This window comes from Trachurus trachurus (assembly GCF_905171665.1).
Source record: "Trachurus trachurus genome assembly, chromosome: 15".
NCBI lineage: Eukaryota > Metazoa > Chordata > Actinopteri > Carangiformes > Carangidae > Trachurus > Trachurus trachurus.
In genome coordinates this window covers 1,088,055-1,232,233 of record NC_139906.1, presented here as the reverse complement: position 1 = coordinate 1,232,233, position 144,179 = coordinate 1,088,055, and the positions used below count along the sequence as shown (strand labels likewise).

The 144,179-nt window shown below is 41.3% G+C and overlaps 3 protein-coding genes across 3 annotated transcripts; 1 reads left to right on the top strand and 2 right to left on the bottom strand.

The window, feature by feature from the left end:
* Nucleotides 1–35,793: 35,793 nt before the first annotated feature.
* Nucleotides 35,794–90,372, bottom strand: LOC310998577 (uncharacterized protein; the record flags this gene model as incomplete). Its single annotated transcript, XM_083988690.1, has 7 exons — nt 35,794–35,829; nt 59,461–60,040; nt 60,139–60,268; nt 62,002–62,159; nt 62,312–62,349; nt 62,905–62,964; nt 90,099–90,372. 6 exons carry the CDS (start codon nt 90,370–90,372, stop codon nt 59,564–59,566), a joined length of 1,137 nt encoding a protein of 378 aa, XP_083844816.1. The 3' UTR covers nt 35,794–35,829; nt 59,461–59,563.
* LOC310998535 (uncharacterized protein) lies at nt 85,050–89,910 on the bottom strand (the record flags this gene model as incomplete). Its single annotated transcript, XM_083988643.1, has 6 exons — nt 85,050–85,526; nt 85,629–85,758; nt 86,133–86,290; nt 86,443–86,480; nt 86,651–86,713; nt 89,898–89,910. 6 exons carry the CDS (start codon nt 89,908–89,910, stop codon nt 85,050–85,052), a joined length of 879 nt encoding a protein of 292 aa, XP_083844769.1.
* Nucleotides 90,373–133,126: 42,754 nt separating the features above from the next.
* LOC310998576 (uncharacterized protein) lies at nt 133,127–136,005 on the top strand (the record flags this gene model as incomplete). The annotated part of the gene is made up of 2 exons (XM_083988689.1): nt 133,127–133,176; nt 135,656–136,005. The coding sequence occupies exons 1-2, from the start codon at nt 133,140–133,142 to the stop codon at nt 136,003–136,005; spliced, it is 387 nt and encodes a 128-aa protein (XP_083844815.1). The 5' UTR covers nt 133,127–133,139.
* Nucleotides 136,006–144,179: the final 8,174 nt, after the last annotated feature.

Below are 144,179 nucleotides of genomic sequence, written 5' to 3'. Positions count from 1 at the left end.
CAGCATCGACATCAAAATATACTACAACAGCCAACGTGTGAAGCTTTTCTTTTTAATTCTTCATTGAACCAAGAGAACTAATTTTTGCCACCACACTCGGACAGTGTTGTCGGAGCAGTGAAGCTCCACCTGTGGCAGCAGCGACCGTAGCGGGGCATCACAGAGGCAGCAGCCCGGTCTGCAGAGCCGGTCGGCCAGTTAAAGCAGAAGTGAGTGATCCGGTCGTTTTGGCTAATGCTGCGTTCCAGGCAGGCTTTTGAAATCGTAAATTACAGCTTCAAGTCACAACTTACGACTTTGTAGCGTTCCAGGCAACCCACTCGTGTTTCTCCGACCTGTTTTACCTGTGAAAGTCACTATAACGGCCACTCGTAACTTCTGACCCGTGAACTCCTACCAGATCGAACTGGTACCACTTCACGGTCGGAAAAATACGAGTTTCCATGAACGCACCATAACAGTCCTCGTCCCTACGTCACCACATTCACGGCGTTCCTTGGCTGCACACACAGCCCTGCATGCCGTTCTCTCTCCTCATTGGATAAAAACTGTAGGATACGATAAATGTTTTCTCTTCGGCTCAGAGCAGAGCAGAGTGACTGACAGACCCGTGTTTCAGTCCAAACACTCTATGTAAGTGATTGCTGTCGGAAGATACAACTATTTAAGACTTATATTAACACAAATATATCACTCACTTCTGCTTTAAACTGCCAGGGTAAATAAGACAGAGAGCTCATTAACTTACATGCAGGTCTTTAGAGGTTTACCGCCGGCTGGTTTAATTCTTTTTAGGAGATAAATGTTGGTCTCATTGATTAGTTGTTGAATGTTTATTTAGTTGTTGATTAGTTTGCTTGAATGAAAAGTGAAGCTTCATGTGTGAACTGGACAGAAGAGCAGCGCTGCCTCGGGGCTCTGTGTGTACAGGAACCACCACCTATAGATCAATAAATAAAAGTTTGTGAATGAACAATGAGCTGATTGATAGCTGTTCAATTTACTTTACAGAGGGAAATTCAGTGCAATGTGCTTGTTTTTTTGTGCACGTCCTCTGCGCACAGCTTGGTAGGAAAAAAGGAAAAACAATATATCTTGGCGCATGCGCATAAGTGGTCTGAATCTGAATCAGAATCAGCCTTTATTGTCACTGTACAGAAGTACAGCGAAATTACAGCAATCAACCCGTCAGTACATATACAGCATACAATAGGCTACATACAATAAGACAGACATAACAGGATGACTGGGTGGTAAGAGGGGGGAGGAAAAGGGGAGAAACAAGAGGAGAGGGGAGGAGAAAAAAAAAAGCTGCTCCCAGACTCTGCTCCTGTAGGGAAGTACAGTGTGGGACCGGGAAGAAAAACCTCAGCAACATAGGCACATATGAGCACAAGATGGAGCTGTCCTCACACAGCAACTAGAGAAGGATTAAAGGACAATTCCAGGCAAATTCAACTCAGGCTGTATGTTCCTAACATTTCAGGTCTAAAAGGACTCCGGATGGAAACTAGCACTAGCTGCTACAATCCGGCACATTTACATGTTTTTATATGTCCATTAACTCTTTCACTGCCAAAGATGAGATAACTCGTCTTAGCGTTTTTTTAATGGCAATGGATGTGTGTGTGAGACAGAGAGAGAGAGACCGCTGCCTGCTGACCAGAGGAAGCTGGATCTGATCTAAAGTGCCGTGTTTCGGCTACAAAAACCAGTCGAACTGATCCGCGCACGCGCACACACACACACACACACAGACACACGCACACGTCACGTACGCACACACACTAAAAAAAAGGAAAGAAAAAGTTGTAACTAAAAGAAAAGAAAGAAAAAAAGAGGCTGCAGTTGTGTGTGTCAGTAGCTAAATGTTTTGTCTTTTGTCATCAAAAGTCATTTGTACAGATGTTGAGGCATCACTAAAGCAAAATATAGAGGAGCCAATTGTACTGGTCCACCTGAAAATGACACCCGACACAAAAACCTCTTTTCCTCAAGATTTTGGTGCCAAAATGGCATTTTGGGCTACAGTAACCTGTATTCAACCGCCAATTTCACAAGACTGGAACAAGATAGAAACAAACAGTTTTTTTTGCTGGAAACTAGAGACCCTAATTTTTCCTTTGATGGGTTGAATGTGTATGTAGTAACAGTACATAATATATGGTGGGTCTACGGAAATCAGTCAAGAAGCTGGAAAATGCCTGGCAAGCTGGAGGAAGCTGCTGTGAGAATGGCTGGCAGTCAAAGAGTTAATGTGCATTGTCCCACCCAAATAAACCAATAAAAAAAAGAAGGAATCTGAAGATGTTCAGACTGTTTCCATCCCTCAAAGCCACAGACAGCGTCAGATGGAGACTCAAACATGCACCCAGAAGTTTATTTACTTCAACAAGCCGACATGTTTGTAAAACTAGATCTAATTCAAAGTCTGGCGGAGTCGAGACCCAAGTTGACGCTCGGTGTGTTCAGGTGCAGTGGGAAGCTCCCGTTTGTGTCATAAACACAGGGATATCAACTCTGGACTTGCTTGAAAACAAATATTAAGAAATCAAGGTTTAATATCATTTTACACTATGAATAAATTGTAAGAGTGAAGTGATTTACAGGTGAACAGATGAATGGAAGTTTTCAACACACACACAAACACACACACATCTTACTGCAGAATGTTTTTCTTTCATTTTTCGTTGAGTTTTAGAAAATATCTCACGTCTTAAACTCAAGTAGTCGACAATACAAAGACTCTGTACTGTATGTAATCTAAATGTGAATGAGGATGAACTTCACTCTGATAGCACAGGAAAGATGGCCGCGGTGGCAACGGGTGGTCTGGCTGGCTCCACTCGCATGCATAAATCCATCAACCGCACCATTTCTAATTGCATCTATTCAACTTCTATCTGGATTCTAAACAAACTATCAAACGGTGCTCTGAATCCGTGCGGTAAAAACAGGAAAAAATCCGATCATCACAACGCCAACTTGCACCTTCTCGTGTGTGGCGTCCTACTGCTGGTGCCTGTTCTGTCCACCTGTTACATACCTGGGACAGAAGCTGACAAAGCACAATACTGCGTTGATAACGCTGCAGACGACCCACTTGGCATCTTATCCGGGAAATCACAACTAAACTTCCTAGGATGTGGCTCAGTCGCAATTTTTGCACATGTCCTCAGGGATGGCCGAGCTCGGATCCCCAAGCCGACATGCAGGACCACGCTGAGAAGAATGAACGATGGCTGGCGTGCACGCCACACAGCCAAGGTGCTGCTGCTGCTACTGCTTCTATCAGGGGATGTTCACCTGAACCCTGGGCCTGTTTCCCAGCCGGCGGAGTGTTTCACCACAACGAGGGATGTCGCTCCGACGCAGATCTCATCCCCAGCTACTGAGCGCGTCCAGCCTGCGATGGCGTGTGCGGCGATTCTCCAACCCGCTCCTTGGACTCCGGTGCCGCCGGGAGGCGTCTGTGCTGACGGGGTCAGCGGGGGCGCTGCTTCTGGGGGTCGGGCGGTTGGGATGGCGTCCCGTCGGCAGGATGGTCTGGAGTCACGGACGGATGGGATGCACTCGGCTGCCGTGGCTGGAGTTGACCCACCTGACAGCCAGGAATCTACGTGTGCCATGGAAGCTGCGGGGCTAACGCGGCAGCTAGCGCCCAGAGGATCCGCGGCGGACTCAGCGCTCTGTCATCTAGCGCAACCTGAGCACTCCAAGGACGCTGTCATTGACACTGGGGTGAGTCCTGATGCCCACGGTTCTCCACACAAGCCGATAACAACAGACAGTAATCACGAGGACAAATGTGGGACCGTAGGCAAGTGTAAACAAACACGGAAACAAACGAGGGACAAAATAGCCTCACGTCTTTGTGCAAACTCAAAACAAAGAGAACTCAAACTTTTTCAAACAGTAAACCATGCACAAGTTATCTGGAATCCCGAATCGAAACCCAAAGGCCTGCTGGGTGGCCATATAAATATTAGAAGCTTATTACCAAAAATAGATCAGATTAGGAAACTGCTTATGGAATCTAACTTGGATTTTTTATGTATATCTGAGAGCTGGCTTAATTGTAACATCTCTAGTGATCTAATTAGTGTACTAGGATATTCATGCTATAGGAAAGATAGAACCACGAGCAAGGGAGGGGGTGTTGTAATTTACATAAAGGAGCATTTCAGATGTTTTAACCTTGATGTCAGCATGAACCTAGAGTGTTTGGGACTTAGTGTGACTCTCTCACCAAATATGAATTTTAATATTGTTGTTCTGTATAACCCTCCTTCTCATGGTGCAGATTTTTATAATGAATTAAATAGTCTTCTCTCTATTTGTGACAAATGTAATGAATGTATCTTACTTGGTGATTTTAATATAAACTGGATGGTGAAAAGTGAAAAATCTAAATTGAAACCACTCATGGAGAAATTTAAATACAAACAGCTGATTGACAAACCTACCCGCATTACAAGAAAGAGTGGGACACTCATTGATCTGATTTTCACAAACAGGCCAGAGAGAGCAGTAAAAACGTACAATCTAATCACTGGTCTTTCAGATCATAATATGGTACTAATTGTAAGAAAGTTAACAAAAAAACGCTTTGTTCACCATAGCAAAACTGTAAATCAAAAGACAACAGGAATTCCTAAGTCAAAAATGGCAGATTTTGAAAATGATTTATCACTAGTAAACTGGGAAACCATAACTAAAGAGTCAACCTTGAATCACAGTGTAAACAAGTTCACCTCAATTTTAGGTAATCTGATAAGTAAACATACAAAAACATGGAAAAGCAGGCCGAAGAAATTATCTCTTCCATGGTTTGATAATGGTATCCACCAACTCATGAAAAAGAGAGATCTTGCCCTTAAAAAGTCATTAGTGACGAAAAACAACACAGACCACCTTACCTTCACCAGTCTGAGGAACAAAGTGGTGTCTGAGCTACGGAAGGCCAAGAGTAACTACTTCCTCAAACTCATTGAAGAGGCTAATGGCAGCAGTTCTAAACTGTGGCAGCAGATCCATAGACTAACAGACTCAAGTAAACAAAAACACCCCAAAATAACCAGTCTTAAAGTAGACAATAACCGAATTGAAAGTAGTGAGTCAATGGCAAATGTTTTTAACCATTTTTTCATTGAGTCTGTGCATGAACTTGCTAGTCATTTTAATTCAGCTGACCCTGAGATATCCCCTGAAGAATGTGATAATGTCTCCTCAGATGGCTTTTGCATTAAAGAGGTATCCAGTGATACAGTTAAAAAGGTTATTGCAAATATGAACAACTCAATGTCAAAGGATATTAATGATTTAAATGCGGGTTTAATTAAGAAATATCAGAAAGACTTGTTGTTGCCTATTACTTATTTAGTGAACCTCTCAATAAGAACAAGCACATTTCCAGAAAGCTGGAAAACAGCAATAATTGCTCCTATTTACAAGTCGGGAGACAAAGACATGGCGAGTAACTATAGGCCTATTGCTATTCTCCCTGTAGTCTCAAAAGTCCTGGAGAAGATTGTTGCGATACAACTGACGGATTATTTGGAGACCAACCAACTGCTCCATCCACAACAATTTGGATTCAGGCCTAAATATTCCACAGAATTAGCCAACTGCTATCTTATTGAGAGGGTCAAGGGTCTAATGGTCAAGGGACATGTTGTGGGGACAGTGTTTTTGGACCTCAAAAAGGCTTTCGACACTGTCGACCACAGTGTCCTCTTGGCCAAGTTAAAACGTTTTAAAATGTCTACAGATACCACTCAGTGGTTTAAATCATATCTGGGGGAAAGACAACAATGTGTCAAGGTAAATGGGGAAAAATCCCAACTTCTCACCAACAACATGGGAGTACCACAGGGGTCCATACTTGGACCACTGTTGTTCACTATGTACATCAATGACCTGCCACTAAGTTGTCCAGGTGTCAGCTGCCAGATGTACGCTGACGATACAGTCATGTACGCATCTGCTAAAACAGCTAGCAAAGCAGCTGACCACCTCACGCAAGCACTTAAGAGAGTCACTCACTGGCTTGAAATGTCTCACTTAACCCTGAGGGCTCTACTTTGGTAGACTAGGTGCAGGCGAGGCGCATCTGCCCTGCGCCTCGCCTTCGCTTCGCCAACGGGGAGTGGCCAGGAGCAGATTGCGATTTTGCTTCGAGACGCAGCGGAGCGCATCCCGCCTACTTCCCTCCCACCGGCGCAAATGGCATAGAGGGAGGAGAGAAGGCGTGGAGTGGGTTTGACACAGCCGAGTCAGATCTTCACCAATCAAATGAGCTCCTCTCCTCGCCTTTAAATCCGCCGCGCGCGCAAGGCGGACGTTTGATTTCACCGTGGAAGAGAAGATTTGAATCAGCACCTACAGATTACAGCATAGACAGTACATCTATTATCGATTGTCCCGTCACACTTATGACACATCAAAGGCTGCACAGATGAAAGATGAGGATGGATTACTGCTGTGTTGACACTACACGATTATCTGCTATATTTATGTATTTACTTATTGATTTATTGAGCCGCATCGTCACGCGACCATAACAAATAAAACTGAAAACAAATAAACCACAAGCAGCCTGGCATCATAGTGAGCAGATATTCACAACTCCATCTCAGGTAAATTCTAAAGAAAAAAGAAAAAGAGAGACGCTCCGTGATCTCCGTTACGCACAGCTGTTTGTTATGTTGTGATCTGTGCACACGTGTTTAAATATAGGTTACTAAATATGAGTGTCTTTATTAATGGAAAAGGGGTGTGTGTGTGTTTTGTTTTTGTTTTTTTTACTGGGCAACAGCTCTCAATCTGTCAGAGCAAGTGAGACGGGAGGAAACTGATGTTCTGGTCCGGTCCAAGCTGGCAGTGTCCGGTCGCGCGAACAGACCTCACGGGCTGATGATGCAAAAGTAGTCTGGGAGGGAGGAGGGAGGAGGAGGGAGCAGGTCTATCTATCTATCTAACCTATATTTAAACACGTGTGCACAGATCACAGCATAAACAAACAGCGCTGTGCGTAACGGAGGCATTTCAGTTTTATTTGTTATGGTCGCGTGATGATGCGGCGCTGGCCCCTAATAAATCAATAAGTAAATAAATAAATAAATAGCTGATCATCTGCAACGGCACAGTGTGTAGTGTCAACACCTGCTCTTGGGACATCCACGGCTGTCTCAGTCCCTCCCTGGTTTCATCTGTGTTAATTCAGTCAGGCTGAGTTCCATTACGCATGCCTTTGATCTGCCATCAGTGTGACGGGACAATCTATATAGATATAGGTGTATGTGCTGATTCAGATACAATAAATAGGGGTTATTGTGATGATTATTATTATTATTATTATTGTTGTTAATTGCATTTAAATGTGCCTGGAAGTGTGGAAATCTGCCTGTGAGGTCTTGGTGACGTGTCTGCACTGCGCGCTGGGCAGTCAAAATACCAGTCCGCTGGCTGCGCTTCGCCTTGCGCTGAGACTAGACCAGGTTGGAGCTGGCGAGCTTTCGGCGCACTCTCCGCGCGGTCTATCTGTAACAAATTGTCACTGCGCCACGGCGAATCTGTCGACACCTCCCCCTGCTGCGCGACCACTCCCATCTCAGCGCACAGCAGTCTGCCAATTTACCGAATCCACTGCGCACCTTGTTGAACTGGAGGAAAATACCACTTCGCCAGCTGCGTCAGGGCTCGCTTCGCTGCGCCACCCTGAGTTGCGCCACTAAAATAGGGCCCCGAATGTCAAGAAAACTGTTTCTATGTGTATATCTATTCGCAATAGGCCTGTGAACGATCTGTTTGAGGTGAAGATCAAAAATGAAATAATTACTGTGGTGAATGAGGTTAAATACCTGGGGATTATACTAGACAAAAATTTAAAATTTGATAAACAAGTACATCACATCTGCAAGAAGGTTAAACCAAATCTCAATTGTTTTCGTTTTATTCGAAGAGACCTATCATGTAAAGCTGCACAACTCTACATGCATGCTATGATTCTTTCTCATTTGTCATATTGTATCACGTCATGGTCTCAAGCCTCTCAAGTTACTTTGAAACCCATAATAGCAATATATAAGCAAGCAATAAAAATTATGGATCAAAAACCAATGAGATGGCACCACTGCGGCGTCCTGAGAAAACACAACCTTCTTGCATTTGAAAACTTTATAATTTACTGTAATATCAGACTTGTTTTTAAATGTCTTCATAACTGTGTATCATCCTGTTTTCTGCACTGATAAAAAGACGCTGTAGCTCAAGCCGAGTAAACACACGAGCCTCCCACTATGGCGACTGCATTGTCCCCAAGTGTACAACATCTTTTGGACAGTCTGCCTTTTCAATAAAAGGGGTTAACCTATGGAACACTTTACCCACTCACCTGAAACTGGAGACTGACACAAACCCGTTTAATAGAGGACTAAAAGCAAAACAACAATGCTCACATGTATAAATATGGACTTTTTTACTGTTACTATTTTTACTGTTACGATCATGATTCTGTTTACTCAATCTCCTCTCGTTGATCTTGTGCTCTGTATTCTTTAGTATGTTACTATCATGATGTAGTGTCATGCACTTGGTTTTATCTCATACTGTTGATAATATGTTCTGTATTTTTAGATTAGCCGCCTATGGACTGGTGTTGAAAATTAGCACTTGTGCTAAACACACTCAAGCAAAGCATCTGGTCTGTCCACTGGAACAGTCTTAATGTATTTGTGATGTCCATATCAAATAAATAAACATAACATAACATTCAGTTCAGGTGAAGAAGCCTGAGTTGAACCTTGAGTTGTTTGGGCTGATGGTGAGGTTGGGTTGGAATGATTTCTCAGAGAAAAGGTTGTTTACTGCAGCTGCTTCCATCAGAATGTGACTCAGCCAGTTTAACAACATTCATGAAGTGGCTGGAAAGTGTGTGTGGTACATATACTCTGAATATATATCAGTGAACTCAGGAAGTTTATTGTGTTGCATCGTAGCGCAGGTAGCACGTGACAGCCATGATGCACACTTGTTTGCCTTGTTTGCAGCAAGTAGCTACCTATCACAGCCTTGAGACATTCAGCTGTTCATCAACACATCGTGTGAGTCCTCCCTCCATCACAATGTGAATAAACCAGTTGAATTAGACGCTGATGTTCAGGAAGTTAAACAAACAGATAAACAGGTGGATGAAGGCTTGTGTGTGTGTGTGTGTGTGTGTGAGTGTGTCTGAGGTTGTGATGTTTAGTTTAGTGTGTGTTTATTTCGGTCTGATCTTGTAAAAACAAGTACAATAGACAAATATAGAAGTATAGATACAAAACAAAACAAAAACACAACAAAGCAATACAATGCACTTTGACTGAAAAGGCTGAAGCATCAGTTTACTTTGTCTACCCTTCTTAAATTAACATTTTCCATTCACTCATTTAAAACATTTTGACAGAACATAAATCCTGCATATTCATCCAGCAGTTCATGATGTCACCTCACACAGCTGTGTTTGCAGGGCCGCCCCTGCCTACACACAGATCAGGCACAGTGCGTAGGGCCCCGTGATCCAATAGGGGCCCCGTTTTGCACAAAGGATGTGCGTATGCACAGCCGTGGTGCGCGCTACTAGATGATCAGCTGTCAGCGCGAGGCAGGAGAAGAAAGAGAAGAGACCTTTTTTTTTGTAATCTGACACCGCACGCGCCGTCACTGCAATGATGATGACAGCTATCGATCTGACCAATCACTGGTCAGATGCATGCGCTGCAGGCACATGTCAAGCAGCTGCAGGTGAAGACGTGATCATGGCTTCGAAAAGAACCTACGACTCAGGCGTGAGCAAGAGGGAAAAAAAAAAAAAAGCAAAACAAGAGTAAACTCGTGTTTCTCTCGAAGGTGGGTATTTGTTGAAGTTAGTGCTGGGCCGTATTAACGGCGCCGTTACCGCCGTTAATGTCCGTTAACGCTGTTAATGGTGTTAACGCCAGCACGAGTTAAAATGTAAAACTTTGTGGCATAAGCACTAAACCTCCATGCTCAGCACAGCTGCTGCTGCTGCTGCAGGTAGGAGGAGAGATGCTAGCCTCCAGACAGTACTGTAGATGTGGACTGTGGTCTGGAGATGAAAGTCATTTTCCAGTGGCCCTTACCATTTATTAAATGTCTTGTTAACACCTTTGTCTGCATATGCATTCACCTCTGTTGAAAGGCAGTGGTAAATTTATCAGTTGTTGGTCGTATTTTCGGCTAAAGTTTATAATCTATTTTATCACCACACAAATGTTATTTTAATGGATTTAAAATGTCGCCATCTGTTGGTGAATTTAGTCTATGACAGGCAGCTTTGGAGGAGATATTAGAGATAAATATTGATAGAAATTAGTGTATTTGATACTTCAGTTGACAGAAGGAACTACATTTGAATGTAGCTACATTTTGAAATATCAGTCTCTTTGGTACTGAATTAGTATGTTTTATTAGGATTGTAGTTGTAGCCTATAATAATAATAATGATGATAATAATGACAATAATAGTAATAATAGATAGCAATAGCAATAGTTTTTTTCATTAATATTAGTATAAGTATAAAAGTAGTAGTACTGCCAGTATAGTGGTTGTGGTTTGCATTATAATCGATTATAGTAGGGCCCGAAGAAATGTTTTCGCTTAGGGCCCCATTTTGGTCAGGGACAGCCCTGAGTGTTTGTGTTGATGAGAAGTGTTTTGTTGTCTGGACTGATTCCTCCTGTGACAACAACATGAAGTAAAGAAGCTGAGTTTGGTCCTCGACTTTAAACCAGAGGGAATGAGCTCTGGAAAACTCCAGAGTGTAGATTCTACCTGCTCACTGTGGTTTCACTTTCACCTTCTCTTAATGAATCAAGTCAGGTAAAGGGTGATGTGTTTGTTTAATCTCATGAACATCAATCATCTTTTGTTCAACTGTTTCATATGAAACCGGTTCAACTGACTGAGTTACATTCTGATCTCCAGGAGTAGAGATCATAGACATTTTGTTTCTTTTACTTTACCGGTAAAGGTCACATCAGGGCGAGCTGCTGGCATTTCCTCAACAGTAAACCTGCTGGGCCATCGCAGTTTGTTTGGAACGAGGAAAAGACTTTCCAGTTCCTCCTCAGACAGAGGAAAGCAGCAACAGACCAGACACAACACTGACACCGTGATTGTACAGAGCCCTCGTCCGTCACATGGTCCTGCAGCGCTACAGAGAGAGAATGTCATGCTGAGAGGAGAGGATGAGAAACTGAACAAACTAAATTATGAAACAGAAGCAACTTTCTTTCCTTTGGTCAAATTTCCTCCAGACCTGACAGAGTCCAGTATTCCACTGATCTGCTTTGGGAAGCACTTCTTTCTAAGTTTGAGTATCAATATCAATCTGACTGGACTGTCCTAATGATGCCCCTAGTTCCATTATGTCAAACTCAAGGCCCGCAGTTCTTCATATTGGTTAATGGTTAATCATGTACATCCCTAATTAGAAATGACTATGGAAAGATGCAGATAGAGCCATTAGAAATGAATGCAACTGATTTTTTTTTCAATCCGAATGTGGCGGGCCGATGCGGGGATTGAACCCACACCTCCCGGGTAAGAGTAATCCATGCTTGCCAGTCACCCAAAGGGACGTCCCTTTGGCCAAGTAGCCAGGGCACATGATCAATTGGAGGCATAGTGACAGGAACCTCAACTGTCACACAATGATTAATGTTGTTTCATGTGCAATAACTTACAGGTATGTCCATGAAGGTTCTCAGTCATCCAGGTCATCTTATTCTTGTGGAGTTGTAGTAAAAGGCAACTGGACTTCTACATCAACTTCATCTACATGGTCATTTGGACCAGACCCCACACCAGTTCAGGAAAAACATTAACAGAATTCCTACCTACAGTAGATGACTAACAAACCTACAAACACCCATTCTCCATGAAACTATATGACCTGATAATGTCATATACACGTATACATTTTCAGTGTTTTGACTTTTTTTCTAATCTTCTAATATTGGTGAGATATTAAATCATTTGAACATTTACTGAACTTAAATTATGTGAGGAGTTTATAATGGGTTGTAGTTTATAAGCCTGTTTGTGTTGAGTAACACAGTATGTATCGTCCAATCTGTATTCTTTAAATGATTTACTTTATACCTGTTGGTTTTGATTAAAATGTGTTATACCAGAGTGTGAGGGACTGAGCTGGCAGACAAGGAGGAAACACATGTGATTTCCCAAAAAATAGACTTTATTTACCCAAAAAATGATTTTTCAGAAAGAAAATATTTCAACAAAGATACAGTCGACTTAACAAAACTGTATTTAAGAATTCAGACTATACCAGAGGGGAACCTTCAGGGCCTTCTACGCCTTCAGAGAAGGCCTTAAAAATTCTAAACCAAAACATATTTTTTAAATATATTATATATATAATATTATTATTATTATTTTTTTTTTTTTACACTATCTCATTTAATTTAATACAAGACATTTTCTCTCATCTATGTTCTAAAGTTAAGTTTACTGTCAAGTTTACATCAGCAACGAAAGGGTTACTGTCCTGAAACATATTATCCAATCAGAATCGTCCGTCTCTATCGAAGCCCGGTTAGCTAGCTCATTCATTGGTTAGGACTTCACGAATCTCGGGGAAGGCCAAGCTATGTGTTTTGGTTTGGAGAGTGATGGGAAAATTGACCAATCAGGGTTTGATTTTAAGTGGGCGGGACAAAAACAAAAGATCGTAGGCCTTCGTGAAGTCCGAACAGGGGCAGAGTGGTGAGAGCGGTTGAGAGACAGTTAAATGGCGGAGGACGAGAGTGACGTTGTGGCTAGCTTGATAGCATCGCCTTTTTCAAGGCGGCCTTTCACAGTAAAACTTAAAATAATAAAAAAAAATGGAAGACCAACTCCAGAACTGGAATTAAAAGAAAAGTGGAAAGGCATTTCAAGACCGAAAATTATCAGCAATATCCATGGATGACGGGCTGTAGCTAAGGAAACAAACAGGCTGTACTGCTCGAGTTGTTTACTTTTCATCCACCTGGGTCAGCGGCGGATTTGTCAGCCTTACAAATCTGACCAAGCTGTCAATCTGCAGGGGACAGCGCTGGTCCCGACCAGGTTATGTTCAGAGTTTAATCATAAAACCGGCTATAAAAGCGCCGCTGTTTCACTATTTTAACTCATTTACATCTGGCGTGCCGCGTGACCTTTACTTTGAAAGTCCAGTGGAGCTGGATCATAACGGAGCGTTTGTACGGAGGGAGAGATCAGCTGATCCGCTGCTGATAATTATGGAGGACTGAAAGTGCCACAATGAAATATATAAATACACCATTAAATAATTACTTAAATGTGTAATTAATTAATTAAATGTAGAATTAATTAATTAAATGTAGAATTAAATACATTAATAATTTATTAAATGTGTCATTAATTCATTAAATACCAATTCATTTCATTTAAAACATATATTTAATTATTTCACTATTCAATTAATTATTTCATGGTACTGTGTTGCAGGAAAGTGCCACAATGAAATAAATAAATACACCATTAAATAATTATTTAAATGTGTCATTAATTAATTAAATGTAGAATTAAATACATAAATAATTTATTAAATGTGTCATTAATTCATTAAATACCAATTCATTTCATGTAAAACATATATTTAATTATTTCACTATTTAATTAATTATTTCATGGTCCTGTGGTGGTTGCAGTGCACCATGAAATGTCAATCTGTCAAACTCACCCATCAATCAGTGGGCGGGGCTAACGCTGATCTAGCCTAATCCATTGCTTTGGTCTGAAGTAGCCTGGAGTAACCTCGCATCACGCTTCTGCGCATGCGCCAGCGAGGAAAACAACAAGGCAACGGCCTCGGACATACATCCATAACCCGTTACGCAAATACCGCCATTTTTGACATCCCGCAATGCATTGTGGGTATGCACCGATGCACTCTGGGATTGAAACAACACCGCAGCACCGTGCTCCGCGGCTCTGACAGACGGGCCACGGCCGCAATGGACACAGAAGTTAACTTTAGTAATATGACGGTTAGTCATAAATGTAAACGGAATCAAAATAAAACTAGTGAAACTAGTAAATCAACTTGGAGCACGAGCGTTTATAAGAACCAGGCGCATATTTGCAACAGGCTACTTATTTTTGCCATGACCAGCACCAGACCATTATGCACAGAACAAGGAGGTCACTGCAGGAACACTGGAATAAAACTACTTTAACCCCCGACATATCTTTATTGACATCAGACAATAAATACGACAGCTTGTCTGTGTTACCACGACACAGGAGCTGATCAGAACTTCTATTAGTCCAGCACAACCTCACGCTCCCGTGTTTGTGTGTCTCTGTGTCTGTGTGCACCTGCACGCGAGAGCGAGCGGGAGGAGCCGCTGACTGACAGGTGAGGACGCTGTAACACAATAATATTCTATTAAGGGATGTGAACATGTACTAAAATATGTACACGTGTAAACTGTGCAATGCTTTCCGTTTTAAACGTGTACACGGTACGGTTGCCGCCCCCCCCCTCCCGACACATGACAGCTGTAACCTGGTTCGTAATCACGGCCGTAGCCGCTGTAATATGACGAACCCGTGTACATATTTTAGTTCACATCCCTTGTATATGACCAAATAGTAATAGGCTATGTGTTACAGCGTCCTCACCTGTCAACAGCGGCTCCTCCCGCTCGCGACACAGACACACAGAGACGTGACAGGTTGTGCTGGACTAATAGAAGCTCTGATCTAGGAGTGTCAACATCTACACGTGTAAACAGGTACACGGATAACAAATCATAACCGTTTAGAAAAATCAATAGTCGTTTACACGTATTTTTTCCCCCCTCCTCCTCGATCATTTCTCACCAATATATATTTTTAGGTGTGATAATGTTGCCTGAACTGCGTGTCAATTCCCCCCTCTATCTCCGCGTACCGGTCTCTTTCCAGCTGTCCCTTCAGAATAAAGGTCGAGGGGGGAAAAAAAACAACAACAACACCGACTCCTCCGGCCTGTACTGCGAAGGAGACTCGGCTTTGTGTTCATATTCCATCTTAACAAAACCTCAAGCCCCGGTCCGAGTTAACACGGTACGAAGCTGGTTATCAACTTGCTGCTGATGCTCAGCTCAACAGGTGAGCAGCGTATTCCCTCAGCTGAACATCTGTAGGCAGAGACGCTCAGAGAGAAAGTCAACAGCAGCGGATCAGCTGATCTCTCCCTCCGTACAAACGCAGACAGAGGCGGCCGCCTTAATATTTATAATTCGTAATGTGTACAATCGCAAGTCTGCTTAAAGTTCTGTACATTTAAAATACGGTACTGTGAAATTGATTTTTTTAAAAATAATTTAAAAAACCCGCGGACGTCCGTCACAAGACAGCCGCGGCAGACTCGTTTATTCAGTGAGTGTTGTGGTTAGTTGTGATTGTTTGTGGTTGTCGTGGTGATGAGGCCGGCGAGAAAAGACGAGAGTAAACACTAAAAGTCCGCCTGTGTTCCTGTTTTCTGAGCATCAAGATCCAGACCACCACAACCAACCCTCAATTTACATTACTAATAAAGTTTTTTTTTTTTAAATAATAAAAAGATAAACCGTCTCTGGCGACGCACATAAGTCAATTCAACTAAGTTTGTCCAAGTGGAGTTGCCGTACGTGGCTGTCACAAATCGGATAGCGTTGCAAATCGGGTAGTGACAAGCGTGATGCGAGGTTACTCCAGGCTACTTCAGACCAAAGCAATGGATTAGGCTAGATCAGCGTTAGCCCCGCCCACTGATTGATGGGTGAGTTTGACAGATTGACATTTCATGGTGCACTGCAACCACCACAGGACCATGAAATAATTAATTAAATAGTGAAATAATTAAATATATGTTTTACATGAAATGAATTGGTATTTAATGAATTAATGACACATTTAATAAATTATTTATGTATTTAATTCTACATTTAATTAATTAATGACACATTTAAATAATTATTTAATGGTGTATTTATTTATTTCATTGTGGCACTTTCCTGCAACACGGTAGGGGAGCGCCGGGTCGATTGATACACGGGACGATTGATACAGAGCGATTTCCTCGAAAACCACACAAGCTTGAGCCGTCAGATTTTGTCACTATGTTCAGCACTCAACACCGACCAATCCTGGGAAAGCTTGTGAAATTACGTCACGCCATTCAAAAGTTATTAGCGCGAACCGGTTTTTGACCACGGAAAGTAAAATGTTACATGCGGTAGTTTTTTTGTGATCAAAAGTTGTATTGTGTGTTTCATGCAATAATAATATGACCTAACAACAGATGAATTCGTACATAAACAGGTCCTAATGTATGCAATGTCATAGTTTTGAAGTTTAGAGGCAAAACAGGTTTTAGTGTCAGTAGTCGTTGCAGGGACGATTGATACAGCTGTTTCAAATGTCCCTCACGCCACCGTGCGTAGTGATTGTGGTCACATTGCGCGATCAATATCTGTATATAAATCACCGAATTAATACCCTATTGTTCTGCAATGAACAACAACCGATTTGAATGAACAACATGTAGTATTTTTAATAAACAACACATATTTTTAATGTTCGTGTTTATGACATGAATCAACAGATATTCAGCAAAGTGAGGGGAAAATACCGAGGGTAAAATGACAATATGTTCAACTGTGTATCATAAACATGACTTAGGACAGGGAAATAAGTAAATGAAATGAAAATGCAGTCGTCCAACAACTCGTACAAAAGAAGAAAGGCGAGTTTAATCGAAATGCGGATCTTGACAATTACGCACGGGACAAAAATATTTATTTGACCTATTTATATTGTGAGAAATTATGTGACATTTTGGCAATAACGAGTACACTAGTATGTTGTCCGATATGCTGCATAAAAACCAGAGTAATGTCAGTAGTTTCTGTTTAAAACATGCTGTTTCAACCGTCCCTCCTCTGTGTCTCTAACGACCCGCATAGGTGGGACGTTTGAGACACATGTCAATTTACGTTCAAAGTTATAAAACAGCGCGATCATCCAACATATGTGTTAAATTACACTTGTAACTAGGAGAATACACATGTGAGTTGTTGATCACATGATAAAAATGTTTGTGTACATAACGTCATCTTTGAAAAAGACGTTTAAATGAAAAGTGTATCAATCGACCCGGCGCTCCCCTACCATGAAATAATTAATTAAATAGTGAAATAATTAAATATATGTTTTAAATTAAATGAATTGGTATTTAATGAATTAATGACACATTTAATAAATTATTTATGTATTTAATACTAATTTTAATTAATTAATGACACATTTAATAAATTATTTATGTATTTAATTCTACATTTAATTAATTAATTACACATTTAATTAATTAATTACACATTTAAGTAATTATTTAATGGTGTATTTATATATTTCATTGTGGCACTTTCAGTCCTCCATAGATAATCAGATGGATAATCGGTAAAATTAATAATTTCACTTAATGTGGCCATGAATAAATTAATTTAGATGATCGCCTGTTATCAGTGTTGCCCAAACGCAAATCTTGAATAAGTCTCCTGTTTTCACATTTAAAAAATGTCTTTGTTGTCTTTTTACAAACCCTGCATGTCGAGCCTCCTTCGCAGGTTCTCTCTCTCTCTCTCTCTCTCTCTCTCTCTCTCTCTCTCTCTCTCTCGGGCAGCTACACGCTGTCATTCATTCATATTTCAGCGCTGACAGAGCGGACAGCGCTGGCTCTTCGTCGTATTTGATTCCGTAGCCTACAGCAACAATATAATGATAATAATAAGTGTGTCCCCAGACCCCCCCTACAGTGGTTCAGTTTGCAAGCATGGTGTGTGTTTTAGATAGATAGATCGTCTTGCACGCACAGAGGCATGCGTGACCACTTAATGCTGTTTAGTTAATTTATTGTGCGTATTATGGAGCCGTTTTGGTCAATGTTTGTAAGTCTTTTTCCCCACATGTTTATATTTTCTAAAGTTGCAACAAGCGGGGTCGGAGTGTGTGATTAAAAAGCACCACGGTCTGCTGCCCGTTCACGCATCGCCTCCTTCAGATGCCGAGACTTTGTGTTTATTAGTTTTAAAACATGACAAATGTAAGAACAGGAGCCGGTCGGACTACTGAAGGCCCAGCTGTAGTGCTCACGGTTCGCCACTGGACTATACGGTAAATTAACTCGGTTACATGCTGCCATTCCGACATGCTGCCACTCCGACATATCGCCATTCCGACATTCTACTATTCAGACATGTCACCACTCAGACATACCACCATTCCGACATGTAAACGTCCTGCCATTCCGACAGTTTCGTCCCGCCATTCCGACAAGGCTTTAATTTCCATAAGGAAATGTGCATTACTCCGAGCGGTGGTTAGGGTGTGTGTATATAATAAACAATTACACGCAGATCAACAGAAAGCCCCCCCCTCCCACTGTCACTGTCCGTGTGTGTGTGTGTGTGTGTGTGTGTGTGTGTGTGTGTGTGTGTGTGTGTGTGTGTGTGTGTGTGTGTGTGTGTGTGTGCGCGCGTGGTGAGGGTGAGTGAGAGAGAGTTTGTTTGTCCTACTGTCCACACGGGAGAGACGCCGCGGCTCCGCCAGGTGACCACGCCAGTCCTCTCCCTCGTCCCGCTTGGCTGAAAACGGGCCCGGCCGTGCAGTGTCCAAAAGGAAAAATAATCCACTATGCCGCTTTGGAATTGCCGCCACGCCAGCCGTCCAAACGCCGACTGTGTCTCTCACTCTCTTCCCCTCTCACCACGTCACTTCCCCATTTAAACCCTCGGTCCCACTAATGCACTTTTACGCATTACGCACACAACTTACAGCAAAAAATAAACATTCATTCATTCATTAAAGGTCCGCACGTCCCCTTGCGCAAACCACAAGGATAATTGATCATTTCCCTGGCCTAATACACAATGAAAAAAACCTGCAAATCAACTACCCCAGCTGGCCAGGCAAAACCCAGTGGATCACTACAAGTTGTTGCAACTTTGGGGAATTTACTCCTGGTAAAAAGGCTTACAAACAGCTTCATAATACGCACAAAAATGCAAAGGAAACGAAAGGTAACTTGAAAAAAAATAGCAACAGCATGAAGTAGTCAAAATATGTGTTTTACGCATCTGCCTGTTCAGCTCCGCTTACATGTAAAATGACATTTCGTTGCGTACAGAGTCTCTCTCTCTCTCTCTCTCTCTCTCTCTCTCTTCAGCACCGAGACAGCGGACAGCGCTTCCGCTGTCTTTCAGCACTACAAAATATCAGCAGTTCACTCTTCACTGATAAATCCATGGCACTGTCCATATAGTTAGATAATAATAAGTAATACATTTCACATGTAAGGGGAGCTGAACATATAGTTTTCATTCACAAACCAATGTGGGAGAGCTCCAAGACGCGTGTGCCAGACGCACAGAGGCATGCGTAAAACACCGACCTGTTTAGTTAATCTTTTGGTTAATTTTCGTTTCTTTTGGATTTTTGTGCGTATTTTGGAGCCGTTTTGGTCCATCTTTGTAAGCCTTTTCCCCCCTGAATTATATTTTCTTAAGTGCAACAAGTGGGTTCGGAGTGTGTGATTGAAAGCACGGTCTGCTTCCCGTTCAAGGCCTATCTCCTCCTTCGTTGGTTTACGAGGTTGTGGAGTCCCTCTGCTTAAAATCTGATGCTTTGAAATCGTCTGCCGTTTGAATTATCTGACCAATCTGTGTGCTTTAATGAGATGCACTGGACAAACGTGGGCAAACTGCTATGCGCGGGCATATCATTAGTGCAAAATAGTGTTAGGCCTATTTTTTTTTTTTTTTTTGGGGGGGGGGGGGGGGGGGGGTTGCGGTGGGGTGGGGTAGGCTTTTAAAAGATTTGTCGGAATGGCAACACGTTTCAAAGAGAAAAAAATACCGCCATTCCGACCTTAGGAGACGAAAATTGTCGGAATGGTGGTATTAAAGGGTAAAGTGTTGCCATTCCGACAATTAGGGCCTAATGTCGGAGTGGCGGCATGTCGGAATGGCGGTTGCCCCCCAATTAACTCAACAGACTAATGAAAGACAAAACAGACCTAACTGAAACGAAGGGCACAGATTAGACCAGTCCAAACAGAGTAACACAAACACCAAGGACGACCAGCTATAACAGACAAAACAAAACAGGACAACAGGACTGTCGACTTACTTACACTTTAACAACTAACCCAACTAAATTAATCAAACTAATAATCTAAAGATATAAAAACTCTAACCTAAACCCAAAACCCCATGATGCACCAGGTGCTTGGTTCAGACCAATTGGCCACAGCCTCTATGGTGACTGACTGTGCTTCTGGAGGCAGATCCTTTTACTCAGCAGTTACACTAACATGTGCTCATGTTGCAACATGTAGGGTAGGAACATTTCTCTATAGAATCTTTCCAGAATGCCCAAGTTAACGGCCCATTCTGGGTCTTTGGCCACCGACTGGACGTGGAGGTCCTGAGGAGTCCACACAACTAGGAGGCAGGTGTCAGCCTCAGTCAGATGTAGGTTGCCCTGGATCTGATGCCAGAGGTTATGATCTTCTTTTAGTTTCAGGACACCAGTCCTTTCATCCACCTTCAGAAAAAAGTCGCTCTTTGTCCGTGCTGCCTGCAGGACAGTCATGGATTGGACTGACCACGGACATTTCACTTCTACAATGCTGCAGTCAGGTGATATTCTCCCATCTGGAGAGGCACAAAGCAGACCACTGTCTGACAGGAACAGCCCACTCTCTTGGATCTGGACACCGTAGCGCTCCGTATATTGCTGCTTTGCCTTTGGCTTATTGTCAATTCCCCATCGAATAGCCTGTGGGGAGAGGGGAGAGACATACCACACAGTCTTAATGAATGCAATCTTAGAAGTTAAGATAAAGATGCTTTCCATTTTAATAATCATTTATCACCCACAACTTACTTCAGGGATCTCTGCGCTGTACAGGCCAATCATGTTTATGAACAAGGGTCCATAATAAGAAGATTTCTCGACTGCAGCCAACCCCAAACCAAACTTTCTGGCTGTGAGTCGCTTGTCACGAAACGCCCACCTGTTACACAGAAACCCAAAATAAGACGGACGGTTCTGAAATGTTCTGGAAGTTTCTGAGAAGTTGAGCAGTTTCAGTTACTTGGGTTTGTATTGTTTCAGTTTGAACTCTGTTTTGAGTGCTGGACCTGACAGCTCAGTGCTGCAGCTTTACACACATGCAGATAGACACCAAACACATCAATTTGACAATAAATTACTATAATTACATTTCAATCTTTATTTAAAAGTTTCAGACATGGATGCAGCACAGTGCTTTACATGCAGGAACTGCAGGAGTTCCTAGTAAAAGGAGGGGGTAGGAACTTCTACAGGAACCGTCCTTTCACTCGGCCCTCTCAGTGGCCGTGTCTCCACTGCAGAATAGGACCCACTGGGCTCTTATGGCGACGTGCAACAGTTTTGATCATTTTTTCTTTACTGCTCTCGTTGTTTTTTTCTGGCAGCATAGACGCTTTCTAAAAAAAAAATGCCATCACATAATCCCACGATTGCATACTTTTTTTCTTTTTTTTTACCAGGCCTACTGCTACTCTCGTCTTTCTGACTTACTATTTCTTTTTTCAGGCCGTTTTTCCGTTTTTTAGTAACGTTGGGTTTTATTTCGGGGCTTTTTCCACCAGGATCTTTTATTTTCAGGGCCGATCTGAGTACCTAGGGACTCTGTTCGGCCCCGTAAAGGTTCCTGTAAACGGCCCAGTGGGGGAGGTTCCTGCAGTGGAGACACACACCAACAGGGGCCGAACCGGTAAAATTACCTAGAAGTTCCTGCAGTGGAAACGCTCCTATTGGCTTTGTTTTAATTAAGGTGTTTTTCTTACCATGATGTATTTCTCACTTGTCCAACTGTGCCTTTTGTAATCAGCTGCTTCTCCTGATCGGTCACAGCAAGTGATAACAGCAGATAACGTGCCTTGTCCTCTGCTTGGTCATAATCTGGACTGGTCACCAGCCAATGCATTGTCTTGATAGAGGTTAGATACTGGATTTAAAGGTAAACACACACACACACATATATGTCAGATATTTACAGAAAAGTGAAAGCAAATTGATCTTCATGTATGTCAAAGATTTGACAGTGAAGAGTCCACAGAGTTTTGACAATATACTGTTAAAACTGTTAAACAGAATCTTATTACTGACCTTCATCTGATCCCGGATCAGCCGGACCTCTTCGTCTCCACTCTCTGCCAAGAGGAAAACACAACGTCAAGGTTAAACACAGTCAGTTTATAACAGGAGCTTTTAGTGAGATCTAGGTTTCACTCATCACTTTAATAATCTGTTTATCACATTCATACCGCTGCTGGTGTCACTTTCCTCCTCCTCTTCCTCCTCTTCATCCTCCTCCTCTTCATCCTCTTCATCTTCATCCTCCTCCTCTTCATCCTCTTCATCTTCCTCCTCTTCATCCTCTTCATCTTCCTCCTCCTCCTCCCCCTCATCTTCATCTTCCTCCTCCTCCTCCTCCTCCTCCTCCTTCTTCTCCTCCTCCTCCTTCTCCTCCTTCTTCTTCTTCTCCTTCTCTTCCTCCTTCTTCTCCTCCTCCTTCTTCTTCTCCTTCTCTTCCTCCTTCTTCTCCTCCTCCTTCTTCTCCTTCTCCTCCTCCTTCTTCTCCTTCTCTTCCTCCTTCTTCTTCTCCTTCTCTTCCTCCTTCTTCTCCTCCTCCTTCTCCTCCTCCTTCTTCTTCTCCTCCTCCTTCTTCTCCTTCTCCTCCTCCTTCTTCTTCTCCTTCTCTTCCTCCTTCTTCTCCTCCTCCTTCTTCTCCTTCTCCTCCTCCTTCTTCTTCTCCTTCTCTTCCTCCTTCTTCTTCTCCTCCTCCTCCTTCTCCTCCTCCTTCTTCTTCTCCTTCTGCTTCTTCTTCTCCTCCTTCTTCTCCTCCTCCTTCTTCTTCTCCTCCTTCTTCTCCTCCTCCTTCTTCTTCTCCTCCTTCTCCTCCTTCTTCTTCTCCTCCTTCTTCTCTGCCTCCTGATGATGAGAGCCACCAGGACCCTTGTCTCCTTTACACCCTGTAGGATCAGACAGCACTCATCACTGTGATGTTCACATCTGTTTCACTACACAGCTGCAATAAGAGAAGAAGAAGAGTCTTACCTTCATCATTGACTGAAAGTTCCGTCTGTTCTCTAAGTTGGATTATGCTGACAACCTTTTCAACCCGTTCATCAGTCTCCTTTGCAGCCTTTTTTCTCAATGCCAGATACTTTAAATGATACCACTTTCGCTTCACTTTTTCAAGCTCCCTTCCATGTCCTCTCACCTTATTAACAGCATCAGTCACCTGCTGCCAGTCTTTCCCCTGCTCCAACTGTGTCAGGAGAACATCAACCTCTTTTTTAGAGAACTTCTCCACTCTCTGTCTCTGTCCAGTCTCAGCCATGATGGATGTAGAGAGTCTCTGATCCTCAGCATCTTTTATACCCGTCAGTGTCAGTCAGCTGCTGCTTGTTAATGACCATATATGGTTGTGGAAGGAAACACACAGTTGAACTGACTGAGTCACATTCTGATGGAGGAGGAAAGACACACACACACACACACACACACACACACACACACACACACACACACAGGTGAGCTCAGGTAATGCACTGACAGGCAGGGCAGGTTTATTTGTATTGGTAACAGTTTGTCTCAAAGGTCTTTACACAGCCTCATAACAACAACAACCTCTGACCTCTGACCTTTACACTGACTGAGGAACAACTCAGAGGAACAAACAGGACAACACAACAACAACACAACACGGAGTGTGGAACAAACAGGGATTGTTCTGATGGAGGAGAGAGGAAGTTCAACCTTCTCTAGTTCCTGTGAGGACAGCTCCACCTGGTGGAGGAAAGTAGACGTCACTACAGCTGCTGAGGAGATCACAGGAGTGTGTTACCGGTTCATGGAGCAGTGTGAGGGTGTGTGTGATGAACACGTGATGACACACACACACACACACACTCCTGTAGTTAGTGAGCAGCAGCATCATTGCCGCTGCACATGTTGACCAGCAGGTGGCGCCTGCAGAAAGACTGGAGCTGTAGTGTCCCTGAACGCAACACAGCTGCATTACGGTGCGTTAACACCAAACGCGATGGACGCGATGCCATCGCCCATAACGCGAGCGTCGCGTCGCTTGACACATTTGTCACATTTTTCACCAACGCTTCATCGCGCTATGATGCAACCCACCTCACGCTATTTTCTTTCTCTCCTCAACCATGGCTGAGAAATATGAATAAATATTAATACATATGAAATATTAACAAGGAGGAAGCTGTAGGTCCTCTGACCCTCTACAGGAATTATTTTTTTTATTACCATCGTGGTAAAAGTACGCGGTCGTGTCATAAAGCTCCGGGAAACGGCCATGGATGTATATTATTGATCTGAAGAAAACACACACAGCCCCGGGGGGTTTTTTTGTTTTTGTTTTTTACACAGCCACAGGTTCTCTGGAGGAGGTCTGGTGAGCAAGACTACAGCCACAATCATCTTCTCCACCGTGTTTTGAAATGTGTGTCTGGCGTAACTATGGTAGCTGTGTCGGTGACGTGGTTGAATAACAACAATAAATAGTTAACAATGAGAATGATTAAAAGGCAAGGCAGTTTTATTTGTATAGCCCGTTGTTATCACCAGTTTGTCTCAAAGGGCTTTACATCCCATCATAACAACATCCTCTGTCCTTAGACCCTCACATCCACTGAGGAAAAACTCCGAGACAGAGGAGGATCCCTCACCAGGACGGGCAGACGGGACAGAGATGTTGTTACAGACAAGAAAAGAGTTTATATAGACAGAGACAGAGATTAACTTTATTTCAGTTTCTACAGTAGGCTGAACCGTCATGCATACATCATAAATTCATAAAAGAAACATACGTGGGGATGTTATAATGTCATAAATAAAACAGAACTCTATTGCATTGCACACATTCCCAGTTCAGTTCAGTTCTCTCCATTCAGCAGCAGAAGGAGCCAATGATCTGGAGAACTGATTGGTCTTCACAAGAGGCTGCATCGCTGTCCTGATGGTGTTAGTGCAAATTCTCTAACAAGAACGTGTTTGTGATTAATAATGCCTTTTGCCTTTTTGAGGACACGTTGGAGCAGACGTTCACAACTGTTCTCTATTACAGTAATGTCATTAACATCAGTCATATTCTGATTCAACTGGTTCAACTGACTGAGTTACATTGTGATGGATCATACACACACACATGGACCAGTGTCAATGTTTTTCTTTCATTTCTGCTCAAACCTTCATCAACCTGTTTCTGTCTTTGTTTAATGTCATTAACATCAGTCATTTTCTGATTCAACTGGTTCAACTGACTGAGTTACATTGTGATGGAGGGATGGAGGTTTCAGTCCTGCTCAAACCCTCACTGATCAGATAGAAGTGTGGTTCAGTCTTTTTGTTGTTGTTTCCTTGAATGACCTATAGGGATTTATTGTGATTGACAGCTGCTGCTGAGTCATGTGTGTGTTTCATGTCATCAACATCATTGTCTGTGATTCAACTGTTGCATAGACCTTTACAGAGAGTATAAACAAAGACAGGTGTGGCTCATTAGAAAACGCTCTGCTACACTAAATGGAATGGAGCCTTAATTAGTATCCTTGGTAACACCTGTATTTGTTATACTCTCTGAAAGGGTCTAAACCTGTTAAACTGACTGAGTTACATTCTGATGGACCAAACTACTGTCAACATCATAATCTCTCTATGATCTCTTTATTATCAGTTTAATCTACACCTCTGATGAAGACAATAGTGTTGAAACGCGTCAGGTTCTCCCTGTGAATAAATCTTTCCAATTCACTCAGGAGTGCCTCAGGATCTCCTTTGAGACAGTCAGCTCTTTTTTAACTTTACTGTATTTTTTCCTTGAAGAGCTCCTTGAGTTTTTTGGCCATTTCTCACCTTTGAGCCTTTTGAAGCACTCACCCCACCCCATTTTTCCTCTAATCCACAGTTCAGTTCAGTTCATTTCACTTTATTAACAAGAAAAGAGTCAGATGAAGGTGAAGATGTCTGAAGATGTTTAGACCAAAGAGAGACACATGGAAAACTGAAGGTGGAGAGACTCTGATCTGGACGTCTGGACCAGGACATTCCACGTTGTAAACTGTTTCCTGGTCTGTAACATCATCTCTGTTCCCATTGATGCTCCAGTTTGTTTTACCAATAAAGGAATATCAACTGGGAGGCTCCATGTTTTTGTACATAGTCCTTTATTGAATATCCTGTGTGACACCAGCTCCACCTGGTGGAGGAAAGCAGTGGTGTAGTCTAATGTTTTGTAGTGGGTATATACTGCTTTATAGGTGGTAAACTGTTCATATCACATAGACCGGTGGTTCTCAAACTTTTTCACATTAAAGACCTTAAATTGACACAGATTAGACCACGGACCCCCATTGGACAAAATTCTGAAGCAAACACCAGAAACACAAAAAATTTTACTTAGTTAATGTACGTTCAAATTAATCTTTGGAAAGATTATAGAGAAATTTCTGGGGAGGGGGAGTGGTACAATTCCTCAAAAAAAATTGAAACATTTCTAGGAAAAAGTGATCAAAAATTGTCCAAAAAAAAAAAAGATTAAAAAAATCTAGAAAATCTTAAAAAATTAAATGATGTGAGGAGGAGTTTGGAAAAACTCTCATTCAATCGTTTAGAATGGGTTGTAGTTGATAAGCTTGTTATTTGTGTTGAATAACACAGTAAGAGACATGTGTACTTTATGGCATTGAGCTAATCTGTATCATTTTCAATGATTTACTTTCTACCTGTTGGTTTTGATTAAAATGTGAGTGTGATGGACTGAGCTGGCAGACAAGGAGGAAACACATGTGATTTCCCAAAAAATAGATGTTATTTACCCAATAAATGAGTTTGCAGAAAGAAAATATTTCAACAAAGATACAAGAAAAGTTAGTCCATAAAAACGACCAATACGTGAGGGTGCCAAGAAAATAATTGATTATCGTGATTCGGTAACTTTATATAGATGTTCTCGTTTTTTCAATAAAAACAGATGATACATAGCACAAGCATGTTTGAGTATTTTTAACTTAATTTGGGCAAAGAATATTCAACAAAATAACTAAACCTCATACAAGCGACCACAATAAGGCAATGGCAAAAATGTTTCATGTGCAAAGGTGAAAGATTCAGCACCGGACAGCGACCGACCATGCACCTGTCAATATTTATTCCCTCCAATTGATCATGTGCCCTGGCTACTTGGCCAAGGGGATGTCCCTTTGGCCAAGTGGTACACACACACACACACACACACGCTTATTTTAACCTTCTACATTTTACAGTGTAATGTCTCTTCTTGTGTGTGTCTTGTTGGATCATTTTATTGTTCACGCTCAGTAGGAAATGACATCATCACAGTTAGAAGAATAAACAAGATAAAATACACAAAGTATACAAATTATTCAAATATTTAATATAAATATTAAAGGGACAATGAGGAGTTTTGTTAAAGCAAAGTGTCTTCACACTACATTTATGAGCCTCCGCACCGTGAAATTCTTTGACCGGCGCAAGACAGACTCATGTTTTCATTCATCAAGAATTAAAGTCAGAGGTTGGAAGACGATCACATACCGTCGTAGTTCCCACCATAAACGGAGATTCGGCGGCGTTATTCTCATGACTCGCCAGGAAGGAAGCGCTGTTGGGCTCGACCAGCATTTCCGCCACCACTAATAATAACAAAATAACGATAGAGACAAAACCATAGATTTATCTAAAATGGACCATTAACAAGTGTGGGTAGCGTAGATTCATCCACATTAACGTGAGACTTTTTTATAACCGAATAGAAACTCCTCGTTGTCCCTTTAACATAAATAAAACATAAATGTCCTTATAGTAGGCTATAATATATGTGGGGAAATGTACAGTCAGTGTAAATGTCAGTTGTGTTTTAGTGAACTCACTCTGGAGCTTCTGGAAACATGTGGATGTGACATCACTGCTGCTCTGTGATTGGCCGGTCGTTGGTGGGCGACTTCAAGAACTGGGTCAGTTTGATTTATTTACAGGGTCTCCATGTTGTCTCTCTCTCATGTGACCCACACTGAATGTGTCCACATTTGTTTTAAATTGTATTTTATTTGTAATATAATCCTGTTTCAGAGCAGTTGTAACAGCACTAGATAATCTCATGCTGTGACACAAAACGGCCAATAGGTGGCACTAGTAGAATGTTGACTGGCCGCCGGGAAGCGTCTCTTTTTCTGTGGGGCGGAAGTTCCTCATTCATACGAGAGCTGCCATGGTGAAAGCAACTTCTGCTCTTTGTTTCTTTCTGATACACAGTTATACAGTAATCTGCCTGCCTGTCCCTCCACTTGGGACCTGCAACACTCACACACACACACACACCTTAATCTTTATTTAATCTCATCTTTATCCTCTTCATATTCTCTGCTCTTAGACAAACTGAATCATGAAGTCATTTCCTCCTGAGGATCAATAAAGTATCTGGTCCTGGCTAATTTGCATAAATCTGCATATTCAAATACAGACTAAACCTAAAGCACAGAAGAAGCCTAAAGGTTAAAAGTAGAGTTGTACAAGGAGACGGGAGACATCACAGGTAGGACACAGGTTCCTCTGTCTTTACTGTGCAGATGTGGAGTTAGACAGATGTTGATGATGCGGTCTGTCTGTCTGTCTGTCTGTCTGTCTGTTTATTGCACTTCACTCAAACACAGTTCCTGCTGTATTTCAACAGCATCACTAGGTGGCGCTGTCCTCACAACAACATCACAGCCTCCACCTGCAGGAAGCAGCTGCACATGTTGACCAGCAGGTGGCGCCTGCAGACAGACTGCAGCTGTCGTGTCCCTGAACGCAACACAGAGTTCTCCTTCATCAGAATGAGACTCAGTCAGTTGAACAAGTTTCATGTGAACCAGTTCATCAGAGGATGATAGATGTTCATGACATTAAACACACACAACTGTACACGCTTCTACACTAAAGTTTCACACACACACACAAGTGAACCTGTTGTACAGTGTAAGGTCTCTGTGTGTGTGTCTCTTCTCTCTCTCCAGTCCAATCACATCACCAGTCAGAGATAGTGAATCATTTTATAGATCATCGATCACATCATTGATCCCATAGATTGATACAGACATGTTCAGATACACTGGTCGATGTTCAACATGTCTTCATGCAGGAACCACTGGGATGATGAGGAGACCTTTACTGCAGCTGCTTGGCAGGTTTACCAGGAGTCCCTACTCAGTCAGCTCCTGTAGGATCAGTCAGCACTCATCACTGTGATGTTCACATCTGTTTCACTACACAGCTGTAATAAAGAGAAGAAGAAGAGTCTTACCTGGTTCACCTGAGCTGTCAGGCTCCTCTGGGTCTCTCTGCGGCTGTTCATCGTTGGCTTTATTGTCAGGCTGAGCCTTCAGGGACACTGACATTTCACTCAGACTTTTATTCATCTGTGTAAGTTCTTTTGCCATGAGACTAATCGAAGTTTTGATCTCTTTCTGTGTCTTCAGGAGACCCTGCATAATCATTGCCATCACTGGTGCACGAGTTCTTAAGTGATCTGGATGATGCTGACCCCGTCTAAAATCCTCCTCCTCCTCAAACTCTGTAGGATCAGACAGCACTCATCAGTGTAATGTTCACATCTGTTTCACTACACAGCTGCAGTAAGAGAAGAAGCAGAGTCTTACCTAGTTCCTCTGTGCTGTCATCCTCCTCTGTGTAGTTGGCTGTATTGTCGGGCTGAGCCTTCAGGGATACTGACATTTCACTCAGACTTTCATTCATCTGTTTAAGTTCTTTTTCCATGCGACTAATCAAAGTTTTGGTGTCTTTCTGTGTCACCTGCAACGTCAGTGCCATCATATCATCTCTACCAACTGGTGCACGAGTTCTGAAGTGATCTGGATGACCCCAACCCCGTCTAAAATCCTCTTCCTCCTCAAACTCTGTAGGATCAGACAGCACTCATCAGTGTGATATTCACATCTGTTTCACTACACAGCTGTAATAAGAGAAGAAGCAGAATCTCACCTTCATCCTCATCTCTGTATCCCTGCTCTTCTGCATATCTGATGATGGACAGAATCTGCAGTTGAAGTTGGGATTGCACTTTCTGTGGTTGGAACTTTAATTTTTCTGTTTGTTTCTTTAATCTTTTCTACTTAAGTTTAACTGTCTCATCTGTCTTCTCTGCCTTCCTCACCCAGTTAACAGCCCCAGTCACACATGTCCATGCATCTTTTCTTCCAGCAACGTCTCCGTCCGGACGTCTACCAAACAGAGACTCTTTCAGACGCCCTACCTTACGTACAAGTACCTCAAGCTCTTCATCATTAAAGTCCTCATTTATTCCTTTGTCTTCACGCTCTGCCATGATGGGTGTAGAGAGTCTCTGATCCTCAGGATCTTTTATATTCATCAGTGTCAGTCAGCTGCTGAAGGTTGATGACCATATATGGTTGAAGATTAGGGCTGATGGTGAGATTGGGTTGGAATGATTTCTCAGAGAAAAGGTCTTTTACTGCAGCTGCTTTCATAAAGAGCTTGGAAATGATCTTCCATCAGAATGTGGCTCTGCCAGTTGAACAACATTCATGAAGTGGCTGGAAAGTGTGTGTGTGTGTGTGTGTGTGTGTGTGTGTGTGTGTGTGTGTGTGTGTGTGTGTGTGTGTGTGTGTGTGTGTGTGTGTGTGTGTGTGTGTGTGTGTGTGTGTGTGTGTGTGTGTGTGTGTGTGTGTTTCTTTGTGTGAGTTCAGCAGCCTGTGTGTCCCACTCAGTGAAAACAGTCAGAGACGTTTGATCATTTTATTGATCACAGATCATCGATCACATCATTGATCTTGATACAGACATGTTCAGATACACTGGTCGATGTTCAACACGTCTTCATGCAGGAACCACTGGGACTGATCCAGGACCAGTAGTTCAGTTTTTAGGAGGAGGTTTGATGACAGTGATATTCCACCCAGCTGCTCCCTCAGACTCTGTAGGATCAGAACTCATCAGTTCACTGTGATGTTCACAACTGCTTCACTACACAGCTGCAATAAAATTCAATAAAATAATTGTGATTTTTCATAATTATGACTTTTTAATCCCATATTTTATGTTCTTTTATCTCATATTCTTATTATTTGACTTTTAATCACATAATTATGTCTTTTCTCTGTTAATTATAACTTGTTATGTGAATGTTTTATCAAGTGTTTTTTCTTCTTCTTAGTCGTGTTTCTACATCTCTGATGTGAATCTTGAGCACAGAGACACTTTTGGAGCAGATGAGACTGTGATCCAGTAGCAGAAACTATTTAAAAAACTTCCTACACCTTCTGAAGAGTGATGTGTTTGTTTAATCTCATGAACATCAATCATCTTTTGTTCAACTGCTTCATGTGAAACCGGTTCAACTGACTGAGTTACATTCTGATCTCCATGAGTAGAGATCATAGACATTTAGTTTTTTTACTTTACAGGTTATAGGGTTAACCCAAAAGGCCACGGCAGGGCGAGCAGCTGGCATTTCCTCAACAGTAAACCTGCTGGGCCATCGCAGTTTGTTTGGAACGAGGAAAAGACTTTCCAGTTCCTCCTCAGATAGACATCCACCCAGACAGATCGACCACACAACGCTGACACCGTGATTGTACAGAGCCCTGGTCCTTCACATGGTCCTGCAGCGCTACAGAGAGAGAATGTCATGCTGAGAGGAGAGGATGAGAAACTGAACAAACTAAATTATGAAACAGAAGCAACTTTCTTTCCTTTGGTCAAATTTCCTCCAGACCTGACACAGTCCAGTATTCCACTGATCTGCTTTGGGAAGCACCCTATCAATCTGACTGGACTGTCCTAATGATGCCCTAGTTGATCAGTTGCCCCTGACCCCAATGAAGGTCAAACTTGAAAACAACATCCCAGAGATGGAGGATAACATACAGGTAATACTCAGAAAATTAGAATATCGTGAAAACGTTCATTCATTTAAGTAATTCAACTTAAAAGGTGAAATGAATATATTATTTAGATTCATAACAGGCATTGCAAGATATTTCAAGCTTTTATTTGTTAGAATTTTGATTATTATGGCTTACAGCTTATGAAAACCCCAAAATCAGAATCTCAAAAAATTTGAATATCGTGAAAAAGTTCAATGTTGTAGCTCAAATTGTCAGCCAATTAATCCAAAACACCTGCAAAGGGTTCCTGAGCCTTTAAAAGCTCTCTGTCTGGTTCAGTACAGTTCGCAATCATGGGGAAGTGAATGAACTTTTTCACAATATTCTAATTTTCTGAGTATTACCTGTAATCTGCTTGACTGCAGACTCTTTCCCCTCCAGCGAGGGGACAGTCCATGTCCCCATAGCCAGAGTCGTTGACCCAGGCGCTCGCCAGCGAGCCCCAACCCCAGGTCTGGCTCCAGGAGCCTCGGTGACTCCAATCCGGGCGACATGAATGTCCTTGATTTATTCAGACATGAAAACGGGTCATGGGTCAAAAAGGTGAGAAGAATACGACCCCCGTAGGTGGGTCCGGGGGCATGCTCCCCCAGTAGAAAATGTTAAATATTTCATATTTGAAAGCATCAATCTGATGTATTTTGAGAGGAAATTCAAGCAGAACTACATGACAGTATGCGTGTATAGTAAAGTATCTACATGGTCACATTATGCTTTTACGATACCAACATTTTGGTACCGGTTAAATGTTTTTCAATACTTTTCCAAATAAAAAGAGAACACAAAAAATGTCAATGTCATTATTGACTTTATTTTAATAGAAAATCTTAGAGCTATAATATATACATCAGTAAATAATCAGTAAATCAGTAAACAGTTACTGCTGCTGCAGGATTAAAATTCCATCTATATTAATCTGAACTCTTCCTAAATTAAAACATTAGTGCTCTGTTTAAAAATGAATATCAACTTGTTTTCTTTGCATTATTTGAGGTCTGAAAATCCTTTTTTGTTATTTTGACCAGTTGTAATATTTGGGAGAAATTGTTATCAGTAGTTTATAGAATGAAACAAAAACGATCATTTTACTCAAACACACACCTATTGTTTCCCAGACCAATGTGTAGACCAAGCCACAAATAGATTCTGCTTTTTTTGTTTTTTTCCACCAACGCGATATCGCTCCGTTAATTCATCTCCGCATAGCGCTCACAGTGCTCTTTCGCTGTGTACACAGAGAGGGGGGGGGGGAGAGAGAGAGAGAGAGAGAGAGAGAGAGAGAGAGAGAGAGAGTGATCCACGGTAAAAACAAAACTTATCAACCAGCAGTGTTTGCATTAATTAAGGAGTCTGTGGCGGCCCGTCTCTCTCTCGCGTGCTGAGACACGGGCACATGGACAGGTCGCACTACGGTAATAAAAAAAAAGCGCTTGCTTCGTTTGTTTTCGTTTCGTTTGTTTTCCCGATCACTTGCCCCCCCCCCCCCCCCCCCCCCCTAAAATATTTTCTCATCGGATCTGCACGATTCACCATTTTATCCACCGTATCTATTTTTCTAGCCACACTGTATTTTCTTTGTATGTATTCATTTATGTGCTACTGTATTTATACCTGTTTTTGTTTCTTGTTTCTGTCTCATTTCTTACATGTAAGGTGACCTTGGGTTTTTGAAAGGCGCCAACAAATAAAATGTATTACAGTATTATTATTATTTACCCCCAGGGCGCATGATCAATTGGAGGCATAGTGACAGGACCTGTCAACTGTCACACTATCAATTAAAGGCCAATTACAGGCGCTACTTCCTGTTTTTAGTGAGTGAGAAGTGTTCTGTTGTCTGGACTGATTCCTCCTGTGACAACAACATGAAGTAAAGAAGCTGAGTTTGGTCCTCGACTTTAAACCAGAGGGAATGAGCTCTGGAAAACTCCAGAGTGTAGATTCTACCTGCTCACTGTGGTTTCACTTTCACCTTCTCTTAATGAATCAAGTCAGGTGAAGAGTGATGTGTTTGTTTAATCTCATGAACATCAATCATCTTTTGTTCAACTGCTTCATGTGAAACCAGTTAAACTGACTGAGTTACATTCTGATCTCCATGAGTAGAGATCATCATAGACATTTTGTTTCTTTTACTTTACCGGTAAAGGCCACAGCAAGGCGAGCTGCTGGCATTTCTTTAACAGTAAACCTGCTGGGCCATCGCAGTTTGTTTGGAACGAGGAAAAGACTTTCCAGTTCCTCCTCAGACAGAGGAAAGCAGCAACAGACCAGACACAACACTGACACCTTGATTGTACAGAGCCCTGGTCCTTCACATGGTCCTGCAGCGCTACAGAGAGAGAATGTCATGCTGAGAGGAGAGGATGAGAAACTGAACAAACTAAATTGAGAAATAGAAGCAACTTTCTTTCCTTTGGTCAAATTTCCTCCAGACCTGACACAGTCCAGTATTTGATCTGCTTTGGGAAGCACTTCTTTCTAAGTTGGAGTATCAATATCAATCTGATTGGACTGTCCCAAAGATGCCCCTATAGTTCCATTATGTCAAACTCAAGGCCCGCAGTTCTTCATATTGGTTAATGGTTAATCATGTACATCCCTAATTAGAAATGACTATGGAAAGATGCAGATAGAGCCATTAGAAAAGAATGCAACTGATTTTTTTTTCAATCCGAATGTGGCAAGGTGAAGAGGGCTGAGGCGGGGATTGAAGCCACACCTCCCGGGTAAGAGTCATGTGCGCTTGCCAGTCACCCAAAGGGACATCCCTTTGGCCAAGTAGCCAGGGCACATGATCAATTGGAGGCATAGTGACAGGAACCTCAACTGTCACACAATGATTAATGTTGTTTCATATGCAATAACTTGCAGGTATGTCCATGAAGGTTCTCAGTCATCCAGGTCATCTTATTGTTGTGGAGTTGTAGTAAAAGGCAACTGGACTTCTACATCATCTACATCTACATGGTCATTTTGGACCAGACCCCACACCAGTTCAGGAAAAACATTAATAGAATTCCTACCTACAGTAGGTGACTCACAAACCTACAAACACCCATTCTCCATGAAACTATATGACCTGATAATGTCATATACATGTATACATTTTCAGTGTTTTGACTTTTTTTCTAATCTTCTAATATTGGTGAGATATTAAATCATTTGAACATTTACTGAACTTAAATCATGTGAGGAGTTTATAATGGGTTGTAGTTTATAAGCCTGTTTGTGTTGAGTAACACAGTATGTATCGTCCAATCTGTATTCTTTAAATTATTTACTTTATACCTGTTGGTTTTGATTAAAATGTGTTATACCAGAGTGTGAGGGACTGAGCTGGCAGACAAGGAGGAAACACATGTGACTTCCCAAAAAATAGACTTTATTTACCCAAAAGATGATTTTGCAGAAAGAAAATATTTCAACAAAGATACAGTCGACTTAACAGAACTGTATTTAAGAATTCAGACTATACGGTAAATTAACCCAACAGACTAATGAAAGACAAAACAGACCTTTAACTGAAACAAAGGGCACAGATTAGACCAGCCCAAACAGAGTAACACAAACACCAAGGACTACCAACTACATAACAGACAAAACAAAACAGGACAACAGGACTGTCAACTTACTCACACTTTAACAACTAACCCAACTACATGAATCAAACTAATAATCTAAAGATATAATAACTCTAACCTAAACCCCAAAACCCCATGATGCACCAGGTGCTTGGTTCAGACCAATATATGGTGGCTGTGTTTCTGGAGGCAGATCCTTTTACTCAGCAGTTACACAAACATGTGCTGATTTTGCAACATGTGTGGTAGGAACTGATCTTTATAAAATGTTTCCAGAATGCCCAAGTTAACGGCCCATTCTGGGTCTTTGGCCACCGTCAGGTCGACAAGGTCCTGAGGAGTCCACACAACTAGGCGGCAGGTTTCAGCCTTAGTCAGATGTAGGGTGCCCTGGATCTGATGCCAGTATTCATGATCTTCTCTTAGTTTCAGGGAACCTTTCTCTTCATCCTCCACCTTCAGAAAAAATGTGCTCTCTGTCTTTGCTGCCTGCAGGACAGTCATGGATCTGGCTGACCACGGACATTTCACTTGTACAATGCAGTCAGGTGATATTCTCCCATCTGGAGAGGCACAGAGCAGACCACTGTGTGACAGGAACAGCCCACTCTCTTGGATCTGGATAGAGCAGCTCTCCATATATTGCTGCTTTGCCTTTGGCTTATTCTCAGTTTCCCAAACACAATCCTGGGGGAGGGGTGACATACAACTTAGTCTTAATGAATACATTCTTAGAAGTAAAGATAAAGATGTGTTCCATTTTGATAATCACTTATTACCCACAACTTACTTCATTGTTTCCTGTGCTGTCCTGGTCAAGCAGGGTTTCGAACAAGGATGGAGTATCCCCCTTGACTACCAAACCAAAGTATCTGGCTGTGATTCGCTGTTCGCAAAACGCCCACCTGTTACACAAAAAACCACAAGAAGACGGACGGTTCTGAAATGTTCTGGAAGTTTCTGAGAAGTTGAGCAGTTTCAGTTTGTACTCTGTTTTAAACACATGCAGATAGACACCAAACACAACAATTTGACCATAAATTGGTATAATAATATAATAATATAATAAATCTTTATTTATTTAAGCATTTTTCAGACATGGGTGCAGCACAAAGTGCTTTACATGGTACATGCTCATTTGGCATTTTCTAAATGCTGACATGAACAGCTGCGTTGAAAGCACTCGTCTATCTGTGTTTTCTGAAGCTGCAGAGCACTGAGCTGTCAGGGCCACCGTAGCTTTGATTTAAAGCAGAAGTGAGTGATATATTTGTGTTAATATAAGTCTTAAATAGTTATATCTTCCGACAGCAATCACTTACATAGAGTGTTTGGTCTGAAACACGGGTCTGTCAGTCACTCTGCTCTGCTCTGAGCCGAAGAGAAAACATTTATCGTATCCTACAGTTTTTATCCAATGAGGAGAGAGAACGGCATGCAGGGCTGTGTGTGCAGCCAAGGAACGCCGTGAATGTGGTGACGTAGGGACGAGGACTGTTATGGTGCGTTCAAGGAAACTCGTATTTTTCCGACCGTGAAGTGGTACCAGTTCGATCTGGTACGAGTTCACGGGTCAGAAGTTACGAGTGGCCGTTATAGTGACTTTCACCGGTAAAACAGGTCGGAGAAACACGAGTGGGTTGCCTGGAACGCTACAAAGTCGTAAGTTGTGACTTGAAGCTGTAATTTACGATTTCAAAAGCCTGCCTGGAACGCAGCATTAGCCAAAACCACCGGATCACTCACTTCTGCTTTAATTAATGTGTTTTCTTACCATGATATGTCTGTCATTTGTCCAACTGTGGTTCTCTCAATCAGCAGCTTCTCCTCAACGGTCACAGCAGATGACAGCAGATAACCCTCCTTGTTGTTTTCTTTGACATAATCTGAACTGGTCACCAGCCAATAAAATGTCTTGATAAGGAGATTCTGAATTTAAAGGTAAACACACAGTGTCAGATAAATACAAAAAAGTGTTAACAAAGTGATCTTCTTGTAGTCCACATAGTTTTGACCATATATTGTTTACTAAACAGAATCTAATTACTGATCTTCACCTTTTCCAGGACCACCTGGAGCTCTTTGTCTTCACTCTCTGTCGAGACGGATCACAAAGAGGAATACACAACTTCAAGGTTAAACACAGTCAGTTTTGGTGAGATCCAGGTTTCAGTCATCATTTTAATAATCTGCTCATCACATTCATACCTCTGCTGGTGTCACGTTTTGGTTCAAGTTGCATTTTACCCATGGACTTGGTAAGATCCTCCTCCTCACCAGTAGAAACAGTCAGAGCAGTAGCAGCTGCACCAGGATCCTCATCACCAGGATGAGAGCCACCAGGACCCTTGTCTCCTTTACACTCTGTAGGTTCAGACAGCACTCATCACTGTGATGTTCACATCTGTTTCACTACACAGCTGCAGTAAAGAGAAGAAGAAGAGTCTTACCTTCATCCTTGACTGCAGGTTTCTCCTGTTTTCTAAGTTGGATTATTCTGAGAACCCGTTCATCACGTTTATTTAGAGTCTTATTTGCAGCCTTTTTTGTCAATGCCTGATACTTTAAATTATACCATTTTTGCCTCACTTTTCCAAGCTCCCTCCCATGTCCTCCCACCTTATTAACAGCAACAGTCACCTGCTGCCAGTCTTTCCACTGCTCCAACTGTGTCAGGAGCACATTAACCTCGTCCTCAGAGAACCTCTCCGCTCTTCCTGCCATGATGGATGTAGAGAGTCTCTGATCCTCAGGAACTTTTATATCCATCTGTGTCAGTCAGCTGCTGCTTGTTAATGACCATATATGGTTGTGAAAGAAAACACACAGTTTAACTGACTGAGTCACATTCTGATGGAGGAGGAAACACACACACACACACACACACACACACACACACACACACACAGGGCTGTCAACAGACTTGCTGGGGCCCAGGGACAAGACACCATCATAGGGCCCCCCCCCCTATATATGTGAATGTAAAGTAAAATAAATTGGGGCCCCTATGGTCCTGAGGCCCGGGGACAGCATACCCGGTTGCCCCCCCCTGTCAACGGGCCTGCACACACACACACACACACACACACACACACAGCTTTAATGTTATTGAGCTGCAGCTGTTCACAGGTGAGCTCAGGTAATCCACTGACAGCCGGGGCAGGTTTATTTGTAACAGTTTGTCTCAAAGGTCTTTACACAGCATCATAACAACAACCTCTGACCTCTGACCTTTACACTGACTGAGGAACAACTCATTTTGAAAGCGTGACCGCTTCTATTTTAAAGTTAACCAGTAGTATCAACTATTCAAAAGTTCAGACCTTCAAACATTCAAACCCTGAACATCAGCGTCTGATTCAACTGGTTTATTTACATTCTGGTGGAGGGAGAAATCACACACACACACACACACACACACACACACACACACACACACACACACACACACACACACACACACACACACACACACACACACACACACGTTGTTTATGTTGTTGAGCTGCAGCTGTTCTCAGGTGAGCTCAGGTGACACACTGACAGGAAATTCAAGGTCACATTTATTTCTATAGTACATTTAAAACCAGTCTGAGTCACCACACAACTAAACAAGAACGTTCAATACACAGTAGTCAACAGTCCATAAGACACACAAGACACACCACAACACAACAACAACACCACCACCACCACACTAAAGACAGAAGACAGATGATGTCAGGTCAGAACTCCCTGTAGGTCTGACAGCCGAGGAGAAAATTAAAAACTTTGGTAATTCCTACCAAACCAACCGTACATGCTACAGTTTTGCATCTTTAACCAAAATGTCGCCCCAGTACTTTAGAAACTTTGATCCACTTAAACTCAGAACAAATTATAAAGTCCATCACTCATCACTCACCGAACTTGCTGTGACTGCATCTTCTCTACAAAGCTACCACCTGGTGTTCTGGTAACTGAAACACTGAGCCGACACTGCATCAAAACCTTTTACTGTAAACATATAGCAGCCAATTCTTGATAAATACAATTTCAATCTTCCTGAAAAACCAAGAGAACATGTTGGAGTCATGGTCGATGAAGTTCAGCAAATGTCAGAATTTTATCTCAAAAACTGAATTTTGAATGGAACAACTGGAGTCAATGTAAGAATGTTTGTTTGGTTGCATGTGTGTGTATCTGCAAATATGTCTGTGCATGTGAACAATCAGAACAATTCTCTACAAATTGTAGAATTGTAGATAGTAAATTGATCTATTTCAGTTTGCAAAAGTTTGATTTTTCTAATGCTCTGTAGTTTTTGTTGCAGTGCTTCATTTTGCAGGATTTATGAAGTATTTTGCAGTTTGGGTGTGTGGTTTTGTGGATTGTGTTGAGTATTTTGATTAAAAAAACAAAAAAAACAGCCTAGTTTGCAAAATTGTGTTTTAGCAAATGAAAGAAAAAAAGCTGTAAAATAAAGAGGAGCTCATATTTCTAAGTTAACCCGTGGTATCATATTCCAAATATAACATTTGTTTTTCATCTTACTTGTTAGAGACTTTGTACAGAGACCAAACTAAACCTCAAACCTTCATCAACCTGTTTGTGTCTTTGTTTAGTGTCATTAACATCAGTCATTTTCTGATTCAACTGGTTCAACTGACTGAGTTACATTGTGATGGAGGGATGGAGGTTTCACTTCTGCTCAAACCCTCACTGATCGAATAGAAGCGTGGTTCAGTCTTTTTGTTGTCATTTCCTTGAATGAGTTCCACACGGGGATTTAATGTGATTGACAGCTGCTGCTGAGTCATGTGTGTGTTTCATGTCATCAACATCAATGTCTGTGATTCAACTGTTACATATAAAACCTGTTAAACTGACTGAGTTACATTCTGATGGACCAAACTACTGTCAACATCATAATCTCTCTATGATCTCTTTATTATCAGTTTAATCTACACTCCTGATGAAGATGATAGTGTTGAAACACGTCGGGTTCTCTCTGTGAATAAATCTTTCCAATTCACTCAGGATCTCCTTTGAGTCAGTCAGCTCTTTTTTATCTTCATTGTATTTTTTCCTTGAAGAGCTCCTTGAGTTTTTGTCCATTTCTCACCTTTGAGCCTTTTGTAGCACTCACCCCACCCCATTTTTCTTCTAATCCACAGTTCAGTTCAGTTCATTTCACTTTATTAAAGGGACAGTATGGGACTTTATTGGCTTTTTATTGACAAAAATCAAATATCGCTTTCATAAATACGTATTTCACTGAAGTGGAATCGCGCCCGCATACAAACGAGCGCTTTCTCGTACCTTAGAATGAGATGTTACAAGTCGTTACAAACATACAGGGGGGGGTTCACCGAACCTTCTCTGCCATGTTGAATCGCCATGTTTTACGTTCAGTGTCACCGTGGCTGTAAGTAACCTCAAACTCGGGCCGCCGGAGCTTCTCGGCTCGGGGAGAAAGTTTTCCAGACAGCGCCTGTTAAAACTGTCACCACCGTGTAGCTAGTGTGAGGAAGGACGGAGGCACTGGTGTTGCCTTCAGGTGCAGTCAGACACCTGAATGACGCCGTGAGTGACGCCGTCGGCAAACCAACTGGATGTTATTTTACTCGACGAGAGAAAGCCGGTAAAACGTGGGTCAGGTAAATAATACGACATCACCATGACAACATATTGTCACGCCTGTATTGTTATGCCTCGTGCTGGCGGACCGTTTGTTTACATAGAGGCTTGTTTATCCTGATACATGCAGCGTGTGTTGTTTTTCTGACTTCTGCCCGAGTTTACGTAAACGCAACAGCAAGAATACGTGCCGACATGCAACCGCACCGCTAGATGGGGGTAAATCTCACATACTGTCCCTTTAACAAGAAAAGAGTCAGATGAAGGTGAAGATGTCTGAAGGTGTTTAGACCAAAGAGAGACACGAGAAAAACTGAAGGTGAAGAGACTCTGATCAGGAGGTCTGGACCAGGACATTCCACGTTGTAAACTGTTTCCTGCTCTGTAACATCATCTCTGTTCCCATTGATGCTCCAGTTTGTTTTACCAATAAAGGAATATCAACTGGGAGGCTCCATGTTTTTGTAGATATTCCTTCATTGAATATCCTGTGTGAAACCAGCTCCACCTGGTGGAGGAAAGCAGTGGTGTAGTCTAATGTTTTGTAGTGGGTATATACTGCTTTATAGGTGGTAAACTGTTCATATCACATAGACCGGTGGTTCTCAAACTTTTTTACATTAAAGACCTTAAATTGACACAGATTAGACCACGGACCCCCATTGGACAAAATTCTGAAGCAAACACCAGAAATACACACATTTTTTCTTAGTTAATGTACGTTCAAATGAATCTTTAGAAAGACTATAGAGAGATTTCTGGGGAGGGGGGGAGTGGTACAATTCCTCCAAAAAAATTGAAACATTTCTAGGAAAAAGTGATCCAAAATTGTCAAAAAAAATAAAAAGATTAAAAAAATCTAGAAAAAGTTTTTTAGAAAAAAAAAAAGTGTGGGGGGGGGGATGTGGTAAAATTTGCAAATTTTACCACATTTCCCTCCCAAAAAAAAAATTTAGGAAATTTTTTTTGGGGGGGAAATGTGGTAAAAATTTCTCAAAAAGGAGTGATTACCTAACCAACCATTCCCCAGTGCACATGTGGAGTGTTGCGTTCAGAGGCTGAAAATGTTTTGCATTTTGGACCAGACCCAACACCAGTTCAGGAAAAAACGTTAACAGGATTCTTACAGTTTGTGTGAGTCACCAAACCTACAAACATGAAACTGAATGAACTGATCATGTCATCTACAATATGTGTAGTTTTGATAAACTAGTCTGTTTTCAGTTTATTGAATATTGGTGAGATATTGGATCATTTGAATATTTACTGAAATTAAATGATGTGAGGAGGAGTTTGGAAAAACTCTCATTGGTTAGTTGGTTGGTTGGTTGACTTTATTAATCCCTCTGAAGGGAAATTGATTGTCACTCTGTACGCACAACATCCAACACACAATACTACAACATGACAAGCATTGACAATAAGTGCAATGCAATGCATTACTCAGCATAGCACACAACAGAAAACAACAATAATTATAGCTGCTGCGCAGCGATGGGTCGGGTCCGGGCTACTTTTGGGCAAATTTAGGCAATTCTGAGCAACAAACAGGAGAATAGGAAGACAAGACAGTTGACCTTATAATGTTCAATTTGCATCAGTTGAGGATTGAACCCACAACCTCGGGAACCAAAGACCATTGTCTATCGCACTGAGCTAATTGACAAGTGGCAGATCAACAGTGGCTTCGCAAATTGAGTAAGCCATTCACTGTCGTGCAGGCAGATTTGAAACCACAGTAAAAAGAAAAATCAGTTTTTGAGGTAAAATAATGATATTTGTCAAACATCTACTATGAGTCTAAGATGTTAGGAGCCTTCGCGCATGGACCAGTCCAAGCTATTTGTTTTTTTTTTAATTTAGAGGCTTGCTGTGATGCCACCATTAGGAGGTCAACTGACATTTTGATCTGTCATCATCACCATCACCCTTGCTGGGTCTCGAACTCACAACCTCTGACACCAAGAACCAGCTCCTAACTCGCTGAGCTAATTGGCTGGTAGTGAGACCTGCTGTGTAGCTTCATTTATCCACTCAGGGAGTCAGTGCCCAGGCAGCTGTTGTCAAGGCAGATTTCAGAAAGTCAGAAATTCTATTATCTAAACAAAAATCTGTTAATACATAAATTGCATTTAGACAGCAAAACAGCTTAAGGACATGTGACATTTTGATCCGTCATCATCATCATCATCACCCTTGCTGGGTCTCGAACTCACAATCTCTGACACCAAGAACCAGCTCTTAACTCACTGAGCTAATTGGCTGGTAGTGAGACCTGCTGTGTAGCTTCATTTATCCACTCAGGTGAGTCAGTGCCCGGGCAGCTGTTGTGATGAAATGGTCAAAATGTCAATAATTCAGTCATCTAAACAAAAATCTGATAATACATAAATTGCATCTTGACAGCATGGAAATGTTGGTGATTTGTTTTTAATGATAAGTGTTTTGCTTCATAAGAGAAAATCTGATGTTTATAAATTCCACTCTCACATTGACTGCAGTTGTTCCCATGAGAGCAGAATTCAAAATGTTCTCAAAAATTCAGTTTTTGAGATAAAATTCTGATATTTTCCAAACTTCATCAACCATGACTCCAGAATATTGTCATTTTTTTTCAGGAAGATTGAAAATGTATTTATCAAGAATTTGATGGTATATGTTTACAGTAGTGTTTGCAGTCAAACGTTTTCATGCACTGTAGGCTCAATTTTTGCTTAATCAAAAATCCGAGAAACAAGTTTTGTGGAGGACGGTCTGGAGATGTTCTGTAGCAAGTTTGGTGTCAATTGAGCAAAAATTGTGGGAGGAGATACATTTTAAAAGTTTTACAGTTATTGAAAAAAACAGAGTGATGGACTTCATAATTTGTAATAAGTTTAAGTGGACAAAAGTTTCAGCAGTATTGAGGCTACATTGTGGTGAAGTTTCAACACTGTAGCATCTACCGTTGGTTTGGTAGGAATTTTTAAAGTTTTTAAATTTAAACGCTTATTGTGCCCCCCCTAGGAGGGGGGGGCACATGTCCTTGGAGTTGAGTGAATCTGGCATGGGACTGAACCTTTGTGCAAAGTTTGGTGAGTTTTCGCCCATGGGAAGTATGACTTCCTTGGAAGAAGAAAGAAAGAAAGAAGAAGAAGAAGAAGAATTCCTAGGAATACAATAGTGTCCTGTCAGCTGCGCTGCCCGGACCCTAATTAACAACAATGTTCATTAAAAAACTTCACTGCACCAGGTAAAGACCTCCTGAATCTTTCTGAGGAACATCTTCATCACCAGTCTGTTGCTAAAAGAACTCTTCAGTTCATGGAAGAAAACATGGGGTGGGTGGTCCTTATTGTGCAGAATGCACCAGAGTTTCCTCCCCACCCTCGTCTCCATGACGACCTCTAAGGAGTCAGGAGGCAAACCAATGATAGAACCTGGTTTTTTGATCACTTTGTTAATCCTGTGTCTGTCCTCAGACTTCAACCCCCACCCCCAGCAGACAACAGCATAACAAAGCACACTAGCTAAAATACTATGAAAAAACACATTCAAGAGTGGCCTGCTAACATCAAATGATCTTAGCTTCCTGAGGAAAAACACTGGACTGGGCCTTTGTGAAAATATTCAATCGTTTAGAATGGGTTGTAGTTGATAAGCTTGTTATTTGTGTTGAGTAACACAGTAAGAGACACGTGTACTTTATGGCATTGAGCTCTTTTAAATGATTTACTTTATACCTGTTGGTTTTGATTAAAATGTGAGTGTGAGGGACTGAGCTGGCAGACAAGGAGGAAACAACATTCATGAAGTGGCTGGAAAGTGTGTGTGTGTGTGTGTGTGTGTGTGTGTGTGTGTGTGTGTGTGTGTGTGTGTGTGTGTGTGTGTGTGTGTGTGTGTGTGTGTGTGTGTGTGTGTGTGTGTGGTACATATATTCTGAATATGTATCAGTGAACTCAGGGAGTTTATTGTGTTGACTTGTTTGTGTTGTTTGCAGCAAGGGGAGCGTGCCTATGTTCCCTCTGGACTCTATCTATCTGGCCTGTCTAGCCTCTACCTGGTCTTTTTACTAAACTTATACTTATACTTATACTATAGAGTGTTTGGTCTGAAACACGGGTCTGTCAGTCACTCTGCTCTGCTCTGAGCCCAGGAGAAAACTTTCCTTGTATCCTACAACCTTTATCCAATGAGGAGAGAGAACGGCATAAAGGGGCGGTCCTCTCTGTGTGTGCAGCCAAGGGATGCGCCTGAATGTGGTGACGTAGGGACGAGGACTGTTATGGTGCGTTCAAGGCAACTCGTAACTCGTGTTTTTCCGACCTGTGAAGTGGTACCAGTTCGATCTGGTACGAGTTCACGGGTCAGAAGTTACGAGTGGCCGTTATAGTGACTTTCACAGGTAAAACAGGTCGGAGAAACACGAGTGGGTTGCCTGGAACGCTACAAAGTCGTAAGTTGTGACTTGAAGCTGTAACTTACGGTTTCAAAAGCCTGCCCGGAACGCAGCATTAGCCAAAACCACCGGATCGCTTACTTCTGCTTTAAGACATTCAGCTGTTCATCAACACATCGTGTGAGTCCTCCCTCCATCAGAATGTGAATAAACCAGTTGAATCAGACGCTGATGTTCAGGAAGTTAAACAAACAGATAAACAGGTGGATGAAGGTTTGAGCAGAAATGAAACATTAGTTATTGTTTCTTGTGTTCAGACAGTGAAATCAAGAATGGTGTTACCTGCTTGACAGTTTCTACTGTGACTCCAGTCTTCCTCAGAAGCGCCATGCGACGTGCTGCTGACGTGTCATTTATCAGCTGACTGAGACAGACCTGTCAGAGTCTGAACCGGCCATTCTTGATTTCATTGTCTGAACACAAGACAAAAATAACTAATATATACGAGAAGACAAAATGAACATAATCAATCAGAAATAAAACAACTGCTCGCCACTCGTACAAGAGCAGCAGGAAATAAAAACTGCCTAACCCTAACCCTATACATCAATGTCATTTAAATCAAATCATTTATACATGTGAACAGTTTTCATGTCTCCATGATTCTCCATGAATTTGAATGAATTAGTCTTTGATGAAACATGAAACCTGCCTCACACAGTTAACAGTTCAACAGTGACTCAGACATGACAACAGACGGTTACACTGTCCTGCAGACTGAAGACTGAAGACGACCCTGTGACCTCTGACCTCTGAGCTGCTGATGATGTTTAGTTTAGTGTGTGTTTATTTCAGTCTTGTAAAAACAAGTACAATAGACAAATATAAAAGTATAGATACAAAACAAAATAAAAACACAACAAAGCAATACAATGGACTTTGACTGAAAAGGCTGAAGCATCAGTTTACTTTGTCTACCCTTCTTAAATGAACATTTTCCGTTCACTCATTTAAAACACTTTGCATATTCATCCAGCAGTTCATGATGTCACCTCACACAGCTGAGTTTGTACCGATGAGAAGTGTTTTGTTGTCTGGACTGATTCCTCCTGTGACAACAACATGAAGTAAAGAAGCTGAGTTTGGTCCTTGAGTTTAAACCAGAGGGAACGAGCTCTGGAAAACTCCAGAGTGTAGATTCTACCTGCTCTCTGTGGTTTTACTCTCATCTTCTCTTAATGAATCAAGCCAGGCGAAGAGTGATGTGTTTGTTTAATCTCATAAACATCAATCATCTTTTGTTCAACTGCTTCATGTGAAACCGGTTCAACTGACTGAGTTACATTCTGATCTCCATGAATAGAGATTATAGACATTTTGTTTCTTTTACTTTACAGGTTAAAGGGTTAACCCAAGAGGCCACGGCAGGGCGAGCAGCTGGCATTTCCTCAACAGTAAACCTGCTGGGCCATCGCGGCTTGTTTGGAACGAGGAAAAGACTTTCCATCAATATCAATCTGACTGGACTGTCCTAATGATGCCTCTAGTTGATCAGTTGCCCCTGACCCCAATGAAGGTCAAACTTGAAAACAACATCCCATCTGCTTGACTGCAGCCAGCACTTGTTATACAGTTATCTGTTACAGAAACCAACAATAAGACGGACGGTTCTGAAATGTTCAGGAAGTTTCTGAGCTGTTTCAGTTTCTTGGTTTATATCATTTCAGTTTGTATGCTTCTCTCTTTTGTGTGCACTGCAGCTTTAGAAAACACATACAGATAGACACAAAACACACCAATTTGACAATAAGTTGATAGAATTAGATTTCAATCTTTATCATCTTTATTTATTTAAGCATTTTTCAAACATGGATGCAGAACAAAGTGCTTTACATGGTTGTGTGGAGGTGAGCCTGACTATCTCTAGCTGGTGCTGATCAACCTCCTGAACTAGTTGAGACTTAACCCTAACCCAAAATGTAGCACAGGTTTCATATGAAGCAGATGAATCACAGATGTTGATGTAAGAGACATTAAACAAACAGGATTTGAGTGGGGATGGGGTAGTGTGTGTGTGTGTGTGTGTGTGTGTGTGTGTGTGTGTGTGTGTGTGTGTGTGTGTGTGTGTGTGTGTGTGTGTGTGTGTGTGTGTGTGTGTGTGTGTGTGTGTGTGTGTGTGTGTGTGTGTGTGTGTGTGTGTGTGTGTGTGGATGAATGCAAATGTATTTGTACAGCACCATTCATACACCTGGTGATTCAAAGTCCTTTACAGAGGCAGACATACATTAAAATCATATAAAAATAAAAATAAATACATTTAAAAGAAAAACAAAGAAATAAACCAGTAAAAGACAATAAACAGTTAACAATGAGAATGATTAAAAGGCAAGGCAGTTTTATTTGTATAGCCCAATTTTACTGTTTGTCTCAAAGGGCTTTACATCCCATCATAACAACATCCTCTGTCCTTAGACCCTCACATCCACTGAGGAAAAACTCCGAGACAGAGGAGGATCCCTCACCAGGACCGGCAGACGGGACTGAAATGTTGTTACAGACAAGAAAAGAGTTTATATAGACAGAGACAGAGATTAACTTTATTTCATTTTCTACAGTAGGCTGCAGCGTCATACATGCATCATCAATTCATAAAAGAAACATACATGGGGATGTTATAATGTCATAAATATATAAATAAATAAAACAGAACACTATTGCATTGCACACATTCCCAGTTCAGTTCTCTCCATTCAGCAGCAGAAGGAGCCAATGATCTGATTGGTCTTCACAAGAGGCTGTATCGCTGTCCTGATGGTGTTAGTGTTTGTTGTTTTTCTTTCATTTCTGCTCAAACCTTCATCAACCTGTTTGTGTCTTTGTTTAATGTCATTAACATCAGTCATTTTCTGATTCAACTGGTTCAACTGACTGAGTTACATTGTGATGGAGGGATGGAGGTTTCACTTCTGCTCAAACCATCAGTCTTTTTGTTGTCATTTCCTTGAATGATTTAATGTGATTGACAGCTGCTGCTGAGTCATGTGTGTGTTTCATGTCATCAACATCAATGTCTGTGATTCAACTGTTTCATATAAAACCTGTTAAACTGACTGAGTTACATTCTGATGGATGGAGGAACACACACACACGCACACACGTTGTTTATGTTGTTGAGCTGCAGCTGTTCTCAGGTGAGCTCAGGTGACACACTGACAGGAAATTCAAGGTCACATTTATTTCTATAGTACATTTAAAACCAGTCTGAGTCACCACACAACTACACAAGAACATTCCATACACAGTAGTCAACAGTCCATAAGACACACAAGATACACCACAACACAACAACACCACCACACTAAAGACAGAAGACAGATGATGTCAGGTCAGAACTCCCTGTAGGTCTGACAGCCGAGGAGAAAAATTAAAAACTTTGGTAATTCCTACCAAACCAACCCTATGTGCTACAGTTTTGAAACTTTAACCAAAATGTTGCCCCAGTACTTTAGAAACTTTGATCCACTTAAACTCAGAACAAATTATGAAGTCCATCACTCATCACTCACCAAACTTGCTGTGACTGCATCTTCTCTACAAAGCTACCACCCGGTGTTCTGGTAACTGAAACACTGAGCCGACACTGCATCAAAACCTTTGACTGTAAACATATAGCAGCCAATTCTTGATAAATACATTTTCAATCTTCCTGAAAAAACAAGAGAAAATTTTAGAGTTGTGGTCGATGAAGTTCAGCAAATGTCAGAATTTTATCTCAAAACTGAATTTTCGAGAACATTTTGAATGGAACAACTGGAGTCTATGTAAGAATGTTTGTTTGGTTTCACAGCATGTGTGTGTATCTGCAAACATTTCTGTGCATGTGAACAATCAGAACAATTCTCTACAATCTGAACTATTTCAGTTTGCAAAAGTTTGATTTTTCTAATGCTCTGTAGTTTTAGTTGCAGTGCTTCATTTTGCAGGATTTATGAAGTATTTTGCAGTTTGGGGGGGTGGTTTTGTGGATTGTGTTGAGTATTTTGATTTAAAAAAAAAACAAAAAAAAAAACAGCCTAGTTTGCAAAATTGTGTTTTAGCAATTAGAAGAAAAAGCTGTAAAATAAAGAGGAGCTCATATTTCTAAGTTAACCCGTGGTATCAAGGATTCCAAATATAACATTTGTTTCTCATCTTATTTGTTAGAGACTTTGTACAGAGACCAAACTAAAGACGTCCAGTCGTCTTCACCTTCAGCTCTTCATGACCTGACTCAGTTCAATGTCCTGACACACACACACACACACACACACACACACACACACACACACACACACACACACACACACACACACACACACACACACACACATGGACCAGTGTCAATGTTTTTCTTTCATTTCTGCTCAAACCTTCATCAACCTGTTTGTGTCTTTGTTTAATGTCATTAACATCAGTCACTTTCTGATTCAACTGGTTCAACTGACTGAGCTACATTGTGATGGAGGGATGGAGGTTTCAGTTCTGCACACACACTACACAGCAACTACAGCCTACTACCATCAGCCTGCAGATACAGGTCACTCCCACTCCGGACAAAGAGAGCATCATCCAGTTTCATCCCCACTTCAATCCGACTTCTAAACACTTAACTCCCACCAGAACTTTTTTCCTTTTTAATTAACCTGTTTTTAACAAATTTTTATCCTTGTATGTGTCCTTTGTTTTTAACCTTTGCTGCGAGTACTTGTACTTATGTGTGGTACTGTATTATTGTGTTGGGTATGGCCGTGGTATGTAGGGATGTGTGGATCGTTGTTTTGCACCTGCACTTTTGATGTCCTTCTGCAACGAAGCTCCTAACGGAATAATAAAGTACTTTTGAATTGAATTTGAAACCATCCTCACTGATCAGATAGAAGCGTGGTTCACACCTCCACACAGGGATTTAATGTGATTGACAGCTGCTGCTGAGTCATGTGTGTGTTTCATGTCATCAACATCAATGTCTGTGATTCAACTGTTTCATATAAAACCTGTTAAACTGACTGAGTTACATTCTGATGTATGGAGGAACACACACACACACACACACACGTTGTTGATGTTGTTGAGCTGCAGCTGTTCTCAGGTGAGCTCAACACTGACAGGAAATTCAAGGTCACATTTATTTCTATAGTACATTTAAAACCAGAACACAAGAACGTTCCATACACAGTAGTCAACAGTCCATAAGACACACAAGACACAACACCACCACACTAAAGACAGAAGACAGATGATGTCAGGTCAGAACTCCCTGTAGGTCTGACAGACGAGGAGAAAAATTAAAAACTTTGAGAATTCCTACCAAACCAACTGTACATGATGCTACAGTTTTGAAACTTTAACCAAAATGTCGCCCCAGTACTTTAGAAATTTGATCCACTTAAACTCAGAACAAATTATAAAGTCCATCACTCATCACTCACCAAACTTGCTGCGACTGCATCTTCTCTACAAAGCTACCACCTGGTGTTCTGGTAACTGAAACACTGAGCCGACACTGCATCAAAACCTTTGACTGTAAACATAAAGCAGCCAATTCTTGATAAATACATTTTCAATCTTCCTGAAAAAACAAGAGGATATTTTGGAGTTGTGGTCGATGAAGTTCAGCAAATGTCAGAATTTTATCTCAAAAACTGAATTTTTGAGAACATTTTGAATGGAACAACTGGAGTTCAATCAGACAACTCTGGAATGAGAAGAAATCATTTATTGAGCATAAGCATAGCAAGCTGAAGCCAGCATGGATAGCATATTCTTGAGCATGGCTGCAGCAGGTTTGGCGTCAGGCTCTGACTCATATTCGTTCCCTGAATGATCTGCCTTGCCAGACATTTACAGGGAATGAAGCTGACCCCCCAAAACTGCAGCGACCCCCAAACAGGCTTGAGCTAGAGAGCCTGACGCTGCAAGCTATGAAGATGGAGCCTCCACCATGGACCGGGATTCCCTGCAGCTAGGGCCTGAACATGGAACTTCTGAGGAAACAAAGACAATTAGAGTGAAGACTCCCCGGCAATCCACCTGAAGCATCCTAGAGAGACGAGAATAGTTGCAGAACATTTATTGAAGACATGATTAATGGAATTACACGGCATTGGCACTCATAATTTTCTGGGCCTGCAGAATTCCATTTTTGCTGAACCGAATGTATCGGACATAGGCGGCCGAGGACCAGCGGCCCAGAGACTTTAGGGAAGAAGTGGGCACGAGCAGGGCGGCAGTTGTGGCTGCTCCAATCCGGAGGGAATGAGCGGTGTACACATCTGGATTTAGCCCACAGCTAGAGCAGAGTTCCCGGAGCCGAGTGGAAAACCAGGTTCGGGTCATGGGCTTGCCGTCGACAACAAAAAGACCTGGTGGTGAATTCCCCGCACCGCATAAACCCGTAGAAAGCCATTAACAGAACAGCCTCTAGCATCTTGTTAATGAGAGGAGTGAACAGCCCAGATCTTAATTTGGAAACCATGGATTGCACCAAGGTGATGGTAAGGGGTAAGCGTTTTAATTTGAAGCGAGAGAGAGCATTGGCGATGCGGTTAATATGGCCTGGAATGAAAACGGCACGCATAAGCGCCGGAGCTTTGCCCCTTTTTCTCCTGGAGGCGACGAGGTCCGGCTCCGGATCCTCGAACGCGGCGGGGACACGGCTGACGAGGAGCTCGAGCAGATCTTCGTGCCCCAGGCCGGGTGGGGCGGAGATGCCGTTGGCATTAAGCACTTACAGAATCCGGACCACCGGCCAGTCAAGCAGTTGCCGCTGCACCAGGCGGGAGCTGCGGCGAGGAGGAGCCAAGGGATCCTGGTCCCTGGAAGGAGAAGACCCGTCCAGGTCGGAATCTTGGATATCCAGCGCTCGATCCGGCTGGACGCCTTCGCACCCCGGCTCGGAGGAGTCGGAAGACATGGCGATAAAGACAAAAAGCCCTAGAAGGAACGAAAACCTCATGGGCAGCAAGGCAGCAGCAGCAGCAGTAACAAAAGGCAGAGCAGCAGCGGAGTAGCAGCAGAAGCATAGCCAGGGGCGAGCAGGTGAGCTGGGAGATTTAAATAACCCGCCCTATCTGGGCGAGGAGAGCATGTGACCGATCAGCTGATCGGAATGGGCGCGGCTTGAGTCGTCTGCCTGAACATCACTCTATGTAAGAATGTTTGTTTGGTTTCACAGCATGTGTGTGTATCTGCAAATATTTCTATACATGTGAACAATCAGAACAATTCTCTACAAATTGTAGAATTGTAGATAGTAAATTGTAAATTTCAGTTTGCAAAAGTTAGATTTTTCTAATGCTCTGTAGTTTTTGTTGCAGTGCTTCATTTTGCAGGATTTATGAAGTATTTTGGGTGTGTGGTTTTGTGGATTGTGTTGAGTACTTTGATAAAATAAAATAAAATAAAAAACAGCCTAGTTTGCAAAATTGTGTTTTAGCAATTAGAAGAAAAGGCTGTAAAATAAAGAGGAGCTCATATTTTAAAGTTAACCCGTGGTATCGAGTATTCCAAATATAACATTTGTTTCTCGTCTTACTTGTTGGAGACTTTGTACAGAGACCAAACTAAACCTCAAACCTTCATCAACCTGTTTGTGTCTTTGTTTAATGTCATTAACATCAGTCATTTTCTGATTCAACTGGTTCAACTGACTGAGTTACATTGTGATGGAGGGATGGAGGTTTCACTTCTGCTCAAACCCTCACTGATCAGATAGAAGCGTGGTTCAGTCTTTTTGTTGTCATTTCCTTGAATGAGCTCCACATAGGGATTTAATGTGATTGACAGCTGCTGCTGAGTCATGTGTGTGACATTTTTTCCTTGAAGAGCTCTTTGAGTTTTTTGTCCATTTCTCACCTTTGAGCCTTTTGAAGCACTCCTTTTTCACCCCATTTTTCTTCTAATCCACAGTTCAGTTCAGTTCATTTCACTTTATTAACAAGAAAAGAGTCAGATGAAGGTGAAGATGTCTGAAGGTGTTTAGACCAAAGAGAGACACGAGAAAAACTGAAGGTGAAGAGACTCTGATCTGGAGGTCTGGACCATTGGACCAAACGTTGTAAACTGTTTCCTGGTCTGTAACATCATCTCTGTTCCCATTGATGCTCCGGTTTGTTTTACCAATAAAGGAATATCAACTGGGAGGCTCCATGTTTTTGTAGATAGTCCTTTATTGAATATCCTGTGTGACGCCAGCTCCACCTGGTGGAGGAAAGCAGTGGTGTAGTCTAATACTTTTTCACATTAAAGACCAAATTGACACAGATTAGACCACGGACCCCCATTGGACAAAATACTGAAGCAAACACCAGAAATACACAAATTTTTACTTAGTTAATGTACATTCAAATGAATCTTTAGAAAGATTATAGAGAAATTTCTGGGGAGGGGAGTGGTACAATTCCTCAAAAAAAATTGAAACATTTCTAGGAAAAAGTGATCAAAAATTGTCCAAAAAAAAAAAAAAAAAGATTAAAAAAATCTAGAAAATCGTATTAATTTATTTAATTTACTAATTAAATGATGTGAGAAGGAGTTTGGAAAAACTCTCATTCAATCGTTTAGAATGGGTTGTAGTTGATAAGCTTGTTATTTGTGTTGAGTAACACAGTAAGAGACACGTGTACCTTATGGCATCGAGCTAATCTGTATTCTAAAATGATTTACTTTCTACCTGTTGGTTTTGATTAAAATGTGAGTATGAGGGACTGAGCTGGCAGACAAGGAGGAAACACATGTGATTTCCCAAAAAATAGAATTTATTTACCCAATAAATGAGTTTGCAGAAAGAAAATATTTCAACAAAGATATACAAGAAAAGTTAGGGCCCATAAAACCGACCAATACGTGAGGGTGCCAAGAAAATAATTGATTTTCGTGATTCGGTAACTTTATATAGACGTTCTCGTTTTTTCAATAAAAGCAGCTATGATACACAGCACAAGCATGTTTGAGTATTTTTAACTGAATTTGGGCAAAGAATATTCAACAAAATAACTAAACCTCATACAAGCGACCACAATAAGGCAATGGCAAAAATGTTTCACGTGCAAAGGTGAAAGATTCAGCACCGGACAGCGACCGACCATGCACCTGTCAATATTTATTCCCTCCAATTGATCATGTGCCCTGGCTACTTGGCCAAGGGGATGTCCCTTTAGCCAAGTGGTTAGCGCGCATGACTCTTACCCGGGAGTCATGGGGTTCGAAGCCCGCCCGGGCCCTCTTCACCTTCCCACACATAGCATAGTACTTAATGAAAACTAACAACTATGCACGGGCAATATTGTCTTTGATCACAAAATCATAACTTAAGAAATTGAATTAACAGTATAATATATGGCGCGGCACGGCACGGCCCGGCACGGCCCGGCCCGCTTATTTTGGTTTTCCACTAGCCCTAGTACCTGGTACCAGGTACCATTTTTAGTTCCTCCTCGGCCCTGGTTCCAAGCGAGCTGAAGCGATACTGTAACCTGACGTCAGCCGACTGCCTTCCACTGATTGGACAGAGCGTCGTCACTGGAAGAGTGCAGCGCTATGTCCGACATGAGAATCAAACCCGGAAATTTTCAAAAACACAGCGGCAACAGCGGCCGCTGATCTGTACCGAGACTGTTGTTCCTTTACTGAGGTTTCTCCGATTTTTCCCTGTTAAAAGGGTTTTCCATGGAGTTTTTCCTCAGTGGATGTGAGGGTCTAAGGACAGAGGATGTTGTTATGATGCCATGTAAGGCCCTTTGAGACAAACTGTTTGTAAAAACGGGCTATACAAATAAAATTGCCTTGCCTTGCCTTGCCTTCACCTGAGTTAAATGTTGCTGTGTGTAAAACCACTGTGGTCTGTTAACGAGGTGCAGACGAGTGAGTTTGGAGCTGACGAGCGGAGAGAGAAAAGAGAGGCGGACAATGCTGCCCCGCGATCGCCTCCGCGATCACCCCCGTGCCGACCCCGCCCCCGCTGAGGAGGCACTAAAGAACTCAGCTGTAAGGCAAGGCAAGGCAAGGCATCTTTATTTATATAGCGCATTTCATACCAAAGCAACTCAATGTGCTTTACAGTAGTGGAAAAGCACCTTTACCGAGCCGTGCCGTGCCGTTCCGTGCTGTGAAAGTGTAGTGGAAAAGCGCCAATAGGCTACAAAGTGCAGCTGCAACGAGAAGTGCAAACAGCTTGATTTGGATCACAACATACGGTCAGCAGTGCAGGTAACGGAGCCCGTAGAGCAGCGTGCAGCGATGGACGGCTCTGGTGCTCTTTCTCTTGTTTGCACTTGTTTGCACTTCTCGTTGCAGCTGCACTTTGTAGCCTATTGGCGCTTTTCCACTACACTTTTCACAGCAGATTCATATTTCTAATATCCCTCTTTTTCTTTGTCCCTCTGGGACAGGGGCGCAACTACCTACTTTCTGGGGGGTATGCAGACATATCACAGGCGCCCCCACCCCCCCCCCCCCCGTGGGCGAACAAACACAAGAATATATTATATTATTTGTGTTATTTTATTATATAGCCTACAATCAGTGTTGGGAGGATTACTTCCCCTACAGATTACTGATTACAAAATCTGTTATCGGTAATATTTGGATGACTCAAAGTAATGTATTCTGAATAGGCTACTTATTGGATTACTTCTTACTTCAAAATCGCCTGTCTGGGCACCAGGGCCGGTTCTAGGCAGGCATATATGAGGGGGCAGTCAGAAATGTGAAGGGGGCATCATGTGAACACATCATGCTCCAGCACTTTTTTTTCTCCATGCTGATAGTAACAGTGTTTTCTTCATTTAATTGGGTTGTTGGCTATGTGTCCAACCCCAACCTGGAGAAGTGGATTGCACTTTGTCAGGCCTCTACCTTCAGACCTGTTCAACTCGGGGCAGGGGTGTCCTTACTGTCGTAATGTAAAGAGCCACATTATATGGGGGGTTAGGGGTGCATATACTGTACCTGAAGATGCATTGCAAACCCAGAGGGGGTGAAAAAGGTCAGTAGCTAAACCCCTGTAGGGGGGTCTGGGGGCATCCCCCCCCAGAAAATTTTTGTGATTTTAACATGTGAGTGAAGCATTCTGGTGTACTCTGAGATGGGGGGGGGTTCTACTATGGTCAAGATTTACAAAACGGAAAGCTAGTCTTACGAATAAAATTTAGATTTGAGTGGGCAAAACATTTGCGCTGCCCCCTCTTGCCCCTGCGTAGAGCCGGCCCTGCTGGGCGCCTTTAACACTGAATTTAATCTTACACATGATCTTATAGGCTACAGTGGCTCCTTTAAATTAAATAATATTTAAATGATTTTTTAAATAGCCAATCAGGCTTAGGTTATATTAAAGGTGTACAGAAATGGCCGTTTGTCCTGTTTGTCGCGCCGAGTTGTCACGAGCTGCAACACGAGTTTACCCGAGTGAGGAAAACGAATTTGATTGGTCGTTATCGAGCGGGCGGGATATTCAAAGCTTGGGGCGAGCCCGAGCTCCGTGTGTGTGTGCGTGTCTCAGACGTTGAATGACGGATGACGGATCCAATATCAGTGGCTGGTGAATCGTGTACAGGCTGACGTATAATCCGTGCGCCTGCATTATCCAATGCGAAAAAAAAAATACACACTTTCATCCCAGATTTACTCAAAAATAGAATTTTGCACAAAGTTTGGCCTACAACGTCTGAAAGATGAGTTATCACATTAATTTTATGACCCAAAGTGGGCTCAAATTCAATTTTCTTTTCTGTACACCTTTAAAGCTGGGCAGCTTTCTCTGCTCACAGTCCAGACTACAGCCTCTGAACCTCTAATACAAGAATACCCTCAAAAAAATACACAATTTAAAATAGGTTTTGTTTGTGAGTGTAGGGCCAGCAACATGATATTTTGAAAATAAAGCAATGACAGGAGCCACTGTTAAACCTGTAGGCTAACTCTAAAAACTTACCTAAACTCACTTCTCTGCTGAAGTCGGTGTGGTTTTGGAAACAGCGTGACGTTGCGGTTAAACTACGCTCATTATAAACATCACGACAGTCCAGGATCCGTTTAACAACGTGATCCTGTTGCAGTTTATTAATGTTGTTTACCAGAGACCGGACACTGAAGAGGAAGAAGAGGAATATTGCTGGGCATCCCATAGCAACATTACCAAAATGAAGCCAACTTCAGCGGAGACGGGCGAGGAGTTTAGCGCTTTCTTTCCCCGCATAAGAGCGCTCTGGGCCGGCGGAGCATCCGACGTAAGACTCTGATACAACCTCAGCAGTCGCAAGTTGATCCCCCGCCCCCCCCCAACCCCTTGCCTCTTCTGACACACACACACACACACACACACACAACATGACTCTCAGCAGCAAGGTGACATAGGGGCGCCCACTCCGTGGAAATGAGCGGTAGTTAAGAAAACTGGCGAGTTTTTTTTTTTTTTTTTTTTTTTTGGAGAGCGCTCCTGCGCCCTCACAAACCGGCCCTGAGAGGAGGGGGGGTGAGGGAGGGGAGGGGCGCCTAACTAGTGACATGCCTCTCTGTTATTGATCATATCATTTACACATGCACAAACAGCTGTTAAATACAGAAAATGCCGACTCAAAATCATTTTTCCCCCATCGTTTTGGCGCCCCCTCTAGCGCGGCGCCCCTATGCGCCGCATATAGTGCATACCCACTTTTTGCGCCACTGCTCTGGGAGACTGGGTCTTGGTTTTAATTTTCTATCACTCTTTGTTTTCCTTGATGACAAAACGATCCATATTGCAGCGGACTGTAAGCTAGCTAGCCTTAGCCTAACGTGCGAGTATCCACGGTGAGTATAAACAAAAGACGCCCCCCTGTCCCCTCACACACACACACACACACACACATAGGGTAGGCTACACTAATCAATGGGGTACAAGCGCAGCACAAACAGGCAAGTGGGGATTTGATTGGAACTCATGAACTTTTTATTGTTTTTTAACTTAAAGCAGATATCAGTGGAATGTTTTTGTTAATATAAGTCCTAAATAGTCCTATTTTCCGTCAGCAATCACTTACATGAAGTATTTCAGCCTAAACACGAGTCTCTCCGTCACTCTGCTCTGCTGTAACCCGAGGAGAAAATTTTCCTTGTGGGATACAAGTGTTATCCAATGAGGAGAGAGAACGGCATGAAGGGCTGTGTGTGCAGCCAAGGGATGCGCGTGAATGTGGTGACGTAGCACGAGGACCAATTGATGCCTGACAAGGGCGGGGGCTGCTAACTCATGGTGCGTTCAAAGAAACTCGTACTTTGTGTTTTTCCTTCCTGTGAAGTCATACCAGTTCGATCTGGTACGAGTTCACGGGTCGGAAGTTACGAGTGGCCGTTATAGGGAACTTTCACAGACAACAGGATGGTAAAAACACGAGCTACGGGTTACCTGGAACGCTACCAAGTCGTAGTTGTGACTTGAAGCTGTAACTTACGGTTTCAAAAGCCTGCCTTGAACGCAGCATTAGCCGAAACGGCCGTGAAGCTGATATCTGCTTTAAAATATATATTAAAATATGACATGAAATGCTAGAAATTATTTTTTTACTTAATATATACATGTATTAAAATATAAAATGAAATTCTTGAGGGTCTTATGGGGCTTCACATATTTTTGTGTAGAGCCATCCATGCTAAACAAGGACTGTCAAATGACTTACACTCCAACTAACCCAACTAAATGAATCAAACTAATAAATCTAAAGATATAATTACTCTAACCTAAACCCAAAAAACCCATGATGCGCTAAGTGCTTGGTTCACAGCCACAGCCTCTGTATGGTGGCTGACTGGGCTTCTGGGGCCAGATACTTTTACTCAGAAGTTACATTAACAACTCTGGATGTGATAAAATGTGTGGTAGGAACTTTTCTCTATAGAATGTTTCCAGAATGGCCAAGTTATCTTCCCATTCTGGGTCTTTGGCCACCGTCTGGACGTGAAGGTCCTTCAGAGTCCACACAACTAGGAGGCAGGTTTCAGCCTCAGTCAGATGTAGGTTGCCCTGGATCTGATGCCAGTAGCGATGACCTTCTTTTAGTTTCAGGGAACCTTTCTTTTCATCCTCCACCTCCAGGAAAAAGCCTTTCTTTGTCTTTGCTGCCTGCAGGACAGTCATGGATTGGACTGACCACGGACATTTCACTTGTACAATGCAGTCAGGTGCTACTGTCCCATCTGGAGAGGCACAAAGCAGACCACAGTGTGACAGGAACAGCCCACTCTCCTGGATCTGGACACCGTAGCGCTCCGTATATTGCTGCTTTGCCTTTGGCTTATTTCGAATTCCCCATTGAATAGGCTGTGGGGAGAGGAGAGAGACCACACAGTCTTAATGAATGCATTCTTAGAAATAAAGATGCCTTCCATTTGAATAATCACTTATTACCCACAACTTACTTCAGCGCCCCATGCGATGTCCAGGCCAAGCAGCTTTTTGAACAAGGATGGAGGATAAGAATCCCGCCTGACTGCAGCCAACACCTGACCAAGGTTGTTGGTATTGATTCGCTTGTCGAAATACTTCGACCTGTTTAACAGAAACCCACAATGAGATATACAGTTCTGAAATGTTCAGGAAGTTTCTGAGAAGTTGAGTCGTTTCAGTCAGGGCTGTTGCTAGGAATTCTGGGCCCCCTTAAAGAATACTAAAGTGGGCCCCTCCCCCTAACTTTTCCAGTTTTTTTTCTTAGACTACGTATGTATTATCATTTTTTATTCGGCCTACTTTGTTTTGATGCTAATGCAGCATTACACTGCAAAAACTTAGTAAGTATCTTAGCAAGAATATTTGTCTTATTTCTAGTCAAAATGTAATTTCTAGTCAAAACAAATCTCATTATACTTAAAATAAGACTCGTCACATTAAAAGCAGCTTGTTTTTAGACACTTTTTACTTCTTTCAAGCAGATTTTCACTTGGAATAAGTAGAAAAATCTGACAGTGGAGCAAGTTTTTCTTCCTTATTACAAGCACAAAAAACATGTTTTCACTGGCAGATGTGAAAGTGAAAATTAGTTTGAAACAAGTGAAAATGATCTAAAAACAAGTTAATTTTTAGGTGATGAGTCTTATTTTAAGTGGAAAGAGATTAGTTTTGACTAGAAATGAGACATTTGGACAAGAAATAAGACAAATATTCTTGGAAAGATGTTGAGTTTTTACAGTGTACTATGAGTATTAGTCAGGGTCTTACGCAGAATAAATCAGTCATACAAAGATTAGACTACTGGGGTTTTTTATGGGCCCCACTGGGCGCTGGGCCCCTAGAGTTATCATCACCTTTCTCCCCTATACAACGGCCCTGGTTTCAGTTACTTGGTTTATATAATTTCAGTTTGTACTTTGTTTTGAGTGCACTGCAGCTTTAGTAAACACATTCAAATAGACACCAAACACATCAATTTGATATAATCATAATTCAGTTTTTATTTATTTAGGCATTGCTTTACATGTGTAATGGGGTCCTCACCTGGGGAGGTTATTTAGGTTCTGCTCTCTCTGTCCCTCTGCCGGCTCATTGCAACACACTAACACGGCCAGGCTTCGCCCAGTAGCCGCTGAATTTAAAAATCAGGTATACAAACTTTTATTGACAAATGTAGTTAAAGGGATAGTTCACCCAAAATTCAAATTTCTCGTACTCATTATCTACTCACCCTCATGTCAACTAAGAGTTGTGAGAATTTTCAGAGTCCTCCGTTCCTTCTCTGAGTTACCGGGGCTCCGCGCAGCAGTATTTGTCCATATAATGGTTGTGAATGGATACCAACTTTCTTCGTCCAAAAAGACACACCAAAAAACATCCAAATACCTCCATAGTGCAGAGAGGGGGCAGAATCCTCCAGCAAAAAATCAGGACTGTGAGATACAGCAAATCGTTCGTGCCAACAGCAATTAGAATGCTCAACAGCAGATAATGGTGAACTGACCTGTATGCCTGTATGTATTTCTATGTTTTGTTTTGTTTTTTAAACGCTTGTATGTATGTTTGTATTTATTTTAACTATTTTTTTTATCTATCTGACATGGGCTGTGCAATGACCATATGAATTTCCTCTTTGAGGATAATAAAGTTAAACTTGAACTTGAACTTGAACTTACTTTTCCACACTACACATGGTACATGCTCATTTGGCATTTTCTAAATGCTGACATGAACAGCTGTGTTGAAAGTGCTCGTCTATCTGTGTTTTCTGAAGCTGCAGAGCACTGAGCTGTCAGGGCCACCGTAGCTGTGTTTTAATTCATGTGTCTTCTTACCTTAACTGATTCCTCGTTTGTCGAACTGAGGCTTTCGCACTCAGCTGCTTCTCCTGTTCGGTCACAGTTAGTGATGACAGCAGATAAGCTGCCTTGTCCTCTGCTTGGTCATAACCTGGACTGGTCACCAGCCAAGAAAATGTCTTGATACGGAGATTCTGGATTTAAAGGTAAACACACAGTGTCAGATATTTACAAAAAAAAAAGTGTAAGCAAATTGATCTTCTTGTATGTCAAAGATTTGACAGTGAGGAGTCCTCAGAGTTTTGTCTGGTTTCTGTTTAAACAGAATCTTATTACTGATCTTCACCTTTTCCAGGTCCAGCTGGAGCTCCTCGTCTTCACTCTCTGTCGAGACGGATCACAAAGAGGAAAACACAACCTCAAGGTTAAACACAGTCAGTTTATAACAGGAGCTTTTGGTGAGATCCAGGTTTCACTCATCACTTTAAAGGTGTGCAGAAAAGAAAATTGAGTTTTACTCCACTCTGGATCATAAAATGAGTGTAATAACTCATATTTCAGACGATGTAGGCCAAACTTTGTGCAAAATTCTATTTTTGAGTAAATCTGGTATGAAAGTGTGTATTTTTTTTTTCGTATTGGATAATGCAGGTGCACGGATTATACGTCAGCCTGTACACGATTCACCAGCCACTGATATTGAATCCATCAATTAAAACGTCTCGGTCTCGCCCCCAGGTTTTGAATATCCCGCCCGCTCGATAACGACCAATCAAATTCGTTTTCCTTACTCAGGTAAACTCGTGCTGCAGCTCGTGACAACTCGGCGCGACAAACAGGACAAACAGCTTTTTCTGTACACCTTTAATAATCTGTTCATCTAATCACATTTATCACTGTGGTGGTGTCATGTTTAGCTAGAAGTGACTTTTTACCCACCAGGATCATCATTTGTATCATCAGTATCATCATCATCAGGACCCTTGTCTCCCTTACACCCTGTTGGATCAGACAGCACAGTCAAGTCAATTCAATGTGTTTTATTTGGGAGGGGCAGTGCAAGGTAATGGACATCACTGTATGCAATACAATAATGTAAACACACTGGATTGTAGCCATTGGCTCATTTCCATCTGTTGTCCCTATAGCAGATAGATGTCCCCTAGATACAAATAAACACACAACGTATAAACAGATAATCACATTCTTAAAACAAGAGAACAGTACATTCAGTAGATACATCTGGTGAAGTCCGGACATGCCTCGAGTACAAACACTAACAAAGTGCAATCAGTCTTTAATTCAATTCAATATCTTTATTGTCCACAATGTGGAAATTTGTCTTTGGCTTCACCACTTACAATACACATAAAACCACATAAAATACAATACAATACAGTAACACACAATAAATAGCATAGCAAAAGAGTAAAAGAATAAAAGAGTAAAAAAGTAAAAAGGTAAAAAAGTGATGTATATAGCTCCAAAGTGTCCTGAAATGCATTTATGAATTTAATATTGTGATTGCATGCGGTATGAATGATTACTTTAAAGTATTTCTCATAGTTTTGGCAGCTCTATAGACCGTTTCAGAGAGTATAAACAAAGACAGTAGTTGTGGCTCATTACGCTCTGGTACACTAAATGGAATGGAGCCTTAATTAGTATCCTTGGTAACACCTGTATTTGTTTATACCTACTCTCTGAAAGGGTCTTCCTGAGGGGAGTTGTTGAACTTCATTGGCCAGGGGGTGACTGGGATCTGCTCTTTAGACCAAATCGAAAACATACTCTCATGAAAAAGAGTTCAATTTTCTAATAAGGTGCAAGTGCTGCATTGCCTTTTTAAAAATGAAGAGTTAATTTGCAAAAGCAGATAACTCCGTTTTTAAAAAAAAATCCAGAATCTTCATTTTTTTACATAAGGTGATATCAGTCAAATCAAAGTTGAGTGACTTTGAGATTAACAAAACAGACATATCTCAAAAAAATAAAGTTTTATTGAAAAGAATAATTAGCAAAGAATAATTACAAAGCCTCAGCTCATTTTTTTCAAAATGGCACTTATCTGCTTTTGCAAATGAACTCTTCAAATATATTCAGTGTTAAAAGTAAAGCTCAAATTGCAGTCAAAAAAAGTTCCTAAATATTTAAACTCCTGCACTACTTCAACCTGCTGATTATCAGTTATCGATTCTCTGGTGACCAATCATCATGATTAATAGACGGAGACCCACCCTCAGTCATAGGCCTTGTAAATTCTGGCACCTCCTCTTCAGCAGGTATCTCCTGGCTAGCAAGAAAATAAACATTTGAATCATCTTTAACACTAAACAGTAGGGGAGAGTGGGGTAAGTTGAGCCACTTTTTGTATTCAGGATCACTACATCAAGACAATTATAGTTTTGTTGCTAACTAACACATCTGCATATTTCAGGGTGTTTTGCATCCCTACAAATGAACAGAATGAGTGTAAATATAACTGTTTTTAAAATATAGCATGTTCAAAAAAAGTGGTGGAGCATAGGAGTGGGGTAAATTGATCAACCCCCCCTTCTTTCCTTCCATCCATCTCTTACCTCCCCCTTTACTTAATATTTCATCTGTCCAGGTTGCAGGTGAAGACAAACTACAGGGACTTCCTGCTGAGCCACCAACTCTCTGAGATTTGGGGAGTTTTGTGATTACATCACATCTTGGGAAGAATCCAAGATATGTTTCTTTGAAAGTAAAGTTTGGCCTCACTATAAACAACTTTTCCTGTTTATAGGAACATACTTACTGTAATCACAAACATACAGAATCTTGATTTAATCATTTGGACATGTACAGCCAAAATATATTCACTAAGTGTATAGGATAGGTGGCTCAACTTACCCCACAGCTACCTTAGCTTGGGTTTATTGCTCTCACAGCTAAAATGGTGCAGTTTCATGCTAGGTTTACTACCTCATGTTGTAGCTCATAGATACCACAACTCATGTATAAAACACATTTACAGTCATCTCTTTTGGTCTAAACACAATTCTCATGAAACTTATGATCGACAAAATTCACTCTCGAGAGTGAAAAATTATTTTTTTTGGTGATAAATGTTAAACCACTTTAGTCACGTGGTTCTAATCTTCACAGACTCCATGAAATGATGCTGCCTCCCAAATATTTGGTCACATGCTAACTTTTTCCTATAGTTTCCTAGAAACAAGGGGTGGGTCAACTTACCCACTGGCTCATCTTACCCCACTCTCCCCTATAGCCACTAAGCATTGTCCTCTCTAAATAAAGTAAAATCATACTTACTCGCAGCAGACGCAGCAGCAGACACACGCCATCAGTCGAGCTTTTCTTGCAGAAAACTGTTACACACGCCGTCGAGATCCATATTTATACCTTCAAAACGCTCGTCATGGCACAAAATAGCTGAATGGTCATTTTATATTTTATTTTAACAGGTGGCCTTCGCTTCACCAGTCATCTTTACAAATTTCCAGAGGCCAGCTTTGAAACCCTCGATGCAATAATCAATCCCATATGGGTTTTTTTCCCACTTTTTGCACCGCGGGGCTCTGACGTCGTCGGTGCAGTACAGTCCTCATATACACACTCATGTTCCCACAGCTTTTTCCAGAGCCCGGCTCGACAAAGGACAAAGAGAGCAGGGCCCCTACACTTCAGTACTATATGATTTTTTATTCAGACACAACCACATTCAATTCAATACCGCTTTGTTAGTGCTTATATACTGTAATTACTTATGTAACCAAAGGATGGTGTAATTTTTAAGGTATTATTTTTTATGATTAAATTTATGCGACGTCATCACATTTTTGACAGAAGGTCCTAACTCTGTGTGTGTGTGTGTGTGTGTGTGTGTGTGTGTGTGTGTGTGTGTGGGTCAGAAGAGGCAAGGGGGAGGGGGTCAACTTGTGACTGCTGAAGTTGAGTCTCACGTCGGATGCTCCGCCCGCCCAGAGTGCTTGCTCTCATGCGGGGGAAGAAAGGAGAGTTAAAGGGATAGTTCACCCAAAATTGAAATTTCATTCACTCATGATCTCCTCCCCCTCATGTGGACTAAGGGCTGGGAGAAGTTTCAGAGTCCTCCGTGGCTTCTCTGAGTTACAGGGGGTCTCGGCGTAGCAGTGCATGTCCATATGACGGTTGCTAATGGATACCAACTGTCTTCGTAACAAAAAGACACACCAAAAAACATCCAAATACCTCCATGCTGCTCGTATGTAATGTCCCTCTTGTATTGAAGCCCCGACATGAGAAATTGTCCCGAAAAAAATTAAATAAGTCTATATTTCAAGCTTGTTTGTAGCGGAAGCTTCTCGAAGCTCCTTATATATAGTGAGGCAAGACACAAAAAAAAATGTTGGCGTATCGCTTTAAGAACACACTTAACAGTCTTTGTGAAACAATATGTACAAATTCTAGAGGTGGATAGTGTAGATGATGTTTGACAAAAACATATCAGAATATTACCTCAAAAACAGATTTTTTTATAATTTTTTTTATTTATTTATGTTTGATCAGATTTTTATTCAGATAACAGAATTTCTGACATTTTGACCATTTTTGAAATCTGCCTTGACAACAGCTGCGTGGACAGTGACTCCTTGAGTCGATAAATGAAGCTACACGCCGGTTCTCAGCTCCGGCCAAGTAGCTCAGCGAGTTAGGAGCTGGTTCTTGGTGTCAGAGATTGTGAGATCGAGACCTGGTGAAGATGATAATGATGAGAGATCAAAATGCCAGATGTCCTCAGCTGGAATCCTGATGGCGGTGTTACTGCAAACCTCCAAATTGTGGGTTCAATCCTCAACTGGTGCAAAATGAACATTATAAGGTCAAAGGTCCTGTCTTCCTATTCTCCTGTTTGTTGCTCAGAAGGGTTAGGGTTAGGGTGAGTTAAAGGCTTAACATCACTAACTTTTCTTAATGCCAGTGTAGCCGATGTCATATCTGGCCCTCTGCGTTGTGTTTCTCACGGCCTGCCCTAGGTGGAGTTCGATCCCACGACCTCCCGCACCGGAGGCGACGATGCTAACCTCTTCGCCAAGAGGTTGACAACCACTTGGCAGGTTGGTTAGCACGTCTTTTATGGGTGGAGTGAGTGCACATCCGTTACACCAGATACTTTAAATGATACCACTTTCGCTTCACTTTTTCACACTCCCTTCCATGTCCTCCCTCCTTATTAACAGCATCAGTCACCTGCTGCCAGTCTTTCTCCTGCTCCAACTGTGTCAGGAGCTCATCAACCTCTTCCTCAGAGAACCTCTCTGTTGTTCCAGCCATGATGGATGTAGAGAGTCTCTGACCCTCAGGTGATTTATATCCATCTGTGTCAGTCAGCTGCTGCTTGTGTGTTCGGCTTCTCAAGTTCTTGTGTGACAACAGCTCCACCTGGTGGATGAAAGTAGACATCACTGCAGCTGCTGTGGAACAACACACAATGCCAAACACACAGTTTCAGCTGCTTTGCCCCCCTCCCTGAGTTCAAAACACTGCCCTGTCATTAAGAGCCTTGGTGTCATGTTTGACAGTGAGTTTAAATGTGACAGGCAAATTGGTTAGTCAAAAGTGTTTTTTTTTCCCCAGCTGAGGCTTCTGGCCAAGGTAAAACCATCGCTCTCTCCTAGTGACTTGGAGAAGGTTCTTCATTTGGAGGTGGGATCATTGTAACTCGTATGCAGGTTCACACCGCTCTTTGTGACGTCTGCAGATAGTAAGTAAGTAAGTAAATTTAATTTATATAGCACTTTTCATAGATAAAATCACAAAGTGCTTTACAACAAGGATAAAATGCAATAAATACAGTACAGAGATCACAACAAATATACATAACAGCACATGTATATTATATGAACGCTGAGACTTCAGAGACGCTGAGAATTCAGATTTCAGTCTATGTCTAAATGGTGGGATGTCTAAATGGTGGGATGTCGGAGTGGTGGGATGTTGGAATGGTGGTATGTCTAAATGGTGATATGTCTAAATGGTGGGATGTCGGAATGACAGCATGTAACCCTGGTTCAGAGTTGATTTTAAGATCCTGATTAAATGCTGAACAGTATGGCCGTAGCTGAACTCATACATGTTGACAGACCAATCAGAGCTCTGATGTCTGCAAATCAACTAAAACCTGGATGGGCCTAAATGCTAAAGACTAGAGGCGATCGAGAGTTTGCTGAGGAACAGTTCACCGCTGCATATCCAGTCGTCAGATAATCTTAAAACTTGTTTTTTCTCTCAGGCCTTCAGACTTGTGTGAGATGAAAGTTGTTTTGTGTATTGAATGTATCTGTGTTTATCTCTGTCCTTCCTGAAACTGTCTCTCTCTCTATCTCTCTATCCGCTTCGTGCCTTCGTGGCACTATGGGCCTCTTGCTGAAACTGTAGGCTATCATTGTATTTTATTGCTATTTATTTTATGCAAAGTCAACTTAGGTTGTTTTTGTGGTGCTCTATAAATAAACGTGACCTTAACCTTCTGATCTATCTATCTATCTATCTATCTATCTATCTATCTATCTATCTATCAAACTAACTGCACATGTTGACCAGCAGGTGGCGCCTGCAGACAGACTGGAGCTGTAGTGTCCCTGAAGGCAACACACACAGCTGCATTAGAACCAATGGAGACAGAGGTGAAGAGTGATGTCATGGAGAACAGACGAGTCTACCTGCGAGGGAGGGCTGATTTTACTGTTTACAAAACAGTAAAAAGACAGCGGATCACTACAATACAATACATACACACAGGTAATGTACAGTAAAAACATGCAATAAAACAATAAAACAACAACTAAAATGCCAAGGAAAAGATAAGATAATAAAGACTTAAAATGCTGAAGCGTTAGTGCAGTCCTAGTCTGCAGAGGTAGGCGGTTCCACAGTGTTGGGGCGACCAGAGAGAAGGCTCTGTCTCCTCTGGTTGTAGTTATCTGGGCACAGTTAGGAGCAGCTGGTTATAGACCTCAGTGTTCGAGGGCATGGTAGGGACAAAGAAGATCAGAGAGAAAGGGGGTGCCAAGCCATTCAGGCACTTAAAAACAATAAGTAAACATTTTAAATGAATTCTAAAACTGATAGAAAGCCAGCGTCCTGTGGTGCTGTCACTTTATGTGCCCTGTCAACAGGCAGACAGCAGCATTTTGCACAACCTGCAAAGAGGGGTTACAGCGGTCCAAACGAGACGTAATGAAGACTTTTTCCGAGTCTTTGCCTTCGCAAAGCAGTCGAGGTGAAAGAAGCTCACCAGGACTACAGAGTTAAAGGGACAACGAGGAGTTTCTAATCGGTTATAAAAAAGTCTCACGTTAATGTGGATGAATCTCCGCTACCCACACTTGTTAATGGGCCCATTTTCGATAAATATATCATTCTGTCTCTATGGTTATTTTGTTATTATTAGTGGTGGCGGAAATGCTGGTCGAGCCGACCAGCGTTTTTTACTTTCAGTTTCGCAACGAGTCATGAGAATAACGTAGCTGAATCGCCGTTTATGGTCGGAACTACGACGGTAACTGAACCTCTTTGAACCTCTGACTTTAATTATTGATGAATGAAAACATGAGTCCGTCTTGCGCCGGTCAAAAGAATTTTACAGTGCGCGCGGAGGCTCATAAATGTAGTGTGGAAACGCTTCGCTTTTCCAAAACTCCTCGTTGTCCCTTTAATATGCCTGTCAAATTTAAAATTACTATCGATATCGTTAAGGAAGTTCTGTTGCATCCATGAGTGGACTTCCTGCAGGCATTCCAGTAGGACCTGTAGCTATGAGCTTCTTCTTTTAGGGGCAGAATAATTTGCACATCGTCAGCAAATCAATGGAACTGGATGCCATAATTTCTAAAATAGAACCCAGGGGCAGCAGGTTGTAGCAAGGAGGAGGGTGAAAGGAGGAAGCAGGAAGTGACATCACTGGTAAGGAAGAGGAGGGGAGGTTAGAAATCAGACCACCTGTGAGAGTCTGAGGCAGGAAAATCAAACAAAGGAGAGACTGAAAGGAGGAAGGAGGTCTGAACACAAGAAGTGAGAACAAAAGGAAAGGAGGAAAAGAGTTTAAAGTAAAAGTGAAAAAAAGACTTTAACTGAGGAAAGTTGAGGAATCTGTACGTGGACCCAGGACTGAATCCCTGGAGCAGGCGGATCTGTCACTGCTCGGACTCAGGCGTGGCTTTCTCTCCGGGTCGGAGGACAACCGTGTACCCCTGTATCAGCAGATAAGTCCCCTTTACCCCAAACTCTCCTGGCTTCTCCCTGTCTGACCTGAGAATTACTCCTGCTCTCTCTCCCCCTCTCCCTCCCCTACCTGACACACACATACCCCATCTCCTACCTGCCCGGAACTGGATTCTCTTTTCCCCTCTCCCTCCCCAACACCCCTACATGCACACTCCTATGAACTGAATTGAACTGAACTGAACTGCATTCCCTCCCACACTTCACTCCCTCGCCTTCCCCGGAACGGACTGGCCCCCTGAAGACTCACATACAACCCCTGTCCCTCCCCACATACACACCTACGCTCATACATACACACTCTTGGACTTCATTTAAGCAGAAACTTCATGTAACGAAACAGTCTGCATATTTACATTTAATTTAAGTTCTGTGAATTGACTGTTTTACCTCCTGATTTATCCTGCTTGATCTGATTACTTTGTTAAACTGTTGTGATGATGATGATGATGATGATGATGATGATGATGATGATGATGATGATGATGATTTTGATGGCTGTCTGATCGAAAATAAGAATCTTTACTTTACCATCCTTAACCTCCTTGAGTTTGATGTGTTTGATTTTGGTTGATTATGTGATGTGACTTGTGTAGCAGGGAAGTGAGCTGCTGGGTTTTCTCTCCCTTATGAATTAATCATCTAACATAGAAATCATAATATAAAAGTGACAGTTTGAATTTACTATTCTGCTGTCTGGCGCCCAACCTTTTAGTCTATCTAGGGAGAGGCTTCTACGCTACAAGGTCAATTGGATTGTGATGTGTAATAAAACTAGTATCTGTCCTCCTTTCGTACAGTGAAGTAGCAGAGGTCAACCCTAATTCAGACATGACAACAGATGTTTACAGTGTCCTGTAACACAGAGAGGCTTGACACTCACTGTTGTTTGTACAGTCAGTACAGAGGACACACAACACTAAAGGCTCCCATTGGTGTGGCTCCCAATGGAGTGATTACCTAACCAACCATTCCCCAGTGCACATGTGGAGTGTTGTGTTCAGAGGCAGAAAAGGTTTTGCATTTTGGACCACACCCAACGCCAGTTCAGGAAAAAAACTTACAGTATGTAACTGAATGAACTGATCATGTCATGTACACTGATCTGTTTTCAGTTTATTGAATATTGGTGAGATATTGGATCATTTCAACATTTACTGAAATTAAATCAGGAGTTTGAACTCTCATTCTATTGTTTATAATGGGTTGTAGTTTATAACCTTGTTATTTGTGTTGAGTTCTCACACAGAAAGAGACACGTGTACTTTAATATGTATTCTTTTACTGTAAATTATTTACTTTATACCTGTTGGTTTTGATTAAAATGTGTTATACCATAGTGTGAGGGACTGAGCTGACACATGTGATTTCCCATAAAACAGATTTTATTTACCCAATAAATGGTTTTCCAGAAAGAAAACATTTCAACAAAGATACAAGAAAAGTTGAGTCCCATAAAAAGGTTGACTTAACAGAATTGTACTTAATATGGTAAATTAACTAAACAGACACAAACACCCTCAGACTAATGAAAGACAAAACAAACCTAATATATTGTATATATACACTGGCTGATCAGACCAGTCCAAACACAAACACCAAGGACTACCAACTACATTACAGACTAAACAAGGACTGTCAAATCACTTAAACTTTAACAACTAACCCAACTAAATAAATCAAACTAATAATCTAAAGATATAATAACTCTAACCTAAACCCAAAAAACCCCATGATGCGCTAAGTGCTTGGTTCACAGCCACAGCCTCTATATGGTGGCTGACTGGGCTTCTGGGGCCAGATACTTTTACTCAGCAGTTACATTAAAGCAGAAGTAAGCAATCCGGCCGTTTTGGCTAACTTCGTTAGTTAGCAGCCCCCGCCCTCGTCATGGATCTATTGGCCCTCGTCCCTACGTCACCACATTCACCACATCCCTTGGCTGCACACACAGCCCTTCATGCCGTTCTCTCTCCTCATTGGATAGAGCTTGTAGGATACAAGGAAGTATACAAGACGTTTTCTCCTGGGCTCAGAGCAGAGCAGAGTGACTGACAGACCCGTGTTTCGGACCAAACACTCTATAGAAGTGATTGCTGTCGGAAGATATAACTATTTAAGACTTATATTAACACACAATATTCCGCTTAGTTCTGCTTTAACAACTCTGGATGTGACAAAATATGTGGTAGGAACTTTTCTCTATAGAATCTTTCCAGAATGCCCAAGTTAACGGCCCATTCTGGGTCTTTGGTCACCATCTGGACGTGAAGGTCCTTCAGAGTCCACACAACTAGGAGGCAGCTTTCAGCCTCAGTCAGATGTAGGGTGCCCTGGATCTGATGCCAGTAGTCATGACCTTCTTTTAGTTTCAGGGAACCTTTCTTTTCATCCTCCACCTCCAGAAAAAAGCCGCTCTTTGTCTTTGCTGCCTGCAGGACAGTCATGGATTGGACTGACCATGGACATTTCACTTGTACAATGCTGCAGTCAGGTGCTACTGTCCCGTCTGGAGAAGCACAAAGCAGACCACTGTGTGACAGGAACAGCCCACTCTTTTGAATCTGGACACCGTAGCGCTCCGTATATTGCTGCTTTGCCTTTTGCTTCTTTTTAATTACCGATTGAATAGCCTGTGGGGAGGGGGGAGACATACCACACAGTCTTAATGAATGCATTCTTAGAAATAAAGATAAAGATGCTTTCCATTTTAATAATCATTTATTACCCACAACTTACACGAAAGTTTGGCTTGTCAAGCAGCTTTCTGAACAAAGATGGAGAAGACTCCTCATTGACTGCAGCCAACACATCACCAAAGTTGCTGGTTCTGATTCGCTTGTCGAAATACTTCGACCTGTTAAACAGAAACCCACAATGAGATATACAGTTCTGAAATGTTCAGGAAGTTTCTGAGTTGAGCAGTTTCAGTTACTTGGGTTATATCATTTCAGTTTAGTTAGTTAGTTAGTTAGTTAGTTAGTTAGTTAGTTAGTTAGTTAGTTTTATTTGTCCACGATGTGGAAATTTGTTTTTGGTCTCATAAAAAACAACAGGCAAGACAATAACAACAACAACAACAAGCAGGACAACAACAACAACATCAACAACACTTACACACAGACATCTTCATGGCAAAAAGCAGGACAGCAGTGGCAGTTACATTACAACACATCATCGCATCAACACATCAACGTTTGTACTTTGTTTTGAGTGCACTGCAGCTTTAGTAAACACATTCAGTCAACATAGCCATTCCGACATCCCACCAGTCCGACATAGACCTCTAATTGTCTAAATGGCAACACTTCATTTTCTATAAAACGTCCCGTCATTCCGACCATTTTTGCCATCTATGGCTTCAAGCCGAGTGGCTGCTTACATCAGCCAGCCGTTGTGGCATTTGCCCACATTGTCCTATGGTCAGTCCATCACTGGCTTGAACTGTTAGTGCTGCACTTTACACGTAAAGAAAATTACGTGAGAAGTTTTTTTTTAATTATATTTTATATATTTTGTTTATTTGAGATTATTACACGGCTCTATTGAATGCTGCTCTCTGATTGGTCCAGCGCTGCGTTCTGCGGTCTGTTATGTAAAGGGGTGTTCACACCAAACGCGATGCTGCGTTGTCGCGCGTCGAGATTACATGTAAAGTCAATGCACAGACGCGATTAGATGCGAAATCGCGCCAGGCGACGCGATACGCGCGTCACACGCGGCGCGATGGACGCGATGCCGCGAAAATCGCACCAACGCCCGAGTTGAAAATATTGAACTTTTGACGCAACATCGCGTGACGCCGTGACGCGACAGCCTATCAGCATTGAGATTCTGACACAACAATACACTGCTACCGACTGCTACTCACCGGAGACAGATGGACAGGCACTCTGCAGCTGAAATGAAGAGCCTGTAACTTTAGTTGGTGTCCTGCCTGGAGATCCTGGCAACAACCCTAGCTGCTAGCAAGTCCTCAAACTCAGCAACAGTCAGTCTGAAGTACCGTACAACGGCCGCGATACGAGCGGGGCTGAGCGGAGTTTTTTTTACCTGCTACACCAGGACCAGGACGTCAAGGATCAGCTTCACCTCGTCCATTGTCAAGCCTACGGTAAAATGAGTGCACTTTCTGTCTCTCAACACATTTTTACATCCGTCCTGTTAGCTGGATTGACAGTAGAGGGAAGGGGAGGGGGGACGCGATGACGCGAATTTACACGCGTCAAAACACGAGCGATAGCACGACGGATTCTCATTTGTCGCGCGAAAAAATCACGTTCATCGCGTTTGGTGTGAACACAGCTTAAGGGATAATGCCCGACGAGGTGTCCATTATCAGAAATTATACAACAGTTGGTTCCGACCGGTCCCAACCGAGCAATTTGATTGGACAACGAGACATTCCATAGTGCTGATATACAGTATAACAGCACTGGGACTTTTCACAGACATAATCACTCCGCTGTTCAGCTGGACAGGAGCTAAGTCAGAGCTACGCGCCCCATACAGGAGCTGCCCCATCTCTCTGCTGCTGCTGCTGCTGCTGCTGCTGCTGCTGCTGCTGCTGCTACAGTTATAAACGGACCTGAACATTAAAACCTGGACCTGACCTGGTCCGTCTAATTGGAGATAAATCTCTACTAAACCCGGCTGGGGAAAAAATCGCAGCGGGGGCAACTACGTTTTGACGGTGATGTGTTTTGATATTAGCATTAGCTGTTGTTAGCCACGTAGCTCAGCTACTTAGCTTCAACTGTGTTTATATTGATTACATAGATGATAAACACATGTAATACGGTATCGATAACGTCTCTGTGTCTTCACGCTGGTCCTGTTGCTGCGGTGCTAATCAGACACGGGCTCAGAACCAGAACCAGCACTGGAAGCAGCTCGGTGGAAAACCTAGTAGCTCGTAGCAAGCTAGTATGAAATGTTTTGTGTTGCCTGGCAACAGCCTTGTCTCCCTTCCAGTTGCAGAACTATTTCTGTTGGCGGAGCCAAATAAATGATTAAATAAACAAACAAATCATAATCTCTTGTAGTTTATTACTGTTCTAAAAATGCGCTCGTAGCACTGTTGTATAAAAGCAATATCACACTGGAGGTCGTGCTGTTGTACTGTATATCAGCACGGTGTGATTATCTGCGGCACTCGGCCTGCGGCCTCGTGCCTACGACCGAATCACAGCCGTGCTGATATACAGTACAACAGCACTCCCTCTCGTGTGATATTGCTTAATTAATGGACGACGCGGAGGCGTGAACCGTCCGACGCGAAGTCCATTAATCTCTGATAATCGGACACCTCGAAGGGCATTATCCCGCTTATACCATGGTCACTTACGAGATAAATACATATTAAATCAATTACTTATAATATAATGTTGTTTTTACCGTTAAAATGTTGTTTTTACCGTTAAAATGATACGTCTTTAAGCGGCTCAGCCGAGCGGACTATTTAATAAACTCGTCGGCGATAAAAGAGAAAAAAAGAGGGACCCGCTGTGACCGCAGCGTGTTGCCATGGTGACTCTGCCACAGCCTGGTACTTGATCAGTGAAGGGAGGTGAGGTGACGGCTTAAATGTTACGTGACACAAAGTTTTTCAGAGGTCCAGTGCACTTCTTACCGCTGGTGTGTTTACAGACTCCAGTGCCGTGATGCGCTGAAAAAAAGTTGTTATGGTCCGAGTGTCCGTTGCCGTGGTTGCCAACAAGCGTTTGAGCCAGCGCAGTAATATTTAGAACGTAATCAGGCAATTTGACCGGAACATCTTTATGGGTGTCCATTATCACTTTTTAATGGACACCCCGCAGCCAATCAGAATCGAGGATTCACCCAGACCATGGTATAATTAAGCAATATTACCCGAGAGGGTAATATTGCGATTATACAACAATTACCAACAAAATAAAGCGTATAATTAAATAAATATTCATGGTGATGGACATTTTGCTCTCAAAATTTAAAGTTTTTTGCGAGTGTGCTTCCCGTTTCCATGGAAATAAATGGGGTCTGACTAATAACTGAAACACAATCAGTCACGTCAGTAGACTCCTATGTGTAATGGAACCTAGTTCACCTCTACAGCAAATAGTCCGAACCTTAGTAACGACCTAGCAACAGAAATAATTTTCTAGTCCCAGATGAGTGAACTCTGAGCTGACGTTCATGTTTTAACGCGGTCTCGGACTTTCCCGAACTAAATCAACACTGCACAAACTCGCCCAAGTTATAACAAAGATGCCGTTTTTTTCTTTTCACAGATGTAGCTTCTACAACCGCAAACTCTACATGTAAATGAAGTTATAGCGCCGTGTCGCCGACACAGCTGATAGAGAAAGCCAAACGATTACTCCAGATTATTTAAAAGCCCAAAAGGCGCAAGCAAGAGAGAGGGAGAGAGAGAAACATACAGGTAATCACCTCCGTTTTATCCAATGAAATATTCAGCTCCAGGCCATATTTTTAAAAAACATATTCACCGCGATCACAACTCGTCTTTCTCCGGCTTTGTAACGTTACACACATGGGAGGGAGACAATCCTCTCGGCTGTAACGGGGAGGTTTACTATATTAACAAAAAATAAAATAAAATAATTGTTCTATAAATGTGACGTTGGCAGCTGACAGGAACAACATACAGGAGGTCAATGTAGTTTGTGATTTATTTTCACGAGTAATAAATGACGTTTCTGAAAATAAAAGGGGTAAAAATCCATGTTGCCATGGAGATGTATAAACAACATGACATGGCGAAGTAATATTTTCAGTGATGAGTCAGCCGTGCTGTAATGCTGATTTGAGCACGTTCTAAATGGCTTATTGACCAATCAGATTGCTTGGTCGGAACTACTTGTTGTATAATTCTCCATAACAACCTCCGAACTATACATTATCCCTTACATAATTTATTGAACTTATTATGCTGCACTTTACAGCAGTATTCTATTTTTTATTTCATATTCATATTTTGTACAATGGTAAAATAATTACATTTGACTAAAACGTGTAAATTTGGTTTAGAAAAATGCCTATAACAAACAACAGGCAAATTTATGTTTTGCATTTGGTTCTCTTACTGTACCGAAAATGAACCGAACCGAGACCTCAAGTCCGAGGTACGTATGGAACCGTGATTTTTGTGTATCGTTACACCCCTACTTCTTACCTAAATTCTGTAACTGTGGCTTTCGCAATCAGCTGCTTCTCCTCACTGGTCACAGCAAGTGATGACAGCAGATAAGCTGCCTTGTCCTCTGCTTGGACATAACCTGGACTGGACACCAGCCAAGAAAATGTCTTGATACGGAGAGTCTGGATTTAAAGGTAAACACACAGTGTCAGATATTTACAAAAAAGTGTAAACAAATTAATTTTCTTGCTTGTCAAAGATTTGACAGTGAGGAGTCCTCAGAGTTTTGACCATAAACTGTTTAGTTTCCTTTCTAAACAGAATCTTATTACTGATCTTCACCTTTTCCTGGGTCACCTGGAGCTCTTCGTCTTCACTCTCTGTCAAAACGGATCACAAAGAGGAAAACACAACCTCAGGGTTAAACACAGATCCAGGTTTCACTCATCACTTTAATAATCTGTTCTATAATCTGAGCTTCATCATCATAGAGAGCAGTAGCAGCTGCACCAAGATCATCTTTACCATGATAGTCGTCAGATTCCTCCTCTTCCTCAGCTCCTGTAGGATCAGACAGCACTCATCACTGTGATGTTCATGTAGCTACCACCGAAATACGGCAATGTGTTACTGAGGCAACACCGGAAGTTAAGGTGAAATTATCATATTTGATTTCTAATTGTTATTTTTATTATATTTACATAAATTTATGATGAAACCTAAAGGCAGTTTAATGTAATGTCAGACGTGAGCCGGAAGTTGTCAGTGAGAAAAAGAGAGACGAGAGAAAAAGAGACGAGAGAGGACTGTCTACTACTGGCTAAGCAGGCGAACACGGTAATTATTCTGAATATTGAAACTTGTGTACCCATGTTTAAGAAACTAATCTGTGTAAATAATGTATGTGAAATGTGTTTTATTTTTGCTACAGTTTTCACAGTGCTCCGTAACTTTGTGTTGAGAATTAAGTGGTTGTGGACATCAGTAAGAAGCATGAATCTATTCAGCAGGGTAGATACAGTTCACATCTGTTTCACTACACAGCTGCAATAAAGAGAAGAAGCAGAGTCTTACCTTCACCCTGGGCTGCACCTTCTTCCTGCTCTTTTAGTTTGATAACCCGTTGATCATGTCGAGTTAGAGTCTTCTTTTTCTTCTTTTTTTCCAATGCCAGACACTTTAAACTAGACCATTTTTGCTTCACACTTTTAACCGTCCTTCCATGTTCTCCCACCTTATTAACGCCATCAGTCACCTCCTGCCAGTTTTTCCCCTGCTTCAACTTTATCAGGAGCATATTAACCTCTCTGACAGAGAACCTCTCTGCTCTCTTTCTCCGTCGTCTTCCTGCCATGATGGATGTGTAGAGTCTCTGATCCTCAGGATCTTTTATATCCACCAGTGTGTCAGTCAGCTGCTGCGTGTTAATGATCATGTATGGTTGTGAAAGGAAACACAGAGTTGGGAGGAGGAAACACACACACACAGGTGAGCTCAGGTAATCCACTGACAGGCAGGGCAGGTTTATTTGTATTGGAAACAGTTTGTCTCAAAGGTCTTTACACAGCATCATAACAACGACCTCTGACCTCTGACCTTTACACTGACTGAGGAACAACTCAGAGAAACAAACAGGACAACACAACAACACAACACGGAGTGTGGAACAAACAGGGATTGTTCTGGTGGAGGAGACAGGAAGTTCAACCTTCTCTAGTTCCCGTGAGGACAGCTCCACCTGGTGGAGGAAAGTAGACGTCACAACAGCTGCTCAGGAGATGTGTTACCTGGTTCATGGAGCAGTGTGAGGGTGTGTGTGATGAACACATGATGACACACACAGAGTCTTGTAGTTAGTGAGCAGCAGCATCATTGTTCATCGTTGAACAGCTGGACTGAGGAAGCTCAGAGAAACGAATGCCATCATGAGGAATGACAGTCAGCAGCTCCACGCACTGAGACGTACAGGAAATCTACTCTGCTTGTGGCCATAAGGCCTTTTAATAATCAATAGTGTGCCATCATTTGTTATGATCTCTATTAGAGTTTTAATTATTCAGATCTGTTTTATTTAATGGTTGTTGTTTTGTTTTGTTTTCAGGGTTTCCTGCAGGAAAAAACTTTGGCCAGGGGGGGAGGTGAGTGGGGAGGTTCAACCCGAGAACGGTTGCCCGAGAACCGTTCTCGGCAACAAAAAGAAGGATTAATTAATTAATTAATTAATTCGATTTCCACTCAAACTTACAAATGCACTATGGTGAATATTTAAATTCACATGCATGAACAGAGTTTTTTCATTCGAACATAATCAAGTCCTTCATCAAAAAGAAATTTTACAAAAATAAAAAATAAAATGATATAGGGGTGTACTGAAGAGGGAAATTCATGCAAAACCACTGATGCACGTTGCCTTCAGGGACAGTTTTTCATCAACAGTCTCTGTATTTCCCTCTAAAACAACTCTGTGTGGTAACGTTGTGTTATTATCTCATAGCGTGGTGAATGTGCAGCTCACAACTTGTCCACCAGAGCGTTGTGGAGTTGTTGGATTGTGTATTTGATGAGTTTGATGATGAGGGAAACCAAGAAATCCCATAATGAGCCTCCGTAGCGTAGCTCTGAGCAGCTCACGGCTCTGCTCCGCCGTTCTAAAAACAGCTTGCACCGACAATTAAAGGTAACAAACCTACTGCTATGACTATAGGGATTATGGCAATGGGCCAATTTGACAAAATGTTGAACTATCCCTTTAATACGTATCAATAACGTCTCTGTATACATACATTCATGAAAATGTCCGAATGATACAAGAAAAGTTAGGGCCCAAAAAAAGGTTGACTTAACAGAACTGTACTTAAGAATTCAAACTATACAGTAAATTAATTGAACAGACTAATGAAAGACAAAACAGACCTAACTGAAACAAAGGACACATACACACTGGCTGATCAGACCAGTCCAAACTGAGTAGGAGAGCGCCGGGTCGATTGATACACTTTTCATTTAAACGTCTTTTTCAAAGATGACGTTATGTACACAAACATTTTTATCATGTGATCAACAACTCACATGTGTATTCTCTTAGTTACAAGTGTAATTTAACACATATGTTGGATGATCGCGCTGTTTTATAACTTTGAACGTAAGTTGACATTTGTCTCAAACGCCCCACCTATGCGGGTCGTTTGAGACACAGAGGAGGGACGGTTGAAACAGCGTTTTAAACAGAAACTACTGTCATTACTCTCGTTTTTATGCAGCATATCAGACAACATACTAGTGTACTCGTTATTGCCAAAATGTCACATAATTTCTCACAATATAAATAGGTCAAATACATATTTTTGTCCCGTGCGTAATTGTCAAGATCCGCATTTCGATTAAACTCACCTTTCTTCTTTTGTACGAGTTGTTGGACGACTGCATTTTCATTTCATTGACTTATTTCCCTGTCCTAAGTCATGTTTATGGAGACACAGTTGAACATATTGTCATTTTACCCTCGGCATTTTCCCCTCACTTTGCTGAATAGTATCTGTTGATTCATGTCATAAACACGAACATTAAAAATATCTGGTGTTTATTAAAAATACATGTTGTTCATTCAAATCGGTTGTTGTTCATTGCAAAACAATAGGGTATTAATTTGGTGATTTATATACAGATATTGATCGCGCAGTGTGAACAATCACTACGCACGGAGGCGTGAGGGACATTTGAAACAGCTGTATCAATCGTCCCTGCAGCGACTACTGACACTTAAACTTCAAAACTATGACATTGCATACATTGGGACCTGTTTATGTACGAATTCATCTGTTGTTAGGTCATATTATTGTTGCATAAAACACACAATACAACTTTTGATCACAAAAAAACTACCGCACCTAACATTTTACTTTCCGTAGTCAAAAACCGGTTCGCGCTAATAACTTTTGAATGGCGTGACGTAATTTCACGAGCTTTCCCAGGATTGGTCGGTGTTGAGTGCTGAACATAGTGACAAAATCTGACGGCTCAAGCTTGTGTGGTTTTCGAGGAAATCGCTATGTATCAATCGACCCTGCGCTCCCCTAACACAAACACCAAGGACGACCAACTACATAACAGACAAAACAAAACAGGGCAGAAAGAGGTGAAACAAAAAGAGGAATCAGATGGTCGAGACACAGGTGTCAGATGGGGATCTCTTTATTCCAACACGGCCACGTAACCAGCGTAGGCTCGAGATATCTTCCAACATTACAAAGAGTGACATGCCTTTTTATACCAAACCCAGGCCATGTGTGTGTGTGTTGGGTGTACTGGTCTCATCCTGATTAAACAGGCTAAATTTCCTGGCTTTCCTGATGTTGATGTCAGCTTGTTCTGCGCCTGTACGGGTCATGGTAACCTAGTTCAAATATCGGGTGTCCTGGGTTTTGCAATCCTAATGGCGCCCTACCAAGAACATGAGGTGATATGATTTGCACTTTTATTCTCCTACAAGGACTGTCAACTTATTTTTATTTTATTTTTATTTTACCTTTATTTTACCAGGCAAATTGCTTGAGATAAAAAAAAATCTCTTTTACAAGCATGGCCTGGCCAAGAAAGCAGCAACAAAATAATACTTACTTACACTTTAACAACTAACCCAACTAAATGAATCAAACTAATAATCTAAAGATATAATAACTCTAACCTAAACCCAAAACCCCATGATGTCTCAGGTGCTTGGTTCAGACCAATTGGCCACAGCCTCTATATGGTGGCTGGGCTTCTGGGGTCAGATACTTTTACTCACCAGTTACATTAACAAGTGCTGATCTGACAAAATGTGTGGTAGGAACTTTTCTCTATAGAATCTTTCCAGAATGCCCAAGTTAACTTCCCATTCTGGGTCTTTGGCCACCGTCTGGACGTGAAGGTCCTTCAGAGTCCACACAACTAGGAGGCAGGTTTCAGCCTCAGTCAGATGTAGGTTGCCCTGGATCTGATGCCAGTAGCGATGATCTTCTTTTAGTTTCAGGGAACCTTTCTCTTCATCGTCCTAACCCTCCAGAAAAAAGCCGCTCTTTGTCTTTGCTGCCTGCAGGACAGTCATGGATTGGACTGACCACGGACATTTCACTTGTACAATGCAGTCAGGTGCTACTGTCCCATCTGGAGAGGCACAAAGCAGACCTGCTGCCAGTCTTTCTCCAGCTCCAACTGTGTCAGGAGCTCATCAACCTCTTCCTCAGAGAACCTCTCCGCTCTTCCAGCCATGATGAATGTAGAGAGTCTCTGATCCTCAGGATCTTTTATATCCATCTGTGTGTCAGTCAGCTGCTGCGTGTTAATGACCATATATGGTTGTGGAAGGAAACACACACACACACATTTTCTGTTTCACACACTGTTACACACATTTTCTGTTTCATTTCTGGTCAAACACACACACTTTCTGTTTCACACATTGTTACACACATTTTCTGTTTCATTTCTGGTCAAACACACACTTTCTGTTTCACACACTGTTACACACATTTTCTGTTTCATTTCTGGTCAAACACACACATTTTCTGTTTCACACACTGTTACACACATTTTCTGTTTCATTTCTGGTCAAACACACACACATTCTGTTTCACACACTGTTGCCGTTTTTTGTGGGACCATGACTATGCGGTAGGCTACTTTCTTGTGTTTGCGATGGACCCGATAACGCCGGTGGACCCGGAAATAAAGTTGTGACGTCAGGACTTAACAACGGGATAATGCCAGAGACGTTGGACTTTCATAATGCTCATATTCTGCATCAGTACTCATAAACATGTTTAACTCCACTGGTGAGAAGTAGGAGGTAGGAGGGGCGAGTGAGGCACACAGAACAATACTATAACAATTTCCCTAAAAACAATAAAGGTAAGGGGAACTGGCACAACTCCTTTCAGGCTGCAGGCTATCTACCTACCTACCTACCTATCTATCTATCTATCTATCTATCTATCTATCTATCTATCTATCTATCTATCTATCTATCTATCTATCTATCACTCACTCAAACACAGTTCTTGGTGTATTTCAACACTGTCACTAGGTGGCGCTGTCCTCACAACAACAAGAACAGCCTCCACCTGCAGGAAGCAGCTGCACATGTTGACCAGCAGGTGGCGCCTGCAGAAAGACTGGAGCTGTAGTGTCCCTGAACGCAACACAGCTGCATTAGAAACAAGTGAGGAGGAGAGTGTTGTCATGGAGAACAGACAACAGGAAGCTTCGTCACAGCTCAGTCTGACACCAGGGAGTTCACCAGTCAGAGATATGAATCATTGCTCAGAGGTCAATGTACAGGACTGATCCAGGACCAGGCTGCAGGGTTCAAACACACATCCAGGGTTGTTTTTTGTTGTTTTTTAAACTTTATTGAACAACATTAGAAGGGTGTTCAAAAGGATTAAAAACACAATAAAGCCCAAAGGCTTATTTCCATTGTGGTCTTATTTGAGACAGTACACATGAATTTGAAAACAAGGAAGACAAAAACACAACACATGGACTAAAAACATGGGAGAAAGACACTAAAGCACATAGACTACAACATTGAAGAAGAAAAAGAACAAGATGAAATAGATAAAACAAGGGATTATGTCCCAAACAGAAGCAACAAAACATTTAACAGACACACAAACAAACAATACAATAATCTGGTGCTTCACAGCTCTTTTGATTTAATTTATTGGTTTGCTAACCATTTTTTTTATTGAGGACTTAAAAAGAAAGTAGGAGGAGCTAACAGCTTTAAGGTTTAAAGGAAGGCCATTCCACAAGACAGCTGCTGAGTAAAGAAAAGAAAACTTTCCCATACAGCTCTTAAATCGGCAGAGCCTGTAGTCAGTGGAGCGCCCCCTCGTGGAGTAATTGTGTGTGTCACTGACTTTGGAGAAGTAGTTTATTAAATAACTTCAAACTAAGTTTCAGATTCAACACGTTCAACAATGATACAAGAAAAGTTAGGGCCCAGAAAAAGGTCTACTTAACAGAACTGTACTTAAGAATTCAAACTATACAGCAAATTAATTGAACAGACTAATGAAAGACAAAACAGACCTAACTGAAACAAAGGACATATACACACTGGCTGATCAGACCAGTCCAAACAGAGTAACACAAACACCAAGGACGACCAACTACATAGCAGACAAAACAAAACAGAACAGAAAGAGGTGAAACAAAAAGAGGACACAGGTGTCAGATGGGGATCTCTTTATTCCAACACGGCCCCGTAACCAGCGTAGGCTCGACATATCTTCCAACATTACAAAGAGTGACATGTCTTTTTATACCAAACCCAGGCTATGTGTGTGTGTTGGGTGTACTGGTCTCATCCTGATTAAACAGGCTACATTTCCTGGCTTTCCTGATGTTGATGTCAGCTTGTTCTGCGCCTGTACGGGTCATGGTAACCTAGTTCAAATATCGGGTGTCCTGGGTTTTGCAATCCTAATGGCGCCCTACCAAGAACATTAGGTGATATGATTTGCACTTTTATTCTCCTACTTACACTTTAACAACTAACCCAACTACATGAATCAAACTAATAATCTAAAGATATAATAACTCTAACCTAAACCCAAAACCCCATGATGCACTAAGTGCTTGGTTCAGACCAATTGGCCACAGCCTCTGTATGGTGACTGTGCTTCTGGGGCCAGATCCTTTTACTCAGCAGTTACACTAACAAGTTCTGATTTTGCAAAATGTAGGGTAGGAATTCTTCTCTACAAAACGTTTCCAGTGTGTCCAAGTTACCGGCCCATTCTGGGTCTTTGGCCACCTTCAGGACGACAAGGTCCTGAGGAGTCCACACAACTAGGTGGCAGGTTTCAGCCTCAGTCAGATGTAGGTTGCCCTGGATCTGATGCCAGTAGTCATGACCTTCTTTTAGTTTCAGGGAACCTTTCTTTTCATCCTCCACCTCCAGAAAGAAGTCGCTCTTTCTCCGTGCTGCCTGCAGGACAGTCATGGATTGGACTGACCACGGACATTTCACTTGTACAATGCAGTCAGGTGCTACTGTCCCGTCTGGAGAGGCACAAAGCAGACCACTGTGTGACAGGAACAGCCCACTCTCTTGGATCTGGACACCGTAGCGCTCCGTATATTGCTGCTTTGCCTTTGGCTTATTGCGAATTCCCCATTGAATAGGCTGTGGGGAGAGGGGAGAGACATACCACACAGTCTTAATGAATGCATTCTTAGAAATAAAGATGCATTCCATTTGAATAATCACTTATTACCCACAACTTACTTTAGCGCCCCATGCGATGTCCAGGCCAAGCAGCTTTTTGAACAAGGATGGAGGATAAGAATCCCGTCCAACAGCAGCCAACACATCACCAAAGTTGAAAGTTTTGATTCGCTTGTCGAAATACTTAGACCTGTTAAACAGAAACCCACAATGAGACGGACGTTTCTGAAATGTTCAGGAAGTTTCTGAGAAGTTGAGAAGCTTCAGTTTCTTGATTTCTATTGTTTCAGTTTGTACTCTTTTTTGAGTGCACTGCAGCTTTAGAAAAATCATGCAGATAGACACCAAACACATCAATTTGAAATTAAAGTTATTTATTTAGGCATTTTTCAGACATGGATGCAGCACAAAGTGCTTTACACAGTTCATGCTCATTTGGCATTTTCTAAATGCTGACATGAACAGCTGTGTTGAAAGTGCTCGTCTATCTGTGTTTTCTGAAGCTGCAGAGCACTGAGCTGTCAGGGCCACCGTAGCTTTGTTTTAATTAATGTGTCTTCTTACCTTAACTGATTCCTCGCTTGTCGAACTGTGGCTTTCACGATCAGCTGCTTCTCCTGTTCGGTCACAACAAGTGATGACAGCAGATAAGCTGCCTTGTCCTCTGCTTGGTCATAACCTGGACTGGTCACCAGCCAATAAAATGTCTTGATAAGGAGATTCTGGATTTAAAGGTAAACACACAGTGTCAGATATTAACCAAAAAAGTTTAAGCAAATTGATCTTCATGTATGTCAAAGATTTGACAGTGAGGAGTCCACAGAGTTTTGACCGGTTTCTGTTTAATAAACAGAATCTTATTACTGATCTTCACCTTTTCCAGGTCCAGCTGGAGCTCCTCGTCTTCACTCTCTGTCGAGACGGATCACAAAGAGGAAAACACAACCTCAAGGATAAACACAGTCAGTTTATAACAGGAGCTTTTGGTGAGATCCAGGTTTCACTCATCACTTTAATAATCTGTTCATCACATTTATCACTGTGCTGGTGTCACGTTTAGCTAGAAGTGACATTTTACCCACCAGGATCATCATCATCATCATCATCCTCATCATCATCATCAGGATCCTTGTCTCCCTTACACCCTGTAGGATCAGATACAGCACAGTCAATTCAATTCAATGTATTTTATTTGGGAGGGGCAGTGCAAGTTAATGGACATCACCGTATATGCAATACAATAATGTAAACACACTGGATTGTAGCCATTGGCTCATTTCCATCTGTTGTCCCTATAGCAGATAGATGTCCCCTAGATGAAAATGTATGTGTTTATGTTTATAATAAATTTAGCTAATAGTTACCAATAATGTGTACAGGTGTGGTTTGATAGTAACCAGGGCCCGTATTCCTAAAGATTCAGATAATCCTCTCAGAGAGCTCCTAACTTAACCTAACAATTCCTAGCAAGGAGTCTTAGGAGTGATTCCAGAACACTCTCAGAGAACAGTGAGCAAGGAATGGAAAGAAACTCCTATCGTAGTGAGGAGGTGAGGTTGACCCCCGTTGCTAGGTATGAGTCATCATTTCATCATTTCATGATTCATTTCATCCCCCTATCTGCCTCCCGTTTCTTGTCTCCCTCTCAACTGTCCTGTTGAAAAAAAAGCTAGATAAAAAATATACTTTTGGTGATAATCAGATTTCAGATTCAGATTTATTTATTTTTGTAAAAATGGGAACAGTACATATTGATGGACATTGACATGTAAATATGTGGGATTGTAGCCAAGTGGCTAATTTCCATCCCCAGTCCCATTGGCAGGTTGATGTTTAGACATAAAAGACAATGATGATAAAAAGTACAATGACGATAAAAAGTACAAGTACAAGAGGCAGGACTAGGACAACAAAACACCTTGACATCTTACAAAAAACACATATGAACGACATACATAAACCACCAGTTAACTGACCATAGACGGTTAAAAGAGTGGGTAAGGGGACCAACAGATTACTGAGAAGTTATAAAGAGCTACAGTGCTAGTTAAAGTGCTATGTGCTAAAGTGCTGTTTGCTAAAGTGACGAGTGCATAAGTGCAAGATTGAATTGAATTGCACAATGCCCCAATAAAGTGCAGGATTGACTTAAATTGCACTATCCCATAGCACACGATTGCACATGCAGATGTGTGTCCAATATTGCACAAAGTTTGTATACATAAATGTATTATGTACACACCATTGTATGAAATTGAGATACATATGTATATGTATACACAATACAGAGAAGAAAGAAAAAAGAAAAAAAAGAAAAAAAGAATATAGAGTGGTGCCCCATACAATCAACCAATCAGGCGAACATACACCTCTAGACTTCATGATCACAGGTCTGGTTTTGCAACAGCCATGCCTTAAGAGCCTTGGCAAAGGAGGTAAGAGTTGGAAGTTCACGTATAGTGCTAGGTATTTGGTTCCAGGTCTGGGATGCACGGAAAGAAAATACAGCTTGACCAAAAGCGCTTTTCCTGAGTGGTACAACACAGTCGCCTCTAGAGCTCGCCCTGGTTGATCTATTTGATTGTTTTTTAACAAATTCATGAAGTGGAGGTGGGGCTAGACCATGAATAATTTTGTAGATCTATAGTGCATATTCTGTTGTGTTGTCAAAATTTAGTCGCTCAAGTTTCTTCAGTATCAGACAGTGATGATGCAAGTTCGGTTTTCTATCAAGTACTTTTAGGGCCTGTTTATAGGTTGTTTCAATCGGCTTTAGAGTTGTTTTACAGGCTGTTGCCCAGCTAGTTATACAATACAACATGTGTGGCATAATCATTGCATCAAAATATAGCTTAGCCGATTCTGGAGTTAAGTTATTCCTAATAAATCTGAAGTTGGATAAATTAAATTTCATTCTGTTTACGATCCTTTTTACCTGCTGCTTAAAGCGAAGTTGTGCATCGAGAATGATTCCTAAGTATTTAAATTCTTGCACCACTTCAATTTTTTGACCTGCTACAAAGACATCAGGGGCACAGTCGACATTTACAGTTTTTGGAAAATACAAACAAACAGTTTTAGAAATATTGAGGTGCAGATGTGAACCCCCAAGCCAGTGATGCACTTTGGTCATGGCATCAGTTAGTTCTTGAGCAGCTTGCTTTTTGTGTTTTGCATGAACATACAGAACTGCATCATCAGCGTACATTTGACAGGTTACAATGGGCGGACAACAGCTCAGGAGGTCATTTATAAACAGACTAAAGAGCAGGGGTCCCAAGACTGAGCCCTGTGGTACTCCAAGGTTGTTGTCACGTGGTATTGATTTCATATCCTGTACCTTAACACATTGAGTCCTTGACGAAATGTATGATTCGATCCACTGTAGTGCGTCCACAGAGAAATTAAAATAAGACAGTTTAGTAAGTAATGTTTGATGATGGACAGTATCAAAAGCTTTTCGGAGATCAATGAAAACAACACCGATGACGCCACCTGCATCCAACTTTGATTTTATATTTTCCAAGAGAAAGCAGACAGCTGTTTCGGTGGAATGATGTTTTCTAAAGCCAAATTGCATCTGGTTTAGGATAAAAGGACTGTTATTTAGATAATGGGCAAAGGATTGACCCTCAAATCGATTTTTGCACTTTCAACTACCAACATTTCAACTCAATTTGGTATCAACAAGGGTAAAATGGCTCAGCTTTCAGCAATGTCTGTGATTGCTGGCTGGCCTATAAGAAGCAGTGTTGGTTGGCTTTCAAATCTACCATAAACCAGTGAGCAGCAATGGACAAGAAAAGAACAAGGAAACCCAACTGGACAGAGGAACAGTTTCATTAATTCACTGTCATCCAGTGTTTGGAGAATATCTCTGCTGTCTTTTTCGTCAGCCATTTTGTTAGATACTCATCCTCTTTTTGTATCATATCTTGTGTTAAATTCTCCAAATAGAGTATCTTAAAAAATCTGACCATATTCTTCCAGTTGAATTCTCTCCAGATCCTGGAGCTAGTGGACATGCACTGTATTTTACAAATATTAAACCACTCTTCCTCTGTTCTTTGTTATTTTAATTCATTTTCCCATTTTTCTTTGATATAAAGGGAGGAAGACTTTCTACATGACATCCAACTTTTATAAAGGACTGAGATTACTCTGCATTTTTTACCTTCATAAGCTCTCCGAAATACCTCAACAACTTCATTATCAGTATCCGTTTTTATCTCTTTATCACAATAATCCTTAATTTGCAGGTAGCGATATTGTTCATGTTCTAATCTAATCCAATTCTCTCCCTCAACTTCTCAAAACTCTGCAGCTTACCCTGTTCAACCATTGTACATATTGCTGTGATCCCTTTTCTTGCCCATTGTTTAAACCCTTTATCATTTATCCCAGGTATAAACCATCATCAAATGCAAACCAACTTGTGACTCAGCTAATTTAAGGGTACTCAGACCCACACTGTGATGTTCACATCTGTTTCACTTGCAGCTGCAATAAAGAGAAGAACCAGAGTCTTACCTTCATCCTGGGCTGCATCTCCTTCCTGCTCTTGAGGTCTGATTAGTTTGATAACCCGTTGATCACGTGGAGTTAGAAACCGATTATCATCCACTTTTCTCAATACTGGATACTTTAAATGATACCACTTCCGCTTCACTTTTTCACACTCCCTTCCATGTCCTCCCTCCTTATTAACAGCATCAGTCACCTGCTGCCAGTCTTTCCCCTGCTCCAACTGTGTCAGGAGCTCATCAACCTCTCCCTCAGAGAACCTCTCTGCTCTTCCAGCCATGATGAATGTAGAGAGTCTCTGATCCTCAGGATCTTTTATATCCATCTGTGTCAGTCAGCTGCTGCTTGTGTGTTCAGCTTCTCAAGTTCTTGTGTGACAACAGCTCCACCTGGTGGCTGAAAGTAGACATCACTACAGCTGCTGTGGAACAACACATGATGACAAACACAGTTTCAGCTGCTTTGCCCCCCTCCCTGAGTTCAAAACACTGCCCTGTCATTAAGAGCCTTGGTGTCATGTTTGACAGTGAGTTTAAATGTGACAGGCAAATTGGTAAAATGACGTCAGCAGATAGTACGCTGAGACTTCAGATTTCAGTCTATGCCTAAATGGTGGGATGTCGGAGTGGTTTAAGTCAAGTCGGTGTCTTATGAAATTTCTAAATTTCTAAATAAACCTTTAATATTGTTGAAAACTAGAAACTTACCTCTCTGCTCCTTTTTACTTCCAACCAAAGAACCTGTATTCAGTGTGGTATTCCCGTGGTGAAAGTCTCAGACTGGTGTTGTTGCATTGTCAGGGGTATAGAGCTGCCCCGGTCACATAAAGAAGCTCTGTCAAGGCATTTCTGACATTTCTGTTTTGTTTATTTGAAAAGTAGGTCATACAATTAACCATTAAACAAAGCATTGGGCAAAGCAGACATGCAGGGAAGTAAAAAAAAAAAAAAAAAAAAAAAAAACTTAAGGGTCTTGATGAGAGGATTCCCTACGCGACACACATATGAGATCTACAGAACAACATATTGTATCATTATGCTCATACATGAGGGCTGATACTGTTTCTCATAAGCTCAAAAAAAAAATCAGTAACTTGTTTAACTCATTGAGTGCCAACCACGTAATTTCTCGTTTTTCGTTCCCATGCGTTGAGTGCCAAAAACGTAATTTTACGTTTTTTGCTTTTTTTTTTAATTATGAAAATAGACACTTTAATACACATTATATGTAAATTTGGGGACTCTACGACGAGGAGAACTGAAATAGATGACGATCAAAGTCACATGACAGCTCATGATCTGGAAGTTTTTATCATAACTCGGCTTCTGCAAACGAGTTCTGCATGCAGATGCAGCGCAGCTGCTCTGCAGCTGCTCCGCTCTCACCCGCGCTGCTGCAGCAGCTGGGAGCTGAACCAGGAAGCTCTCAGCCGACTGTCCCGCCCGGTCTTCACCTCGAGCAACACCGTGTCCTCCCCAAAGTCCCCCCGCGGTAAAATCTGATGGTCTCTGGGCCAAAGCAGACCGGCATCACCGACCCGTACCACAGAAGGACCGCGACCACCGGTGGGACCGGTCTTCCCGAGCCGCGGTGGCCGACTGACCCTCACGTTCCGCGGGGAGAAGCTGTGACACGGCACGGTGCGTCTGTGTTATTGTTGTTTAGTGGCGCCCCCCCCGCCCCCGATGGTGGTTTTGTGAATAGAACAACAATTGTTGTATATATTTATCTTATACGAGCCCTTTGATCCAGAAATGCGAGTGTCAGAAGAGCGACAGACACAAACAGAGCACCTTTCATAAAAGACGCTCTATCTCCTTTTCTAGAAAAAAAGCAGGGATTTTGGTGAAACCCAGCCATGTTTAGCTTGACTTTTCTCAGGAACGGAGGCACGTAGAAACAAACGGTTTGTGGCCACTTGAAGCATAAAGTTAAACCTTTCAATTGAGCCACAGTATATGTTGGTGGCAATAATATAGAATACACTATGGCTCTACATAAAAAGTCAAAAATGGTCTAAATTGCCGGTACACTTGACTAAAACTTTGGAAAGGAGCGCGGCACTCAATGAGTTAATAAGCTCCAAACAATAAATGAGTGAAAAGAAAAAAACGTATTGTGATTCATACCGTTTGTTTACTGGCAGCATTAAATTCACATGCTTCTGTCACTGTTATGTCTAAACTTTGTTACAATCTAACATCATAGTAACAATGTGTGTAATACTAATACAGTATCAGGAACACCTCTGCTGCAAAAAACAGTCACATACTGCAGACAGATGAACCTGTCCTTATTTGCTAAAGTTAGGGGCCGTGTCCACCAGACGTGTTTTCAGCGCTCTGGGCGTCTACTTTCCATTCAAACCCTATTGAGTTGGGCGCTCACAGCGCTCAGCGCCCTCGGCGGTAAAACGCCCTCGGCGCTTGCTTCTTTTTGTCGCGGCGCTCAGAGTGCTTCGAGTTGAAATCTGTTCAACTTTTAGAACAGCGCCGCGCTCGTCAATGTCACCTTTCCCCTCACTGACCAATCAGAATCAAGAAGGGGCGGGACTTACGTTACCGACAGCAACACAACCGGAGACGTGGCTCGGTTTATATCATGACCCACTTGTATTGAAAGTAGGCCGACCTCAGGGTCCATGTCAAAAGCTGCTGCTAATGCTGACACTCGTTGTAGTGTTCACATTAAACAAGGCAGGAACACGGAAGTGTCAGAGGACTCATTTTGTAACCTAGCAACAGCAGCATTCTGACGAGGGAGAGAGAGAGCGCTAAGCGCTGGGAAAGCAGCGCTGAGAGCGCGTCTGGTGGACACGGCCCCTAATACAGGAAAAGACGTTTTAGTTTTTGCATCTTGTGCCCATGGTTACATCATGCTGTCATTCCGACATCCCATCATTCCGACATCAATCAACCATCAAGTTTGTTTGAGCACATTTTTAAAAACAACCCAGGTTGACCAAAATGCTGTACAGTTAAAATAAAGGGATAATACATAGAATTTAGGTGATAGACAGAACAAAAGCAGCAACCAACAAAAAGATAAAAACAGTAAGACAAAGATCAAGAGGACTTACAAGTTATGGCTACAACTTTTTCGTCAAAATGATACATTTTTCAAAAATAATGCATCCACAGAATGTCCAGAGGGGTGCAGAATAAAAGTATTAATTTTACTGATTTTAAAAAAAAAATAGTAGGCTATATAAATAATTGTTTAATTAATTTTGGCAGGTTTACATCTGGTTACATTGGCAACGTCGGCATGGAATGATCTCTGTGGCAACAGCATTAGAACATTGATGTCATGAGGAAAAAAGAAGAAAAATGGTCAGTTTTTAGCCTGGATTTAAAAGAGTCGATGGAGGGGGCAAGTCACCGATCTGTGTACCTACCCCCTGGCAGGGCCTCCGTTCGGCCCCGTAAAGGTTCCTGTAAACGGCCCTGTGGGGGAGGTTCCTGCAGTGGAGACACACACCAATGGGGCCGAACCCGTAAAGTTACCCCGAAGTTCCTGCAGTGGAAATACGCCTATTCATTTATTTATTTGTGGCCGAGCAGTTGCATCGTCAGGCAGCCGTTTGCCCTCATAGCCCTATGGCCAGTCCGTCACTGGCTTGAACTGTTAGTGCTGCACTTTACACGTAAAAAAAAAGTGGTGTGAGAAGTTTTTTAAAATCATATTTTATATATTGAACTTATTAGGCAGCACTTTACAACAGTATTCTATTTTTTTTTTATATTTTGTATAATGGTTTAGTTTAGTTTAATAAGTTTATTTGTATCAGGGACAATGTACCTACAACATAACATTAGTAGGTGAGTAAAATAATTACATTTGACTTAAACATGTAGCTAAATTTGGTTTAGAAAAATTCCTAATAAACAACAAGGAAATTTATGTTTTACATTTGATTCTCTTACCGAAAATGAACCGAACCGAGACCTCAAAACCGAGCTACCTATCGAACCGTGATTTATGTGTATCGTTACAATAGACGACAAAGTTGGACTGGTGGGTTGTTGGAATGGCGGTTGCCCCCCGCCTTTCTCCATATGCAAATGGCAGCTATCCCGCACAACAGTCCCAGGACGAGCGCAGGAGCTCCGACAGCCAGAGCCACTGTGGGGTTAGCTGCCACTGCTATAATCACACCAGCCAACACCAACACCAGAGCAACAGCCGAAGTTATGTATATTGTTGTCTTTCTAACCTTCTTCTTCTTCTTCTCAGCTGCAAGCCACATTCTCCTCTCCTCCTCTTTCTCCTGTTTCTCCTCTTGTTTCCTCTGCTCCTCCTCCTCCCTCAGCTTCTTCTGGGCGTCTTCATACATTTTGTTGGTGTAGTGTTTACCGACATTATCCTGTACCATTTTCTTGATCTTCGTGATGAGCTCTGAGACCTGCGCACTGCCTTTGTCTTTGTTGTCGAAGGCATGGGTTCTGTTACCAAGTCTATTTGCAAGTCTCCGTAGCTCCTTGCATTCCGTCAGAGCTTTCTCAGCGTTACCCAGATCCTTGCACGTAAACAGTATGATAGTGTACATCTCAGCATCATCTCCAAAATTATCCTGGATCCACTTCACAGCATTTCTTTCCTCCTCTGTGAACCTTACTCCGAGCCGGATCACCAGGAGGAAGGCGTGAGGGCCGGGTACTGACATCTCGACACATTCCTCTATTTTCGATTTTAACTCTTCCTCAGGGATGTCTGTATCAAACAGACCTGGAGTGTCAATCACCCGGACCAAAGTCCCGTCCACCTCCCTGCTCTGTTTCTCACAGTGTTTGGTCACTGATACAGGGCTCGAGTCCTCTCTGAAGGCATCTCTACCAAGTATGGTGTTTCCTGTTGCACTCTTCCCTGAGCCAGTCTTGCCCACCAGAACTATCCTTAAGCTTCGAGACATATCCAGATCTGCAACAACAGGAGCAACATTTAAAACTTGGCAATGTATTTTTCAAAATATAACATCTTTGTATTCATATTTGAGTACCACATGCATAACTCGAGTGTGACAAAATTTCTATCTTGTGCAAATTCATGGGTCGGGCACGGGTGGAACTCACATGAACGCGGGTGGGTACGTGGGTGAATGTGTGTAGGGCTACAGAGAAAAACTCACGTGAAGCTGCACGAGCCAGCGTAGCAAATCATTTTTTTTAAATGATTCAGGAGATTTCCTGATAGTAGCAACCATCTTGATGTAAATAAACAATCTTTGGCCGCTTATGTGACCACTCACAGCTTTCCCGTTGGAGTTTAGCCTGTCATGGCTTGACCGCTCGGCTTCTGAGTCAGCTACAAACACACCGATGGGATCAATTTAAAGGCTGAAGTGTCCTTCTTTCATTAAAAAAAGAATTACGTCGCTATCATTCTCCATTCCGGAAATAGACGCGAAAGAGTACGGCTTTTTTTCCAGCCCCGTTTTCGCCGGTGATGACGGCGATCTCACGGGCAACGGGTCTTAATTTTGACGGGCGGGTCGGATCTGGGTTGAATTAAAAAATAATCACGGGGTGATGGGTCGGGACACGGGCATTAAAACCTACGGGTGGGGCGGGCGCTGGTTTCCAAAATTGGACCCGTGCAGGACTCTGCTGACCAATAGTGGCACTATGGATGTGTTTCTATGTGTCCCAGTTTTGTTTGCATTATTGATACTACTGACATTGAGGACATGCATGCAAAATATACTACTAACTGGCCTTTGGTGGCAGTATAATGCATCAGGAAATTATTACACATGCTAAGAAAGGCAATAAAAGAATATGGCAAATTAACAAACATCTTAAATCAACAAATTTACAAATGAAGCAAGATTTTTCACAACTATTGATTGTGAACTTCATTATGAACTTCATTAGAAATGTTACCCATTCAGGCTAGTTGATGTAACACAAGCTGAACACATACATACATACCTAACCCAACCATCAGCCCCATTGAACACATTGCCATTTCACACCAGCATATATAACACACAAGGGGTAGTTTTTGTGTGTGGAACAGGATATAACACATTTCTTGTCAAATCTAACGTGAAGCATGACCTAAAAATATATTGTTTTTGAGTTAATATTTGATATCATAAGAAATGGCAGAAAAATAGGGATTTTGACTCACCAGTCATGTTGTCAAAAAAGAAAAATTCCAGTCAGAGTAGTGACGGATGGTCAGGGTCTCTAATCCAGGTGCTTATGTGTCTTATCTTGTTTTCCGTTACTCTGGTTCACCTCTTGTGTCGAATAAAACTAAGACCACACCTTAATCTGCAGACTAAACGATCCTGTGACACACAACACTGTCTCTAATAATATAAATGCTAAAGTGACAGTTGACATCTGGTCACAATCACTCACATGTAATAAAATGTACAACCAGGAACCAAGATATGTAACCTGACACCACCAGCTCACTCTAATCTGTACTAAGTTCATGCATGAACTGTGGTCAAAAAAAAACTTGAAGTTTCTAACATTGTTCAAGTACAATGGTCAAAAACTCTTTTAAAACAGGAATTGCTCTGTTGCTATAAATGCAGCCTTTTAGTTTTAGCTTTGGAGATGATTCCTCCTCACTTTGCTTTGGCCTTGAGGTATTCACCACATTTCTAGCTGTGTTAATAACAACGTTAGCTGTGTTCTCTGCTGCCTCCCTGGCTGAACCTTCATATCCAATACAATCTCCTCTTGCTGCTGCAGATCCCACTCCGTCGTCTGTCACTGAAACTGATGCCTCCACTGCTCCTACTATTTCCTTGATATACAGCCCCGATGGCATGGGCGGGCCGTGCCCGTTCAACTGCTTCATATATGAAACCGGTTAAACTGACTGAGTTACATTCTGATCTCTAACAGTAAAGCTGCTGGGCCATCACAGTTGTTTGGAACGAGGAAAAGACTTTCCAGTTCCCCGACCTCCTCAGACAGATCGACCACACAACGCTGACATCGTGATTGTACAGAGCCCTCGTCCTTCGCATGGTCTTGCAGCGCTACAGATAGAGAATGTCATGCTGAGAGGAGAGGGTGAAAAATAGAAAAAACTAAATTAAGGAACAGAAGCACATTTCTTTCCTTTGGTCAAATTTTCCCCAAACCTGACAAGAGTCCAGAATTTCACTAATCTGCTTTGGAGTTGGAGTATCAATATAAATCTGACTGGACTGTCCTAATGATGCCCCTAGTTGATCAATTGCCCCTGACCCCAGTGAAGGTAAAACTTTACTGTGGCCACGTAACCAACACATTTACCACCATTATTTGATTTCCGTCTCCCACATTCTCTGTTGTAAACTGTTTTTTTTTCTGTCCGTCCTGGGTGAGGGATCCCTCCTCTGTTGCTCACCCTGAGGTTTCTCCTTGTTTTCCCTATTAAAAGGGTTTTCCATGGAATTTTTCCTCAGTCTCCTCAGTGAGGGTCTAAGGACAGAGGATGTTGTTATGATGCCATGTAATTACGAAGAAAATGTGTAAAAGTATTGCAGTGAAAAGAAAATGTTCCAAGTATGTCCAATCAGATACTCTGAATCAAGTACGGTAATCAAGGCTCTTGTGTCGTCCCATCTGGATTACTGCCCGATTATTTGGTCATCTGCAGCCACCGAAGATAATAGAAAACTTCAAATTGCACAGAACAAAGCAGCTAGGATTGCTCTCAATTGTTCACTGTATGCAAATATCTTAAAAATGCATCAGAATTTATCATGGCTTCTGGTTGAAGACAGACTAAAATTAAGATGTATTCTTTGTACCTAATAACGTAGTTTAGATTAGACTGTTTGCTGTTTGTGTATATGATGACGAGGTGTTACAGTGATCTGTAACAGCCATGAATGTGAGTATGTATTATCTTCTTTTTTTAAATTGCATTGAGGACCCCAGGAAGAATAGCTAATGTCATGACATTAGCTAATGGGGATCCTAGAAATAAACAAATGTAAAGCCCTTTGAGACAAACTGTTGGTAAAAACGGGCTATATAAATAAAATTGCCTTGTCTTGCCTAAAAGCTCCCAATGGAGTGATTACCTTCAGACAAGGCCGTAACAGCAGCTCTCCAGCAACATGGTCATGGCAGAAAAGGACTTCACAAAGTGAGACATTTTGCTCAACACTCCATCCAGTTCACACAGGAGGAAGTGAACAATAACCAATAAATTTCCAGTGCAAGAATACACGTGGAGCTTTCCATTCAGAGGCTGAAAATGTTTGGCATTTTGGACCAGAGCCCACACCAGTTCAGGAAAAACATTTACAGAATTCCTAAAGTAGGTAAGTGTGTCTAACAAACCTACAAAAACCCATTCTCCATGAAATTATATGAACTGATAATGTCATATACACTACAGTATAGTTTTAATACACCAGTCAGTTTTCAGTGTTTTGACTTTTTTTTTCTAATCTTCTAATATTGGTGAGATATTAAATCATTTGAACATTTACTGAAATTAAATCATGTGAGGAGTTTATAATGGGTTGTAGTTTATAAGCTTGTTTGTGTTGAGTAACACAGTATATGTCGTCCAATCTGTAGGCCTATCCTTTAAATTATTTACTTTATACCTGTTGGTTTTGATTAAAATGTGGTGTATCAGACTGCCGGTGCATATTCTCATTTGTCCAGGTCATAGTATTTCAAAGGAGGTTAAATCGAAAGCAACAAACTTGCTGCTTTCGATTTAACCTCCTTTGAAAAAAAAAAAAAAAAAAAAAAAAAAAAAAAAAAGGTGTATCAGACTGTGAGGGACTGAGCTGGCAGACAAGGAGAAAACACACATGATTTCCCAAAAAATAGACTTTATTTACCCCAAAATGATTTTTCAGAAAGAAAATATTTCAACAAAGATACAAGAAAAGTTAGGGCCCATAAAAAGGTACTTCGGAATTCAAACTATACGGTCAATTAACAGACTAATGAAAGACAAAACAGACCTAACTGAAACATTTACACCCATACACTTCCAGTGTTTGAGCTAAGCTAATTAGCGACTTTAGGTGGAGGCAGGCTAACACTACCTATGCACTTCCAGTGTTTGAGCTAAGCTAATTAGCGACTTTAGGTGGAGGCAGGCTAACACTACCTATACACTTCCAGCGTTTGAGCTAAGCTAATTAGCGACTTTAGGTGGAGGCAGGCTAACACTACCTGTACACTTCCGGCATTTGAGCTAAGCTAATTACAGGCGATACGGCTCTATCTCCCTCGTTACTGCACGCACAGTCGAAAGGATGGTGTCTATCTGCTGGTCATGGACTCGGGAGTGAGGCAAGACAAGTAAAAAAAAAAAAATTGGCGTATCCCTAAAACAAAGAAACTCTAACCGAAACCCCAAAAACCCATGATGTCTCAGGTGCTTGGTTCAGACCAATTAGCCACAGCCGCTATATGGTGACTGTACTTCTGGGGCCAGATCCTTTTACTCAGCAATTACACTAACCTGTGCTGATTTTGCAAAACGTAGGGTAGGAACTCTTCTTGACAGAATGTTTCCAGAATGCCTAAGTTAACGGCCCATTCTGGGTCTCTGGTCACCGTCAGGCCTTGTTGCAGGTCCTGGTCTTGATGCAGGTCCTGAGGAGTGCAAACAAGTATGTGGCAGGTTTCAGCCTCAGTCAGATAGAGGGTGCCCTGGATCTGATGCCAGTAGTGACTACCTTCTCTGAGTTTCAGGGAACCTGTCTCTTCACCCTCCACCTCCAGATAAAAGTCGATGTTGTCCTCTGCTGCCTCCAGGACAATCATGGATCTGACTGACGACAGATATTTCACTTGTACAAAACCATCATGTGATACTCTCCCATCTGGAGAGGCACAAAGCAGACCACTGTCTGACAGGACCAGCCCACTCTCCTGAATCTGGACACCGTAGCGCTCCGTATATTGCTGCTTTGCCTCTGGTTTACAGGCAGTTTCCCGATCAATATCCTGTCGGGTGACATACAACTTAGTCTTAATGAATGCATTCTTAGAAGTAAAGATAAAAATTTGCTTTCCATTTTAATAATCACTTATTACCCACAACTTACTTCAGGGATCTCTGCGCTGTACAGGCCAATCAGGTTTTTGAACAAGGATGGAGGATAAAATCTTTTCTCAACTGCAGCCAACACCAAACCAAACTTGCTGGCTGCAAGTCGTGTGTCCCGAAACGCCCACCTGTTAAACAGAAACCCACAATAAAACAGACGGTTCTGAAATGTTCTGGAAGTTTCTGAGAAGTTGAGCAGTTTCAGTTACTTGGGTTTGTATTGTTTCAGTTTGTACTTTGTTTTGAGTGCTGGCCCTGACAGCTCAGTGCTGCAGCTTTAGAAAACACATGCAGATAGACACCAAACACAACAATTTGACAATAAATTGCTATAATTACATTTCAATCTTTATTTATTTAGGCATTTTTCAGATATGGATGCAGCACAAAGTGCTTTACACGGTTCATGGTCATTTGGCATTTTCTAAATGCTGACATGAACAGCTGTGTTGAAAGTGCTTGTCTATCTGTGTTTTCTGAAGCTGCAGAGCACTGAGCTGTCAGGGCCACCGTAGCTTTGTTTTAATTAATGTGTTTTCTTACCATGATTTATTCGTCACGTGTCCAACTGTGGCTTTCTCAATCAGCTGCTTCTCCTGACCGGTCACAGCAAGTGATAACAGCAGATAATCTGCCTTGTTCTTTTCTTTGACATAATCTGGACTGGTCACCAGCCCAAAAAATGTCTTGATAAGGAGATTCTGAATTTAAAGGTAAACACACAGTGTCAGATATTTACAAAAAAGTGAAAGCAAATTGATCTTCTTTTTTGTCAAAGATTTGACAGTGAGGAGTCCACATAGTTTTGACCATATACTGTTTAGTTTCCTTTCTAAACAGAATCTTATTACTGACCTTCAACTGTTCCAGGAGCTCTTCGTCTTCACTCTCTGCCAAGACGGATCACAAAGGGGAGAACACAACCTCAGGGTTAAACACAGTCAGTTTATAACAGGAGCTTTTGGTGAGATCCAGGTTTCACTCACTTTAATAATCTGTTTATCACATTCATACCTCTGCTGGGGTCACGTTTTGGTTCAAGTTGCATTTTACCCAAGACCTTGGTAAGATCATCATCATCATCATCATCACCAGTAGAAACAGTCAGATCAGTAGCAGCTGCACCAGGAGGAGAGTCATCAGATTCCTCCTCTCCCTTACACTCTGTAGGATCAGACAGCATTCATCACTGTGATGTTCACATCTGTTTCACTATACAGCTGTTATAAAGAGAAGTAGAAGAGTCTCACCTTCATCCTTGACTGCAAGTTCCGTCTGTTCTCTTTCTTCCTCCTCTTGAGATCTGATTATTCTAAGAACCCGTTCATCACGTTCATTTAGAGTCTTATTTGCAGCCTTTTTTCTCAATGCCAGATACTTTAAATTATACCATTTTCTCTTCACTTTTTCAAGCTCCCTCCCATGTCCTCCCACCTTATTAACAGCATCAGCCACCTGCTGCCAGTCTTTCCCCTGCTTCAACTTTATCAGGAGCACTTTAACCTCTTCTTCAGAGAACCTCTCCGCTCTCTCTGCCATGATGGATGTAGAGAGTCTCTGATCCTCAGGAACTTTTATATCCATCTGTGTGAGTCAGCTGCTGCGTGTTAATGACCATATGGTTGTGAAAGAAAACACACAGTTTAACTGACTGAGTCACATTCTGATGAAGGAGGAAACACACACACTTTGGGTGAATTCCAATTCCTCTTTTAACCCTCAACCTCAAAAATGTGCGCTCCCGCTAGTGCAAGTGCTGTCCCAATTCTTAGAAAAAGTAAGTTGAGGGGCGAGTTTAAGGGCTGTATGGCCCTCAATATTGAGATTTCCCGACACCACCCTTGGGAGCAAGGGCTACCCAGAATGCATTGCGTATTTTAACCAAACCGAAAGCTGCAAAGAAAGTATTTTCTTTGTTAATAGAGATATAAATATTACGAAAACCATTGTATCATCTTAGTTTAGGCCCATTTTATGGATTATTTACATCATTGTTGCATAACATTTATTTTTTTATTTTACAATCTTTTGTCAATAGCCGGCCGGTTTTGCTACGTTACATCCGCTTTCACCCGCAGGGGTTTTGCTGCTTGAAGATGGTCTCGTGGCTTGACACCGTATTTCTCGAGACATTAGACCGTAGCAGAATGGGCCAGTCTGTCGGTCCTCCACCCGTCCTGTGATCGGCTCCGAGCTGCAAAACCCCCGGGGATGAAGCAGAGCGGCTGCTGCTCCAGCCCAGTCTCACCCAGGCAGACTACAGAGTGTCGGCTCGGCCCGCTCCGCCATCCTGTTTTAAATTAGATTAGGCTACTTCTTTTAAGAGTGAACAGGTTAACAGTGCAAATATAGCCTAAAAATAAAAAGAAGTGTTTAATTTCAGGGACTACAGAGACAACGTGGGCCCTGATTCAGACGTATCTGCATTTAAGGGGTGTGTCACTTTCAAAGTCACAAAATAGCCCTTAACACTCACTACTAAAAGTGAGGGTTGAGCTTGAGGGTTAAGATGGGAATTGGAATTGGCCCTTTCTCTGTTTCATTTCTGGTTAAACACACATTTTCTGTTTCATTTCTGGTTAAACACACACTTTCTGTTTCATTTCTGATTAAACCTTCATTGGCGTGTCTCTTTAACATCATGAAGATGAATCATCATCTATTGCTGTTGTAACTTGTTAGACTGACTCACTCTCTTGCACCAGGGGTAGACAATAAGAGAAATTTGCCACTGGCCCGATCACTGGAAAAAGAACATATCCCAGCCAGTTCCTGCGGTCTCGCCATCGAGGCTGGAGCTTTCTTATATACCGATTAGGGCTGGGACTCGATTAAAAAAATTAATCGAATTAATCAGAGGCTTTGTAATTAATTAATCGCAATTAATCACATTTTAATATCATATAAATATTTGACCTGAGAACAGTGAGAAGCATTTTTTTTTCACATGGATTTTAGTATACCATTGAATGACTGAATACAAAGCTTAAGCATTCAAGGTGGTACTTAACCAAGACCAACAGACTAGGGATGCAAATTATCGATTAATTCATTAATCGATATTTGATACATACAGATTAAATGGTCTTTCCTAACAATACACTATGATGATTACTGTAGTATTTAACTAGGCTACTTAAATCACAGTAGCATAAACTGATTTGTTGAACTCAGCCTGATGTAAACATTAATAAAACTCAGTAACCAATCACACAGGCAGCTCCATGTTGTCCCTGTGTGATGTTCAGGGACAGGTCAGGACAGTCTGAAGACAGAGCTCTGAGGGTGAAGTCCTATCATAATGAGATGAGCTGCACCTGTGACAGTGACAGGTCATAGATATAGCACTGCAGCTGAGCAATTAGCGCTATATAGCGCATTTAGCGTGCGCCCGTGTCTGTGTATCTATGTGCAGGCAGAGATCAGAGATGGTGTTTTAAATAACCATGCTAGCGTTTCACCAGCTCTCATCTCTGCCAGTCAGCCTCTCAAACTGCCGCCTCTCTCGCATGCGGGCGCACCGCACGTAGACACATGTGAGAAAAAAAAAAAATTGAAAAAATTGAAGAAAAAAAAAAAAAATTTAATAAGTGTGATTAAAATGCGTTAATTTTTTTTAACGCGTTAATTTTTGTGTAGTTAATTAATCGTAATTAATGCGTTAAAGTCCCGGCCCTAATACCGATACCAATACTAGTAAATTCCCACGATTCCCATTCGTTTACTTTTAGGCTGTTTCCACAGACTGGTGCAAAACTGACTCATTGTTTAATTTTTCAGCTCTATTTTGTTTTTACACATGTTTGTTTTTTCTCTGCTCCAAACCATGGATGTATTATGGTCTAAACGCGCACCACCGCTAGTGATGCGCGGGCTGACCCTTAACCCCGTAGGATCCCGCGGTCTACCTACGGGGCGGTGAGGGGCACTGTGACTCTCCAGACAGACAATGACAGACAATAAAGTTTACCTATCTACCTATCTATGACTGAAATAAACCCACTAAACTAAACTGAACTTTCCTCTTTAACACTGATGTATATTTACGGTATGGGAAACTGCTGTCAGACTGTTAAACCCAACTGTGGCTTTATCTTATATTTACAACAGATGTGGACAAAGTTGTTGGTTCAACTGTCACTGAGACAACTCCAAACCCAGTTCTGCCCACATCCAGCAGAGACTACACACACCTCACAACTTTAAACCCCTCCTCCAAACTCACCTTTTACAGGAGCTTTCAATGTGTGTGTATCTATTACTTTAATACTAGTGTTGTATTTATGTAGCGCCTTCAGCCTTATCAGAAGAACATACGACACCTACATTTGGGGCCGACTGGGAGAGATGCGAGGCCCAAGTAGCGAAGTAGCGCCCCCCCGACCCGTCACATCTACATCTGCCAACATGGTGTGTGTATAAATTGTCGTCATTTCTTGCCTTGCACTTTAAATCTGATGAAGGAACCTTGTTCTGAAAATCTTGTTTCTTTGATAGTCAATAAATGATTCTGTTTGCAATTTTAATTGTTGAAATGACTACCAGAAGGCTAAATAATAAGGTGGTTGCACATCAAATTTCTACATTTGAGATCTGTAAAAACTTCAGACTTCTAATGTGGCCCAGAATGGGTCATACATGGAAATAGTTCAGCTAGCCTATTTTAAATCAAAAGACAAGCAGTAACTTGTTCTGGGGATTTCATGACCAACACAATATTTGGGGAATTGCCACTACACTATTATGATATGAATTACATCTCATTATATTTACTAGGCTACTTAAATCACAGTAGTAGCCGATACTGTTGAACTCAGCCTGATGTAAACATTAATAAAACTCAATAACCAGCACAACAAGCAGCTCCATGTTGTCCCTGTGTGGCGTTCAGGGTCAGGACAAGTCAAAGGACAGAGAGACTGGAGGATGAAGCTTCTATATTAATGAAGGTACTCACTGTGAGACTGTGGCTGACCACATGGCAGCTGTAGGAGAGGAAAACTCAGCTGTTCTCAGCTCCATCGCACGAAAGTTGTTGCTGTTGTTGTTGTTTTTTTAAATAAAGCTACGGTAGCGACCCGGCTAAAATACGCGCAGCCAGACCAGGGTTGCCAGATACTGTGGCAAATATCCCCCACAATCTTACTTGTTGTTTCCTTCACTGTAAAATCGGGAGAATGGCTGGAGAAATTACGGACCGTTTTTCCCCCGTCTTCCTGGCGCGAGGCGCGAGGCCCGAGGCGGCCTTGTTTGAATTTGAAAGGTTTATTCACACACACATACACACAGACACATACAACACATATTTGTGTGAATCAGGTCTCCCATTGAAGCTACCAAAAGCTTATTGCGGGAGCCTGGATACATATAACACAAAACAATACAGCATATACAAGACTACAATACACATGAAACATTAACAGTATGAATACACACACACACAACAATAAAGCACGTACAAAACTAACAATACAGTACATGAAACATTAACAGACATTAGACAACGTGGACCCCAAGCCCAGAGTACCAACAGAAGCTTTTCATAACATGTAGATAAAAAAAGCAGATGATAATTACATTTACATTCAATTTACTATAGTTCAGATGTTCAATGGTTGCAGCTTATTTATATAAACTAAGTAATTTAATTTTTAGCTTTTTCTTGAAAATGGAGATGGACGTCTCCACCTTCAAGCTCTCATCTAGCTCGTTCCAGAGCTGCGGCCCTCTGCACGCAAGAGATAGTCTAGTTCTTTTTAATCTTCTTTTTTTCCCAGTAATTAGGTGTTTTTTCCTGGTATCATACGTTTGCCAAGGCCCGCAGACCAGAACAAGCTCACACAATCTGTGGTTGGTTTTATGGATAATTTGATGCATCACACAGACATTGTGAAATACATTAATTTCAGTTAACCAGAGGAGACCGAAGCGATGAAATAGAGGTCTTGTGGGGGCATTGAACTCGGACCATGACACAGCTCGAATGATCTTTTTTTGAAGGCTTTCTAATCTTTTCAAATAGCTAGGGTAGGTGTTGCACCCCCTGCCTACATTCCCTCTAGGTTCAGAGCTGGTAACAGTTACTCAAACAAGAAAACATGAAGTTGACAGTTTATTGCCACAAGTTGGTAATATTTTGCAGTGTATGAAAATGAAAGATACAATTTTTGTATTGTCGCTATACGGCCCTATGCGCTATACTTTTGCCCAAGACAAATTTCCCCTTTTGGGGACAATAAAGTTTATCTAATCCAGTGTTTCCTCTACATTCATTTAGGAGTGGCGGCCCGCCATTCCTAAATCCTAGCCGCAAATAATAGCTACACCACCGCCGCATGTCTCCACCTTCACAGCAGAGTCAAAGTCGGGTACCGGGGGGGGTGGGGGGTGACGGCGGCGACAACGAGACAGCAGAACGATCCCGTGTAGGAGCTGTCCATGTGTAACGGAGTAGATGTGTCCATAGTAAATTATGGCAAAACAGTCGCAACACCGCCACCTACTGACATAGCGGGGGGACGTGGGAACAACACAGAGGAGAGAGGATCTTGCTGGTAAGAGATAATTATTGATTTTCTGGAGTGTTTCATACTTTACTGTGTATGACTTTCGTTATGTTTTATGCCAACTGGGTTGAGCATTGCTGTGATTTGTAACCCAAAACACGTAGTTTGGAGACTATGTTAGTGAAGCTAACCTAGCTTGAATGTTGTTTTCATTTTACATGTTCAGACTCCGATTGTCCCGACCGAGACTGACTCTAACCCATGCCGATGCTGTGTTGTCTGCTGTGTTGCAGGTAATGTACTGTATATTTTTATGTTATTTTCAAGAGGGTTTTATTGAAAACTATGCCTGTGTGAACTGTTTTTCTTTACATGTTCAGTTAAATGGCTCATTCATTTACTAGCTTTGGATTTTGTGTGTATGCCACATCTGAACTGTGCATTTACCTCATGATGAATGTTGAATATGTTCTTCAGTTTAAAGCCATATAATGGATTATGTGGGGGTTTAATGTATGTTTTATAGACCAAAATACACTATACGATCACTGTAATATATATATATATATATTTTTTTTTTTTTTCTGTTTTATATAACTAGAATTGTTTATTTTTTTGTTTGCTGAGCTGAGCACAGAGGAGAGAGGATCTTGCTATGACTCCGATTGTCCCGACCGAGACTGACTCTAACCCATGCCGATGCTGTGTTGTCTGCTGTGTTGCAGGAGAATAAACCCCTTGTAATCCACCTGACTGTCGTCTGTCATGTATGAAGCCACGGTAGTGTGGAGCTGCATTAACAGAGAAAAGTGACCTGTCACACATGGTTACTTAACCAAACGTCTCTTAAAGAAGGCTATCAAACAAAGAAGGACTGTGGAAGTTTACAGTAAAAACGGTCAAATACAGAAGTTATCATGATGTGAACCGTATGTTGCGGTAAAAAAAAAAAAGGAAGGTAAAAAAAAGTTGATTCGGTGGAAAGGGGGGGGGTGCCGCTCCGCCACTCCTTAAAAAAATCCTAGAGGAAACACTGTAATCTAATCCAATACAAAAAATAATAGAGCTCTTTCAAAAAGTTGAAAATTTATAAAATAAAAATGAAAAAAATTCAAAAGAAAGTGTCCCTCCTTCTTTGTTAGAAGGTCAGAGTTCAGTTTCAGTTCTGTGTTTTATGTGTTATGTTCTTATCTGTATCACGAGTGAAGTGAGATGATGTCTGAAGCTCCTCGGAGTGAATCCCACCGTCGGCCAGACCGTGCACCGCTCCGTCTGAGTCGCTCGTCCTTCCTGATTCGCCACCGACCCTCCTCGCTTCGGAATCAATCCTAATCCGGCAACAACAAAAAACCAGTCTACACATGGAGTGCAGAACAAATAATCATTACTCTCTATTCCAATCATGACATCTTTTTACATTCACTTTTCATTTTAAAGGGTATATAGGATACAGCATTCAAAACATTGTAAATGAGTCTGTATATTTTTTACAGTACAGGACAGGATAAGTATTTTTACCATGACAATTACCACTTGCCAACTTTATATTTTAACATAAATGCACTCATTTATTTTAATAAAGCACTATTCATATTTGTAAACAGCTCTATTAATCAATATTTATCTTTTAACATCAATATTAATCTTCTTAACCATAGATTACCTCACTTTTCAACTCTTTTAACCGTAAATTAACTGTATATTATTTTTAACCAACATGAATATTTTTGATTGACTGATTGATCATATTTATTTCAAACCAAACAAAAAATTATCTCACATACAACAACAAAAACATCCACGGGACACCATATAACCATAATAATCAACAACTTCAGTGCAGTAAAACACATTATGCACATTACGTTAATCAAAAGACACTTTTATATCACAACTGGCCTCATATCAACACAATTATGCATTATATGACATATCTTTCTCTCTCATATGCTACAGTGGTGGCAGTTTAGCTTAACCAGCTACACAATTAGCATTCCCATTACAAGCAATACCTGAGTTAGCTTAGCATTAGCTTCCCGCTAGCTCGGCTTCTATTTACAGTTAGGTGGGTTTAAAACATTTGGAAACATATCGGTGACTCCGACTGGTTTTATTAATGTACTTCAATGAAATGATGAATTTTCTCATAACATGCTAATATCAACAGCTAACCTCTAGGCCTAACTAGCACCATTAGCATGTAGCATGTAGCATGGTTCTTACCGGAGTATCACGGTGAAACCGGCTGCTCTGTCTCTCACGCACACTCACACGACTTTCTCCTAATAAACAGAATATTTATTAAGATACTGCGCGAGGTTTAATCATTAATTTGTGTGGTTTTTGTCATGTAACATACCCCGCTTCGTTTACGTGTGGCTGCTCTGGTCAGTAGCTCGGCTGAGATGATCACGTTCAACGGTCATGACTAACGCGGCCGCCATCTTGGTACGGGGAAGCCGAAGCCGAAGCCGTGTAGTCACTGAATATTCTACCGATTTTCAAGCCATTTGGTTTATTATAAATGTCAGACATACAGTACAGGTCAAACGTTTGGACACACTTGTAGATTCTCACTGAAATTCCACTAATGAACCCTGACAAGGCTGTCAACCTGTGAAGTGAAAACCATTTTCAGGTCAGGTTCACCTCTTGAAGCTCATCAAGAGAATGCCAAGAGTGTGCAAAGCAGTAATCAGAGCAAAGGGGGGCTACTTTGAAGAAACTAGAATTGGTGGGGGCAGAGATAGAGGAGGAGGAAGAAGGAGAGGAAGAAGAAAGAGAAGACAAAGAAGAAAATACATGTTTTCAGTTACTTAACACTTTTTTGTTAATTCCACATGTGTTCATTCATAGTTTTGGTGCCTTCAGTGAGAATAAAGGAAACACATTGAATGAGAAGGTGTGTCCAAACTTCTGGCCTGTACTGTATATTTATGATACAACTTTTTTTTGTGTGTGTGTTTACATACACTTATATACTCAGACACACACGCATATACACGCTAAAAATTTGTTCTACAAGGGTCTGACTGCTTGTCAAACGTATATGTCTATGGTCAGAAGCTACATACTGTATATCTATGGGTCATGACCTAATACATCCATGGTCATGACACTGAGCACGGGGCTGACGCGCCACCTTGTGGTGGGGTTAAGGTACTACATTCAAATCACATAAACACCACATTTTCAAGGTCTATACTTTCTTCTCCAGACCACAGCTGCAGTGATGTATTTTTTTTAACCACAAAGTAAGTTCCAGATAATCCAAATAGTTGTAGCCTACTAAAGTATCTGCTTGTGTAACCATGGTAACAACGTGGTGTCACCAGTGTCGACAGTGTGAGGAGACATCGGCAGGTTACTGTGCTGTGTTCTTCTGTTGTTCACATTAAATATGGTTTTGATTTTACATCTAATCATCTTTTCTTTTTAAGCTGAGGATGAATAATGTAAATATCAAGACACGTGGTTATTATGAGGACTGGGACTGGACACGGTGATGGTCTAACTAGTCTCACGTTATTTGGTCTTGACCACAACACTGTGTTTGACTCATTACAATTTGATCTATTTGTATCCATGTAAAGTGTCTTCCAGTGTCTGTAGAATCACTATACAAATGAAATATATTATTAATATATATACACCAATGACAACAGAAACCAGGTCATGAAAATGAACACATTTATTAATAAACACCAAACAAAAGAACCAGATGAACAGAAGGAACAAGTCAAACTAGAACACAAGAAGCATGCTGCATTTATAAATACGGGTAAATAAAGGTTAAATAAAGGTTAAATAAAGGTTAAATGAAATTTAAAAAACCAAACAAACGACCCGGCTCAGGCTCAGGTGGCGGTGTCGGGGTCACGGGGGGGATCTGCCCGTTTCCTGCAGACACATGACAAAGAAAACACACTCACTGTAAAGTTGCAGTGCAAATCTTTTCACATTTCATCACAGAGAATCTGATCTGACTCTCACTGCAGGTCTTGATGCACAATTACAATCAATCAAGACCAAGCCACAAATAGCCTCAAATTACAAAGCGGCGAATTCGCACCGCTGCTCTGGACTGCACAGTTTTCACCTTCTTCTACTTTTTTTCTCTTCTCAATTCAAGGCTCTCGTAATCTATACCTCAAAATCCCGATCACTTGCCACTTGACTTGCCCCCCCCCCTCAAAAATATTTTCTCACCGGATCTGCACGATTCACGTAGGTCATCTATTTTGGTCTCAAAACGGCAAATTTCTCCGAAAGGTGAGTGATTTCCATGCCTGAAAGAAAAAAAAAACAAAGTCAGCACCGATTCAATGCATTTCACACAGCGCGAACAGCAAGAGTGTTTTATTTTTTTTTTAAATAAAAAGAGAGAGATGAAAAAACGAATCCCATATCCTATTCTCAGCGCGAAGGAACTGCAGTTGAGAGTTTATTATTAAGCTTACTACGTTGTTTATATTCAGTTTTTTACGAGGTGAAAGAAGAGTCAACAGGACAGGGGGGCCGAGGGCGTATTAACCCGCTGAAACAACAGGTGACGCCGCATGAGGGGGCGATGGACCCCGTCAGTTATTCCATTTTCTCAGTTGCATGTAAACTGGGACAAGGACAGAAGTCTGATTAGACGCCAAAATCGAATTTTGAGCCGAGCTGGATGAAGCTCTGCATGTAAACGTACTGACTGTCAAAAGCAAATCCGATGTGGGTCACACATGAGCGAAACAATCGGATTCAGGTCATGGTCTCAAGCCACTTTGCAACCCATAATAGCAATATATAAGCAAGCAATAAAAATTATGGACTATGGACCCACTATGGCGACTGCATTGTTCCCAGGTGTACAACATCATCTGGACAGTCTGTCTTCTCAATAAAAGGGGTTAGTTAACCTATGGAACACTTTACCCACTCACCTGAAACTGGACACTGATACAAACTTGTTTAATAGAGGATTAAAAGCAAAACAACAATGCTCACATGTATAAATATGGACTTTTTCATTGTTACTATTTTTACTGTTAGGATCATGATTTCTGTTGCTCAATCTCCTCTCCTTGATCTTGTGCTCTGTATTTTTTAGTCTGCTACTGTCATGATGTAGTGTCATGCACTTGGTTTTATCTCATACTGTTGATATTATGGTCTGTATTTTTAGATTAGCCGCCTATGGACTGGTGTTGAAAATTAGCACTTGTGCTAAACACACTCAAGCAAAGCATCTGGTCTGTCCACTGGAACAGTCGTAAAGGATAATTTCCGTTTTTTACAACCTGGACCTTATTTCTAGCATAAAATACGATCATTTACTCACCCAGATAACTTTGGTGTCATTTGGAGTTGTTTTGACAAAATTAGCCCCAGTGGAGCGGCGCGTATATCCGTATAATGCGAGACCACGGGGCAGCGCAATGCAGCCTCTAAATAACACATTATCCGCCGCAAAACTCGTTCATTTCGCCAATATTTAGTTCTGATAGGCTAGTGCTATTCCCCTCTGAGTCCGGGGTTAGCTGTTATCAACATGCGGGGTCTGTAGGTTGACCTACTGACCTCTGACCTGGATGATGTCATCTCTGAGCTTGTTGCTACCACTAATGCTACGGTTCATTTCTGCGTGTTTCTGACTTGTCAGAACAAAATGAGCAGCTGGATGAAGTTCAGCTTCCACAGGCTTCCTCTCCTCAACCTGGACTCACTAAAGGCTCATTTATGCTCCACTTACGGACGTAATTGTATGCGTCCGTTTCAAACGTTGTTACCGTCACTGCTCACATACTTTCATGCGTCCATTACGTTGGCATGGATGTTATCCAATACATCCACCAGGGGGCAGCTCAGAGTCAAAAGTTTATGACAACAAACATGGCGACTACGGAGGAGATCTTGATAATGTACATAATAAAAGAAGAAAACGGACTCGTTATGTGATGCGGTGGTCGGTAAGGCCGTTAAATTAATCACAGCTGGAGGACGGAGAATTTTTTTCTCTCATTCAGCCGTCGTGTCTTCTTCTTCTTGTGTCTCACACTGGATGTAGGCTCCGTATCGGGTAGTGACAGCAACAGCGCCCCCACGGTTTCCGGTGGTACTGCTCCGTTTGGTGCGTATCCGTAAGCTTTGTGGAAACGGACGAAAAACGGACGAAATGAACGCAGAGTACGGACGAAAGGCTCCGTCCATATCCGTATGTGTATTTAACGTTGAGCATAAATGGGCCTTAAAGCTCCGGCTAGTTGAGATAAAAATGGACCCGAATGCCGAAGCAGAATGATTATCAGAATGAGTCGGGCAGCTCATTCACGCTCGAAACACGCAGAAATGAACCGTAGCATTAGCGGTAGCAACAAGCTCAGAGATGACATCATCCAGGTCAGAGGTCAGTAGGTCAACCTACAGACCCCGGATGTTGATAACAGCTAACCCCGGACTCAGAGGGGAATAGCACTAGCCTATCAGAACTAAATATTGGTGAAATGAAGGAGTTTTGCGGCGGATAATGTGTTTTTTAGAGGCTGCATTGCGTGCCCCGTGTTCTTGCATTATACAGATATACGCGCCGCTCCACTGGGGCTAATTTCATCAAAACAACTCCAAATGACACCAAAGTTATCTGGGTGAGTAAAATGATCTTATTTTATGCTAGAAATAAGGTCCAGGTTGTAAAAAACGGAAATTATCCTTTAATGTATTTGTGATGTCCATATCAAATAAATAAACATAAACATAACATAAGTGTGAACGTAGCCGTAGAAACCATCGCTCACCACCAGCCCGTCTGCGAGCGGCCGCCAACCTCTCGTTCCACGCCGCCTCGCTCGCACGACTCTCCTCCAGCTGCCGTAGAAGGAGCTCCTTCTCCTCCGCCGCCGCCCTCCTCTCCTGCACCTGCATGACCATGAAGGCCATCACCGGGTGGAACACCTCCATCATCTTGTAGTAGAGGGTTTGGCGGTCGACCAGCGGATTCAGGACAAGGCCCTAGACAAGACGGGACGGCAACAATCAGTGACAAGAGACACAACACAGATTTTTTTTTTAACCATTACTGCTGCTACATCAGGGTATCCGCGGGGTCTTAAAGTATTAAAAGGTGATAAATCAATTTTGGGAAAATTAAGACCCTTAAAAAGTATTAAAAAGTCTTTTCACGACTTTATAAAATCTTAGATATTGAAGGTATTTTTTCTGAATTAGCTGTCCAAGAATTTGAGTTGTAAAAAACATTGCGGAAGTGTGTGAATTTATTTGTTTTATTAAAAAACAAAGATGAACCGGTTCATGAAAAAGAAAAGAAGATTGTTGTTTTTGTTTTTTTGAGAGTTGAGAAATGTTTTTTTTTTAATAAACTTTGCCTTTGATTTATTATCCCAGCCTATTTTGAATTCTGTTGTATCATAGTGGTCTATAGGTCTTTATCACTAAAACTAAAACTGTTCAGTTAAAAGTGTCACTGATGTAAATGGTTACAGCTTGAAGCGGCGGTGAGGTATTAAAAAATGTTGAGAAGGTCTTGAAAAAGTCTTAAAAAGGTATTGAAATTAACTTCAAGATTCCTGTATATACCCTGTACATCCACACAGACTGGGGACGGTTGGAACAGCATCACTGCTGCTGCTGTTAGCTGTCAGCAGCAGCGAAGCTAACGGCTACGATAGATAGCCATGACTAGTTGCAGAGGCGTGCACACAGAAGTGGTGGTGTTTGTTCGGTAATTCATTTTGAAGACTTGACAAAACATCAGATTAGTCAGGGCGGTTTTGGCAGCCGGGAGCCCCCACATTTGGTGCCTACACCGGTGGCTAACGCTACCAGTTAGCCGCTAACGCTACCAGTTTTTTTTTTTTTTTTTGCTAACGCTACCAGTTAGCCGCTCGCTAGAATGCTACTACGGGGTTTTTTTTTATTTTTATTTTTTATAAACTTTATTTACACAAAGTAGTGTACAAGGCAACTGTCAATAAGAACACGGAATGCTCGAGGTAATGCACTTTGGGAAAATAACAAAACAAAGAAAAGAAAAAAACAACAACATAATAATGACAATAGTGCATGAATCAAATAAAGAGAGCAACAAAGTGAAAATAAATAAATTAAAATAAATCAAATTCATTACATAAGGCTAAAGTTTTTAAAGCTTTGGAGTTTTTGCAAAAATTAAGTGTGTCCAGATATGATTTACAGTAAGAGATGAAGATAAAAAAGTTGGGTTTTTGTTTTGTAAATTTGCTGGTGTGTATATGGAATTTTTTGAACTACTACGGGGTTGAAAACCGACTTCCGTTGTGGTGTGACGCAATGGAAAAATGGAAAATGGAAAAAAAAAAAGTGAAAATAAAGTGGTGGATATTAACAAGCTGTAATAGTAATTAAAAGGTTTATAGTTACTAACTAAAAAGTGCAGAATGGCCTGACGCGGGGCCTCCAGCTCAGCATCCTCCAGCGGCTCGAACAGGACGTTGCTGCTGAGCGATTCTTCTGCGGACATCTTAATTTTCAGAATTTACAAAACAGACACAACATGAACCAACACGGCTCCGTTCGTAGCAAATAAAATCTAAATGTTTCAGCTTGTACGGTATGTAGAAAACTTTAGGTTTCTTCTTACCTCGCCAGTTCCGTCCGTTCGTCTGAAAAGATGGCAGATGTTTCAACCGTGCGTCTAGCATGGATGTAGGTGTCTAGGTAGGAGGATGGAGGCGGGGCTTAGGTCATGACGTAGAGCCTGCTCATTGGCTGTGATACCTCAAAGAAAAAAAAAAGAAAAATACTCCGAAAAAACGTTATCTCAAAATTACAAATTCTCTGCTTTTTTTTTCTTGTTTTCAAGTGAATTTAATGAAAAATATCTGATACAGGAAATAAATCCTTTCCATCAGACTCAAATAAATAACAACATACAAAAAGTAAACACAAATATACCAACCCATACATAATCACTAAATAAATATAACAGAATAATCAAAAAATCTCAAGAAAACTACAAAAGAAAACTATGCTTCCGCATAATTAATGCCTGATTAATATTCAAACAAGGCAAAAAAAAAAAAAAAAGAGGGAACTCGCAACACTTTTTTTCTTTTCTTTTTTTTTCAAACTTTATTGTGTTCAAAATGTACATACATTCTCAAACAGAAAAACTGTTGCATTCTTTTTTTCCCAAAGACATTACTTTTCTTACAATAAAAATAGAAAATTAAATCTACAAGGCTTGGTACTGAATAAGTAAAAAGCTATTTTAAATGTGTGAAAAATAAAGTTGAAGGCATTTACTCATTGGGACTCTTCACAAATAAACAAATTATATCGTATTGCAATTTCCATCATACCATTAATTTTTTCATTTCCATCTGCCGATGAGATCCTAGGAGAGTGTTACCTGGTTCATAAAGACAAAAGACTTTTTATTGGTCCCACATGTGAGAAATTCACTTGTAACAGTAGCAAAGAGTACAGGATACATAAAAAAAAAAAATAATAATAATAATAATAATAATAATAAAAAAGTCTAGCCTAGCCTACATGTTGTTTGGTCAAAGATCTTGCACAGTGTGGGTGGTCATGAAAGAACAAGTAAAAGTACGGTTTGTATGAATGAGCAAGGTAAAAAATACACAAGAATATATTCGGCAGAAAAGAAAAACTTAATAAACACAGCTGGGTGAGGTAACGGGGTGTAACGGAGGAAGTGTCTTGTGCAGAAGTTGTCAGATCAGTATATTGCAACAAAGTCAAGAATAAATAGAGTGCAGAGTGCAGCACCTTTATGGTCAAAGTATATGGTTTTGTTTTCTATCTATACTTTTATACTTTGTTTATTGTACTTGATAGACAGAAATAAACTGTTTAACACTGATGTATATTTACAGTGTGGGAAACTGCTGTCAGACATCAACATGAACATTAACAGTCAGTTCAGCAGCTCCTGTGGCCTTTATCTTATATTTAAATACAGGTGTGTGTTGCCTATCTATTACTTTAATACTAGTGTTGTATTTACACCACCTTTTCAAGGTCCATACTTTCATCTTTTCTTTGTAGCTGAGGAGGAATAATGTAAATATGAAGACATATGGTTATTATGGGGACTGGGACAGAAGACAGTGATTAGATGGTCTAACTTAGTCTCTTGACCACAACACTGTGTTTGACTCATTACAATTTGATCTATTTGTATCATTTGTATCCAAGTGTCTGTAAAAACACTATACAAATGAAATATATTAACATTTATAAAACGGAAAGGTGAAATCCGGCAATCTGATTGGTTGTTAACCGTGGTATAATGAGCATATACCACGGCTACTATTCTAAAGCCTTATCACAGCGTAGGCTATCACTCCGCCTCGGGCACGTATGTGTTTTTATTGAGTGTATGTAAAGTGATGAGCCCTGTCAAAGACAAATTTCTGCTACCCTTTGGGGCAGACAATAAATGTATCTAGCCTATCTATCTATCTATCTATGAATGGAAGTTGTTGTCATGTGTCCATGACAACGGACAAAGACAGTCGATGTTAAAAATGTAGTAAAGTAGTGTAATTGACATGTTGAAGGTGAACTTTGACCTCCAGAGGGTTAACAATGGTAGAGGGGACTGAGCAGTGACAGAGCTACTTGGAGCTAACGTCTGGACAGCTGGGAACAGATTTTTATTCTGCTGGAAGAAAACTACATGAAATTGATGCGTATTCCTCTTTTATATTGTCATTATTGGTAACCGTTTTATAAAAGCAATATATCACTCCAGTCCGTGGTTTATGCTCATTCTACCACTCTGAGGGGGAACAACGTCTCTTAGAGTGGTAGAATGAGACTAGACCACGGACTGGAGTGATATATTGCTTAACTATACACCAATGACAACAAAAACCAGGTCATGAAAATGAACACATTTATTATAAACAACAAACGAAAGAACCAGATGAACAGAAGGAACAAGTCAAACTAGAACACAAGAACCAGGCTGCATTTATAAATAAAGGTTAAATAAAGGTTAAATAAAATGTGAAAAAACCAAACAAACGACCAGGCTCAGGCGGCGGTGTCGAGGTCGGTGTCGGTGTCGGGGTCACGGGGGGGGGATCTGCCCGTTTCCTGCAGACACATGACAAAAAAAACACACTCACTGTAAAGTTGCAGTGCAAATCTTTTCACGTTTCATCACAGAGAATCTGATCTGACTCTTAGGGCGTATTCACACCAGGAAAGTCTGATAGTTTAGGTTTGTATTCACATTGGATAAAAATGATCAGCGGGATCTTCCACGAAAAGTAGCTACACAATGGAGGTCATGGATGCGTTTCTTGCTGCCCTTTTTCCAGTTGCACCTGTCCTGTGCTTATTCATCACTTGGAGGCCATGTGGCCGTTATGAAGGACGGTCAGACAACAAACATACAGACGTCTGCATGTGCGTCTGAAGGATGGTGCGCTAAAAAAAAAAAGGACGGCACAGCAAAAAACAAAACAAAAAACAGAATAATTCTCTCAGGATGCCGTGTTGCCGATCGGCATTGAAGCCTAGTCACATTTATTTCTGTTAACGGTTATTAATCGGATAACTCAGTTAAAAAAACTATTAAGAATGTGCATCGTTAACGGCTGTGGGTGCGTCCTCTCCAGCATCTGATAAATGTTTTCCTCTGACCAGATATCAAGGAGGCAGCGTGTCTATCTGTGCTCCATGTTGACCCACGGCTCATTGTTGATCATTTACACATTTTCTGACAACAACGGAAGCCTGATGAATCCAAAAAGGCGCTTGGATTTTTCATTTGGTTCGGGAAAGGTTCGGTTTGCATTCACACCGGACGGGAATCGCAACAGGGTTCGTTTTGGACTCTGGTCCGTAGGGATGTGAATCTTTGGGTGGCTCACGATTCGATTCGATTCCGATTTTTAGGGTCACGATTCGATTCAAAATCGATTTTCGATTCAACCGATTCGATTCAAAAATCAATTCGATTCAACTGATTCTTGATTTTATTTTATTAACACCAGACCATGTGAAAAAGTTGAATGATGATGATGTCTACAGACTATTATATCAGAAGCCATATTTCCCCCCAAAAAATGCACATCACATGTTTCAGATTTATTCAGCAGCAATATATTTGAACCATTTTAAAGTAAACTGCTACATGAAGCTGATTTCATAAGATACTCTCTTTTCAAAAGCCTGGACTGAAGGGATGTGAATATTTGGGTGTCTATTCAATTCAAAATCAGTTCTCATGCACATGCACATAGACATGTATCACCTGTAACAAAGGTGCTGCTAAAAAAAAAGAAAAAAAGACGGCACTGCTCTCACGCCAGCTCACCTGCAGCCTGTCTGACTCTGCAGCGCCACAGAGGAGCTGTCAGAGGAGCTGCTGCTGCTGGTCCTCTCTCTTCAGCTGCTGTTTGGCTGCACTTTGTATGAGTTTAGAAAAGTGAAGATCTAACGTCACCTGAGCACCGATCAGCTGATCCAGAGCGCAGTGGATGTGGCTGCTCAGCTGGAGCGCGTGTGTAGTTAACGGCAAAGAAACCCAAACAAACAGCGATCGTCCTCTCGCCTCAATAGAGGGTCGGGTTGCTGATGGGCACAAGCCTCGTCACAGACATTCAATAGAGCATTTAAATCAGATCAGTTAACGTTTGTAGGCGGTTAACGAGCGTCTTTTAGCGCCATGGCGTGCTGCAGCGCTGTGTACGGCGCTGTGAGGGCGCGTATTGAGACGGAGGAAAATTAATAAAAAATCTATTTTTGAAGATTATGAATCGATTCAGAATCTTAGAGAATAAGAATCTCGATTCTTACATGAATCGATTTTTTCTCCCACCCCTACTGGTCCGGACCAAACAAGTGAACCGAGTCCCAGCTGCAGAGGTGGTCTCGGTTCACTGGTTTGAGCCGCACCAGAGGAGAAGTCCGTTTCAAGCGGACCAAACGAGCCTGGTGTGAATACGCCCTAAGAAACCATGGCTCCCCAGTCCCACCAGCCGGTCTGCGAGCGGCGGCGGCCTCCTCCTCCACCTCCTCCATCTGGCGGCGGAGGAACTCCACCTCCTCCTCCGTCGCTCCTTCAGCGATGATGAAGGCCATCACCTGGCTGAACACCCGGCTCATCTGGCTGATCAGGGTCTGGCAGTCGACCCCCGGGTCCACGACAGCGTTCTGCACCAGACAGGACGGCAACGTTTTTTTTACAATCTGGACCTTATTTCTGTCATAAAATCCGATCATTTCCTCCCCCAGATAACTTTGGTGTCATTCCAAGTGGTTGTGATGAAATGAGCTCCAGCCGTGAGGCGCGTATATCCGTATAATGGAGTCTACAGGGCAGCAGAATGCAGCCTCTAAATAACACATTATCTGCAGAGAAACTCCTTCATTTCACCAAGATTTAGTTCTGATAGGCTAGTGCTATTCCCCTCTGAGTCCGGGGTTAGCTGTTATCAACATCCTGACCTACTGACCTCTGACCTGGATGATGTCATCTCTGAGCGCCGCGCGGCTCATTCTGATAATAATCATTCTGCTTCAGCATTCGGGTCCATTTTTATCTCAACTAGCCGGAGCTTTAGCTTTCCAAGAATATTTGTCTGGTCAAAACTAATCTCTTTCCACTTAAAATAAGACTCATCACCTAAAAATTTACTTGTTTTTAGATCATTTTTACTTGTTTCAAACAAATTTTCACTTGAAATAAGTAGAAAAATCTGCCAGTGAAAGCAAGTTTTTTGTGCTTGTAATAAGAAAGAAAAACTTGATCCACTATCATTTGATTTCAAGTGAAAATCTGTAAAACGTGTCTAAAAACAAGCTGCTTTTTATGTGACGAGTCTTATTTTAAGTAGAATGAGATTTGTTTTGACTAGAAATAAGACAAATATTCTTGGTAAGATTTTGTGTGGAAGCTGAACTTCATCCAGCTGCTCATTTTGTTCTGACAAGTCAGAAACACGCAGAAACCAACCGTAGCATTAGCGGTAGCAACAGGATGATGACATCATCCAGGTCAGAGGTCAGTAGGTCAACCTACAGACCTGGATGTTGATAACAGCTAACCCCGGACTCAGAGGGGAATAGCACTAGCCTATCAGAACTAAATCTTGGTGAAATGAAGGAGTTTCTCTGCAGATAATGTGTTATTTAGAGGCTGCATTCTGCTGCCCTGTAGACTCCATTATACGGATATACGCGCCTCACGGCTGGAGCTCATTTCATCACAACCACTTGGAATGACACCAAAGTTATCTGGGGGAGGAAATGATCTGATTTTATGCTAGAAATAAGGTCCAGGTCCTTTAACACAGACACACAAGAGACACAACACAGATGAAAACATTCCTGCTACTAACAGCATCACTCTCACCAATAAGACATTAGAGTCATGTGATCAACATCATGTGAACCCACTCCCTCCCTGATAAAAACATGTGAATGTTCATGGCTGTGTGAAGGAGTGTGGCAGTTTTTTATCTTTATCTTTATCTTTATTTGCACGATTATAAAATAAAATTGAAATAAAAACATGTGCAGCTGAGGTAGAAACCCACTACGGGCTTATATTTAAACCTCACCTATAAAGGCAAATGCACAAATAACAAAGCAAAACGAACAAAAGAAACATTAATTATCTTGAATAACATTATAAACAAAAAAATGTAATTAAAAAAATATATAGTATAAGAACGTAGGGATAAGAAGTTAACCATGTTGGATGTTGACCAACAAATCAAACTGAGTTGAGGCGTATTTCTGCAGCATCGTGTGAATGTTTTGTAGACTGTTATTAGTTATTTATCCACCACATGTTGATTTATTCAACACTGAGTTAAATTAGTATTAGTAGGTGATAAAGCTTCTGTTTTTAGCTTGGTTTTGTTTGTTCAAACTACTGCCAGACTCAACTACATGTTTTACTATGTAGCTTCATCAACACTGCACATATGGTAATAATATCACAGTTGTTATTTAGCTTCATGTGTGTGTGTGTGTGTGTGTGTGTGTGTGTGTGTGTGTGTGTGTGTGTGTGTGTGTGTGTGTGTGTGTGTGTATAAAGTGGACATTGTTGGTCACCAGGACGTTTCCCCGGCTAAGCTAACCACATGGTGACTTCCTACTAGACATAATAACTTGTAATTAAAACGTTATATTATATTATACTGACTTCAATCTGCTGCAGGGCCTGAAGGATCATGGTCTCCTCCGGATCATCCATGACGGGCTCATGATCCATGATGCTGCTGATGATTAATTCTTTTGGTGACATTTTAACTTTCTGAAATACAAAACAAACAAACAAAACATGAACCAACATGTTTCCATGAGCAGCAAATAAAATATAAATGTTTTTAACTTGTATGCAAATAACCACGCAAAAAGAAAACGTACGGTTTCTTACCATGGATGTATTATATGAACTTTCTTACCTTCCAGTTCGTCTGAAAAGATGGCGACTAGTCTCAACCGTGTGTCGGTCTAGGTACGAAGATGGGGGCGGGGCATCATGATGACGTGGAGCCTGCTCATTGGCTGTGATCCCTCAAAGAAAAGAAAAAAATACTCCGAAAAAAAAACGTTTTTTAAACTTTTTTTTTCTTTTTTCAAGTCAATGCAATAGCTTCTTAATGCCTGACTAAAAGTTAAACAAGGCAAAAAAAAAAAAAAAGAGAGAGAGAGAAGTTGCAACACTGTTTTCTCCCAAAATAGAAAATGTATCTATTCAAGGTTTACATATTTAAAGAGACAACGTCACCTGAATATGTAGCCCTTGACAGTGTTGCCAGTTCTCTTTTTGTCTTGTTTAACTTTCTAGAACTCAGCACCTACTGCATTTAGATGTGCCTGAGCTTTTTTCTTCTTTTTTACCTGTTTATGTAAGAAATAATTTCCTCTGTCTAATAATCACTGATGAGGTTATAAAAAGTGAATGTAGGCGACCACATGAAACCAGCAACCTGAACTAAACTAAATCTGCTGTTTTCAGATTCACCATATAGGCCTAATGGAAAATACAGAGCGGTTTATCAAGGATGTGCTCAACACCTACAAACGTCACAGTGGGAATATTACCCAACACCCATTAAAACCGTTGTTGGTTTCCATAATCACCCCAAGAAAGAAGTAAAATGTTACTTTTTAGTAAATCTGTTTTTATTTCTTGCAAAATTTCATATTCATAAAAGTAAATTTTCTAAGAAAACCCCTTGCTTTTATGTTTTTCAAAAAGAAATGGAACCAAATCAGCAAATGAAAAGGCAATTAAAACCATAGACTTGTGTAAGATGTTAGATGTATAACCTTGTTGTATGATGAACATCACCCCTGGCATGTTCTATGTATTTTCATTGTATACTGTTCCCTGTCCTATTTGTCAACTGCTTTTAAATAAAGCTGTTGAGAAAAAAAAAAAGACTGAAAAAAAAACATTAAAACGTTGTCTCTTTTAATATGTAGGTTGAAAATATATTTTCTATTTCAGGAGAAGACAGTGTTGAGACTTCTCTTTTTGTCTTGTTTAACTTTCTAGAACTCAGCATGTAGGCTACTGCATTTAGATGTGCTTGAGCTTTTTTCTTCTTTTTTACCCGTTTAAAATGTTAGAAATAATTTCCTCTGACTAATAATCACTGATGAAGTTTAAAAAAAAAAATGAATATAGGCGACCACATGAAACCATCAACATGAACTAAACTAAATCTGACCAGTGACCAGTGACCTATCAGCGCAATTAATCACAGTGGAAGTTTTACACGACAATATGGAATTTTTAATAACAAAGCAAAGTGTTCCACTCAATTTACATTTAAAGCTTTTACCTGCGTGGGCTTTTAGGCGAGAGATTCTGTTTTCACTGACTGAAATAATAGTCTTCCTGGGTTGACAGGTTAACAGGGAAATGAACAGTCGTTGTTGCTGCTTGAACAGATGTTTTACCTCCAGCTGCGCGGTGGGGTGACGTCACTGATGAATGATCTCTGATGCTTCTTTCTGATGATGTCTATTAACAGTTTATCCAGAAATATGTTGATATTTCCTGTGAAACCGAAGCCCAGCAGCAATAAAATCCTCTTATCTAACCCCCTCCTTCCTGCTCCGCCTGCAGGTGGCGCTGTTCAACCATTTGAAGTTGATTTTCTTCCAAAGAAAAGATGAAACATATATATATATATTGTAAATTATACTGAGGTAATGGTTTATTTCAACTACTCTTTCTTAAGATTATTTCGATCTTCCTCCTCCTCTGCCTCCATGGACCAGCCTTCACTGATGTATGCAAAATATTACACCATCAACACAAAATGATCACTGAGCACCTTTTATAGACCTTTTCAGAGAGTATAAACAAATACAGGTGTTACCAAGGATACTAATTAAGTCTCCATTCCATTTAGTGTAGCAGAGCGTTTTCTAATGAGCCACACCTGTCTTTGTTTATAAAAAGGTCTATACAAATAATCATGATAATAAAATTAATGCAGAAAATACATAGATAAATAAAACACATTTCTCATAGAAGATTTAGTGCACTGCTGGTTTGCAAAGTATTCATTTTTTTAATGCATTCTAAATAATTAAAACAACAATATTATGCAAATAAAGGCTCTGTTAGAATTCACTCACAAGTCCTTTATGACAGGGCTTTTAGTATTAGGGCTGGTTCAGGTAGCTCTGAACCATTTTTTAGCTACGCTGATAGGACTTAGACTGCTGGGGACACATCTGGTTACACAGAGCCCTCTCCTTCCTCCTCCTCTTCTCTTCTCTTCTTCTCTCCTCTCCTCTCCCTTCTTATCTTCTCCTCTCCTCTCCTCTCCCTTCTTCTCATCTCCTCTCCTCTCCCTTCTTCTCATCTCCTCTTCTCTCCTCTCCCTTCTTCTCATCTCCTCTCCTCTCCTCTCCCTTCTTCTCATCTCCTCTCCTCTCCCTTCTTCTCATCTCCTCTCCTCTCCTCTCCTCTCCTCTCTCCTCATCTCCTCTCTCTCCTCATCTTCTCTTCTCTCCCCTCCTCTTCTCTTCTCTTCTCCTCTCCTCCTCTCCCACCTCCTCTCCTCTCCTTACCTCTCCTTGGTATGGGAATCTGGGGGCCAAAAGCAAAAGTAAACTTACAAAAATTATAAATACAGCTAGCAAAATTATACTGAACCCCCAGAGGCAGCTAGGGGAAATTTACACGACTCAGACTAGGAGGAAAGCCTCACAGATTCCACGGCAGTGGACAATAAAGACTTTCAATTCAATTCAATTCCTCTCCTCTCTTGATTACGCTTTGTTTTTTCATCAGTGTGCGATCAGCTGATGTTGATGTGACTCCAGTTCTGTCGGGACAACGTTACGTCTTCTCTTACTTTACTCCTGTCAGTGAAACAACTCTGTAACAAAATTGTTGTTGGGTTTTTATTTCTTTTACAAAAGGGTAACAACAACTTTGTCCATGTTTGTATATAAAAACGTATAAATGTCTTATTCAATGTGTGTGTGTGTGTGTGTGTGTGTGTGTGTGTGTGTGTGTGTGTGTGTGTGTGTGTGTGTGTGTGTGTGTGTGTGTGTGTGTGTGTGTGTGTGTGTGTGTGGGTGTGTGTGTTGTGAGGGAAACCCTGAGTGATGATGTGTTTATTTGCCTACGTGAGCATCAACCTCCCTCTATTCAACAGAGTTTATATGAATGCTGCTACACCACTTTTTAACATTCTTGTGATGGGAGAAGTCAACGTCCAACACACACACACACACACACACACACACACACACACACACAGGTAAAGACACACACCCATGATGTGCTCCTCCCTGCTCCTAATTCCTCAGCAGGGTGAGTCCCCGGGGGGGGCGTCACCCTGACAACACCTCGACACCGGCCTGTATAAGAGCAAGATCATCAACACAAACACACACACACTCTAAACACACACACAGCAGACAGACACACACACACAGCAGCAGCCATGGCAGATTTCCTGGGCAACCTGATGGGGAACGACGGCATCGCAAAAATGGTGGGAGACAAAGTCGGTGAGTGTGTTTCACCTGAGAGCGTGATTGACAGGTCTGAGCTGTGTGTTAAAGGAGAATTTCGGCCATTTTTGACCCCTAAAAAAACGCGGCTAAAATTGCTGCAGGCAAACTGAAGTTACCATGGCTACCCGGCGCTAGGGATAGCTACACGGCAGAAACTCAAATATCTTACCAAGAATATTTGTCTTATTTCTAGTCAAAATTTAGTAATTTCAAGTCAAAACAAATCTCATTCTACTTAAAATAAGACTCATCACATTTAAAAAGCAGCTTGTTTTTAGACACTTTTTACTTCTTTCAAGCTGATTTTCACTTGAAATAAGTAGAAAAATCTGATAGTGGAGCAAGTTTTTCTTCCGTATGACAAGCACAAAAAACTTGCTTTCACTGGCAGATTTTTCTACTTATTTCAAGTGAAAATTAGTTTGAAACAAGTGAAAATGATCTAAAAACAAGTTAATTTTTAGGTGATGAGTCTTATTTTAAGTGGAAAGAGATTAGTTTTGACTAGAAACGAGACAAATATTTTTAGAAAGATTTTGAGTTTTTGCAGTGTATAGCCACAACACTAACCCATGGGGGCAATTCTTTCAACCACAACAAACACTCAGAAAACAATGAGATATCTCTGGTACATGACTGGAATCCTTAGAGACACCACTGAACTCATATAGTGTAGAGTAGAAACAGTAGAAACTTTGTGTTTCTGCATGTAGCCACTCACCTCAGATAGCTGAACTCTGAAACATCCCAGAAAGACATTACTATCCCATCACAGAGAGAAACTAACACTTTGTCCTTGTTCTGATGATTTCTTTACTAGAATAAAACGGTGGAGCAGTGCAGTGGTGATGTCCAGAATATCTCTGACCGTTTATTTTAGTAAAGAAATCCTCACAACAAGGACAAAGTGTTAGTTTCTCTCTGTGATGGGATAGTAATCTCTTTCTGGGATGTTTCAGAGTTAAAAACACAAAGTTTCTACTGTTTCTACTCTACACTAGATGAGTTCAGTGGTGTCTCTAAGGATTCCAGTCATGTACCAGAGATATCTGATTGTTTTTTTGAGTGTTTGTTGTGGTTGAAAGAATTGCCCCCATGGGTTAGCGTTGTGGCTAATATCCCTAGCGCCGGGTAGCCATGGTAACTCAACAATTTTAGTCACGTCGGTTTTTGCTCCAACCAACACTGGGTGACCATCAGGACAACGATTTAGGAGTCAAAAATGGACAAAATTCTCCTTTAATGTGTTGTTGTGCTGGATGGAGGTCTGGACAGGTGGATCCATCACTTCCTGTCTGTAGCTCATCTCCCTCTGTCCACTCTCTTGGTGCCTTCATGTGCTATGGTAATTATGGTAAATACCAAAAGACGACGTGAAAAGTGCACATGAACACCCTCTCATGTGGTATTTTCCACTGGGCAACTCGTAGAATGTTTTGATGCCCGAGCTGCCGAGATGAGAATAACCTTTGACCTTTTCAACATGGCGGCGAGCAATTAACGCAAGATTGGTTAATGGTAAACAAGGCAAGCCTTTAGAAAACAGTTAGCAGCTATTCACTTTATGTATGTGTGCATGTAGAGTAAAAAACACTTTTAAAAAGCTAGCCAAATAGCCAGAGCTAAATCTCCATGAATATTAATATTTACCGTTTGAGTTTTGATAATTCATCTTCTTGCTGTAAGAGATGAACTAGGAAATCCAAGATTGTTTTACCCCATAGATATATACACGTAGATGCAGCACGTGTCATATATCTATGGTTTTACCCAAGTAACAAGTCTGAATCTGTGTGTCCACCATCTTTATTTTCTCTGTACAACAACAAAAGCACATGAACACAACGCACTGGTAAATACCAGGTCACAAGTGGAAAATACCACCTGTACCAGAGCACATGAAGGCAACATCTGTCTCACACCTGGACACAAACTCAGTGCTGTGATTGGCTCCCGTCAACAACAGACTGACGTGACTCACTGAGTCTAATTAACTGAAAACTATTGAAGCTGCTGGCGTCCCATTGGCTGAGAGGGAACGCCTCGCCAGGCAGACACGTGTTGAGGTGATTCCAGGTGACTGGAGCCTCAGGTGAGATGATGATGATGACGAGGCGTTGAGGAGCGACGGGCCGACGCCCCGCAGGTGCAAGCAGGTTCAGGCTCGGGCTCCTTTTATAGACCATAATATTCACAAAGCTGCTTGTTCCTCAGGCGACGTGGTGGAGGACACCGTCAACAAAGTGATGGGTGGAAAAGGTGGAGAGAAGGAGGAGGAGAAGAAGGAAGGAGGAGGAGGAGGATTCGATGTGGGAGACGTCTTGTCTCTGGCCGGTGGAAACAAAGACAAGGAGCAGGGAGGAGGTGAGTCCTGTTAAAGGGATAGTTCAACATTTAGTCAAACTGGCCCATTGCCATAACCCCTATAGTCATAGCAGTAGGTTCGTTACCTTTAATTGTCGGTGCAAGCTATTTTTAGAACGGCGGAGCAGAGCCGTGAGCTGCTCAGAGCTACGCTACGGAGGCTCATTATGGGATTTCTCAGTTGGTTTCCCTCATCATCAAACTGATCAAATACACAATCCAACAACTCCACAACGCTCTGGTGGACAAGTTGTGAGCTGCACATTCACCACGCTATGAGATAATAACACAACGTTACCACACAGAGTTGTTTTAGAGGGAAATTCATGCAAAACAGCTGATGCACGTTGCCTTCAGGGACAGTTTTTCATCAACAGTCTCTGTATTTCCCTCTAAAACAACTCTGTGTGGTAACATTGTGTTATTATCTCATAGCGTGGTGAATGTGCAGCTCACAACTTGTCCACCAGAGCGTTGTGGAGTTGTTGGATTGTGTATTTGATGAGTTTGATGATGAGGGAAACCAAGAAATCCCATAATGAGCCTCCTCTGTAGCGTAGCTCTGAGCAGCTCACGGCTCTGCTCCGCCGTTCTAAAAATAGCTTGCACCGACAATTAAAGGGAACAAACCTACTGCTATGACTATAGGGATTAATATGGCAATGGGCCAATTTGACTAAATGTTGAACTATCCCTTTATTAAAGCAGAAGTGAGTGATATATTTGTGTTAATATAAGTCTTAAATAGTTGTATCTTCCGACAGCAATCACTTACATAGAGTGTTTGGTCTGAAACACGGGTCTCTCAGTCCCTCTGCTCTGCTCTGAGCCGAAGAGAAAACATTTATCGTATCCTACAGTTTTTATCCAATGAGGAGAGAGAACGGCATGCAGGGCTGTGTGTGCAGCCAAGGAACGCCGTGAATGTGGCGACGTAGGGACGAGGACTGTTATGGTGCGTTCAAGGAAACTTGTGTTTTTCCGACCGTGAAGTGGTACCAGTTCGATCTGGTACGAGTTCACGGGTCAGAAGTTACGAGTGGCCGTTATAGTGACTTTCACAGGTAAAACAGGTCGGAAAAACACGAGTGGGTTGCCTGGAACGCTACAAAGTCGTAAGTTGTGACTTGAAGCTGTAATTTACGATTTCAAAAGCCTGCCTGGAACGCAGCATTAGCGAAAACGACCGGACCACTTACTTCTGCTTTAACTCAGAAACAAGTAAACATGTTATATAACGCTTCAACATCTCAACTGTCATCCCTCAGGTCTGGACGTGGGTAACGTGGTCAGTGGGCTCTTCAAGTAGAAACCATGAGGCCACGCCCCCTGAGGCCACGCCCCCTGAGACCACGCCCCCTGGTGCCACGCCCCCCGAGGCCACGCCCCCTCACCTGGTCCTTCACACCTCCACCCTGAGAGGAGCAGCTCCACCCAAACCACCGGAAAACTATCGTCTGCATTTCCAACAGCAAACACACCAGTGTCAATATTTAGAGAAAGAAATGTATTAAAAATGAATGTGATTATTATTAATTGAGATGACGATTAAATATTTATAGTCAGATGTTCCCGATTTACGAAGTTCCCGACTGTTTAATAATGAAAATGAACTTAAAGCTCTTAACTATGGAAATTAGGCTAATTATCTTGATAAAATATGAAGAAAGCTATAATAACCTGGATTATTATCTGGTTTGTTAATGTGACCTTAACACATTTCTACAATGAATGACACATGAAACATTAACAGTGGCACTTTAGTTGAGCTGTTCACAGCCTGATCATATTGTTGTATTTCTTCTTCTTTTCACTGTTTCCTCATTTAAAGCCAATGTAACATGTGATCTGTGTTTATGTAGAAGAGATACCTTATTTAAATAAAATTAAAAAAAAACCTGTTTCAAGTTTGGGAAGTGAAGTTTTCATTTTGGTGAATATAACTGAACACGTAGTCTGATCACAGGCAGCGACATCATATCACATGTAATAAAACAAAAGATGGTTTTGGTTTTTGGGATCAAGAAATCATTATTATGATTATTATGAAACTTTAAAACAGGAGGATTCTGAGTCAGGTTTACACTTCAGCTTTGTGATGTTCATTTCTAACTGAGGCCTTAAAGGGACAACGAGGAGTTTCTCCGTCGGCAGAACGAAAAATTCCACGACAATAAAAAAGTCTGATATTAATGTGGATGAATCTCCGTCACCACTTGTTAATGGTCCATTTTAGATAAATATATGGTTTTGTCTCTATGGTTATTTTGTTATTATTAGTGGTGGTGGAAATGCTGGGCGAGCCGACCAGCGTTTCTTTACTTTCGGTTTCGTGGCGAGTCATGAGAATAACGCCGCCGAATCTCCGTTTATGGTGGGAACTACGACGGTATGTGATCGTCTTCCAACCTCTGACTTTAATTCTTGATGAGTGAAAACATGAGTCTGTCTTGCGCCGGTCAAAGAATTTCACGGTGCGGAGGCTCATAAATGTAGTGTGAAAACACTTCACTTTTACAAAACTCCTCGTTGTCCCTTTAAATTACAGCTTAGCTGTTAGCTAGTTTCTATCTTTACATCAGTTACAGCTGAGTTAGAGTCTTATTTATCCCTCAAGTGAAATTTATAAGTTAGATAGTTTTTTTTCTTTTCTGAAGTTACAGTTTGCAAACTGCTTATTTTTTACTAGATCTTAGGTTACAGTTTAGCTAAGTTTAGGTTTTTTTTTAAGTATATTTTTTGGGGTTTTTGCCTTTATTTGATAGTACTGTACATAGTGAGATAGACAGGCAGAGAGAGGGGGAATGACATGCAGGAAAGGTCTGCCCGACGCAGGATTTGAACCGGGCATGCCTGCATTGAGGACTAGCCTCTACATGGGGCGGCCGCCTTAACCACTGCGCCACGCACCGCCCCGCTAAGTTTTGTTTTAAGATAAATAATGTTACTTTCTTGGATACAGTTTAGCTAACAAATTTTCAGAAGTTGTTTCTTTTCTTTTCTTTTCTTTAGACTATCTATAAAAGCACTGAATAGGCTACGAGTGTGAAATGGTGTGTTATGATTAGATGTTATTACATGGTTGACCGCTAGGCGGCAGTACTGGTTTGTAGTCAGCTTACCGTACCATATAACAGAGTAGAGCAAGACTACATGGAGCCACATGTATGTTATTGAGAACGTGAGACATTAAACTAAGTTACTTGCTATCAACATGGCCTCATCCTTGGAACACGAACATGACATGGTGAATGTAGCCTAACTATAGGCAATTGTAAATCACTGGTCATAGAGGGGCTCAAGAGTATATTGATTAGTTTCTAACATTTCCTTTAGGTTGGCTAACTAGTGTTAGTTTCCAACTTTTTCTAAACTTAAATTTGATAGCTAGTTTCTAACTCTAATCTTAGGTTGCAGTTTAACTAACATTAGCTAATTTCTTACACTTTCACTAAATTGTGTTACTTTAGCCTCAACTAGAGTTCAGCTAAACAATGTGAACTATTATATAGTTTCTTACTTTTGCTTCAGTTACAGGTTATCTTGTTGATTAGTAGTTTCTAACTTTAAGTCTTTAAGGTTAGAGTTTAGCCAAAGCTAAGGTTAGCTTTAAGCTCCATTTAGCTAACTAATACCCTATTACTTTTGCTTAAATTAAGGTAAATAATTATTGTTAAATTGTTTCTAACTTAACTTCAGGTTAGAATTCAGTGTTAGATTTAGTGACAGTGTGTAGATTAATAATGTTATCTAGTTTAACTCTGAATAAATCTTGTGGTCTTCTTGATATTATCATATTAAATTCTATATCCCTCAGGAATTGTACCTGTTGGCTCAGTAAACCATATTATACCCATGTGACTATCAGCAGGAAAGTAATTAAGTCAATTTGAATCCCACTTTACCACATGAAACAGTTTTATTAAACTAAGTCTATAAGAGACAATAACACTTCAGTTCCCTATGACTCCACACCTAATAGTCACCTAGAGCTGTTTTTAAAGGGACCTGAAACTTTTAGATAGGCCTAAATATATTTAGAAAGATGTTTAAAGCAGAAGTGAGTGATCCGGTCGTTTTCGCTAATGCTGTGTTCCAGGCAGGCTTTTGAAATCGTAAATTACAGCTTAAGTCACAACTTACGACTTTGTAGTGTTCCAGGCAACCCACTCGTGTTTCTCTGACCTGTTTTACCTGTGAAAGTCACTATAACGGCCACTCGTAACTTCCGACCGGTGAACTCGTACCAGATCAAACTGATACAACTTCACAGGACGGAAAAACACGAGTCTATGAGTTTCCTTGAACGCACCATAACAGTCCTCGTCCCTACGTCACCACATTCACGGCGTCCCTTGGCTGCACACACAGCCCTGCATGCCGTTCTCTCTCCTCATTGGATAAAAACTGTAGGATACGATAAATGTTTTCTCCTCGGCTCAGAGCAGAGCAGAGTGACTGACAGACCCGTGTTTCAGACCAAACACTCTATAGAAGTGATTGCTGTCGGAAGATACAACTATTTAAGACTTATATTAACACAAATATATTGCTTACAGTACTTCTGCTTAAATGTTATTATAAAAGTTTTTTTTTAAAGAAATCAAACAACCTATTTCCATTTTCCGCTGCGTGAAGCTGTTTTACTTGTATCTAGTTTCTGTTGAGGATTGTTTATAAGAGCAACATAAAAACACTATAGTGGATAAAGGTGGAGTGTGTGAGTCATACACTCTGGAGGAAAACACTAAAATGACCTCTTTATTCTGCAACACACCTTCTGCAACACACACACACACACACACACACACACACACACACACACACACACACACACACACACACCTGGATCATTGTGAAGGATGAAGCATCAGCAGCAGCATCAGGTGCAACAGGTCGGTCCGGTCTTCTGGACACGCCCGCATGGCCGCATCCCAACAGCCAATAGGGCGAGGCCTCAGAGTGACGACGACAGCCTCGGTCTCACCTCCACCTGCCAGAGAGAAGACACACCTAACGCACAACCTAACCCACAACCGACACCACAACCGACACCACAGACAGGACAACAGACAGACACCACAACAGACTGAACAACCACAGAGCGGCAGAGATGGATAAACTCGCTGCTATGGTCGGAGAGAAAGTCGGTGAGTAGGAAAAGTGTGTGTGTGTGTGTGTGAATCCGAGTCAGAGTATCTTTATTGTCATTATTCTGGATAATGAAATTGTCTTCGGACCCACGGCTTAAAAACACAACATATAGGTAATACAGTAATAAATAGAATAGAAAAATAAAAATAAAGAATACAATTTAATACAATTTAATTAAAAAAGGAAAGAGAGATGCAACAGAGTATGTGGGGGTGGCTGGGGACAGGGGAATACAGTGCATTAGTGCAAGCATGTCTATATAAACAAACATAGACATACAGAGGCTGTGATTAGAGGATGATGTGTAGCTACACTACACTCACTAAATCACAGCAAGAGTATTTCCTGTGTACAGTCCCAGAAGTATTTCCTGTTGTGACAGTAAAAGTACTTCCTGTAGGTACTGGCAGAGCTCGGAGCTTCAGACAAACTTTGACTACATTTCCATTTCTATTTGCATGTTTCCTCGTGTGGCATCAGACATGACCCAATGCCCAACATCATGAAGACAAGATGATGCTGCTTCACATTGTTTCACACATTAAAGCAGTACTAAAGAACTTTCAGTTTTGGTTGAGTTTGGCGGCGCCTGTGGACCAAAGCGGTAGTGTTTTGCCTGAAGGAAGACTCCATTTCCCATGAACACTAGCGTGAAGCCCTGTAAATATCCTGCATTAAAATTAACAAAAGACATCAAAACTAAGTTTCTGTTTCCAGTGGATCATTTCAAAGTGAAAACACAAACATAATCCATTGCTAAAGTGCTGTTTTGCCTGTTCCCTCCTTGTTGTGACTCGCAAAAGTGAAAGTGAAGGAAGACTCCATTTCCCATGAACACTAGCGTGAGAGCAGGGTTCCTACCATGCTCCTCAAAGCTGCTTAGTGCCAGTGAAGGTGATACAGACCCCCTCAGACCACGACAGAGGTGTCATTCAACTTGTTGTAAGTCGATGTATCATCACAAAAGTTATGAAAATATTTTATGAAGGTTGAAAAGTTCCTTAGTGTTGGTTTAAAGGACAATTCCGGGCAAATCAGCTCTTGGCTGTATGTTCCTAACATTTTAGGTCTAAAAGAAGGAATCTGAAGTTTTCCAGTTTAATGTCTCCTGTTTTGCGGTAGTTATGGTCTGTCCCCACATCGCCACGGCAGCGATGAATGGGAGTGGATTGAAGTTCTGCTGCTTAGGCTGTTTCCATCCCTCAAAGCCACAGACAGCGTCAGATGGAGACTCAAACATGCACCCAGAAGTTTATTTACTTCAACAAGCCGACATGTTTGTAAAACTAGATCTAATTCAAAGTCTGGCGGAGTCGAGACCCAAGTTGACGCTCGGTGTGTTCAGGTGCAGTGGGAAGCTCCCGTTTGTGTCATAAACACAGGAATATCAACTCTGGACTTGCTTCAAGTGTACATTTTTTCCACAGACAGAGTCAGATGGAGACTCAAACATGCAGCCAGAAGTTTATTTACTTGAAGCAAGTCCAGAGTTGATATTCCTGTGTTTATGACACAAACGGGAGCTTCCCACTGCACCTGAACACACAACGGGAGCTTCCCACTGCACCTGAACACACCGAGCGTCAACTTGGGTCTCGACTCCGCCAGACTTTGAATTAGATCTAGTTTTACAAACATGTCGGCTTGCTTGAAGACACAAAAGTGCGTTTTTCTCTGAAACTAGAGCGGGAGCTTCGTTTTTGGAGAAACCCAGCTCTCTTCTTCTCCTTCGTACTCACGAACGAAACGGCGGAAAAACTTGCCGTTTTTTCGAGGAGCACGTTGGAAAGTCACTCTTCAACCACGCGAAAACCGTTTGTTTCTAGGTGATGTACAGAGTTCGGTTCGACGTGAGAAAAAGGTAAACAAATAGCCAAAAACATGTGGTCCTGAACGGATGTGCTGAGCAATTAGTGTGGTCGCGAGTATCATTTTTTTTAAAGTGGGGTTGTATGATCTCCAAATAGCCCCTAAGTACTTTAATTGCAGTAGAAGACTCTCTGCACTCCTCCCGTTAGCAACGCCAGCCCATAATAGCCCTGCCCAGAGATTTACAACATACAGTGTTGTGAACAGACCCAAAGAAACGGCCTATTTTCACGGCCTAAAAGAGGTTTTACCTGAAAAAAAAATACACAGTTCCATTGTTCGCTATAATATAATTTTTTCCAGCCCTTCAAAGTTCAGGAAAAACACAGTTTTTATTTGGACCTAACCAACTCACGTATCCCTCCGCCCAGGGTTAGCGCCCGCCGATCAGCAGTTGGTTAGGTCCAAATAAAAACTGTGTTTTTCCTGCACTTTGAGGGGCTGGAAAAACGGGAGGAGTGCAGAGAGTCTTCTACTGCAATTAAAGTACTTAGGGGCTATTTGTAGATCATACAACCACACTTTAAAAAAATGATACTATCCCTTTAAATGAAGCACATGGTTTGTGAAGTGACTGAGTGATGATCCTTGTTTGTTTTCGTCCAGGGGACATCGTGGAGGACGCGGTGAAGAGCGCCCTGGGCTTCAAAGACAAAGACAAAGACGAGGAGAAGGACGAAGGAGGAAGAGGAGGCTTCTTGTCCATTTTTGGCGGCGACAAGGACAAAGAGAAGGAGAAGGAGAAGGAGAAAGACAAAGACGACGGAGGGTTCTTCTCTAAAATATTTGACAAAGACGACGACGACGATGAGAAGAAGAAGCCGAAGAAGTCCGGGTTCGCTGGTCTGTTCACCGAGCAGGAGGGAGGAGGAGGAGGAGGAGGAGGAGCTGCAGGAGGACACATGGGAGGAAACATGGGAGGAGACATGGGAGGAAACATGGGAGGAAACATGTAGTAGGGAGGTTAAGCCCAAAAAATAGGCCTTTGACTTCAAGTCATGATGCAAAGGTCCCCTTTGGCATGGAAGTACCTTAGGGTCATACAAATAAATCTATCCAAAGACACAAGTGAGATCACACTTTGTATCCAAAATAAACACATTTTTAAAATGCCTTTTTTTAATTGAGAAAACGCATGTTAAAAGCACATTCCATTTAGAATGTCCATATAAACGCAAGCAGATCCCCTAATGCCTTCAGCTCCTGGATGTGATCTACAGCTTCTGAGACTATGGAGCTGCTTGTGTGACAGGATATTGGGTTTTATTAATGTAAAAACATTAATAAAACTATACTGAATCACTGATTTGTTGAACATCAGGTGGTGTTCAACAAATATAGCCTACAAGTAGTTAAATGATAAGATGTAATTCATATCACAGTGGTGTCAGGAAAGACCAATTAGCCAAATATTGTTTGTCCAAATATAGGCCTACCTACTGTATAACTAGTTACTGCTTGTGTATGTTGATTTAAAAAAGTTGAATTTACATGTATGACGTGTTTGACCCATTCTGGGTCATATTAGAAGTCAAAGGAAAAATGTTTTTACTGTTCTCAAATGTAAAAATGGGTCACATTGGACCCTGTACATTATTTAAGGCTTATATAACCTGATACTGAATACATTTTACATTGTGCTCCTAAAGTAAACTAACAAATTTTAGTGTAGAGCGCCCTTAATAGGCAATGTTCAGCGTTTATGTACATATAGGGAAGTTTAGGTTCACAGCTCCCACATAAAGCATATGATTAGGACTGACTTATTTCACCTGCGCAGTATAGCTGGCTAAGATCCTCTCTCAGAGTAATGCTAAGAAACTGGTAAGCTTCATTATTTTGGTAGATTTTTACTTTTGTCAATGCTTGAAAATGCTCATCTTATCTATCTCATGATGTTACAGTATCTTTATTTCTTACTTCAAATTAGCCATAATGGAATGTTGTGACTGGACTTTATGCTTCTTATGTGAGTCCACCCTACAGATTGAAAGGCAATAGATCCCTGTTCATTATTCAAACTGAGAAACAATCCTGAAATATTGCAATCATGTTACAAATAAGCTGTAGATAACATCCAGGAGCTGAAAACATTGTAGTTTATATGGACATTCTAAATGGAATGTGCTTTTAACATGCGTTTTCTCAATTAAAAAAAGGCATTTTAAAAACATGTTTATTTCGGATACAAAGTGTGATCTCACTTGTGTCTTTGGATAGATTTATTTGTATGACCCTAAGGTACTTCCATGCCAAAGGGGACCTTTGCATCATGACTTGAAGTCAAAAGTCGCTTAACCTCCCTACTAATGGGAGGAGGCGTAGGAGTAAATGATGGAGGTAAGTTTGTCAAGGTTCCTTCATGAAGCTCTGAGACTCACTGATACCCAGTTACACTGCAAAAACTCAAAATATTTCCAAAATCTTTCTTTCTTTCTTGTCCAAATGTCTCATTTCTAGTCAAAACTAATCTCTTTCCACTTAAAATAAGACTCATCACCTAAAAATGTACTTGTTTTTAGATCATTTTCACTTGTTTCAAACTAATTTTCAGTATACTTTAATAAAATTTTAAGTATAATTAGATTTATTTTGACTAGAAATTACATTTTGACTCTTTGAGTTTTTGCAGTGTAGCTACACACTGCAAAAACTCAAAGTCTTACCAAGAATATTTGTCTTATTTCTAGTCAAAACAAATCTCATTCTACTTAAAATAAGACTCATCACATAAAAAGTAGCTTTTTTAAAGACAATTTTTACTTCTTTCAAGCAGATTTTCACTTGAAATAAGTAGAAAAATCTGATAGTGGAGCAAGTTTTTCTTTCTTATTACAAACACAAAAAACTTGCTTTCACCTGCAGATTTTTCTACTTATTTCAAGTGAAAATTTGTTTGAAACAAGTGAAATTATCTAAAAACAAGTTAATTTTTAGATGAGTCTTATTTTTAGTGTAAAGAGATTAGTTTTGACAAGAAATAAGACAAATATTCTTGGTAAGATTTAGATTTTTGCAGTGTACAAACCAAACTTGGCACTAGACCTTTTTCAAGCAAAATGATTTTGCTTGAAAAAGGTCTAGTACCGAAACGTTGCATAATAAATGCACGGCCATGTTTTTTACAGTCTATGGTTTACACCTGTACTTTTACGCGGTCAAGCTCTACCTGATTGTAATCTGATTACTGAGAACAGAACACGTGTGAACACCAGATGTAAAGGTGGTGTCTGTCTGAATGATCCTTCTGTAACTGTCGTCTTCTGGTCTGGTCTCAGATCTGCTCAGTGACCTGATGGAGGTGGCAGCGGAGACGTCTAAAGGGAACTGAGACCAGGACCAGGACCAGGACCAGGACCAGGACCAGGACCAGGACCAGGACCAGGACCTGGACCAGGACCAGTCCAGCTCCTGGTCTAGGACCCGAGGACAAAGACTCAGAACATCTGCACTTATGGAGACAAGAGGAGACACCGGCTCCACCTCCACCTGTTCAGTAGCTTGTTATTTATTCATTTGTATCATAATTACACACAAACACACAAACACTGAAAGATGAGGTTGTGTTTTCAATAAAGACCATTTGAAAGGATCTGTATATTGACTGATGATTAAATAAATAAATGATTCAAACAGAGGAAGTTGATTCACCTCAATCTGAGTTTGTCTACAGCGGTCGAATTTCTGTTAATGTGCATTTCCCAGTGATTCGAGTCACTATTGGATGGAAACATGGTTAGTGTTGTTGTTTTTGTGACACAGAGGACACTTCTAAATCCTACTTGAGCAACGGAGTCGAACACATTGAAACAGATTTGTACAAATCCGATCAGAATCTCATCTGAAACCGACTCTGTGTTTGGTTTGGATCAGATTTAAAAGAATCTGATCTCTTCAGACTAGATGAAATCTGAATTATGCAAAAAATCTGATTGTGAGTGGCAGCGTGAACAAGGCCTGAGGGTTCAGGACCTGAACCCGGGTCCAGCTCTGAGCTCTCCAGGCCACCGTAGGAAATAATATTAGGCTACTCAAAAACATAAAACCAGAAAGTAAAACGAGGGGTTAAAGGGTAATTGCCGTTTTTTACATTCTGGACCTTATTTCTATCCTAAAATCCGATCATTTCCTCACTCAGATAATTTTGGTGTCACACCAATATTTAGTTCTGATAGGCTAGCGGTAGCAACAAGCCGCGCGGCGCTCAGAGATGACATCATCCAGGTCAGAGGTCAGTAGGTCAACCTACAGACCCCGGATGTTGATAACAGCTAACCCCGGACTCAGAGGGGAATAGCACTAGCCTATCAGAACTAAATATTGGTGAAATGAAGGAGTTTCTCTGCAGATAATGTGTTATTTAGAGGCTGCATTCTGCTGCCCTGTAGACTCCATTATACGGATATACGCGCCTCTCGGCTGGAGCTCATTTCATCACAACCACTTGTAATGACACCAAAGTTATGGGGGAGGAAATGATCGGAGTTTATGATAGAAATAAGGTCCAGATTGTAAAAGAAAAACAGCTATTATCCTTTAAATAAAGACAAATCTGTCCTGACCGTCCTCAGGGCCGAGGAGCGGCTCCACAGGTGAGTGAGGGTCTGAGCAGGTGGAGCAGGTCGGTCCTGTCACACACACACACACACACACACACACACACACACACACACACACACACACACACACACACACACACACACACACACACACACACACACACACAGACTTTAAGTGGAGCTGAGGAGCAGCAGCAGCTCAGACTCATCAGAGACATGGACGTGTTCAGGGACATGTTGGAGGACGACGACGACGTGGGTGAGTTCATCTCCTTTCACTCATATATTATGTTATAGTATATTTAGTTATATTTATGTTATATTATGTTATATTTGTTATATTTTGAATCATTATAATAAACACACTTAATTCTGTCCATAATGTTCATGTACAGTGACCTTCTCTAGATATACTGTATAGACATATGGACACACTGCTGAAATGAGGATTTGTGGATAATCTACTAAATCTATTGGAAATAGAAACTAACTCATATATTGATGTTTCTAATCTATACAAATGTGTTTATGTCACATAAATACATATTTACATCCCAGATCCTGTCAGTGTAAGTCCATAGTTGATGTGAGACATATTTCACCCTTTAGAAGGAACTCTTTTAAAAAAAAAAACAACTTGTAAAATCTAAATTTCAACTAGGACCAATGTTGGAGAGAGTTAGAAACGTTTTAAGCGTTAAAGAAAATTGCAAAAAAAGAAAAAAGAAGGTCAATGCAGTTACAACATATGGTTCTTCACTAATATACATGATGTTACATATGTTCTTATATTATATGTAGCATTTTCTGCATATACCCCTCATTCTGTTTTATACACTATTCTTACACTGTGTTTAAAGTATTTTTACTATTTTATTCTCTCTTTTTTTTTTTTTTTGCACTGTGTGTCAATGCTGCTGTTGTCGCACAATAATTTTCCAATCTGGGATCAATACAGAAGAATCTCAATATTAATTTTAACCATTCAAAGGAAAAGTGCATGTATATACTATAAAATCTAAAATAAAAACATAAAGTTAAAGGAATATTTATAAATATGTTTTAAAAAGAACTTCTTCTAAACTTGAGTTTTTATCTCAAACTGAAACAACTGGTTTTATTTGTCAGAATGAAGTCACTTGTCCAGTAGAGAGTTGTTATCTGACCTCTGATCAGCTCCATCTATCAGATACGAAGCTGCAGTGAAACCGGTCGGAGCAGTTTAATTAAAGACCTGAAACCAGAAGAACCAGATGTTCAGGAAGCTTCCTCTGGTCCCTACTGTTGCTTTAAAGGACAATTCTGGTCAAATTCACCTCGGGGCTGTATGTTCCTAACATTTTTAGGTCTAAAAGAAGGAATCTGAAGGTTTTCAGTGTAATTGCTCCTGTTTTGCGGTAGTTGTGTCTGTCCCCGCGTCGCCACGGCAACGATGAATGGGAGTGGATTGAAGTTCTGCTGCTTACACTGCAAAAACTCAAAATCTTTCCAAGAATATTTGTCTTATTTCTTGTCAAAATGTCTCGTTTCTAGTCAAAACTAATCTAATTCCATTTAAAATAAGACTCATCACCTAAAAATTAACTTGTTTTTAGATCATTTTCACTTGTTTCAAACAAATTTTCACTTGAAATAAGTAGAAAAATCTGCCAGTGAAAGCAGGTTTTTTGAGCTTGTAATAAGAAAGAAAAACTTGCTAGTTTTACAAACATGTCGGCTTGTTGAAGTGAATAAACTTCTGGGTGCATGTTTGAGTCTCCATCTGACGCTGTCTGTGGCTTTGAGGGATGGAAACAGCCTAAGACATTAGATGTTTTAGAGCTGGTGACAGTATTTTCTCATTTACAGAGTGATAAAAAGAGATATCCAAAATCCTCCTCTGTAAAAACTTCTGACTCTAATATGTCAACAAAATAAAACTAGAATTTTGAAAGTGTCTTTATCCATTGTTCAGATTTCTGTTCTGGAAATATATGCAAATTAGCGCATATTTAATTAGACATTGCCTCATTTACATATTTAAACGTAACATTTGACAGAACTTGTAATACAAAAAACATTTGTCTTAATGTGAGTGATGAACTTGGGGAGTTTCATGGTGATATCTGTTAGTGTTAGATGCGGGGACAGACACAACTACCGGAAAACAGGAGGCATTAAACTGGAAATCTTCAGATTCCTTCTGTTAGACCTAAAATGTTAGGAACATACAGCCCCGAGGTGAATTTGCCCGGAATTGTCCTTTAAAGCTCCATGTTTCTTCTTTTTCTTCCTGTGTTTTATTTTGAAAGTTTGATGTTTGTAGTTTTGAATGACTGAGTGAGTGGGTTGTGTTTGTAGGACACTGTCAGAGTGTGTGTGTGTGTGTGTGTGTGTGTGTGTGTGTGTGTGTGTGTGTGTGTGTGTGTGTGTGTGTGTGTGTGTGTGTGTGTGTGTGTGTGTGTGTGTGTGTGTGTGTGTGTGTGTGTGTGTGTGTGTGTGTGTGTGTGTGTGTGTGTGTGTGTGTAGCTTATGCTTTCAGACACAATTTGCCCGGAATTGTCCTTTAATGTGTCCCCCAGAAACACTGCTGACTGATTCGTTTTCCTCTTGTTCTGTCCAGGAAGCTCCGTGAAGAAGGCCCTGGGCTTCGGCGACGAAGACGAAGACGAGGAGAAGGACAAAGGAGGATTCTTCTCCTTCTTAGGAGGAGACAAGGACGAAGAGGAGGAGGAGAAGGAGGAGAAGGAGAAGAAAGGAGGAATAGGAGGACTGATCTCAGATGTCTTTGGACACAAGGACGAGGACAAAGACGAAGGAAAGATGGAGGGAGAAGAGGCGTTCATGAGGGACGTCTATGGAGACGGCGAGGAGAAGAAATCAGGCTTCTTGGGTTTGTTCTCTAAGAAGGAGGGAGGAGGAGGAGGAGGAGGAGGAGGAGGAGGAGGAGGAGGAGGAGGAGGAGGAGGAGGTACGTAACATATGAAACCCCGTCAACATGAAACCTCTTGCGCCAGACGCATAGATATACTATATGAGAAGACTAGATGACTCAATGACACAGCGTAGCCACACGGCGGCCATCTTGGTAAGGTCAACTCTCTCCCTCAGAGCATTAAGCCTCTGCTGCATGTTCTGCTATAATGACCACAACTTGCTCAGTTGTCCGATTTCAAAACGGTTTGATTTTTATGAACGTTTATGCAGTTATGATGCAGCAGTGGTTCTCAACCTGTTGTACATCAAGGACCCTAAATTGACACAAATTAGAGCATGGACCCCCATTGGACCAAATTTAGAAGTAAACACCAGAAATACACAAATATTTGTTCTGAGACTGAAGAACATAACTTTTTTATACTTTTAAATTAGGGCCAATGGCGTGAATTTTTGGAAATATTAGAGAGAAATTTCTGGGGAAAAAAAGTGGTCCAATTTCTCCAAAAACATTTAAACATTTCTAGGAAGAAGTGGTAAAAATTCTCCAAAAAAAATTCTCGTAAAAAATGTTCAAAATAAAAAAGTAACAATTTTCTAGAAAAAAGTGGTAACATTTCTAAAACAAAAAAGTAAAAAAAAAATCTAGAAAAAGTGGTAAAATTAAAAAGAAAAAAAAAAACTTCTAGAAAAAAGTGGTAAAATTTCAAGAAATAAATTGGGGACCCCCTTCAGATCTCTCAAGGACCCCTAAGGGTCCCTGGACCCCACGTTGCAGCATACTTAAAGGGACAACGAGGAGTTTTGGAAAAGCGAAGCGTTTTCACACTACATTTATGAGCCTCCGCACCGTAAAATTATTTTGACCGGTGCAAGACAGACTCATGTTTTCATTCATCAAGAATTAAAGTCAGAGGTTGGAAGACGATCACATACCGTCGTAGTTCCCACCATAAACGGCGATGCAGCTGCGTTATTCTCATGACTCGCCACGAAACCGAAAGTAAGAAACGCTGGTCGGCTCGCCCAGCATTTCCACCACCACTAATAATAACAAAATAACCATAGAGACAAAACCATAGATTTATCGAAAATGGACCATTAACAAGTGGTGACGTAGATTCATCCACATTAACGTGAGACTTTTTTATAACCGAATAGAAACTCCTCGTTGTCCCTTTAAAATCACGGATAATTTTAATAATGTACTTTTTTTTTTTGTAAAAGTAACATTATAGTGACATTATGCAAATAGTTAAAGTCATAGCTACATGCTGATTTATTTTTCACTGAGTTATGAATCGTTGTTTTAGTGCAGATGACTGGATCATCATCTACTGCACTGTAACTGTAGCCAGAGTCAGAGACAGTTGCCCGTTCCAATATGGCCGACTGTGACTGTGTCCGATCCCCCCCCTCCTTGGGCCAGACGGAGCAGTGTGAATGACTTCCTCCTGTTTGTGTCACTTCCTGTTCAGATCTGATGAAGGAGCTGGAGGAGGTGGCCAGAGACCAGGACTGATCCCAGACCAGGACGTCACAGCTGCAGCTCAGTGGGACGACGAGGATTTAAATCAATAAAGAGTTTTAGATAATTCAATAAAAAAAAGTTGATTTATTGATCAAACACGTCGTTTTTTTCTCTGCAGTTTAAA